Below are 144,179 nucleotides of genomic sequence, written 5' to 3'. Positions count from 1 at the left end.
GAGTTGATCTCTATGTTATACTTTTCTGTGCGACTGTATTTTTTTATATCAGAACAAAATATTAACTTTTCGTTTGTAAGTGTAATTCAAGTTTTTCGTAGGTGCTATATACAATATGTATACCTATATATAATATTGTGATACAAATTCAATAGCATTCCGTTATCGTTCTGGTAAATTCGAAAAATTTATTGGGTAATAACTGTGACATACCAATTTGATATGTTTACATATTTGTTTTAATCACATAAATATCATTTACTAATAATTATTAATGAACAGGTTTTTTTCCATGAACCACACTATTTTATTTTCAAGAGGCTAACATTACAGTACCTTTTATTTGGCAGTTCATAATATTAAAATAAATACTACAAATGAAAAATCATGCTGCGTATAATATACAACATGCTATATTTTAATGTTCTGTAAATGTTCTGATGCAAGAACAAAGCACTGAATTAAATGATTTAAAGTCTGAATATGCTATTGAATTTGTGTATAAACTTTTTTATTATTATAATTTGACAGTTTTTATTTAAGGTATATTTTATACTTTGTTTCATGAGGAAAAAAAAACATGACTTAATTCTTTTTACACATGACAAAAGCAATGCTACATTTTGCCTTTGGCATATCTCCAAGTATTATATTTGATTTATTCGATCAAATGTGTCTGGACGATTGTTAAACTAAAGCTAAGTCGAGGAAGCATTTGAAATCTCAAAAGCATTTCTACATTGCACCCTTAAATAGACGTAAGTGTGAAACGAACCTGATGACTCAACTCACACTGAGTCAGACAAAACAAAATGACGCGCTGCTTCGACTCTGCCTCAGTGTGAGTTGAGCCTATCTAAAATTGTAAAATAGATAATAAAACTTCAATAAACCGACACCCTGCTATCGTTAGTGATTTTATTGTACCAATATGTTGACCATAAATACTTTTATAGGAAAATAAAAAGAATTTACGTTGTAAAATTATTTGATTTAATAAATTATATTGCTAGTATAAAATATTTATAAATATAGTATTGATTTTATTACATCGAACGGCTATAATCTTTATGTGTATAATAAAATTATAAGATTTATTAATGACTGCTTTTCGTCTTTGACACAGTTAAATCGTTTGCGAATATGAGTAGTATTATTAAACCAAGTTAATATAGTGTATTAAGTATTAACTTAGTTTAATTAAACGGGTTTTAACTGTATCCAGATGAAAAGAAGAGTTACTGAGTTAGTTTCAAAACTAATATTTATGGTCGAAATATTTAAAGTATTATATTTTGTCAGACTCAAAAGTTGTAATGGTCTCTGATTGGATTGCCGCCTATTTTGTTTGTAGTTTTAAGGATTTTATTAATTATTGCAAGATTTTCATATATGTGCAGTTTGGCTATTTTATGTAGATTTAATTAGTTGCTATAAGGGCCAAGCTACATTGCTACGAAATGTTGAGGCATAGCGCGACAAGTCGCAGTAGTGTGGCCTCGCCATAACTCAGTTATTATTTGCTATAGCTATTGCAAATATTGGTTCAATAAATTAAACTCAGTTAAACCTAATACCGATGTGTCTTATTGATACATCAAAAATATTTGGAAATCAAGATTTATTCAAAGATCACGACGAAGAAAATTTTATGATGAAGAATTCATGTTTTTTTAGATGTATGAGAAAAGAGTGCCAACCGGCAAGCTTTAACTGCCAATATAAAGATCTTGCAATAAATAAACTACATATAAAATGTAATGGAATTTTAAATATAATATCTAAAATTGTATTGTAAAACGTTATATCTACTATCAATAGATGATAGTTTAAAGGTTAGCGCAGAACGGAGCGCTGCGGAGAGGATTTTATTAACGCACTTAAAAATAAACTTTAAAATTATTAAACTGAAGGTATAAATGCTTGAACTTTACAAAAAAAACGCTCGTGCGTCCTCGAGGATACGCGGGAATCCCTTATCGAACCTTAGTTTAATAATTTTAAAGTTTATTTTCAACTGCCGCATTCAGTGGAACATTAATTACTTAAATATATATTTATTACTCTATGCTTAAATGTAATTAATTCAAAATTTTGACATAAGCTTCGATCACTAATATACAAGATACACAGTCCGCGGCAAAAAAACGACCTCACTAAAAGAGCACCAAACGCAACATTCTGGTGGACTTTCGATTTAGTAGTGCTCGAACGCTCCGCTGGGAAACATGTCCCAGTGCTCGTTCAACAATTGTAAAAATCATACGTTTAAAACGCAAAAAAAGGATGGAACTTCATATTTCCGGTAATTATAATTAGTATTAATTTTATCCTAATATATTTCATACAATTGTATTATAAATGTTCGGGTTATACACTGTGTTTCTGTTCCATTTGGTGGAGTCGCTATTAATTATTACTTATTTTTATGAGGAATATAATATTTTTTCGATTCCTCGAGATCTAATTAAATGTGGAGATTGGATATCAGTTATAGCACGGCAAAGAAAGAAAAATTTTTCAAGCCGACTTTAGCGAGCGTTGTATGTTCTAAGCATTTATATTCAATGTATACACGTATATTTTAGTTAATTATAAAATTAAACATATTAGAACAACATAATATTACAAGTAAAAATAATTACTCCACACTTTATACATTAAACTTCGGAAAAATTAAAAGATGGACTATTAAAATTATTACAATCAACAAAAAAATGTTGTACAGTTCGACTCTACTCATACTTCACTTCGCCCTGTTCCAGCGGCGAAGCAAACGGCGAAGTGCGGCCGTAAAATTGAAGTGCTTTTTTGGCATTGTAATAATTTAAACTTTAAGACGCGGATGGTTGAACTTAGTTTGAAGCGTGCGTCGTTTGTAAAATTTTATTGCTTTGTAAACACACATGTACATTGTTTTATAAAAAGATCTTTAATTACTATGATTAAGGTTGATTTTAGATAAATGTATACTTTTTTAAACTCAATTACTCGGCGAAAGATTTTCGAGAGGTTTTGTATGGGATTGTGTATCTTGTATATTAGTGATCGAAGGGCTTCATGAATTAAATGTCTCTGAGTACGGCGGCAGGTGCGTTAATAAAATCCTCTCCGCTGCGCTTCGTTCTGTCTGCGCTGACCGTAAATGGTTTTTTTTACTACAGCATTGTTGGATAAATAAAGGGGCTGTTCCTAAGCAAAATTATGTGGCCTATTATTTCAGTATTAATTTGTCTTTAAGGATCATATGTTATTCAAAATTATCATTGTTTAAAATTCCATTACGTCTAGGATAGTGTTTTAAACTTTGAACTAGATAAGCGAATTAAAGTTTTTATTGTAGTTAGTTGGTATCAGTGATAGTGTAAGGTTGTAGTTGTTCAGAATAATTTGTAAACGTAATCAAATGTTTAATCAATTAAACTATATAACATAATATATTAGTCGTTTCATTCCCAAGTTATATTTAACAATGGTGATTGGTGGTAAATTATACGCGCCAGAAGAAAATAACGATCAGATTGAAATCTTGATTTTGCTGTATGCTATCGCATTTGAAAATTTTTGATACTTATGTTTTTCATATTATTATTTATTTAAACAGTGTCCAATATAATATGAATTTTTCAGGAATTTTAGAAGTAAGCTTCACATTCCACATTTCAAATGAAAACGCCATCTAGTGATATAAAGCTATTTTATAATAAACTAGCTGTTGCCCGCGACTTCGTCCACGTTACCATAGTAGATCACACCCCAAGTATTAATTATTGTACAAAAATATTGAATTTCCTACGATTTTATTATAAATAGATGTTCCGCGCGGCTTCGCTTGCGTAATTTAGGAATTTCACGCAACCGTACATTTTGCAGCAAAAAATAGCCTATGTCCCTTCACGTGGTCTATTCTTCATGTTTGCCAAATAACATAAAAATTGCTCCAGTAGTTCATAATATAATAAGCAATTTCATATAATTTCCCCCGTTTTTTCCACATTTTCATCTATTACTTCGCTCCTATAAGTCTTAGCGTGATAAAATATAGCCTATAGCCTACCCCGATGAATGGGCTATCTAACATTGAAAGAATTTTTCATATCGGATAAGCAGTTCCTGAGATTAGCGCATTCAAATAGGCCCTTTCATATAATTTCCCCCGTTTTTTTCCACATTTTCCTCTATTTCTTCGCTCCTATTAGTCTTAGCGTGATAAAATATAGCTCATAACCTTTCTCGATCAATGAGGTATCTAACACTGAAAGAATTTTTCAAATCGGACCAGTAGTTCCTCAAATTAGCGCGTTCAAATAAGCCCTTTCAAATAATTTTCTCTCGTTTTTTTCACATTTTCCTCTTTTTCTTCGCTCCTATTATACTTATCGTGATAAAATATAGTCTATAGCCTTCCTCGATAAATGGGCTATCCAACAGTAAAAGAATTTTTCAAATCGGACCAGTAGTTCCTGAGATTAGCGCGTTCAAACAAACAAACAAACTCTTCCCAATTATAATATTAGTATAGATAAACCTATCCTCATCCCTCACGTTAGGAAAATTTTATAATCCCTAGAATCGAATCATAAACAATAATATTGTTTGGTCTGTTCAACTCTGAATTACATGATATTTCCAAACAGTAAATAAAATTATCAATGAATCATAAATAAATGCGCATTAAGCGCAAATAACTGAAGATTATTCGGATGATAACGGTGACTGGGGTATTAAACTGGTACAATAAATATTACTAGAATGATCTAGTAATAATGTTTAAAACGTCCGTGGCTGATTTAAACTAAAGTACGGTCACATGAAATCGCAGATCCACACACAGCAAATCCACTCTTCGAATTTTGTCTTTTTCCTGCACACGAATAAGTATACCTATTGCTATCACGATTACGGATTTCTACGTGCTCCGCGTCCATATTTTTATATAAATAGATATCTTCAATTTTTAGAGTTGTCATTTTTGCTTTTAAATTTTACAAATGCGGGGTTTCCCCGAGAGCAGAAAAATACGACTTACCTATTACATACCTACCTACATGGGCGTAACGAGGGGGTGGGGGGGGGGGCGCAGGGGGGGGCAGCTGTTCCCCCCTGGATCATGTTGACGTCCCTACTAAGTATATTATCTAGTACTTTTATCTATAAAAATTAAAAATTAAGAAAACGAATTTTTGCCATTTGTTTGCAATACAATATTTTTACAACTAAAAATTATTAATTTTTTATTCTTTATAAACACCTAGCTCTGCACCTAGCAATCTGATTTGCCCCCCCCTGGCCCAGAATCTGGGTAATTTGCCCCCCCCGGCACCAGAACCTGGGTAATTTGCCCCCCCCCCCCCCTGGCCCAGAACCTGGGTACGCCCATGCCTACCTACCTACCTAAAGAATGATTCCCCAACTAATAAAAATATCTAGCTTACTCTCTGGACAGCTTTGTCCTTCATATAAAGATAAAAGGTTGTGTAACATATCCAGGTAAATAGATAATTGCATTTTTAAAGTATTTTGTGAATATTTCAAGTGCCTAGGTGTCCGGTGTAGCCATCCATACTAATATTATAAATGCGAAAGTGTGTCTGTCTGTCTGTCTGTTACTTCTTCACGCTCAAACCGCTGAACCGATTTTGCTGAAATTTGGTATGGAGATACTTTGAGTCCTGGGAAAGGACATAGGATACTTTTTATCCAGGAAAAATGTACGGTTCCCACGTGATAAACGATTTTTGTCGCAACGAAGTTGCGGGCATCATCTAGTTATTGATAAAGAGCAAAAAAGGCGAAAAAAATTGTATGGGAGCCCCTCTTAAATATTTAATTTATTTTGTTTTGAGTATCTATTTGTTGTTATAGCGGCAACAGAAATACTTATAGTATACGGCAATTTCAAATAATCTGTGAAACTTTAACTCTCTAGCTATTATCGGTCTTGAGATACAGCCTGGAGACAGACAGACGGACAGACATCGAACTCTTAGTAATAGGGTCCCGTTTTTACCCTTTGGATACGGAACCCTGAAAAACAATATATATACCTATATGATCCTGTTTCACCACTTCCTGATAAAGTGCCGGATAGGCTATCCATAACTTTTTTGACATATTCTCAGATCTATATAGATTTGAAATATACCATTTTGCCTTCAGTTCCCCTATCCGGATTCTAACGACTTGCTAACCGAGACCTGGCAATTCCTTTCATAATTAGATCATAATTAGGAATATATCGGTTTGATTATCGGGATTTAAAATGCTGGCTTTAGATAAGATTTAATAAACGGATATTATATAAAATATATCTACTATAGTTTTATCAATATGTCGGAGGAAAACCAGAATAAGAGCTGATTAAAGATTTTTTGCTACCCTACCTCTACCTAATGAGTAACTTAACACCATCTAACACTTACTCCTGTGGGTTTAAACCTGTTATTAGCTTAACCTTCTACCTTAAATTGACGTAGTCCGTAGATCGGTAACCAATACTGACTGAATATCTGTCTGTTTGCAATAAAATCATACTTTTTAGCCTAAAAACCCAATTCCTACCTACCTATAGGTAAACCTTTATTACACTATAGCTATTAAGTCCCTATAATATTTTTATTGGAGTAAAATAATAAGCTAAGAATTGCGTTTTTAAAAATAAATAGGTGTGCAGAAGGATTTTAAGCATGCAGACTTTGACAGAATGAAGATGGACTTTGCTAGCCTGGCGCCGCACAGTGGAAAATTTGGGTCCTTATCGGATCAAAAATCTGTAACTTCAAGGTTTTTCATCGTATTGTATTGAGATTTGGCACATGTATACAGTGATATACAAAGATTTTAAAAATAATCAATTTTTGTATTTTTTTTTCATTGTATACATATTTATTTTAGGTTAAAAAAAAAGAAAAGATAAAAAAGTAATACGAGTAGTTTATTTTTTATAAATAAGTACTAATATGAGTAAAATTATACTTATCACACAAGCATAATAAAATACATAAAATTATAAAATCGTATAGTACCTATCTATGCCTCACACCAAACTAATTTATCTTAGATTAGACAAATCTTATAATATTATTGGTTTTATTCTAGGTTTTAGTTACTTATAATGTTATATCTAATTGTTATTATCCTCGCTATTCCTAACTAAAATTACTTCCGGTGTAAATGTAGGATCACCTTCAGGTACCACCTTCAAAAGACTTAGTGCCTCTTCATCAAGATCCTTCACATTTCTCACATAAGGTTTTCTTAAACTTGAAACGTATGGATCTGAAGTATATAGAAGCGTTTTAAATACGTCTTCATTTGTAGCTATACGGGAACATTTTCTGGCATGGTGCAGGCGCATATTTCTGTAGTCTTTATTGCGCGACTCTAGTGCATCTTCCGACAGTTGCCCAATAGGAAGAACAGAAAAATGTTTGATCACGCTTTCTCCGTGTATAAGTAATTTGTGCACGGAGGTTGGCATGTAGTACCAATCATAGTTACTAACATAAATTCGCGCAGTTTCTAAGGCATAAACTCCAAATTTTTCGGGATCGATCATCATTCCAGAAGATAGAGCTTGTAAAATAATATACAAGCGTTTAATCAATGTTTTATCAACACCTGTTATGTTCGCCGAGTAAGTGTAATTGTAAAAGAACCTTCGTGCTGTATTTCCATCACTTGAGTTTCCACTTAATTGACGAGGTTTGTCGATAATTAATCCTAGCTCTTCCCTGAAACGTTTTTGAACAAATTCCTTCTTTTCTTTCTTCAATTTCTTTTTTTCTTCTGTTGTAGCAGACCAAGTCTTAAAGTCAAGATTGTAGCAAATGTGTAATACCATTTCCATGCAGCGAATCCAGGCATGCAATGTGGATAATCCATATTGGTAAGCACTTTCATTTTCAGGTCTAGCAGTCACTTTTAATAGGTCATTCATAAGTCGAGGAGTAGCCCCACATATCGTGCACGTAGAACCCGATGGAGTTTCTGTTAGGACCTGAGCCACCTTACCATCAATCATTGTTAGAAAAAGTTCGTGCTTCACATTTACTGCAACACCATCTTTGTTTATTAATGACGGGCGTAAAGATTCAATTTGTCTGGTAATTTCGTCTACAACTGCCTTAGTTTTTTCAGGAGTTTCTTTACAAAATTCAATAGAAATGGGTCTACAATAACAAACAGATGAAGGTACTGGATTTTGCCAAATAATGGCTTGTGAGAGGTCATTAATTAATCTAATGGGAACTAATGAAGTGACGAACAGATTGGCATCTGAAATAGTTTCCGATTCTTCTGGCAGTTTCTGCTTGTATTGACTTTGGCCAGATGAACCATCACATCCCCATTTACAGTAAAGGATTAAATTTCTGTGTTGTTCTAGGAAAACTGGATTAATTTTTAAAATTCTGGCAACTGTGTGGTCCAGTAAGTCTTGTATATTAATCACTTTAGCATAAGTATTTGTGATTTCGATTGTAGAAGATGGTGGATAGCAAGTTTGTTTTATTTCTTGTATTTTGTAATATGGGGGAAACATTGTACACTTTCTTTCGTTGGTTAAATTTCTTAGGTACATATATTGTGCTTTAGTTAGATCCAAATCAATAAAAGCACTCAATGCTTCTGTATCAGATAAAATCTTCATTTGGTTTGACTCTTTCCACATAGTCGAGAAAACTTTTTCTTTTCGCTCTCAGAGCTTCTTAGCTCTTCAACAAGATGAGCCTCTGCATACTCACCTAAGGCCCGCAGTCCTTGCAAAAATGCGTTACAAATGTGCTCAAACCCATATTCTTCTAGTAAAAGAGTGTTTTTCCTTTTCTTTGTTGATTCTGAGGAGTCTCCATAAGCAATGCACGGTCTTCCTCGTTTACCAGAAGTTGATGGCAGTGAATGTGCTTCAGACTCCGGAAACTGTACTGAATATCCTGACTCCAGCCAGCTTGTATTATTTCGAATAAATTCGTCCTTTTTCCGTGATGCTTGAGCCCAGCGCTTATTGAAAGAAGGCAGAATATTTCTTTGAATGTCACCAATTACAAAACACAAGATGTTTTCAGAAACATTTAATGTTTGCTGTAGAACTATGGACAACGATTCCAAGGTTCTGCCACGCTTGATATAGGGAATGATGAAATCGCCCTTAGTACAGTTGAAAGTTGACATTTTAATGGAAATAACCAATTTAAATAAGTGTCACTCAATATGAAATACACGCTGAAGTGTGCAATTTGAAGATATTTGCTTCCTCTTATATACTGGTTTTTTAGATATGAAATACGTACTAATATGAATGTTATGCATATTTACTCATGCACGACGAGTGCAAAATAGATGATAAGCTATTGCTATCAAAATATTGTGGTTAATATAGTTTTTGTAAACTATGTCAGCAGTAACCGCAAAAGATACCGAATTATCTACTCCGACCGCTATCACATTTTTTCCCATAACTTCCAGGACCGCAAACTTCCGCAGCTGATTTTTTTAATTTTTCATTTATAAATAGTTAGGCTATCAAATAACACATAAAGTTGCGCGTCGGGAGCCGTCGGTAAATGTGAAAACCTTCGACGAAAAAAAAAGAAAAGTGAAAAATAGGGTATGTCAATTTTTAAGTACTTACTCAAAAATAAAAAGCATATTAAAAAAAGTTAATAGCTCATTATTAAGAACATAAAATATCATTTTTAAAAATGTATAAAACCGCATGCATGAGCTAAATACTTTTTTCACAATATTCATTTGAATTACGTGTATGCAAACATTTGAATGAGCCATCCGCTACTTCAGCTTACTTCAACCTATGAAAAAAAAATATTTATGCAGTTTTAGAACAAAAAAATGTCTGATTAGGATTATTTGGTTATTAGAGTATCGAATGCAATAAATATTTCATTCAAATTGTGATATTTTTAAAATCCATTTATGATATGCTCTAGTTCTACCATTTTCCATAGTGCGCCGTGGCGAGTCACAGTATTCAACATACTGGTCAATCCCAGTATAATATCACAGATTATGGACTAAAGCGTACCTACACGTATCTTTAATCTATAGTCAGCTATGTAATGGAATAACGTTGTAAAGATAAAACATTAGAATTAATATTTTATCAAATAATTAATAAACACGCGTCGAGTAGTAGGTATTGTCGAGTCGCGGTAGCCTATTTTATACTTAACTTATTTCTTTGTTTAGAAACCTATCTGAATGCATTTATATAAAACTTATGAGATGTTATCAATGTTATCTATATTGTGCCTGTGTATCATTGCACGTTCTTGCAACCTACATTGAGTTCAAAAACCGGCTTGATTTGAAGACAATAATAAAATAAAGATTATAATAATTAGGATCAAAACACGTGTCTGTAACATGACTAAAGTAGGCACCTATTCCATTTCCCGCGACTCTTTTATCAAAATCGGCTCTGTGTTTTAAGCGTGAAAGGTAACATAATATAACTAGACTAACTTAAATCAGAGCAATAAAGACAATACCACCTATAAATTATTAGATAGACACAAATTATAGTGTCGGCCCCACTGCATGCGGTCTAGCGGACAAAGTTCAGAGTTCTGAATAAAATTCAATTATAATAATATTATTATGTAAAGCAGGTAGACGATTAAATATTTGTTCATTACCTACTTTTTACCTGCTTAACCTAACTATACCTAATCATTAAAGGTAAATATTTATATGTATATTTTTCTAATAGCTAGGTAGAGTAGGGCGCAGCCGCGCCGCGCCGTGACAAAAGATTTTAGGTACCTAGGTACCTACGTCTAACTGCGCCGGAAGCTGAAAAAGATTAAGAACCCCTGCAGCTTGGAACCTTACCTACACACACGAAATACTCGGAACTTTGACCGTTAGACCACAATGCAGTGATGACGATGTCGTGTCCAGGAGTCAGGACAGGGCCGGATTTTTATTTTTTTATTAGTATAGGCCACTTTAATTTTGCCGCCATGTATGAACTCTGCCGTCATCCTAGGACGCTGCCGCCCATAGGCCATGAGTCATTAAGTGTACACTGCTGCCTAGGTATACATAAACCCAGAGCTGGCTCCTGGTCTCTGGATCACACCTTTACTTGCACAAAATACATTTTTTTTATACTTTTGTGAAAATTGATCTATGAAAATCTATAATTAATAGGTGAATAGAATACGTGCTTGGTAAACATAGTTAATCAGTTTATTATTATTACAACAGATTAACGTATTAAATGGACTACTACTTGATAAATAACCAGTAAATAATGATACTAAACTATTTTAATCTAGGTACATACATTACGTGGAAATTTGATAATGATAGAGACTTGCTTACAATGCCTATTTGAGTTATTTTATGAATACGCGTCGTCGCAAGAAGAGCGAAAAGTTTAAATATTCATCTACTCTTCAATAGATGGAGCTGTATTTTGAAATCTTTTTCAACACTTCTTCCCCAGTTGTAAAATACTTTGAACAGCATACTTATTGTATGAATATGTACTGGACTGGACTCATCAATCCCGAAGCGGTACCCGGCTGCCGCATAACAATTGAAAATCTATTGTGTCTGCGATTCCCACGATCGAGGTATTAAGATATCTTAGGGCCGGGAGTCTAGACACTAAACACGATACGACGTCGTGTCGCGTAATCTTTGAATTTTGAATAACAACTGTGGCACTGACACAGGAACGCATCGTGAGTTTCTACGACGCGACGTCGTGCCATGTATCGTGGCACGTTACGATGTCGCGACGTAGTTTTTTACGATGCTCGTCGTAGATTCCCACGACGCGACGTCGCATCGTGATACGACACGACGTCGTATGGTGTTTATGTGTCCCGGGCTCCCGGCCCGTCCCCTTATGGCTTATCCATACTAATATTATAAATGCGAAAGTGTGTCTGTCTGTCACCTCTTCACGCTCAAACCGCTGAACGGATTTTGCTGAAATTTGGCATGGAAATACTTTGAGACCCGGGAAAGGATTTTGTAGGATACTTTTTATCCCGAAAAAATGTACGGTTCCTGCGCGACACACTAATTTTGGAGTAACGGAATTGCGGGCGTCATCTAGTATAATATAATATCTTTGAGGGTCAGCGCAGACAGAGAGGAATGATCCTCGCACGGTCTCGTGCATTTTCTTTGAAGCACTTGAAAATAAACTTTAAAATTATTACACTAAAGTAGGGATTCCCGCCTATCGTCGAGGACGCGCGAGCATTTCTTGTAAGGTTCGAGACTCGAGCATTAGTTAAGTAATTAATTTAAAATTTTAAAGTTTATTTTCAAGTGCATGCCCGAGACCGCGCGAGGATTATTCCTCTTTGTCTGCGCTGACCCTAAGGAGTGGTAGTTTTATCGTCGCGTCGCGTCTTGTTTCCTCTTCGCGTATTTAAGTAAAATACTTGATTATTTCCTATACAACGAAGTAGTTGGAATGTAAAATTCTCAATGTTGGGTAGTGGACTGTGGACGGCCAAATAATTAATTATAATTATTTGGCCGTCCACAAATGCCAACACGTAAATGCCAAATAATAAATTAGTAAATAATCCATGGTAATCTACTCGACACAACTGTACACGCTCGAGATCAAAATTATTATACTAGCAGCGCTAAATCAGAGTGGCGCACGCGACGGGTGCCCGCTCGCGGAATCGTGGCCCGCGGCGGTCTTCTGACGCGTGCGCCCGCACCCGCATCCGCCCGTGTTTGCGAGGCCGATCGTACCCTAATCATAGTACAGGCCCAAGGGCGTACCAAGGATTTCAGCTAGGGGGGGGGCAGCATACCTGTTTCGAGAAGAGGGTCGGTCTGGTGTATTGAAACAAAAAACTATCCACAGCCGAACGTATAACCTCCTCCTTTTCCGAAGTCGGTTAAAAATTATGAAAATTGACTTTTATTAATCTGACTGAAAAAATACTTTGTTTCCAACGAAGCATTTTGCGCAGAGTAGGTAGGTAACACGTTTTTAATTCCCACTTGCCAGGAAAATTGACGTTTATTTTATCTTCTAGGGGGGGGGGGGCTTTCTCCCCCTTCCCCAATCTTGAAAAGCTTCCTGGCTTTGAGCAACTACTGTAGAAGCAAAGAATGGGAGAAACTTCTTTACAGGTTTTAACTTAATATAATACATTTTACCAACTTTATTATTATATGTACCATTTTCTATTTTTAAATGTGCAAAATATTATATTTAAATCAACTATGATTATTATTAACATGACAATTCTTATTAATGCAATTATTATGTTCGACATAAAAGCTTTTCGGAACAAGTTTCACAAGTACAATTGTCAATATAAAGCCAATGTACACTTATCTGAAGATAATTTAATTAATCTTTATGATGAAAATTCTTCCTGGAGTTTATCTTTGCGAAAATTTACAGCGACAACGCTAATTTGAGCCTTATTTCAGTGGCATAGGAATCAGATATGACTGAAAAACTTTTTTTTATTGCCCGATGATTAAGTATTTAAATTAAAAATCTATAAAAGCAATGTTAGTTATTGACAAGCAGAGTAGTGTTGCAATTGTTCAGTGATTCAGTTTTGTGTTAATTTGTGAAGTGATAAAAATGACCATGATTGGTAGGTACACTAAAATACAATCATTTAAAACAGTCTCAATTTTATAAAGCAATTCAGAATCAATTTAAATATGAACTTTTTTTACAAAAGTTGTAACAATAAGAGTGAATTAATTATAAACTGTCCTATCATAATCTTCTCTTTTTGATGCTGAAAAAATATTTAATTTCAAAATATATCAGTAGGTTTCCTCTACAATTAATAAATAGTATAAAAAAGTTTTGATTTTTAACATTAAAATGAAAATTTCAAAAAGTTAATATTAAATTTAATTTACCAATCAACTAATTATTTTTACATCAATGCATTCACCACCCTCCATGTCTAAATCTTTTGCTGTCATTTGACCTGGAATAAGAAGATTATGGTATTAAAATTTGTTTTAAATTTGATGTAACTTTAGAAATCACTAGTATCTTTGAGCTGTATGATAACATATTATGCATTATAAAATCTTTGATCATTTTGACTAATAAAGTAAGTAATCAACCTCTGATGATGTGTATGTCCACAGGAGGGCTTACCCCCTTGTAAATCGTCTCTAGAAAAAACTATATAAATATTACGTTAAGACTAATTTTGATACAAGATCCATACCTGTGATGCAATCCCCATCAAATTCAAATTTCAGTCTCTTTATGGGCACCTCCATGTGCTCAGCACATTTCATCATGCTCACTGACAGTGGCTCACCCTCCGAAACATACATCTCAAATGCTTTCTTAGAATTGGGATACTGAAATTTGACCTTAATGCCATCTGGTGGCTTAGAGTCTGTGTTAGGTAAGGTCAGAAGTGGCACGGTATTGCTAACAATACCCCCATCAATAAACTTAGCTATGCTGTAGTTAATTGAATCCGGGGTATCATCCGGCTTAAGTATTTTATCATTGTATGTAAAAAGCAATTTATCTACACCCGATTTTATTTTTTCAGAAAAATATTCAAATATCTGAGATATCTTCTGGTACTTGCGTATTGTGAATTTAACTATGTCTACACTTTGCCAGATCACTTTCACAGATAATTCTTCGTTTTCATCAAAAATATCATCTTCCACAGCTTGCACCTCCGCTGCACTGTTTGTTGTGGTGTTTTTGCTAAACAACTGAACGTTATTAGATAAATCATCATATTCCTCACAATTTCCAATAGCAAAAGTTTGTAAGAATGCATCTAAAATACTAATTCTGCCACTTCTGTTGCGGGCGCCTCGACGGCGGGCATTTCGACCTCGGGGGCTCAGGGTCCATGGGTTCACTGGCGGCGCCGACATAGAATGTGCATTGATAGTTGTCAAACATGCATTAGAAGTAGTAGCACACGAATTCATAGTTGTAGCAGCACAGGAATTAGAAGTTGTAGCACATGAATTCGAAGCTGCAGTGTCCAAGGACTCTCGGTTCCTTTTCCTGCCTCGCCCTCTACCTCTACCTCTGCCTCTGCCTCTACCTCGAGTCGGTGTTTCGACAGTATTGACAGAACATGATGTGTCTTCTTTTATTTTAGATAGCCTTGTCGCTCTAGTTGTTCGTGTAGAATTTAATGCTATTATTTTATCAATTTCTTCGTCGTCTGCTAAAGTGTTGTCTAGTTCTGTAGTTTGGGGTGTGTTTTGGCTAGTTTTCTTGTCCTCATCTTGTGTATCCGTAGAAGTATCTAGTAATTTAGCACTTTCCAGTTTATCCTCTTGAAAGTTGTTTTTTAAACTATGTAATGTTTTTACAGCATTGCCATAGCAATCGTCTTCAGAATCCGAGGATGACATTCTGAACGAAACATAAACCATAAAAATTCAAACAAATGAGCATAAACCATAAAAATTGAAACAAATGAGATTATAAATAAATAACAGAATGCATTACATAGGTAAACTTAGTTTTATCAAAATAAATATAGAAATTCAAACTCGAACTTCGAGTTAGGTCGAAAAATATTTTATATGACAGTTGACACTTGACATAATTTTTTGAATTTCAAAGACATTTTTTTTATTAGTCCCAGTCGGGTCGGGCCAGGCAAAGGGAGCGTTGCCCATACTGCCATGAATTCAAAGACAATCTTTGATCTTTTTTTTCTTATTATGGCACTTCGGCTATATAGCCATGGCCAGTGTCGAGTGTATTATGGCGGGAAAACAATATTCTATATTGCCATTGTACCTACTCACTGTATACAGTCTGTCAAAAAAGTCATGAAATTAAAAAGTGGCAACATCGTAGTGTCATCCCTTTCAAATCAATCGAAAAAAGGGATGACACTACGATATTGCCACTTTTTAATTTCATGACTTTTTTGACAGACTGTACGGTTTTGCTCGATCGAGCCAATAACGACAAGCAGAATCCGCGGCTCAGGCTTTCATCCACACATTCAGCATTGCTCGATAGTTTTACTCTAAGGCGCTTTGCAGACGACGGGGCGGGGCGGGGTGGGCCGGTCAATTTCGCCGCGTACGCCCGTCGATGTCTGCGGCTGCCCGCGCCGCGCCGCATACACAAAGCACACGTGACACGCTGTCTGCGTTACTGCATGTAAACTGGTTTGAGTGATCCACGGCAGGCAACCGCAGACATGCGCCGCCAGTGCCCGCCGGGCACCAGCGGCGCGGTCTTTTTGCTCACCGTGTGCGTTGGTAATATAGGATTCCTTTTGTGCTATTGTTCGCGGCGAAATTGACCAGCCCGCCCCGCCCCGTCGTCTGCAAAGCGCCTAAATCGATATACTTAATTCCATCAAGCCGGCTCAATGCGAGCCTTCGAGCTGTGAGTTTTGCGGTCCACACAGTAATTATTATTTGATTTCATAGAGAAAAATAATACAATCATCGTCGCTTTTAAAAGCTTTTATTTAACTTTAGCTCAGTCAACAAAGTAGTAGTAGAATTCGTGAGCAATTTCCTAAGCAATTTCTGCAGGAACTTATTCAGGGTGGTTAAGGACAAAACATACTAAAAGTCCTGACGTCTAGGCGGTGAGCCGGGGGTAGGGGAGGGCGACAAAGGTCTCAATTTTTGGTTCTTCGTCAATAACTAAAAAACTATGTGTTGTAGTAAAAAATATTCTATGACGACATTAGAGCTTATTAAATCCTACTAATATTATAAAGGCGAAAGTTTGTTTGGATGTATAGATGTATGGATGTGTGGATGTGTGGACTGTGGATGTATGGATGTTTGTTACTCTTTCACGCAAAAACTACTGAACGGATTTTAGTGAAACTTTACAATAATATAGCTTATACATCAGAATAACACATAGGCTACAATTTTAACCGACTTTCAAAATGGGGGAGGTGTTATGTTTGTTTTCTTATATTCAACGATTACTCCGCCGTTTGTTAACCGATTTTCAAAAATTTTCTTTGGGTATCATCCCAATTTTAGACGTCAGGACTTTTAGTTTGTTTTGTCCCTAATCCCCCTGAATAAGTTCCAGCAGAAATCGCTTAGGTTCCCGCTCACGCACTCTATACCCTCTTTTGAGTCATTCGTTATCCGGACTACTTGCTCTGTATGTAGGTATGTAAGTAGGTATTATGTATGTAAGGTAAGGGACATAATATTACATTGTCATTTATATTGGATCGTAGATCATTGAGTCATTTAAGTATATTGGATAATGTAATATAGACATATTCCTTGATTTACATTGGATCATATTATAATTTATATAATACTATAAATGAGCCTATAAATGATGAATATAAAATATAAATGATAATAATCTAATATGCCCCTTACGGTGGAATTTTGGAACTCAATTTTAAAGTAGATAATATATTTAACCGATTGAGCTGAAATTTTGCATACGCGTAAGTAAGTAAGTATTGTGGAGCATGTTTTTTGACGGAGTTACTTTTCCTTAGTTTTTAACTTTTTATTAGGTATTCGTAGCTTTACACTTAGGAATTATTTAAACTTAAAGTCAGTAAAATAAGTATATTATTTCATCACTTTTTAAAGTTGTTTGGCGGGTTTTTTTTTTAATTTCTTAATTTAATTTTATTACCTACTTAGTTCATTTAATAATAAGTAATGTTGTTATTTTTACTTGGAAGTCGGTTTTAATATTTTTTTGTTAAAAATAATAATTCCGCTCACTGAGCGTTTTCGGTCTTTGAGCGTACTGCGTAACATCTACATTAAACCAGCGCATTTTTGGCCCATAATGCCAGATTGTTATTATATTTATTACCTTGGTACATACTACATAATATTAACTAGATGTCCTATAAATTTATTCCATTAGATGCAAAAGTTTGATAAATAATTAATTGATCATACATGTTATTATCAAAGCGATATCAATCGATAAATGCATACAAAAGTATGGAATTTCGGTGAAATCAAAGAGGATCAAACAAAATAAACACGCGTAATACCTAAATGCAGACTGATAACTGATTAAATTGTTACATTGTTGTTTTTACTTGCGTTGACCAATTTTTGTGTAATTTGGATAGCTCATACTTAGAACATCACTCCATAGTATAAAACAATTTTTTTTCTGTCCTTAGGACGCCTTAGGTCCCTTTGTTCCCTTTAATCTTTAAAACTATGCAAGGGATTTTGATGCGGTTTTCTTTAATAGCTGATAGAGTGATTGAAGAGGAAGGTTTATTCATAATAATGTTCATGAAATAATGGAGAAATACTGTTTTTTTTAATGTGATGTCCTAAATAAGGTAAAAGCACAAATGGCAAGCAAGCAAGGTAAGTACTTACAGAAATAGTTGAGATTTAGACGAATTCTGAAAAAGGCACTATTATAGAGTAAGAGTTATTTAATACTTTTTAGTTCATATTACGTATTATTGTTTTTACCTTGGAAGTCGGTTTAATTTTTTTGTTAAAAATAATAATTAGGTAAGTACAGTAGTTCTAATTTGTTAGTTTGTTAATAGAATTATATTTTCAGAGAATAGTGGTGATATTTGCAGTAGAATAAACTACAAAATAACTTTAGCATGTATTGCAAAACTAAAAGATGAGATCCATGTCATCTATTAGGTTTTTTACATTTTCAAGAACTAATAGTAGACATCCTTTATATTGTTAGGGAAAATGGAATAAAATCATAAATAAACATTAATAATTAGTGTATACAACATGACCATTAATCCAATGAAATCAATAGTAATTACAAAAAATCAAATAAATGTATTCAAAACTTACGTGCAAAATTTCGCGTTCCATAACCTATTTGCTAAGAAATTGCAGAGCGCGTGTTGACGTGGTCACATTATTTACGAAAACTGATCCCATTTTAAAATGTTGTTCCCGAAGGCGTCCCAAATATATTTTTTCACATCAACAGATAGCTTGAGAAGCTTATAAAATTTATAGTGTTGAGAAAAAAATTAGATAATTCTTATTTTTATGGCATTTTTGTCGTGTCATCTATTAGTTCCGAGTCTACTATTAGTGCTTTTACCATTACATTTTTTCCGCTTACATTGCAAACGCAGGCTGAACCCTACGAGATTTATCAAAATAATGTACTAAAGTATAGTACACAATGAAAAGGTCTATAGAAAACTTCACGATGTTATATTATTATGTTTATCTCTTATGGATATCCCTTAATATTTTTTTTTGTCATTTACTTTTTATTATGTGGGGATATTGCGTGGCGGTCAAAGGAAGATCTTCCGACCGAACGAGGTGTTATGCTCGGTCAGGCCGGAGCCCATGTGATGCATCTCAGCTGTCGTTTATATAACGACGCGCTCAGAAAACTTCGATAGCGCGATGCAGGAATGTTAGGCGAATTGTGGGTACCGCCACAATTACTACTGGCTACTATAATGGCTAAATTATTTCGAAGCGATTTTGCCCAATACGGCATAATCCTGATTCAATTAAGTAGGTACTTTTTACATAAATACATTGTTGATTTAATATAGATCTACATGGCTCTACAGCATATGAATCGAAGTACTACAGATATTTTAAAGATTGCGGGACGTAGCTTTTGCGGCGGTATCGATATCTTACAAGTAATTCTACTTATCTACTTATCCTTCTAATATTAAGTATAAAGGCGAAAATTTGTTTGGATGTATGGATGTTTGTTACTCTTTCACGCAAAAACTACTAGAGGTGCTGAGAGAACTCCTGATTCTTTATAGATACAAGTTTGGGAGTTTCGGCGTTGTTTTAAGAACGGAAAGCATATGCTACTATGCAAATTACATTCATCATCATCATCATCATCACTACTATATTATACCATGCATCGTATCATGATTATGAGCCTATTATGACCCTGTTATTGGTACTTTTCATAGTCTTTTAGATCGAGACTCGAGTTTGTCAAGCGATAATTGAAAAAAACCTATACTTACTTAATTTTATTATAAACCTGAAGAGTATGTTTGCTTGAACGCGTTAATCTCAGGAACTACAGGTCCGATTTAAAACCTATTCCAGTGTTAGATAGCTCATTTATCGAGGCTATTAAGGCTATATCTCGCGCTAAGACTAATACGACCGAAGAAACTCAGGAAAATGTGGGAACAACGTGGGAAATATTAGAAAGGGTTTATCTCACGAACTACTGGAGCAATTTTTATAGCAATATTTGGCACAGATATAGGGTAAACCACGTGAAGGGAGTATACATAAGTAGCTATTTTTTATGGCAAAATGTACGGTTTCTGTAAAATTCCTAATTTACGCGGGCGAAGCCGCGTGGGACATCTAGTACAATCAAAACTACTGAATCGATTTAAATTTTAATTTAATTATTTTTTCAGTGAGTGACATTAATACCCGTGCGAAGCCGGGGCGGGTCGCTATAGTCCATACTAATATTATAAATGCGAAAGTATCTCTGTCTGTCTGTCTGTCTGTCTGTCTGTCTGTCTGTCTGTCTGTCTGTCTGTCTGTCTGTCTGTCTGTCTGTCTGTCTTGCTTTCACGCCAAAACTACTGAACCGATTGCAATGAAATTTTGTATACAGTTATTCTAGAGTCTGAGAAAGGACATAGGCTACATTTTGATGTGGGAAAATATCTTATTTCCATGAAAATATCGATGAAAATGAATTCGCATGAGCGCGTGGCCAGCGCTCATCCCGGGGGTCCTGGGTTCGAGTCCCGCAGGCGGAACAAAAAGTTTTCAATGTTCCTGGGTCTTGGATGTGTATTAAAATAAAATTTCAAAAATCTTAAACATATTTTATGTATAATATTATAAAAAATCCAGAAATATATCGATGCAATGAACATTTTAGTTCTAATACGATTCAACAGATGGCGTTTTATTTTTTACTTTATTGTAACATAGAACTAATCATACTTATTAGTTAGTATGTTTTTGTTTATAATTTTTAATACGTTAGAATATTATCTATACTAATATTATAAATGCGAAAGTATCTCTGTCTGTCTGTCTGTCTGTCTCGCTTTCACGCCAAAACTACTGAACTGATAGTAATGAAATTTTGTACACAGATAGTCTAAAGCCTGAGAAAGGACATAGGCTACTTTTTAACTGGAAAAAGGGGTTGTAAGGGGGTGAAAATGCGTAAATTTGGTCAAATTAACTTAGTTCCAAAAACTTAAAACAGATGGCGCCAAGAGTCCCCTAGATCGCGCTATTGCTTGCTCATGCGTATTTCTATAAGAGGTGGTACCATATTGAGCTAGATTTTTTGATTCTTTCGATTGTTATACACGTTATTAACTAATAACTCACCAACCAACTTAGACATCAAATTCAAAAACAACAGCGCCAAAACTACTGAACCGATTGTAATGAAATTTTGTACACAGATAGTCTAAAGCTTGAGAAAGGACATAGGCTACTTTTTAACTGGAAAAAGGGGTTGTAAGGGGGTGAAAATGCGTAAATTTGGTTAAATTAACTTAGTTCCAAAAAACTCAAAACAGATGGCGCCAAGAGTCCCCTAGATCGCGCTATTGCTTGCTCATGCGTATTTCTATAAGAGGTGGTACCATGTTAAGGTAGGTTTTACGATTCTTTCGATTGTTATACACGTTAATCTTAACTAATAACTCACCTACCAACTTAGATATCAAATTCAAAAACAAGAGCGCCAAAACTACTGAACCGATTGTAATGAAATTTTGTACACAGATAGTCTAAAGCCTGAGAAAGGACATAGTCTACTGCTTACTGGAAAAAGGGGTTGTAAGGGGGTGTTTATGCGTAAATTTGTTCAAATTAAGTTAGTTCCAAAAACTGGAACAGATGGCGCCAAGAGTCGCCTAGATTGCGCTATCGCTTGCTCATATGTATTTCTATAAGAGGTGGTACCATGTTGAATTAATATTTCGATTGTTATACATGTTATTAATTAACTCACGTACCAACATAGATATGAGAAACAACAGTCTACCAATAATAAATACTAAATAGTTTATGGGTATTGACTATTGGGCAAAGCTAAAGTTGTGTAATGCATTATGCAGCTAAGTTGTGTAGCGCTAAATAAGCTTTAGGTATAAAAAAGTTTAATTAAAAAAAAAAAAACATGTGCACACTACACGGCTGTTTTGGGTATTTTGATTTAAGGGGTACCAGGGTTTTAAAAAGCTTTTGACACCAATTTTATTGACACCGCGCGCTATAAACTGAAGTCCACGCGGACGAAGTCGCGGGCAACAGCTAGTATTTTATAAAATGAACACACAAGAATTGTTAAAAAAAACAGCGGCGTAGCAACACGCTGGGTCGCCAAGATATCGACGTCATATTATCAGTAATCACTCGTGACTCATGAGTCATGAGCCATGATGACTATTCTGGTGCCCAAATCCAAAAGGAACCTTTTGGGTTTGGGCACCATATTATTTTGAAATTAAAATTAATCCGTCTGATATAGCGTGCAACTAAGGGATGTTTTATAATTACTTACATATTTAAAACATGATAATATAAGTACCCTACCATCATTTAAAAAAAATCTCTGAGACGACCTACTTAGCTATTTATTTAAAATCTAAAAGCAGCTTTCGTCATTTTCCAATTCATTTTTTTCTTTTACAGAAAAAACAATAATATTCCTGCTGGTGGTAGGGGTGACGTATGCAGCATCGAGTGACAAGCCGCTGTACGGTGTTGACCCTAACATACTTTCATGTGACCCTAATGGAAAGGTAAACACTAAACACCGATATCATTTCAGTAATCATTAATCAAAAGCAAAGCGAGCATTCTAAAATTTCTCGAGGAGCACTCGAGAAAATGCCGTTTATACATAGGTCATAGTAATCTAAGAACTGCGGTATTGACAAGTTGACAATTACATATAAGGACCTGTTTCACCACTTACTGGATTGGCTAATGGCTATCAATGGATAGGTAATAACTCACCTGACAGACACTCTATACACTATCTGTCAGATAAGTTGTGGATAGCCTATCCAGCACTTATCAGTAAGTGGTGGCCTTTATTTTTTTTAACCGACTTCCAAAAAACGAGGAGGTTATATATTCGGCTGTGGATATATATTTTTTTGTATGTTCGACCACTGCTCCGCCGTTTGTGAACCAATTTTCAAAATTTTTGTTTTGTTATATTAGGTTTCACTCCAATTTGGTCTCATTTTCACAAAAGTGGTGATCTGATGATGGGATCCATGAGTAATCGAGAGTACTCCTCAAAATTTATATGGAAACATATGGTGATTTTGGTTTTATGAGAAGCATCCTAAGCATATGCTACCAAAACGCAAGATTTTGCACCAAGGTATACTATGGTTCCGAAGATACTAAGAAAACTCCGGATTCCTTATAGATACAAGTTTGGGGGTTTAGGCGTTGTTTTAAGAATTGAAAGCATATGCTATTATGCAAATTACATTCATCATATCATCATCACTTCCATGTCAGGGTCACCAATGTCACAACTCACATGGTTGTATAATATGGATTCAATATACACACAACACCATAAAATATCATCAGTCATCACGTTATGCAGGGCGCAGCCCCCCCCCCCCCCCCCCCCAAAAACAAAAACAAACAGAATCCAGAAAGTCCAAAAGTAGGTTAGGTTAGGTTGGAACTTAGACCACAACACCCAGATATAGGAGCTCCGTCGACTTCCTTTTGTAGTAGTTTGTCAAATAAATTAGGGTAGATTTGTAAACATTTACCAAGATTAAGATAATATTAAAGGGTTGAAGTATTTTCGCCGTACTAACGAGGGTCACATTTCAGCTTTTTTTTACTGTAAATGTAGCTTTGTAGTGTGAAGCGAATTAGACTCTCATTATTATTATTAGACTTATAAAAATGTAGCGGCTCTTTGAAGGTATGGGAAAATGTACAAACTCGATATTTGGCTCATCTGATTGTTAAGTCTGCCGACCAACAGTAAACACGTGCTAGCCGCTAGGCCAGAGCCTAGCGGCTAGCACGTGTTTACTGTTCACTTCGATTTTTTTAAATGTATTCTTTAAAATTATCTACCTGATATATTTTGTGAGCACGACTAAAGTTCATATTATAAGGCATGTACTTATTCATTTTGTAAATATTATGTTGTGCATTTCGGTTCGTCACTACAGTTTACTTTTGACGATTTCAGGTATTCCTGCTGCTTCCACACTTCACGAACTGCTCGCGGTACTACCAGTGCGCACACGGCAACGAGGTGGAGATGTCCTGTGCAGTCGGCACCCAGTTCGACTTCGAGCTACAGGTAACGGCCAGATTTCATTAGCAGATGGTGAAACTTGCTTGCCATAATAAATATATTATATCATTTTTATGAAGTAGGCATATTGTAAATACTGAAAGAATTTTTCAAATCGGATCAGTAGTTCCTGAGATTAGCGCGTTCAAACAAACAAACAAACAAACTAACAAACTCTTCCCAATTATAATATTAGTATAGATATCTATACTAATATTATAATTGGGAAGAGTTTGTTTGTTTGTTTGTTTGTTTGTTTGAACGCGCTAATCTCAGGAACTACTGATCCGATTTGAAAAATTCTTTCAGTAATGGTTAGCCCATTTATCGAGGAAGGCTTTAGGCTATATTTTATTACGATAAGACTTATAGGAGCGAAGAAATAGAGGAAAGTGTAGAAAAACGGAGGAAAATTATTTGAAAGGACTTATTTGAACGCGCTAATCTCAGGAACTACTGGTCCGATTTAAAAAAATATTTCAGTGTTAGATAGCTTATTTATCGAGAAAAGCTATAAACTATATTTTATCGCGTTAAGACTAATAGAAGCGAAGAAATAGAGGAAAGTGTGAAAAAAACGGGAGAAATTATTTGAAATGGCTTATTTGAACGCGCTAATCTCAGGAACTACTGGTCCGATTTGAAAAATTCTTTCAGTGTTAGATAGCCCATTTATCGACAAAGGCTATATTTTATCACGCTAAGATTAATAAATAGAGGTAAATGTGGAAAAATGGGGGAAATTATTTGAAAGGGCTTATTTGAACGAGCTAATCTCAGGAACTACTGGTCCGATTAAAAAAATTCTTTTAGTGTTAGATAGCCCATTTATTGAGGAAGGCTATGGGCTATATTTTATCATGCTAAGTCTAATAGGAGCGAAGACATAGAGTAAAATGTGGAAAAAAATGGGGGAAATTATTTGAAAGGGCTTATCTCACGAACTATTGGGAATTTTTTCTGTTATTTGGCACAGATAAGAAGTAGACCACGTGAAGGATCATAGGCTATTTTTGTGGACTAATTTGTCTGTGAAATATCTAATGAACGCGGGCGAAGCTGCGCGGAACGTTATATTTCGCGTCGTCACGACATCACGTGTAAACGGCTGGACCTATTTTGCTGAAATTTGGTATAAAGATACTTTGAGTCCCGAAAAAGAACATACTATACATTTTGTCCCGAAAAATGTACGGTTACTGCACAATATACTTTTATGATTTGCGCGTAAACTATTCAATCTATTTTGATAGAATTTGGTATGGAGATACTTTGAGTCTCGGGAAAGGGCAAGAAATACTAATTTTGTCCCGGAAAATGTACGGTTCCCTCTTCCCGCACAATAAACTTTTATGATTCTCGCCTAAACTATTTAATCTATTTTGATGTAATTTGGCATGGAGATGGATTTCCATCTCCATTATTATACATTAGGATCTCCATCTCCATTATTATACATATTATGATACATTAGTATCTACTAATTTGAATCTGGGACAAGGAATGTTTTTTGTCCCGGAAAAATGTGCGGTTCCCACACAATATACTTTTCTGATTTGCGCGTAAACGACTCAATCGATGCACGGGAACAACTTTACTATTAAACTAAAGTCCACGCGGACGAAGTCGCGGGCAACAGCTAGTTAAGTATATTTTTTTCCCGTGGTGCTTCCCCCTCTTGTTCGGACATTAATTGTCATTACAATTTGGCTGTCTCCCGCTTTGCTTGGGGAGGGAAATTGGATATCTCCTACTCCTCCTACCTTTCTTAATCTGATTAATTTCGTTGCGGGTCCCAAGACAGATTTAGCTTGTCCCTCGGGCATCCCTGAGATCATATCAAAGGGTTTTCGTGGTTGGTTGCCTTTTGGTTGGTTGATCCTGGCGACACAGGAGTTGCAGTGGTGGGAATGTGTGGTGGGCCTTTTGCCCGTTTAAAGACGATGAAACTACGTAATTCGGTCTAATTGCGTCAAATCCAGCTGACGGATCTCCAGTAGCATAGAGCTTATCACATAATGCGACCGAATTACGTAGGTTAGTAAATTAATTTCTCCAATAATGGTCGGCTTCTCCAAACAAAGCCTGCTGACTCTTCATTACATTTTCCAGGGCTGCAATTGGCCCCGATCTACGATCTGCTGGTTGAGGGTGCAGCCTGAAACCGAGATCGACGGTTCCGGGGAGGGAGAGTTCGACTACCTGAGCGACAGGGCTGATAACCCCTTAGACGGTAAAGAAAACATTGATGAATTTTTATTGGTATTATAATATTAACTCAAATGCTAGAGGGTTTTCTAAAAGTTACTGGTTTAGATTCTTAATTTGTGTTTTTGTTTTTTATATGGATTATTCTGTATATTATATCTAATTGTTATATACTTAGTTCAATTTTATAGAATAGTGTATTTTACTTATATTCCAGGCTCCATAAACAGCCTGACGGCGGACGCAGTACTGGACAGCGTCCGGCCGATGTCCATCGAGACACCTCTCAAGAGCGTCCAGTTCGGCTCGCATATCAACTGCCAGAGGACTGACACTGCAGCACGCCGCGTCGCTTACATGTGAGTTCCGATGGTTATAATTATTGTGGCATAGACTACTTTACCAATTACCATGCTAACTCCTACCAAGTACTCCAAGTAGGTATTAGTTCTTTTTTACAATAACCTAGCTCGGGTCGGAACATAAAGTTAATATACACACCTAGCGGAATAGAGCAACAATATCGAGCTATCAAACATATTACGTAACCGAAATTGGTTTTCATCCGTGTTTGAAAAATGTGTGTACGTAATTACGTACTTATACACTTACACAAGCATGATTGAACATGAATTCAGTGAGATTAAATTGTCAACGTACGGCACGTGCCGACTGGACGTCAAAAAAGAGTGCTGCTGTCATGTATCACACGTCTCATTTTATCACGCAGTGTTACTTATAGTGACATCTCGCTTGCTCAGGCCTTTGTTTCTCTATCCCGCTAGGTATTTTAACTTTATGGGTCGGAACTACTGAATCCAATCCGTAGTTCAATGACTCGTTAAAGATTTCAATTTCGAATAATATTTTTCAGGAACGACTGCCAGCGCTACTGGAGATGCGTGAACGGCGTGCCTCAGGTTGCCTACTGCACGGACGGACTCTTCTTCAACGAGAGGACTCAGCAGTGCGACTTCGAAGCCAACGTCCAATGCCATGTAGAAGCAGAGGTGGACGAACTCAAAGAAGAATTCATCGTTTATAAGTAAACTGGAAGTTATTATGGGAACTTTTTATATATAGATATCAATAAAGTGCTTTTGTATATTTACATTTTTGCAAACTTACGCTTTTCCTTAATGTCTTTCTCTATCCTGGACTGTCTGAAAAAATAATAACTAAGGTAATCTATCAATTTATTTTGATTTTACATAAATTATACTCAAAGACCGAAAACGCTCAGTGAGCGAAAAAATGGCTCACAACGCGTTGTGGTCATAGTGAAACGGCCACGATGCGAAGTTCGCGAAATAATCAAGAGCACTCTGGTTTCAATGAAACCAGGCCAGCTGAGCAGGAGTAATTTTATAGTGCCCAAGTGTGTGCGCAATACACAAGTGTCGTGGCTGACGTGCTATTCGACCACAACGCGTTGTGGTAATCGAGAAAAGCCATGACGCGTTCTGAACATTTAATAAAAAACAGTCACGACGCGAATTCGTGTTGTGGCCCTAATGGAAACGGCCACGACGCGTTCTGAAACCAGGCCAGTTACGCAGGAGTAATTTTATAGCGCCCATGAGTTGCGCACTTGTGACTTGGGCACTATAAAATAATCTTCAACGATTGCTCCGCCGTTTGTGAACCGATTTTCAAAATTTTTCTTTTGGTGTATAGGTTATCATTCCAATTTGGTACCATATTCATAAAAAAGGTGACCTGATAAAGAGATCCATAAGTAATCGTGGGAACTCCTCAAAATTTATATGGAAATATGTCGTGACTTCGGTTTCGTGAGCAGTATTCTAAGCATATGCTACCAACAAGTAAGATTTTGCACCAAGGTATACCATGGTTCGGAAGGTGCTGAGAGAACTCCTGATTCTTTATAGATACAAGTTTGGGAGTTTCGACGTTGTTTTAAGAGCGGAAAGCATATTCTACTATGCAAATTACCTTCATCTTAATAAACCCTTATAGAACCAAGTGTCGTCCCGTTTTGACCCTATTATTGGTACTTTTCATAGTCTTTTATGATATATCACTTAAACCGCGGGTGACACCGTGGGGCACAGCTAGTAGAGAATAAAGCTGTCAAGTGCCTAAGCGTAATCGTGAGTTGGGGTCATAGAAACCACAAAACTTATCAAATTCTTTTAAAAGGCTCTCTTATATCAACTCCCCGTATTAAACTTAATGAAACAAATGTCAAACGTAAACAGTCACTCTGTTATCTTGGACTGATTTTATAAAATAAATTCACATTCCTAGAACAAATATTATACAAACGGGTGAAAAAGCAAAAATAAATTTCTATATTTTTACTAAAATATCGACGTCTACATGGGGCCTCTCGTTCAAAACGTTAAAAATAAATTATATACAGCCACGTACTTAGGCAGAATATGCTACGGCTCACCGGTCAGGGTAGATAGGGCTACGATAGGCGCGGCCCGGCGTAAACTTTTACAAAGCCAACGTATCGCATTAATATTCCTATGTAAGGCATATATAACGGTCAGTACTGAATCACTTCCTGTCCTGTCGGGTGTTTTGCCTGTAGACTTAGAAATACAGCACCGAGCTGCTTTATATTATAAAAATAAAAAAAAAAATACGACCCCAGATTTCTTAAGCATGAGAGACAGAAATAAAGTGAATAGATTATTTGAACCACTATACGTTACACTACAAAATCTTTTATCCGAGTGGCAGGATCGGTGGGATAACTCGATCAAAGGTCGTCACCTGTACAATTTCTTTCCTTCGGTTCGTGAACGACTCGTCATGCATTGGATAGAAATAGATCATTGCGTTGCACAATTCCTGACTAGTCACGGCAATTTTAAAGCTAAACTTCATGGATTCAAGTTAGTTCCTTCTCCTCTTTGCGAGTGCTCGACCGAAGACAGCCCACAAGAACAAACTGCTCATTATATACTCTGGGAGTGCGATCTCTGGTATGAGGAAAGAATCGATTTGTTAAACACCCTCCAATGTGTTTCTGGAGTCGTATAATTACGATGACCTCGTAGACAGCGCAAAAAATTTCCGTGCTTTCAAACGTTTTTGTCATAAATACTATTGAAAACTCAGATTGGAAACAATCGAACACAAGTTTGCCACCATATGTCTATAAAATATAAATGTCATTTTTATGAAGTAGGCATATTGTATTAAGTATAATTTATTTTTTTCCCGTGGTGCTTCTCCCTTTGTTCGGACATCAATATCATTACAATTTGGCTGTCTCACGCTTTGCTTGGGGAGGGAAATTGGATATCTCCTACTCCTCCTAAATTTCTTCTGATTAATTTCGTTGCGGGTCCCAAGACAGATTTAGCTTGTCCCTCGGGCATCCCTGAGATCATATCAAAGAGTTTTCGTGGTCGGTTACCACTGTTGATCCTGGCGACACAGGAGTTGCAGTGGTGGGAATGTGTGGTGGGCCTTTTGCCCGTTTAAAAAAAATACTACAGCCTTCATTACTTTGAAGCATTGATTTGAAGTCAGTACCAGTCCCAATATTGACTGAACTCACGAATAAATTAGCTGGTACCGACTTCAAAATAATGAAGACTGTAATTACTATGTACAGACAGAAATAGTTGAGATTTAGGAGAATTCTGAAAAAGGTAATATTAAAGAGTAAGGGTTATTTAATACTTTTTAGTTCATATTATTATTGTTTTTACCTAGGAAGTCGGTTTTAATTTTTTGTTAAAAATAATAATTTCACTCTTTTTAGTTATCTACAAAATAAGGCTTTATGCGTAAATAACCACGAATGTTAACTATTCACATTATGTTACTGTAAGCGAAATTGCGGTAAATGCTTGTAGTTATCTAAGCGATGCTGCAATTTCCAAACTTTTTAACCGACGTCCAAAAAACGAGGAGGTTATATATTCGGTTGTGGATTTAATTTTTTATTTTTTTTTATTTTTGTATGTTCGGCCACTACTCCGCCGTTTGTGAACCGATTTTCAAAATTTTTGTTTTGTTATATTAAGTTTTACTCCAATTTGGTCCCATTTTCACAAAAGTGGTGATCTGATGATGGGATCCATGAGTAATCGGGGGAACTCCTCAAAATTTGGTGATTTTGATTTTATGAGAAGCATCCTAAGCATATGCTATCAAAACGCAAGATTTTGCACCAAGGTATACTATGGTTCCGAAGATACTAAGAGAACTCCGGATTCCTTATAGATACAAGTTTGGGCGTTTAGGCGTTGTTTTAAGAACTGAAAGCATATGCTACTATGCAAATTACATTCATCATCATCATCATCACTACCATGTCAGGGTCACCAATGCCACAACTCACATGGTTGTATATGGACACAATATACACACTGTTGTGTGTATATTGTATCCATATACAACGTGATGACTGATGATATTTTATGGTGTTCCATAAAATATCATCAGTCATCACGTTATGTCCTTATTTATTTGGTATATTTCAAAGCGATTTTAATATAAAGAATATAATTAATGTTGTTTCATAATGTTGTTTCAAAATACATAATATTTCAAGTACCACAAAATTGAACATAAGTAACAAATTCAACCTTTACTCCAGAGCGTAAGGCACTGAAGGAAACGGGGCACTATGGAAAAATACTTAGAAAAAATTTTCGTCAAAATTTTAACCTCTTATAACCACCCTTTTTGAATACACCAATCGATAGGGGGCGCCAAGGGAAGTAAGAAAGCTCAAATAAACTTTTCTCAAAAATCAACCCCCGGCCAGATACAGGCCGATATACGAACCTCGTTAGTATGGCGAAAATACTTAGAAAAATTTGGCTAAGGTTTAGGAACCTACGTCAATTAAATGTTGGTGACATGGGTTAAGGAGGATTGTTTTGGGTGAGACTCCTACTTACCGTTTCCACCGCCAGTAAACTCTCCGTTTAGAAGAAATTCGCATTTGAGATTTTCGTAATCTTCAGATAAGATCATCTGTTTTCTGATGTTTACGAAGTATTTCTAAGGCAGCCCCTCGCCTAAACAAAAACAAATACAATCTAGAAAGTCCAAAAGTAGGTAAGGTTAGGTTGGAACTTAGACCACAACAACCAAATATAGGAGCCCCGCGTAGCGGGGCTCCGTCGACTTTCTTTTGTAGTAGTTTGTCAAATAAATTGGGGTAGGTTTGTAAACATTTACCAAGATTAAGATAATATTAAGGGGTTGAAGTATTTTCTTACGCGATTGTTAGTAGGTAACTAAAAAGAGTGAAATTATTATTTTTAACAAAAAATTATAACCTACTTCCAAGGTAAAAACAATAATAACATCCTTATAATATGAACTAAAATACTGTAAATAAATATAAAGAACTTGTACAGAGCTATGGAAATCTCATATAACACTTTAATAATCATGGGCGACTTTAACGCAAAAATAGGTAAACCTAGAGTCGACGAATATTTAATAATGAAGCCAAATGGTTACGGAGAAAGAAATCCAAGAGGCCAAAGACTGGTAAACTTTGCTCTCGAGAACAAAATGGCAATTATCAATACATATTTTATAAAAAAACCAAAACAGAGGTGGACATGGCGCTCACCAGACGGAAAATATAAAAACGAAATCGATTATATTCTGACAAACAAACCTAGCATCGTTCAAAACTCTGAAGTACTAAACCTAAATTATTCATCGGATCACAGGCCTGTTAGAGCAACAATAATTCTATCTCAACAAAAAAAGAGCCGCTCTAGTTTTAATAACACTCAGAACTCTACATTAAATACCTTGCAGGGGATAACAGAATACAAAGAGTGTATTAAAACCTACTTAAAAAACTCACTAGATCGACAAGAAAATATCCCTATTCAAACGTGTTATGACCTCATACAAAATGCTATCACTCAAAGCCTCCAGTCCGCTCGGCCACCGGAAGAAAATAAACATAAAAGACACAAAATACTATCAGATAATACTCTAGCGCTCATGGAAAGAAGGCACATACTTCAAAATACTAAACATAAGACAAGATCAATGAAAAATGAGCTTACAGCACTATACAAACTAGTTAGCAAACGAAATACGACTACACAAAGTACAGATTGGAAAATATCAAGAAACACCTCTCCCAGACAGGAAGCTCTAGGAAAGCCTTTAAAGAGCTGAAAACTAGTAAAAATTGGATAGACGGACTGAAAAGCGGGGGTAGAGTGCTAAACAGTCGCAGAGATGTTATTAAAATTGCAACAGACTTCTACAAAGAACTCTACAGCGCCCAAGAACGCGTTATCTACGATGCGGACGACATTGACTGGTCTAGCGCGTATTCTAAAGAAATCACACCATTTCATATAACAGAGACTGTTCAAGCGATAGAAAAATTAAAATCGGACAAATGCCCAGGCTCGGATAATATAACCAACATAGCAATAAAAACGGCCAAATCGGTACTTGCTCTACCCCTCACTAACCTTTTCAACAGAATTTTGGAGAGTTCTCAAATCCCATCACAATGGTCGGTATCAAATATAATTCTTATCTATAAAAAAGGAGACCCATACGACATAGCAAACTATCGACCTATAAGCCTACTCCCTTGCTTATACAAGCTGTTCTCTTCTCTACTCAACCAAAGAATAAGCGCTACCCTTGAAAGTGAACAACCGGTGGAACAGGCAGGTTTTAGAAAGAGTTTTTCTACTATCGACCACATACACACCCTGGAGCAAATAATTGAAAAATACCAAGAGAGACAGAGAACTCTATATGTAGCTTTTATTGACTACAAAAAAGCTTTTGACACAGTTTCACATAGAAGTATCTGGAAAGCGCTGTTAGAGCAAGGAGTAGAGGTAGGCTACATAAATGTTATAAAAAGTTTATATGACAACAACATTGGCAGAGTAAAACTGGACAGAGTCGGCCAGAACTTCCCCATAAAGCGCGGCGTAAGACAAGGCGATCCGATCTCTCCCAAATTGTTCATATCCATCCTAGAATCGATCATAAGAAAATTGGATTGGAAAACTACAGGACTCTATATAGACGGAAAATACCTAAGCCACCTTCGCTTTGCCGACGACTTGGCTCTTCTATCTGAGTCAGTATCTGAACTACAAGGCATGATAGAATCTCTTAATGTAGTGGGTAGAGAGGTGGGCTTAGAGATGAATTTATCCAAAACAATGATCATGACTAATAGCTTGGAGAAAATAATAAAAATAGACAACGAAGCACTCAAGTACACAAATAAATATGTTTACTTAGGAAAACAGATCAGTTTCGGAAAAGACAGCAACTATTCAGAAGTAGAGCGACGTATTCAACTGACCTGGAATAAATACTGGAGTCTCAAAGAGATTTTCAAAAGTAACTTACCAGTTAGCATAAAAACAAAAACCATGACGAGCTGCCTGCTACCGTGTCTAACTTACGGTTGCCAGACATGGAAATACACAGCTAAAGTAAAGAGAAAAATTATTACATGCCAACGAGGCATGGAAAGAAGCATGTTAAAGATAAGAAGAATTGAAAAAATTAGACATACAAAAATAAGAGAGGAAACAAAAGCAACGGATGCTTTGTGCTACGCTCATAAATTAAAATGGAAGTGGGCCGGCCATGTAGCCAGATTGTCGGATGAACGTTGGACCATAAGAGTGACACGATGGAATGGCCCGCTCGGTAAGCGTAACAGAGGCAGACCGCTTAAAAGATGGGCAGACGATATTAAATCTATAGCCGGGCCACGATGGACAAACATAGCCCAAGATAGAGAAAAGTGGGCATCTCTGGAGGAGGCCTTCACCCGCGGAGGGGTTCTGGATGATTAATAATTAGTTTAATTCCTACATATCTATTTTTTTTAATCTTAGTGTAATAATCGTCTATGAAATAAAGGCTTTTTTATTTTATTTTATTTTATTTTTTTATAATATGAAAAAAAGTATTAAATAATTTTTCCTATCTAATAGTGCTTTTTTCCGAATTTGGCTAAACTTCAACTATTTCTGTACTCAATCTTCATAATTTTGAATTCGGTTCCAGTTCCAAAAGTTTCAAATATTCTGTCAGAGAACTAAAGATTCAGCTATCTGGTACCGACTTAAAAATTATGAAGATTGAGAACAGAAATAGGTAGTTGAAGTTTAGCCGAATTCGGAAAAAGGCACTATTAGATAGGAAAAATTATTTAATACTTTTTAGTTCATATTATAAGGATGTTATTATTGTTTTTACCTTGGAAGTCGATTTTAATTTTTTGTTATATCTTTAAAGGTTCAGGAGTACTGTTCAGTGTCTCTGGGTTCAGGGACATCATCGTATGAAATTTCACTTATTTGTAACATATTATGTTTAAGTTACTAGAAACAACTTCGTAACGACTATGTGTTTTTTAATCTTGTTGACTGCTCATAGACGCCATCATCAGATCACCACTTTCGTAGTTGTTATACAAAATTTAGATTCAACATGCTATACAACAACAAGAATTTAAAAAAATCGGCCCACAAACAGCGAAACAATCATCAAAAACATCAGCTTCGATGCATAATATCACGAAATGTACCACTAATTGGGTCATAATGTGATGAGTGATGAGATGACCCATGGTATAATTATAATTGTGATGATGATCATTAATTAAATTGATATATTAGCGTATGCTTTCAGTGGTTTAAGCAACGCCAAAATCCCCGAACCAGTAGGCCTACTATGAAAACGTTTTGAGAATCAAACAATCGGACGAGAATGCCGCGTCCTGCTCTAACAACGTTATTTCACGTTTGTAAGAGTAGGACGCAACATTCTCGTACGATTGTTTGAGTCTCAAAACAGTTTCATGGTACAAGGCCTGTATCTATAAGGATTCAAAAGTTATCTTCGGATCCAGGGTATAACCTGGTGTAAAGTCTAACTTCTTGGTGGCATGTGTTTCGAATACTTGAGAAAAAAATTGAAATCAATATATTATGTTTCCATACAAATTTCAAGGAGTCCCCTCGATTCCTCAAGGATCCCATCATCAGATTCCATTTTTGTAAACATGGTACCAAATTCAAGTTAAACCCTATACAACACAAAAGGAATTTTGAAAACCGGACCACAAACGGGTGAGTAGTCGTTGAACATACAAAAAGATATACATACAGCCGAACGTAATTACCTCAGTCCTTTTTGGAAGTCGGTCAAAAATAGTAGGCTGGTTTCCTAAAAATAATTTATTCCTTAGTGTTTAGGTATGTAATTTAATAATATTGTAAGTGAACTAATTTATAGTTAAGTTAATGATAAACTATAGGTATTTTTAAAAGAATTTAAGATTTTATTGGTTGCTACCAAATTTTGTAGCCTCAAAATAATATGGTAAATACAATATATAACTTACATAATAATAATAATTAATCATATTGTCTCATCAAATCATACAAAAAAACATTATTGTGTTATTTTAACGCTTAATTATAAAACTTAATTCTTTAATATTTAATTTCTTTTAAATAATATGTCGGGGTCCGGTACATCTTTTCTCTCAAACGGATAATAGGGATGCTCCTGCCACCAGCTCGGCCAAACTGTCCGGCGGTCCTTGTTGAAGTTAGCTGAAATGTATTCAAAACATTATTTATATTAGGTATGTAGAAGTAATATTTGTAAGAAAAAAATAATAAAAAAAATTGTATCAGTGGCGTAGCTAAATGTAATGACTAACGATACCCTGGGCTCCATAAAAGTTTTCAAACTTACCCAATAACTCCATATCCTCAGTGGCCAATTCAAAGTCAAATATATTTATATTTTCTGCGATTTTCCCCTTCCTTACAGATTTCGGTATTGGTATAGCACCACGTTGAGTCTGAAAAAATTTATAGACTTGTAAGAAAGTAGTAACAAATAACACAGTTTAACAAAAGTACTTATATAGCCATTTTAAAATTATTATTGAAATGTAGGTACAATAAAAAAGCTATACTTAGGTATCCTACAAAAAGGTCAAAAATATTTATATAATACAAATAAAACGATTAGGTACCTACTACCTAATTTTTAAAATAATTAAATAACCTATCAGCTTTATGCTGACGATTTTCTACTTACGAGATATCTTAAAGCTATTTGAGGAACTGTCTTCTTGTATTTCGCCGCTAATGCTACTAGACTCGAATCATCAACCTTAGTTACTCCAACGTTATTTTTCTCAAACATATTGCCGAACGGACTATACGCCATTACAGCTATATTGTGTTTCTTCGTAAATTCTAGAATTTTGTTTTGAGCTAGATCCAAATTTACCTAAAAATTATAAAGTAAAATAATGTAAGTAAATTCTGTGTACTAGTGCTTCATTTATTTTAGTCTTACTCAATTTACGCTCAAGCTTGAGCTTCACATTTCGCAATATTATGTAGGTACTGACCTCTACTTGTAAAACTGCAGGTTTAATATCACAGTTCTCAAGCAGTCTCTCCATCTGACTAATGTTGAAGTTGGATATCCCAATAGACTTAGCCAAGCCTCTCTTCTTTACTTCCTCCATTCCACGCCATGTATCCAAGTAGTCTACGATATCAAATTCACTATGATCAGGCTGGAAATATAAAAATAGTATATTATGTTACATTTGTTTATTTTTATTTTTCAAGCCTTAATATTTCGGATAGTCGTTTGCTGTATCACATTACTGTTATAAATCTAGAAACAGCAAAACCACGTTGCTAATGGCCCTCGGCAATAATATTATATGACAAAATAATGTAATAAATACCAAATAACTTCGCAAAATTGAATGAACTTGCTATAACAAAACCTTGACTGTGTCATTTTGATTCTGTAAGTTAGATTTTACACTAAGTACATTAGGTATGCAATATTGAAAACAGACCTTGAAAGCTACTGGATTGTGTATGAGATATAAATCAACATACGATGTATTAAGGCGCTTTAGAGATTTAGTCGCAGCCTCCAAGACATTCCTTTGTTCGTTCATAGCTAGCTGGAAATACGGAAAGTGAAATAAATGTATTAGTTGTCAAGGGTAAACCTAATTACAAAAATATATCATGACGATAATAATAATATTTAGAAGATGGGAAATCCAAATAGTTGTACCTAATTTGCTTAGAAAAATATTATTGCTACATTATAAAGTTATCAGAGGCGTATTAAGGTCAAAAGGTGCCCAGGGTCACAATGTCGAGATCTAATTAATATTTGATTAGAAACTAGACAATACGGCAGTACTACGACAGTATTCAACTTTGTTCAATTGTAAAATATTTGAGATTTGAGTGTAAAAAAAAATAAATATCAAAACAATACACAGGTGACATATATTATTACCTTCGTTACAAGATAAATATACTTTCTGGGAACTGCTGATTTTTGGATAGCAAGTCCCACTTGCTCCTCATTGTGGTAAGCTGAGGCGGTGTCAAATAATCTGAAAAAAATATGTCTTAGGTAGAGAAAAAGGTTAAAAAAATGCAAATAAAAAGGAGAGGATTCAACCTCTTTCCTTCGGATTTGAAAAAAAAAGCACCTACCTATAACCAGACTCAATTGCCCATGACACTGGTTGTTCTACTTCACCATCCTTTATTTCCTTTTGTCCATTCTGAAAGTAGAGTTCTTTTAAGGTTTTATGTTTACCACTCTTACAAAAATAGAAGTAGTCAAAGCACTAACCAATAATCATATCACGATATTGAAACTTATAAGTAGTTAAAAGTATATTGAATAAACATTAGTAATTATAATATATGAATACATACTTCATCAAAGCCAAGAAAAGTTCCTAAGCCCAAAGCAGGTATAGCATTACCATCATTCAATGGTATTCGTGGTGCTGCACCACCATCATTTGAATCACAAAACTGCAATCAGTTAAAATTATAAACACACAGAATAGAAATGAAATAAAAACTATAATTTGTTTAAAAAGTTTTTCTTAAATATTAAACACTTACCGCAACACTAAACAAATAAACAAAGAAAATGTATAACAACATGACTGCCTCCTACGAAAGCTATATTCTAACTGATATAGCTAACAAGTTACAAAACCAGTTGATTGAAGCTGTTTATCAACTAAGGTAAACAGCTTCAATCAACTGGTTTTGTATTCTATAACGTGTATTTCATTCGAATAAAGTTTATAATACAAAAAATGAATCTCAAGGCTTCTGAAGCAATTCGTGATGTTTTTAATCATGCGAAAGCTGAGTAAAATAAAATAGGTATTAAAAATTTAAATCTTATAACTTAATAAATGAGGGAAGAGTAATTCATTACTTTAAATACCTTAAGAAGAGAATGAAAGGTACAAAACACTATTCTGTAAAATCCCATTTATTTTTTAGCATGTAACAATTCAAACTTAAGAAACCTTAGTCGATATCTTCATTAGCTCCATTTTTCCATTTCAGCAGAGACTGTGGAATTTCAGATACTCCCACATCGAATTTATCGAAGGGGTAGTTTTGGAACTTCTGCCAAAACACAGGGCGGACCGTGCGGTAGCCCACGTCGAATTTTTCTAATCTGGCAACATCGTCCTTGTCCAATTGAAAATCAAATATAGACGCGTTTTCCTCGATTCTACTTTTCGTCAACGTTTTTGGAATCGCTGCAATTCCTCTTTGATACTGTAATTTTAAAATTATTACTTTATTTGCTTACAATACACATTGCCATTAAAATTCGTCATGTACCATCGAAGAAATTGATTCATAGGCAGATGATGGACCTACGTCTTTAGGTCGGGTTATGGCAATGTAATGTCAGCTGTGATCTTTCGGCTGGCTTTGACATAACGCGACTAAACTGCGGTCCGCCATCTGCATAATATTTGAATCAACTTCTCTGATAGTACTTACAAGCCAATTATAAAATTGTCTTACCAAGTATCTTAAAGCAACTTGTGTGACGGTCTTTCCATGTTTCTTGGCAATTTCTACCATGGTGGGGTTGTTCATTTTAGGTTCAGGAGCAGTAGCGCTGAACCGACTCGGTATCATGCTGCCGAATGGAGTGAAGGCTATGACCTGAATATTGTTCTTCTGGCAATAGTCTACCAGATCATTTTGTCCAAGATTCAAATTTATCTGAAAATATATTTAGAACAAGCATTAACAAATAAATATTAAAATCGTGCCTGTAGCTTATAAGTTAAAATGTTAAGTAGATAACGGTTTAAACGAAACAATAATATTATCATTGTCGAAAGAGCGTACTACTGCTAAAAATAAATTTCAGGCAAATAAAAATTTTATATAAAAAAAAATTATTTCCAGTACGCTCTTGACATGAGTCTTCATGTCAAGAGGACCTTACCTCCACTTGGTTTACAGCAGGTACGACAGTGCAGTTGGCCAGCAGTCGCTGCAACTGCTTCACGTTGAAGTTGGAGACACCTATCGCCTTTACCAAACCTCGTTTGAGGACGTCCTCGAATGCCCGCCATGTATCTATGTAGTCGATTTTCTCGTCAACGCCATCTTGCTGAAAAACAACTTAATATTTTAGCAAAATAAATAAGTAGATAAGATTGGCTATCCAAGCTTATCTACTTATTGTAGGTATCAAATGGAAGTTGTAACGTCATTTGTGATAAATATTTTTGTAATTTGATTTATCTTCGAGATAATGGCATTATGAAATTGTAATTGTGATTATAAAATACTTACTGAAATAGACATAGGCCAATGGACAAGCACCAAGTCGACATAGCTTAGGTTCAACCTGCGAAGGGACGCTTCGATTGAGTTTGCCACATCAGAAGGACGATGGTTGTGGTTATACACCTGAAAGTATTAAAATGCTTTAAATTTTCTTAGAGCAACAAGTACCATCGAGGAAGTTGATTCCTATGCAATTGACAGACCAACGTTATTTGGTCCAATATGTCATTCAAATGTTAATTGTGATCTGTCAGCTGGGTTTGACGTAACGCAACCAAACTACTTGGTACTTAGGTCCCCGATTTCACTGACCTCTATAATACACTGGACAGGCTATGCCGTACAAAATGACAGCTATTTCTTATGCCGATTTGAAGCGCCGCGGTGAGCGTACTGTGAACTAATTACATAGAAAATTACAACCGCCATTTGCAAAATAGTAGTTCCAAGTACACTCACTACCGCTTTCACATAGCAATCAGCGCCAATATGGCGACTGTCAAATAGGAACATTTCATTGATAGCGATCGCCTGTCCAGTGTATTATAGAGGTCAGTGCCCGATTTGCATAGGAATCAACTTCTCTGATAGTACAAAAATTAAAAAAATAGATGTGCGGAAGCGAACATATTTTGCCACCCTACGCTCGAGCCCCTTTGTGAATACATTATACGACCCTGAATAATTAATAAAGTACTTATTATGATGTAATTATTTTTTTGATAATATATTGATAATAACACGCATTACGCACTTCAGTCGCATTTTCGCGAATTTCAAGTTCATAATATACAGGGTGTAACAAAACTAAGTCATAATACTTAAGGGTGTGTATGGGTCCTCAGTACCTATAGAGTTGACTTTGAAAGTAGCAGTGCTGAATGAACAAAATTTTTTTTCACTTTTGTATGGGGAAACTCGACGTGACGTTGGAGAGCTTGCCCATACAAATTGCAAAAAAAGCTCTTTCAGCGCTACTACTTTCACAGTGAACTCTATACAAGGGACACATACACACCCTAAAGTATTATCACTTAGTTTTGTTACACGTTGTTTATTATGAAATTATGAACCAACCTTGGTGGTGACAAAAAGGTCTTCTCTCTTTACGACGCCATCTTGAATTTTCTTGTTGATGACGTATCCAACTTCCGGTTCCACCCGGTAAAGATGTGCGGTGTCTATGCTCCGGTAGCCGACGTCGATGGCGTGGGACATGGCGTCTATGAGCTTCGGTATGTCTTCGGTGTAGAATCGCCCCTGTAAATACTATAAGAGCAATTGTGAGTAAAGGGAATGTTGGTTCTTCCATTGGAGAAATCGATACACTAATTTCTTATTTTATAAGTTACTACAAAATAAAATAACAATCTAGTAGAAGGTAAGTTATTTGTGGACTACTATTTATGTAGTAGGTACTTCATTTCTGTGAGTAGGTACCATCAGAGAAATTGGTTCACGGGCAGATGACGGGCCTGCGTTAATTTGGTCGTTAGTTTGGCTTAGGAGGTATAAGTCAATATCTCAGATGGTACTCGATTCATTATAGTAAATTTCCATGCAACAATCAGAGTAAGGTCTCACATTGCTTTTGTCTTCAACCAAACCCAGCCAAGTGCCGTAGCCCAGAGCCGGGAGATCGAGCCCATTGTTGAGCTTGAACGTAGGAATATTAACCTGAAATCAACGTAAATGAATAATTAAATGAAAATTAAATGGTTCAATCTTATAATAATATCGACCGTTTCAAACCATACGTACTATTTTATTACAGAATTTAGAAGTGTTGTAGAGAGTCGTACCAGCGTTAAACAATTTCTGCCATGAAGATAATGATCTAGATTTTTAGAAGAATTGAGAGTGGTCTACACACGGCCCTAAATCTCTCGAAATCGCGTCGTGTGTAGGCAAATCGGAAACATAATTTTACCCTCAGGGTGACAACGACAACTTCTTAAAACGACAACTTCCGAAAACAACAACTTCTGAAAACAACAACTTACGAAAACGACAACTTTCTAGAATGTCAACTTCCGAAAACGACAACTTTCTAAAATGTCAACATCCTAAATCGTCAACTACCTAAATTGACAACCGTCAAAATTGAGATCTTCCTGCGTAGCTAGCACGGGGTTTCCCAGTCGATTCTTCGGAAGAAAGGAATGGCAGTTTCTTTTCCATGTCTACATATCTTATTCCCGAGCATGGCACCACCCATCGACTTGAGTTTCAGTGGACAAAGACAAGAAACTCTTTCCATAGCAACCATCAAAGCAACGGCAATTTTTTTTTGACATTTAGTATCTTGGTTCTTTTTTTTTTAATTATGGCACCTCGGCTATAAAACCATGGCCAGTGTCGAGTAAATGGCGGCAAATTAAAAAAATCGACGTGCAGCAACCCTGTCTATAGTCGGAATTATAGTTTTGATCTACGAAATACGAAAAATAAAAACTAAGTAACTTTATTATTCGTAGTTTCACTTCCACTCGACACTAGCCATGGTTTTATAGCCAAGTGCCATCAGGCGCGGTCCGAAGGGGGGGGGGGGTCACAGGGGACATGACCACCCCCAAAATCTAAGGTAAAATTGAAAAATCTCAAAATCTTGCTAAATAATAAAAGGAAATATCTAGCTATCCCCTAGCCACCACTTCGTCCGACCTTAGACAGCTGCTGTGAACCCAGAAACGTCCGAGGGCGCAGATAAAAAACCCCCCAAAATTTCAGGCTGCGACCACGCCTGAGTGCCATAATAAAAATAAAAAAAGAATCAAGAAACTAAATGTCATAAGCGGTTCGTCATGCTTGACTTATAGATTTTCAAAAGCGGAAGATATCGAGATACGAAAGAAACTTTTTCTCCAGTGTTTTTCCAGTAAAACTGTCAAAATTTAGTTTCTTTCGTTTGTCTACGTGCTTGTGCTAGCTATGCTGGAACGACAACGCGTTCGATTCTTTTTTAAAGGACTTTTGCCGCCGACTGTACCTATTTTCATTCGTTTTTAAAATGGTAAAAACGGGACGCTATTACTAAGACTGTGCTGTCTGTCTGTCCGTCTGTCTGTCACCAGGCTGTAGCTCAAAAACCGCATTGCAAGACATTGAAATATTTCACAAATTATTTATTTCTGTGGCATCTATAACAACAAATACAAAAAAAATATTATGAGGCGCTCCCATACAACAAGCGCGATTTTTTGCCCTCTTTTGCTCGATATCAATAATGGTAATACGACTTGAATGGTAATAACTTTAAATATTCACAAAAAACTCAGTTGAGTTGTATTTTAACTTTAATAATAAAATTAAAATAAAAAAATATATAAGGGGGTTTTCATTTTATAATTACCTAGTCAATGGCACGGAACCTTTCGTGCGCGGATCCGACTCGCACTTGGCTGGTTTTTTGTCATTAGTATGTATATATGTATATAAAATAAACTAACAAACAATTCATTCTCGAGTAAACTGCACTTTACTTTTCTCGAAATGCTACTTCCTCATTGCCCCATTGAAACTCTATAATAATAATATAATAGCTCCCACAACGGTTTCGGTGACGGTGGCCGGTTTCATTGAAACCAGGCCAGCTACGCAGGAGTAATTTTATAGTGCCCAAGTGTGTGTGCAGTACAGTGTTCTTCTGCAGTTCTCTATTCCTTTACTCTCATAACCCAGTGGGACGGAAGACCGACACGACCGGCGAGAGATCAGGCGCAGGACCGATTTTTACATGCCCATCCGACTTACTTGTCAGACAATCAGGTGATCAGCCTGCATTGTCCTAACCAAACTTGGGATTTACATGTTTCCAACGCGGGAATCGAACCCACGACCTCCGAGTCAAGCCGCGCTCTATATACCACTAGACCACGGAGGCGGAAACTCTATAATAAAGGTGTTATTGCATGCGCTCTTAAACTTCTAATTGGTCTTACTGGCATATTTAAAGTATGTCTAAGAAGAAAGCAGTATCTCTCAGCTTGATAATCCTAAAATGCAAATAGTGTTGATTTCTTTCATGAATTAATAATGAATTTCTTAAAATCACAAAAAGGGAAAGACTTATACTTACTATCAACGCCCTCTGCCCCTAACATGCAGGTACTAATAAAAAAGTGTCGAGACTTTTTAATCGGGACTTAACGCGACTTATTTAAGTAGTAATGCTACTACGAGTACATACTTTTCCCGTGAGTCCCCTCGTGACCACGGCCGTTGCAACACGGCCGAAACGTCGAGAAAAAGTATGTACTCGTAGTAGCATTACTACTTAAATAAGTCGCGTTAAGTCCCGATTAAAAAGTTTCATTATAATGCAACGCGAAAGTTTAAAAAAGTGTCGAGGTCAAATCAAGGTCATATATCGTTCTGTCTAGCCTTCAGATTTACGCCGAACGCGCGATATGGAACTTCGTTCCAATATTTTTGGGGAGTCTAATTAGCGGTGGTTTGCAACATTCCGTCGCACGACTGTGGCGCCTCATCTAGGGGACTTTTCACTTGAGACGCAATCTAGTATAAATTAGACATTTATCATTTTCGGAATTTGTCATTTCAGGAATTTATTTTTTCGGAATCTGTCAATTTAGGAATTTGACATTTTAGGAATTTGCCATTTTAGGAATTTACCATTTTCGGAAGTTGACGAGTTTAGAATACACGTTCTCGGAAATTGGCATTTTCGGAAGTTGTCGTTTTGGGAAGTTGTCGTTGTCACCCTGAGGGTAATTTTAGAGATGTGCCGACTATTCGCCGACTAATCGGTAAAGCCGACTATCAGGCCAGACGTCATGCGAATCCATACAAATTTAGAAATGCATCTACGCGTCGCGTTGCGGTTTGAATTGACCATCGACTTTAAAGTTTTACCCGCGTGACAGCAGTAAAAGAAGCGTAAAGGGCGCACGGCGCAAAACGACCGTCTAAATTGCAAAAAAATGCTATCTTTTTGCCATTTAGATGGTCGACTTGTGCGGCCAAAGTCGTGCGGCTTTAGTCTCCCGTGTAAAACCCCCAATAACAGAAACGTCATCCGAAACCATGATCGTGACTAGTCGGCCGATTAATTGGCTTCTTTGCAACCGACTAATCGGCTAGTCGGCCAAAGTCATGATCGGTACAGCAAAAATATTAAATGAGTATTATTATTGCCCCTAACAACAGATTACTAAATACTTAAATAGTTACCTACTACGAGTCGTAACCCTAACTCTGAAATAGGTTCGGGTGAGCTCACGATTTAGGGCTCCCACACAAAACAGCGAATTTGTGCGAATTCGCATCGCAATGTCATTCCTTTATTTCATTGCGTAGAAAATGTCGAAGGAGAAGAAGAGATGAATGAGGATTGTACGAAACCATTTGAGCTTTGGAGTTGACATAATATGTATAATTGTACAGGGTGTAACAAAAATAAGTGATAATACTTTAGGATGTGTAAGTGTTCCTTGTAGAGAGTTCACTGTGAAAGTAGCAGCCCTGAAAGACCAAAAAATTTTTTCACTTTTGTAATGGGGAAACTCGTGCCGCTCGGGCCTTTGCCCATACAAAAGTGAAAAAAATTTTACGTCTTTCAGCGCTGCTACTTTCACAGTGAACTCTCTAAAAGATACACGTACACACACTAAAGTATTATCACTTATTCTTGTTACACACTGTATAGGATAAAAAACATATAGAGTATTTTACCGAGATATTATATGAGGTCTATTTTTAGGATTCCGTACCCAAAGGGTAATAACGGGACCCTATTTATACTCATATAACCGCTATAGCTAAACTTGTGAAATTTTCCCAGATTATGTATTAACAGTAATAACTAATAAGTAATAAGTAATAACTAATACCCCGCTTTAGGTACGCGACCCCGTTTTGCGCGGTTTCATTTGCGCGTTATATAAGTTTACGTCTTACCTCGCATTACTCGAAAAAGTGCGTATTTAAACATAAATGTAGTCATCAGTATAGACAATGATAATAACAATGGTAAGTATATACTTAAGTAGTTCTGTGTCTTGACCGTGTGTCAATTGAAAACAGTGTTGGGTGTTGGTCGTATTTTCCAAGAACGTAAAAAAACGCAACCCAAAAGACAATAAGTACATAATATATTTTTCCTAAAAATAATTATAAATGGCTGTATGTAGTGTACAAAGTACCTTTAGAATTAAAATGATCCGTATTTTTTTACTATTTGACTAGTTTAATCATAAACCCCGATTTACGCGAATTTCAGTTAACGCGATTTTTTCCGGAACGTAACCCTCGCGTAAAGCGGGGTATAATGTACTAAAAACAAAAAACAAGGGGGTTCTCATACAACAAACTTGATTTTTTTTGCTATTTTTTGCTCGATATCAATAATGGCAACAGCTAGGCACTTGAAATGTTCACAAAATACTCAGTTGTATTTATGCTATACTTAATAATGAATAAAAGGTTATAGTAAAAATTAAAATAAACTAAATAAATAATTAAGGGGGGCAAAAATCCCGTACAAAAAACACAATTTTTTGCCTATATTATTTGCTCTATAATGGTACGGAACCCTTCGTGCACGAATCCAACTTGCACTTGGCTGATTATATTTGTTGTTTTGAAAGTGTCGGCGGCATCTTATCGAAGAGCGCTGTGCACACGATCGGTGACGTAGGTAGTTAGCAGGCAGGGGCGTGTCACCCACGTATGAAGAGTCACGTAGAGTCGTAACTAGAAGCGATTTTTACTCTCCCGATATTGCCTCTGATTTTAGGACACCCACACATATAAATTGCGAATTTGCATCGTATCGCTATAAATATCGGCGGCAAAAACATTGCAACCACATAATAAAATACAAAAAAAAAAGAAAAAAGATACATACAGCCGAACGTATAACCTCCTCCTTTTTGGAAGTCGGTAAAAATACAAAATTTCGTAGATGCGAATTCGCATTTATGTGTGCGAGCCCTTAGGGCCGGGAGTAAGCCAATTAGTGTCTTAATACACTAGGCCGAAGTTACGCGGCGTAAATCCCGCATGATTACGCCCGCAATGTATTTCAAATTACCGATGACACACTATTCCGTCGCGTTCCGTCCGTATTTTGTATGCGTTTGACATTGCGGACGTAATCATGCGGAATTTACGCCGCGTAACTTCGGCCTAGTGTGTTTAGACACTTACCTACTGGTCCAAGCTATTCGCGCAAGTCACAACTTACAATGTCTACGATCCCGGAAGACGATTGACTTAAATGAAATTGAGATTTATTTAATCATTGTAAGTATATTTATCTGATATTTGCCTAACCGAAAACACTTATTTTGACTCGATAGTTATATTTTTCGAAATTATGAATCTTTCGGGTTTTTCAACAAATAATAAATATTATTATTATTATTTATTTATTTAAACACTTCATGCAAATATTTACATAGGCGGGCTTAATGCCTAGTGGCATTCTCTACCAGCCAACCTTAGGGTGATGATGAGAATGTAGAATCGGCGCATAATAAAACAATATTAGTTGCCATAATAATGTGGATAATATGTAACAAAATAGTTTTAAATTATATTCATGTTTTGTTATCTTTTATTTTTATATATTTTATCATAATAAACCTACATAAACCGTACTTACCTATTACATATTATTATTTATTACACACTATAATATTATGATAATACCGTACATATTTAAACTAAGTAAATAATTAAAATCTGCGCTGTGATATCACAGCTAAAATGGAGATGGGCCGGACAACTTATACGAGGCAAAGACAAGTGGAGCAAAACAGTAAGTCACTGGTACCCAAGAGGCAATAAAAGAAAAAGAGGCAGAAAACTAAAATGCTGGTCAGATGTTTTTCGGCAAGCAGCGGGAAAGACCTGGCATAGAGCAGCATTAGACGTAAATGAATGGAAAAGACTGGAGGAGGCCTTTGCCACAAGGCATTTAGACTAAATTTTAAACAATTACCTATAACTTTGTCACTTGTAATGTAACCAACTTGTATAATATGTCTAAATAAAGAGGCTATCAAAAAAAAAAAAATTAAAATATATCTACATAAAATATATACATACCTACATAATTAAAATACTAAATTACCAAAAGAAAATATGGAAAAATTTGTTAGATATGAATTCCTGTGGAAACTTAATCTAATCACTCATTATATTATCATTCAACAAATTTTTTAAATTATAATTGACGAACTCGGAGTTTAAAGATATTTTTGTAATAGGGAACATCCTGATTTCTTGAAGGAGGGTTCCAAAGGAGGATGGACTGTACATGGAAGGAGGAGTGGACAATGCTGGAATTATGAGGAGGACAGTGGAGGCGCAAGTTTTTGGATGATCGAAGTTCCGTACTATGGGTATTACTGAAGAATTCAAGGTGGGAAGATAAATATGGAGGAGCGCTAGGAGAGTAAAGGAGAGAGTACAGCATACACAGTGCACGCAGTGATCGACGTTGACGACATGATCAAACTTACGAAGATTGAAAATGAACCTGATGCTTACATTACCTTATTAAAATATCTCAATAATTAATATTACGATTGAACCTGATGAAAGTAATGAGTGCTGTATTATTCAACTGTTATCTCTGTTATCCATAGCTGTTATCACACAAGTCACTTACCTTGACCGGTTTTTGCGACATCTCGGGGCAAACTAGCAAAATAATCTCAGTCGGGGCATTTTAATAGGTCACATTTGACAGTTCATCAAAATTGCATAACGTAATCTTGTAGCGACGTGCATAATAAATAAATATTTTCGTTTTTTTATACCTGCACAATTGATTAACTTTTTTCAATTACGATAACATAATATTTATTGTAAATAAGACCGATACGAATTATTTAACGATTTGCTTTCACTGATAAACAATTCTAAACGTAATAAACAAATTCTGATTTTAATAATTGTACGTCGTTACAATGTTACGTCAGCTGACCTTTTTTCTTTTTAAACTCTAGGGATGTTATTTAAAGGGAATAATTAGTGGAATCAGATGCATTGATTACTTGCAACGAAATATCCCCATTCTCAAATTAATAAGGCCCACGTTGTGAAAAGTAACACATATTTATGTGAAATGAATAATGATAATATTAAATTTAACAGTTTTTATAATTCAAGTGAATAAATGCAATTTTACTTGTAAATTATGTTCTTATTTTGCTCCTTGAATTAACCAAAGAAAAAGTAATAATGGGACAGAATATCTGTCACAGTTTGTTTTTGGTTTTACAAATAACATAAAATTTAAATATTTTATTTCAAGTCCGTATCCATTTATTCATTTTGGTCGTTTTTTTTAATGAAATAAAGGGGCAAGCGAACAAACAGGTCACCTGATGGAAAGCAACTTCCGTCGCCCATGGACACTCGCAGTATCAGAAAAGCTGCCGTCGTAACTTCCCACACACCAGAACCCGCGAAGAGGCTCCGGGTGGGATACCATGGTCAGGGGCTATTATATATAAAATACAAATTATTTTTAATACTGTTTTGGGAAAAACCCCCGCGACAGAACGCGGGGAAAACCATCAATGAGCGACCAAATACCACGCCTGACCAGGCCACAATCGAGCATCAGACGCAGCAGGTCGACCAAGTGGTGCGTGCGGGCCCCGGCCGGGACCAAGGGAACGTGTATGGGTCCACACCCGCACACACCACTACTACCACGCCTGCGGACCAATCACCAAAGCGACCTGGGAAATAAAATAAGGGGGAATACTTCCATCCCCGGCCTTTTTTATTATTAGCGGACGGGGGGAAGTGGCTTGTTCTGTATGTGATTGCAGTGTAAATCATAGAAATAATCCTGTAAAATATACCTACATTTCACAGGTAATTAATCTTCATGACTGTCCTAATTGCTATGATGTGTTTATTTTTGCTAATATTCTGTCTTTAGTTCTCTATTTCAAATAAAATATTGTTAATCCTCCCTTTTACTTCCATATTTTGCGTAACTACTATTGTTCATAAATTACACAATTTTTGAAGAAAAGTTTTTCATCAAAATTTTGTACATGTAGCTAGTGCTTGAATCAAATTTACCGATATGCCTATGGGTACTTAATTAACAATAACATAAAACTAATCTAAAAATAAAATGGGGTGTAAAAGTATTAATATAATATGTAGGTATTTAATTTAAGAATAAATAATATACTATGTGTGTTGTTTACTTTCAACATTATAATTTACATTTCTATTAATGTAAGGGCTGATTTGTCAGATAGCTTTTACCTGAGTAATAAATAAGTAACTTTATAATGTTTATATTATTTAACCTTATAAGAACCTCATGCCATAACATATCCGATGATTGAAAAATGACCCCAAACCAAAATGTGTATCTACTTTTCGAACGTCACCTTTGTTCTGTCAAATAAAATATATGATAACTAATTTGAAATACAAAATCTGTCAACGTTGCACATTGTTTATTTCTCATAGAAACTCAGGTAAAATAACTCGAACGGACTATACCTACTATCGATCTAGTAATTAGATACATCACTAACACACGCACACATTGACTGATCGAAAATCGTCATGCATTTTCGGGTTGTCAGGTGGTCTATACGACAGTATATGAATAAATCTATGGTCACAACTGATTTGTTGGTAGCAAGTTTTCTTTATGATAGCTGCACGACAGTTGTGAGTTGTGACCTACGTTGTGACCAACAGAAATTCTGACAAAGACAAAAAATGTTTCCGTCTTTTTCATTCCTTACAGTTTTCGTATGTTGTGATTTCGTTCACAGACGGTAATAGTAATAGCAAATCCAGAGCATACTTAATCAATCATCCTAGATCTACGGACCGCAAGTTGCAGTCGGGACCGAGCTCTAGAGCGGTCGCGTTTAAGTCGTACACGAGTCACGACTCACGACCGCATCACGCAGTCGACCATACTATCAGAGTACACTTATGTCTATTGTGATACTGTATACCTAGTTTGTTGTTCGACTGCACGGCGAAACTCGATCGCACAGCGACTGCCCCGACTCGACCGCTCAAAAACTGCTCGAGCGGTTCGTGTATTGCAGACTGCAGTCTATATGAATTAAGTATGGAAACTGCAGTACGCCGTGCGGCAACCGCATCGTGTAGTCAGCTGTCAGTGTCGACTGCAAGGTGCGGTTCGTCTAAGCCCTATGGTATCCTTGATTCTTCACCAGACCTGCAATATAGAGCAAAGTCTACCCAAAAGCACTCTGACATTGGCAATTCACTGAGGCCGCCATAACTTAAAGAAGAAGAGGAAGACTGTAAGCCCATGATGACAGCTGAGGTTTTTGCTCTTGACATTGTCATCTCCATAGATAAAGTATACCTCAATGGTCATCTCATGGTAACTCTCACCTACAACAACTAGATGGCGCTGTGGGACTGCCATCTCTTGACTTTTATTTAAAACATGTATATAACCGGTTGCGGTTGTAGTACTATAAAACAGAGGGCGTTTACCTAACAAAAGAATATTTTTTAATTTTTAAAATAATTTCTTTAATTTAAATTGTTGCTCAGACCATAAAAGTTGCATCTATCTACTGACTACCGGTATAATTATTAGTCCCGGCCCCCGCCCCCGGGACAATGTTATGTTCACTTTCAGAGAAGTTTTACTCAGACTTCACTACTCGTCACTAGATGGTAGTGTAAAGATCAAATTATATTTTTAGAGTACCGTAAATTGTAATATTAATTATAAATTTATAATTGGACATAGATGTGAGCAGATAACAACACCGACTGAATGCTCGGGTAGAGTATAATTGCAATCGTGTCTCCTGAGAAGTGAGAAGTTTTGCTCAGACTTCACTACTCGTCACTAGATGGCAGTGTAAGGATCAAATTATTTTTAGAGTACTGTAAATTGTAATATTAATAATATAATTAAATTAATAATATAATTTATTAATTAATAATATAATTTATTAATTAATAATATAATTGTAAATAGATTAAAGCTGATAACGTCGCCGACTGAATGCTCTGGCAGAGTATTGCTATGGTGTCGTATGATTAAACTATAGAGCGCTCTTTATTAGCACAGCAGGGCTTAATGTCGTTTTTATTAATTTCTTTGTGCGCTGTGTTGCCAATTAACAACGATGGCTGCAATTTGTGGTAATTTATCGCTAATAACATGAAGAAGAAATTATGCTCGTTACTATGGGGTCGTTAGTGTTGCCTGTAAAAACATACTTAGCGCGGCCATGTCGAATGCCTGATGAGAAATGCAAAGTTGATTTCATAGTCAGTCGGCTCGTTTCAGTTTCTTCGTTTCTCGTTTTTTGTTATTTAGCTCACCTATCTCGTTATCGGCTCCGGCGTCCTGCAGATCCTAATGTTAATGTTATAGGAGACTGGAACCCCTATTCAATTATTGTAATGTATTATTAATGCAGCTTTGTTCCTAAAGGTACCATTCCGAATTCCAATCAACGCGACTAGCGATCGCAAACGACAAGAATGCAAATAAAATGTCATTTTCTACGGATTGATATAGATTTCATTTTTTACGGATGGAACGGTACCTTACCTTAATCCAGTTTGATGCCTAAAAAGCAGCTAGCATTTTTAGTATTCTCATGAAATCCTCACACATGATACGAGTCAAAACTACAATTAAATTAGTACCCACTTATAACGTTTTACAAAATGCTACTTTTTGTTTCATAGAATAGGGATTGGATCAAACAAGAAACAAAGTTGTATGAATCTGGGACAGCTGTACGTATGATTTGCTGCCTTTTTTATTTACTATCAACATGAAGCTACTAAGGGAGCATACCCATACTACGTGACCTACTTATTAAGATTTTTGACCCCCCCCCCCCCCCCCCCCCTGGCGACCACCCGTAGCATAATATGCCAAGACCCCCCCCCCCCCCCTTCAATTGTTCACGTGGTATTGACAAGAATAATTTTTGGCTTTAAATAACCATAATAAATGCCAGTGTCAAGTATTAAATGTCGAGAAAAATTTTTTCGTATGACGTTTCTCTCGGCGAAATTGACTACGTGACAAAAGTCTAGACCCTCCCTCCTCCTCCTCCCTCTTGTTACCGAGCGTAGTATTTTGAAGATTGTGTATATCTGTTGCCGCTATAACAACAAATACTAAAAACAAAATAATATTAATATTTAAGGGGGGCTCCCATACAACATACGTAATTTTTTTGGCCTTTTTTGCTCGATATCAATAATGGAAATAAGTAGGCACATGAAATTTTCACAAAGGCCTAAAATATATGTGTACTTTAGTAATTTATAATAATATTTAAATAAATTAAACTTTAAGGGGGGCTCCTATACAAAAAACATAATTTTTGGTCAATTTTTGCTCTATAACGGTAAGGAACCCTACGTGCGCGAGTCCGACTCGCACTTGACCGATTATTTTTATTTTTATGTAGATGTGTTCATCATCGGTCATTAAAGGTTTGGTTACTATAAAAAATAAAAATAAACTGCCTTAAAGATTATTACCACGCAGAAAAACGACGCGAGTCCTCAGAAAGCTCGGCTTTTAGCTAGTAAAATATCAACATTTACATAAAATTGTTTTTTGACTCGTTATTTTGATTACAATTTGATTATATTCGTTCATGCTACTACTTAGGTAGGCCTTTGATGGAAAAGTATCTACCCCACAATTAAGTGCTACGAAAAAATGTGAGCTTCTTCAGTCGCCTCACCGTCTTAAGTTAAAATAACTGTTGTCATCGGCGTTATTAAGAAAAAGTTTAATTAAAAAAGCTTCGGGACTGAAACGGTTAAGACAAATTCTTTTACTTACGGCTCGTCTTACTGTTCATGCTTCGTTTACAATATTGAAAGTGCCAGTAGCCATAGCGTAACACGTCTTATCAGGTTAAAAGAAAATAAGGCGTAGGTAGTTAGGTACTTTTTCACTGTAATAATTATAGTAAGTACTTATGTATTTAGTGTAAGTATGTAAGCTTTTTTTCAGAGATTCACTATGGTCCAAAATATTATCGTGGCTTCGACCATTAAAACCGACAGTATATTAAGTTTATGATTAAAACAAACATAATATAATATTATTATTGTTAATTTTGTACCGTATTTTGTATTATGTAGCTACCTACCTACCTTATTTAATTAATTATTATGTTTTAGTTCATAGCTCAAATTATTGAGCTTACATTAAACTTAAATTACCTACTTGTCCTACATTAAAGTTTGAAAATCTTAGGTAGGTATGAGAAATCTAGAACAAACTTTTGAACAATATTGATTTTATGTCATTTCATTAACAGTTTATGTCATCGATAGAAAACCTAAAACAGCCTCTTGAAAATTTCAGAAGCCTATGGGCGACAGACAAACCTTCCACAAACTACTAGCATCAGCCCACGCTGGCACCAGTAGGCTTGCTCGTACCTAGCACACAAGTGGACTCGCCCGTTCAAATCGAACATGTCAAAGTTGTAATTAAAAAAGTCACCCCTCACGAGTCACGAGGCGCGGAATGAAACAATTCGCCGGGAGAGTTCAGAGTGGAGGTGTAAATATATTGATCATGAGGAATGCGAGATTTGCCTCCGCCATTTAATCACCCCTTAAACTTCGCGCACATTTGACGGACGGACGGACGAATGGGTCGTACCCATATTAATATATATTATAAATGCGAAAGTTTGTATGTCTGTTTGTCGGTTACTTTTTGACGCCCAAATCGCTGAACCGATTTTGCTAAAATTTGGTATGGGGATACTTTAGGTCCCTGGAAAGGACACATGATACTTTTATTCCGAAAAAAGGTACGGTTCCTGCGTGATTTTGGCGCAACGGAGTATCGGGCGTCATCTAGTTTTCTATAAATCTTTGTGACCTAATAAAAACCACAACTCAAAGTCTATTCTATTCTCGAACCCTAGATTTGAAAGTCCATATAACATAGACATTGCATATGATCTAAGTATATGATAGACTAGAGTCTATATAATATTTTCGTATCATAGCCATGAACCCAGAAAAAGATATATTTTTCTCACTTTAATTTAAGACAAAATGATAAAAAGAAACAAAAAAATATTTCAGTAAGTTTGGGTTGCACCAACTAACTATAACTTTAACAACAATGCAAAATGTCAAATCTTTGGTTAAAGTTAAAAATGGACGTCATCAAGACGCCATATTTTACCATAACCATAGAGCTCGACAAGGTTTTAAATGCACGTGGCGAAAAAAGGAACTAACGCTGTCATCATACAAAAACGCCATTTTTGACAGTTCTCCTGTACCAGCACACCGCCCACGTTCCTTTGTTGGACCAGCTGTCATCTGTCAATTTCTCCGGTCAAAGTTAAGGTTAAAGTTAAAGTTAAATTTAGCCTTAACTATAACCATAACTTTAACTTTAACCACGCCTCTGGTGCAACCCAACCTATATATTAAAAAAACAAACCCAGTGCCAACCGAAACCCAGCATTCTCTAAATATAACGTTTTTGGGAGAATATAAATAATTGTTAAATATTATCCCTGAGTAAATTTACTCAGGGATAATATTCAATTATTTTTTAATTATTTATTAAAAATAAAGATTTTATATACCATTTTGTCGGCATCATTAAGATGTGCATTCATGCTGAATTACAGCTTTGTAGGCCTTATAGTCTCTGAGCAAAACCGCGGACAAACAGACGGCCGGACGGACAGCCGGACAGACTGGCAGACAGACGGACGAACAGAACGAGGGTTCCTTGTTGACTACGGAACCCTAAAAAGTACTATAATGAGGTCCTACTTAGCTAGTATTTCCCTATGAAAATGTAGATTGCCAAATATATTTTAATGGTCATATTATTATCTCAATCGCTATCGATTACATAACATTTTGAAATCTTTAATATTTTTAGTTATTTCTTGAATATTTTTTTAACAAAAATATCTTAGCCAGCACTACCCCATACTACCAATTTAAAATGTACACTAATGTAACATTTGGATCAAATGTGTGATTTTTTAATTAAAAATTGCATTTCTTACTGCTCGGTAAATATAATACCTACTCGTATGGTGTAAACATTTAAATTAGTAAATAGCATTGGGTATTTTGCTTTATTTTTGTGTGTTGATATTAAATCTAATTTCTTATTATGTAACGTTTTATAATCCGTTATGCAATTATTATAATAATATAAATGCAATTATTATATGAAATCTGAGTCGTTTTTAATAACTGAAAGTACCGCCCGCCCAAACGTTGATTTAAAGTTTATGTAGGGCGGAAAATCTCTACATTGAGAGAAGTGCTTATGTTTGATACACAGAAGAAATCTATATTTACAATTGTCACAGACTTTTTAATGTTAACAAAAATGAAATATAGTTTTTTAAACTATATTAAATAGTTAACTTATTAACAATTTAAAATAGTTTTCAAATTACCATTTGTAAGGTAAACGTCACATGTAAAAACCCGGTTTATTAAAAATCAACGTCTACATTTCACCTCATTACATAATTATGATACAATACTGACAACTTCACTATTTAAATCCAAACAAACATACAATATAATAAAGTAAAAAACGACGAAATAGGCGAAGGAAAAAAGGCCCCGCCCCCTCGGTGGGGCCCCGCCTCGCGGTGGTGGGGGCCCCCGGTCTTATTCGCCAGTCTCTACTGGCTTTCGCAGATCACGAACGCTTCAGTTACAATAACAGTTTAATTAATCCCCTTTGACAATCACTGGATTTTTTCAAATCGCCACCTCGGCTGTGTTGTGTGTGTGAGTGTTTATGGCTAATTAGTGTTTAAGGTAAGGGTGATTACTAAGTACAAATAGAAAAAAATAAGTTATGTTGTATCAACCTATGTTCGTCGTATGGGTAACCGTACATTTTGGCGTAAAACTATCCTATGTAAGGACTCAGACGTATCTTCAAAGTTTCTACATACAAATTTTATAAGGTTGTTCCCCCAGCTTGAGATGTCAAGGTATAATAGACGCACAGAAAACTCTTAATTCATGTTTTAGTTTATAGTACGGATTACGGATTACTTACGTGTGTGAATACTATATTTAGCTTTTGAGCAAAGTGCAATTTGCAAAGAGCAATTTGTTTGTCCAATAATACCTCTTTACCTAAGATCATAAACTTTTTGAAACTGAAGATAAATAAATAATTGATGAAACGCAAATAAAAGCAAATAAAAAGTAATGTAATTTTCTTTCAATAGCGGAAAACCAGGACAGGTAGAAACTCTTTTTGCATAATATATATTCTCTAATAGTTTATCTTAACCCATCCAGCCCCATAAGCTCACCGGTGAGCAACAATAGATTTCTAAGAATCGACGATCGAAGGATTAAAGGCCAAAGTGGGCGGTCTCATCTCAATGGGCTGAATCGGAAAGTAGGCGTTTTAATTAAAAAAAAAAGAATAAAATCCCAAGACAAACGCTTTACTTTTTCGTCCTAAAATATATATATTTTATAGATGTAAATGATAACGCTAATTTTATTTTATCCTTTTGGCTCTCTTATCTTCTGAAGATTTTTGGCTGAATTCTATATAATCACAATCACAATTTTTACTAGCGAACGCAAAAATATTAACCGATCAATAACGTAGTAGAATAGATACACCTTCAAATATCGGGCAGTCAAGTTTTTGGAGACAAATCTCGCTGAAAGGCTTGTCACCTTAGATGTTACGGGGCGGAGGTCACATTTCCGCCCCCGGCCACGGAAGTGACTGATTGTATTCTAATTCCTAACAGACAACAAGCCGATTCACAAAAAAGCCTTTCCACAGGATGTTCCAATTTACCTACTTCTTTAAAAGTAATATTTTGAACAAAGTGTTTGTTGAAAACTTGATAATAATAATAATTGTAGTAAATATCCAATAAATTATTCTATTCTATTCCTTTTTAGTAAATTCCTTTTCGTTGTCCTCTTAAATGTCTGCAAAATTTTATCAAAATAATTGGCATCCGATGCAAACGTCCTTTTTTATTAGGGTTCTGTACCCAAAGGGTAAAAACGGGACCCTATTACTAGACTTCGATGTCTGTCCGTCTGTCTGTCTGTCTGTCTCCAGGCTGTAGGCAGGTATGGGGGGGGGCTCCCATACCTGATTTTTTTGGCCTTTTTTGCTCGACACCAATAATGCCAACAGGTAGGCACTTGAAATTTGCACAAAGACCTTGATTATATTATGTGTACTTTGTTAGTTAATAAAAATATAATAAAAAAATTAAGGAGACTCAAATACAAAACCGCAATTTTTGCTCTATAACGGTACGGAACCCTTTGTGAGCGAGTCTGCCTCGCACTTGGCCGATTTTGTTATTATATTATAGCATACTGGCAAGTATATTTTGGTTACTATGGGATTATAACATATTGTAGTATTTAAGGAAATTTTTGTCTGTTTTATCATAACATAACATAACTAAGTAGTTGTAAAAATCTAAATTGATATTCACATAAGCAAAGCCACAGAAGATACACAATATACTTAGTTTTATCTGTATTCTACAATAATAAATTAACAACAATATTTTATGAAGTGCCAACAATTGGTTAGTTTACTTTATTGTTTTTCAATCTTTTTATGATACGATTTAAAATATTTCGCGTGCAACTACCCTTTGCTTTTTAAAAGGATAATCAAGAATCTTATCAAGTAAGTACATACCTATGTTTTATTATATTATTATATTGTATATTATACACATACCTATGAGTTAATCTTATCTTTTTTTTTCTTACTGACATAAAATAGTATTCCTGTATTCTGGTGACCCTACAGAAGCTTCGTGACCCCCAGGAGGTCGCAACCCACAGATTGAGAAACACTGTTTTACCATAATTGCACCCTGATTCTACTAGTATAATATGCAACATTAGGTAATGCAGTTTCGTTTCTTGTTTGCTCCGGTTAGATTTCCTATTAAAAAAAACAAAGGAATATTCTTATACTCGTTTAATTAAACTAAAGTTAGAGTATACGTAGGTTTGACATTCCATGAAAAACCATTTTGTAGTGTGACAGGACAGTGTGTGTGACTTTTTGTGCTCAAGGTACAGCTAGAAATGAAAATTTTTGGAGGTACACCACAAATTAAACTGCGTGTACGGGGGTGCTCTGTTCCCAAGGCTTATTTCTTTCATCGATCGTCCTGAGATGTTGCCTTTTTTGGTTCTTTGAAACTAGGAATACCTAGGTATGTGGGTAAAAAGTATTTTTTGTGGCACATTTCGCGTTAACATTTCTTTTTCGCTGGGTTACTTCCTGAACCGGTTGTAGATCAAAAAGTTGGATAATTCTAAAAAACATTTCTTTAAAATTGATTCACAAATCACGGGAATGAAACTATTATTAATCTTTATTTAATTTTTACTAGAATCGGGGTACTAGTAGGCGTTGTTGACAATTCATTCACAATTATTCGTTACAAGTTTTAATGAAATGTAAACATTTGCGGCGATAAAACTACTGTTGGCGGATCGTATCGCGGTTTATTTTAATATTAACGCCGACACAGTAACTGCGACTGTAAAATAAAATATGCTAAAAGATTTACAGAGTTGTCCCTGCCGATAAACTAACTTGTGCCTTTATGTCTTTAGCTTCACGTCTACATAAAGTGATAAAAAGTATTGAAGCAAATACTGACCTACCTAAACATTTTATTGCTATTATTCGAATTTGTGATAAAATAGCGGAAATATTCACATTTGCATACAAAATGCCATATTGTATTAGTATTAAAGTTTAGGTATTTAAACATTATATTTTAATGATTTTTTTAAAGGACCATCACTACGAAGGCACATACATATATTCCATATTACACATAATATTTTTTTTTTTCTGACTCCAAGGATTTCACTAAGACAGATTACTTTCTTTTTTCTCGAAAAAAAAAATATTTTAAATATTATCATAAAACTCATTATGTATTGTGTGTTAAAACTTAAAACATAATTAAAATCTTACGTTCTACGCCCCCTAGAGTGCCACTTCCCAACCCAACCCCGTGCCGTGGTTGGGTTGGGAAGCCCTGGAATTAATTAATGGGCCTAACGCACATTATTATATTTAAGCCAACATTAAACATAAAATTTAAAATGTTTCATAATAATTAATCATTATTTAGATGTTATGTGTGTCTGAGTGTAATCTATACATCTATACATACATACATATACGTACATATAAATAAAATTGGAGTGTCTGTTTGTAATATTGAAACAACCGTTTTTACTACATGCATATGAATCTATACAAGGTGTAACAAAAACAAGTGATAATACTTTAGGGTGTGTATGTGTTCCTTGTAGAGAGTTCACTGTGAAAGTAGCAGCGCTGAAAGACTATATTTTTTTTCACTTTTGTATGAGGAAACTCGTGACGTTCGGGCGCTTGCCCATACAAAAGTGAAAAAAATTTTTGGTCTTTCAGCGTTGCTACTTTCACAGTGAACTCTCTATAAGGAACACATACACACCCTAAAGTATTATCACTTGTTTTTGTTACATCCTGTATACGCTACATACACCAAAACAATTTTTTTTACAATTTTTGTCTGTATGTCTGTCTGTTTGTTCCGGCTAATCTCTGAAAAGGCTGGAGCTATTTTGCCGGGACTTTTTTTGGTAGATAGCTGATGTAGTAAGGTGTAACTTAGGCTACTTTTTAACCGATTCCAAGAAGGAGGAGGTTATATTTTACTTTTTTCATATTTGTTAGCGGACTATCCATCTTTGTTGTTATACTATGTTGACGCGGACGAAATTGCGGGCAACAGCTAGTTTTTAATAAACTAATAGATGGCGTCCGTCAGCCAAAACTCGTTTATCGCGCGGAAATCGTACATTTTTCCGGGATAAAAAGTATCCTATGTCCTTTCCCGGGACCTAAAGTATCTCCATACCAAAATCCAGTGATTTAGGCGTGAAGAGGTATAGGTCTACCAGAATCTGATGGCAAAAAGTGAGAAAATAAATTGACTCTAGCAATACCTGGAATTGGAATAAAACATTTTGATCCTTTTTTTCTCTTATAGCGGCTGATTCAGTGTGTTAAACTGCAAATATAAAAATTCAATAAGTAATGAGCAAGGATATTTTTTGAAAATCTGCTGTCAAAAATTGCCATCAGATTCTGGTAGACCTATAAAAGACAGACAGACACACACACTTTAGCATTTATAAATATAATTATAGATATAGATGAAAAACTTCTATACTACTAATAGTGTGATATTTATATTTTTAAAAAGAAATAAGAATCTTATAAGAATGAAATATGGAAAAACTTCAGTAGCGCCACTAGATGGCAGCTATAGTTATGTGACAATCGATTATGATAAAATATCATAAAACTAAGTAGGTATATCAGTCACTTAATAACATTTGTTTGCATTAAATTGGCCAAGTACTGGACTGATTTTAACGTCAATTTACTAATATACATAGGTAGAGCTTACAAAATGTACGGTTAATGAACTAATGAGTTACAATTAGGTACTAAGCCTTATAACCGATTTACGTTATTCCAATCCAGTGATCCAATCCAGCGCTGGATTACTACTGTTCGAAACGGCCACTGGAATTAAATTTTGCAAAAAAAAAGCGCTGGATTGGATTGGAATGATTTAAGCCGGCCATTGTTGTAATATAAAGTGTAATGTTTTCAGTTTTGTTTTGGTTATTGCCCAAATTAAAAATAAATTGAAATTCGTGTATGTAAAAATTCGGAAGTATAACTAGTGGAGTTCCGAATTTTTACAAAGAGAGTTTAGAGGTTGGAGTTTAGAGTTTAAGGGTGGGTTGGACCAACTTACTTTAACTATAACTATAGCTGTAACTTTAACTATAACTTTAGCTACAATGCAAATTGTCAAATCTTTGGTTAAAGTTAAAAATGGACGCCATCAAGACGCCATATTTAACCATAACCATAGACCTCGACAAGGCTTTAAATGCACGTTGCGAAAAAAGGAACTAACGCTGTCATCATACAAAAACGCCATTTTTGACAGTTCTCCTTTACCAGCAGCGCCCCAGCGACTTGTCGGACCAGCAACGTCTTCTGTCAAATTCTGTGGTCAAAGTTAAGGTTAAAGTTAAATTAGCCTTAACTATAACCATAACTTTGACCATAACTTTAACTTTAACCACGCCTCTGTTGTAACCCAACCTTAGAGGGTGTTTCAGCATACATTATCGCTGCGTGGTAGAAAGAGCGGGTCAGTGCTCTCCCTCAGCTCCGTCTTAAGAATTTTCGATCAGATGACGTGTCCTGATTCCTGATTCCATTCTATTAACATTTTTTTTCATTGCAAAAAGTGCACAACGCTGATAAGGACAAAAAATTGTACCTTTTTTAACGTTGGGAAATGCTTGATGCGTTCCCGACAACCTGGAGGGCCGCCGGGATATATGTGACTCCACGTGTGTTGCGGTTATAAGGAGGAGCACCCAGGGGTTACCCACTAAAACCCAACGTGTCTCCTATTCGCGTGTTGCTGAGCGACTGGACCCTAGGGCAAAAACTGCAACGGCAAAAATAGTACCTATTTAAAGTACATTTATACAGTTGTCTTATTAATATGTTTTATATCTGCACAACAAATCCGTGTCAAATCCTGCAACACTATAAAGGTAAAGAGACATAAAGTTTAAATATGGAATACAAGTCATAACTCGGATACGTCCTAAAAAGTATGTTAAGCGCGCCTCATAACCGAGCCTTGGGCAAATCCACTTTTTTATTTTTCCCGTGCTAAGTAAATAGTTGCGTTAACTGGAACGTGGATATTTGTCACATCGTAACTTTGTATTTACTATGTTACCTATCCGTAATCGATCCTAATAATATTATTAATACTTCGATCGCAGATTCCAGGAAATGCTTTTGTATTCTATAATAAATGTCGCGATCACCGGTGCTCTTATGGGGCTTGAAGAATTAATGCGAAAGCCTGTCCGTCTCTTAACTCTTAATGCTAAACCACTGAACTGATTTTGGTGAAATTTTGTATCGATTTATATTGAGTCCCGGGAAAGGACATAGAATACTTTTTATCCTGAAAAAATGTACGGTTCCTGCGCGATAAACGAGTTTTGGCGTAAGTCGTAACGGTTATTATAATGCCGGCTCTTGATATAGGCGAACGCGTTGGCCAACGCGTCTGCAGACGCGTTGGCCCAATGTGTAGAACGGGCGTTCGCGCGTTGGCCGTAGGTATTTAGACGTTGGCCGACGCATCTGCGAGCTTGCCGCGCGGGTCGGAAATGTCGGCAAAAGATCAAAGGACATTTGTCGCAAGCTTCGCGCTCCATCCACACATAGGCCGCGCGATCAGTTTGCCCGGAGTTATAATTATGATAATTATTATAATATGTAATAATTTTTGTATGTAATAATTTAATAAATAATAAGTAGGTAATAAAATAATTACTTATATTATTTTAATATTATAAAATATTATGTAAAAGTGAGTTTATTTCTTTGTTTGTTACGTTTTCTCGCCTTTTATTTATTTATTTCCAGAATACTCTTTAAAAACTTTTTCTTGTCCACATTTACAAAGTAATTATAAGCTGTGAATAAATAAACAGCTGCAGCTGTTAGCGACTAAACATCCATTTTGAATCCGTCCGCACATTGGCGCGATCCAAAGCATACTGAACGACCTTCCTATGTGTGGATTACTCACAAACGCCGTTGCAAGCGCACTGCCAACGCGTCTGCAGACGCGTTGGCCAACGCGTTCGCCTATATCAAGAGCCGGCATAAGAATGTGTTCGATAGGAGTGGCCCTTTTGCTGCATTCTATGGTTTTGAAAGCGAAACTAAAAATCAATAGTTTGGAATTTGACACAACGCATTGCTTCCAAGCATAGCGCTTCTGGCGCCCCATTATCTTTACTATATTCAAATCCCATTTATCGCAGATGTAACAAATAATATTATTATATTTAATTAATAAATGAACGTAAATATAATATTACATATAAAGAGAAAAGATTTTATTGTGCAAATAAATAGAATGAAAATAGTATTCAAGCGAATCTTTTATCATTTTCGCGAGAGTTTTTCTAAAGGAGCTCGTCATCGGTAATTTATAGTTTCGAATAGAATATTTAATACTGAAGGTAAACAGCTGGTTATTGACTTTTTTGATTGTCATAGGAAGAGAAGGTAGTTTTCCTGACTCTACAGAGCATTACTTTCCGAACTCAACGTCTAAGCCAAACTCTGTGGCTTGGCCGCGTAGTAAATAGCGTGTAGGTACAATTTAGATGGATGGAGGCCGACTAAAAAAGTTAGCTAAGCTAATTAGCTAGCTATTAAGTACTTATTTAACCGGTTAACTCCATGAGCTAAATAGTCAAGTCTGGCTTTTTTAATTCTCATTATCCATAGACAAGTTTGAGAAATAAATTCGCTCTCTACTGTTTATTTATTTAGTTAAAGCTATCTGTTGAATTAGCTTGCTTGTAGGTTATCTTGATAACAATAATAATAATTATTAGTCTTGCTTTTTATGCTGGTTTAACCGGCTAAATTGTACAAGCTCTACTGAAAAGCACTTGTAATTATTATATATACTTATAATTTATATATCTTGTGACATTGTTCGCGTTCGTAAAAAATGATTTTAGTAGCGTAAAATGTGGCTATAAATAATACAAACCAATCCATTTTATTTAAACCTACAATTTTAAGTAGCTGAAAGTCAGGAATTACCGTAAAAACATATTGTAATATCATTAGATAATACGGCCAGTAACACATAATTACAGAGACAGAAATTAAAACGAAATCATAACCAAGATGGCGTCACGACGGGCTGTGAAATATAATTAATATAAAAATAATTAGCACCTCGTAAAGAATTTTAATTAAGAAAACCTATTATTCTCACTTTGATACGAGTATAATTAGTTGTTGGAATATATTATATATATTACGATGCTATGTTTTTGTTATTCATATTTTAGGGAACATGATTTTATTTCACTGTTAACAAGAACTTACCTACTTCGTTCGCCTCGGCTCTTATATTTTGTTTATTCTACGATATTGATTAATATACATCTCATTAATTATGAATGTGGTGACTATTCATCGGTGTACATTAATTTTTATTATTATTTTAAATACCTATATTTAGTTTTATCAAGTGCAATTTTACTCATCATATAAATTATATTGAAGTTAAGTAAATTTTCAGTACAGAAGTAGTTTTAATAAACTTAATCTACAGGTTTTCAGTAGTTCAGGTAGTGGACAGCCAAACATTGTTATTTGAAGTATCAACGTATTTTTTACTAAATCACTGGCATTATATTATGTTGTTTTACCATATAAATATTTTGATAGGATATTGTCCATTGTCCACAACTTCTGTCGCACGGAAAATATGCCTCGCGCGTCCCGTACATTTTATTGTAAGGAAAATGAATCGGTCTTTTCCCTGGAGCCAGAGTCAGCATTTTTTAATGATATCTATAGTTATAATTAGGGCATCGAGACCGGGTTTTCCCGAAACCCGAAAACCCGGGTAAACCAGGGTTTTGGGGATCATGAAAAAACCCGGGTTTCAAATAATGGAACCCGGGTTTTTCGAGCTTTTCTTTTTTTCGTTTTTTTTGATAATTATTAAACCAGACCTGATTTAATGGTATTTATAACAAACTAATATATAAATTATTTATTATTTTATAACATATTGTATAGGTTTAATTATTTATATTGGTCATAATTAAATAATTAAATAAAATATAATATTTTTAAGGAAAAGTTTCGTTTTAGGATCATTAAAGACTAATTGTCATAAAAATATTTATTAATAATAATTAATAATACATATTTTAAAAAACTTACCAAAACTATTCAATGTAAAAAAGCCAAGTCTCTTGAAACAATCTATCCTTCGCAAAAAGTTTTCAAATTTCATAGAAGCATAGTCTTGTTAAACTTATTTTATAGTTTTCAATCAAAATTCAGTGATTGACTACAGTTTTGTTTATTATGTGATCAAAGGCTTACAAAATATAGTGTAGATAGTTTCAAAGGGTTCTAACTTCTAAGTCTGCTGAAAGTATCATAGACTTTTGATGATGGGCAAGTCAGCCACTTGGTGATAAAACGTTGAAATTTGTATGGACCGTTGGCGATAAAATACACCCATCAACAAAGAATATCTAAAAACCTGTCAGGAAAAGACAGCGTATGGAACAATGATAGCTTATTTTTTAATATTTAATAAAACATAATATTAATAAAACACTTTTCGGAATTTTATCGTTTATAAAGCAATCACAGGTATCTACAGTCACAAAAAATCAATAATAAGTCAACAAATCTTTATTTCGTTTCATAAACTGAAAATTTTATTCAAATGATGTATTTTTATTGCTGATTGTTAAATTAATAGTAATAATTTATACTGATCGATGTTTGGCTGCATACAGTATTTTTACAAAAAATATTTACTGTGTCCTGCTACGGTATGACAACCAGTCTTCTTTGCAATTTAAAGTCATTATTTTCAGTCGTCTAACTTACTAAAAACACTTGAAGGTTTTTGTTTGTCGTTATGCTTTTTGTCATTATTTGTTATATTCACAACATAACAAAAAGCGACAATATTAAGACAACGCAATCAGTAAAAAGGTTCCAGAAGAGCAACCAGCCGCTAGAAACTGACAAAACCATACCAAGGAGTTTCCATCAAGTATATTTTGAATCCGTATTTTTGTATTGCGGTCTGACGAATGCAGCAGATTGCTTTTTGGTGGTTGAGAGACTGATATTGGTAACACATAATAGGACGAATGATGGCTTTCTTTAGCCGGCCGTGAATGTCATACTCACTACGGAATTATTAAAACATGTGATTTTAGTGAATGGAGATAAAATATAACAAGCGGAGTTTTTATCAGCACCAGCGCCAGAGACAATTTCTTGTGTATGACAGCATGCCACCATGGTTAATCTTCCAAATTCATTAAAAGCAACATTCCGCATTTGCCATAATATTATGGTCTAGTCTGATTAATTATATGGTAATCTGACATGAATTTTGTCCATTGTGACTAGAACTAATGACTACAAAAAGCTTTGAGGTGTAGTGTGATGTAAGATTTTTCAGTAAGATTTTCCAGTTTGTTGGATAACCTTAAATTGCAAAGAATATTCGGCTTCATACCGTAGCAAGGCAGACAAAAGGCAATTTCAAGTAAAAACTAGACACAAAAATTTAATTACAGGTATACTATCAATTAGGACCAAATAATTATTAATAACGTGACAATCAGCAATAAAAATGTAAAAGATTAAATAAAGATTTGTTGGCATACGTTTTATATTTAAGGTCATTCTTCCATTTACTTTTGATACTTCCATTTACATTAATTTTTGATAGATTTTTATATATTTCATAAAATACAAAAACATTTAATAATATAATTATGTAATTTGGAGGTGAAGCTTGTTGTAACACTTAATCTTGGCCTGAAAATCTTAATCCCTAGCTTTGATAAGATCCAATATATATAATAAGAGAGGTAAATAGTCGCTTTTTTTAAAGTATGTGACCGCACACTATGGTATTTAAATAGTATTTTACTGGAAAGGTGTTGGCAATTGCTGAAAATCATATTTAAAGTATTTTCGCTTCGTTAATCTTTGAATTTTAAGATACCCCGAAAAAACACGAAAAACCCGGGTACCCGGGTTTCTAAAATTGGGTCCGGGTTTCGATGCCCTAGTTATAATATGAGCATTGAGCAATAAAGTTATATAATTAGATTTGATGGAAAAAGTCGTGAAGTCTTTTTTTTATGAAATAAAGGGGGCAAACGAACAAACGGGTCACCTGATAGAAAGCAACTTCCGTCGCCCATGGACACTCGCAGCATCAGAAGAGCTGCAGGTGCGTTGCCGGCCTTCTAAGGGGTAATAGGGGAGGGTAGGGAAGGGAATAGGGGAAGGTACGGAAGGGAATAGGGGAGGGTACGGAAGGAAATAGGGGAGGGTAGGGAAAGGAAAAGGGTAGGGGATTGGGCCTCCGGTAAACTCACTTACTCGGCGAAACACAGCGGAAGCGCTGTTTCACGCCGGTTTTCTGTGAGGATGTGGTATTTCTCCGGTCGAGCCGGCCCATTCGTGCCGAAGCATGGCTCTCCCACGTCAAAAAGTCTCTAAATAATATTCAAAATGTCTATTGGATTAATAAAATTGCGTTTTATGACCTTATATAAAAATGGTTTGTGACTTTAATAATAGCAAGTAATTTAATTGGAACATTTCATTGGCTGGGATGCGGGTAGAAGGGGAAAATGATTAATGGGCCAATGCACTCTATCACTATTATAGAGCCTATCCCACGATTCGGGAATTAAATGTCTGGTCTAGGAAATAAAGGGTTTTGAAACAAAGGAAAGATTGGTATTGATGTATGTTTCTTTTCAACGAAGAGGCTCAAAAATCTACAAATATTTACTACTACTAGTAGTACTAGTTACCTAATACCTATTAGTCTAAGCGATAAGTTGAGAATGGCGAAATATAGAGATAAGGGTCATAAAAATACGTGCGATAGCTCATTAGATTCGGGAAAACGTCAAGAAAAATGTATCGGAAGCGTGTATTAGCACACAAAAAATTGCAAAAGTTAGAAGCAAATTAGGTTGCAAAAAAAAGGTATTATGTTTTTGTTAAAAACTCCGAGACTATTAACATTTAAGAAATTAAAAAAAAAAGATTCTTAAAGAAGAGGAAATTTCCATAAAAATATCCCAACTTCCGGAATTCTATCTCTATTATTTATAATTTTAATTTAACGCTGAAAGTTTTTAGTTACTCGTAATACCTGTCCTTCATTGATATGAAATCAATTACGTGATAATAAATGAAACAACTTTTTTTTGACAATATTACGTGGATTTCTAGTTTTTTGTTCAAGTTAAAAAATGATTATAAACAAAGTATGAAATTTTTTTAAACTTTTATGGCGTGATCTTGTTAAGTATGTTTACATAAAGGGCTCCACGAAGTGAAAAATTTTACGAAAATTATTTAAACGTTTTCTTTAAAGTACAATGAGGACGGAAGTTCGAAAAAATTTCGTTAGTTAACATTTGTCTAATTTGTTGAAAAATTAACTTTAAGTTAAATTCCCAACGGAAGCAAATTCTTTGAAGTGTTCGGAATACACCATAAGTTTTTGAAAATTTTAAATTAATATTTAATACCTTTAAAAAAATAATCAGTGTGACGTGCTTGGTTTTGAAGCCACGCGCGCTACCTAAAAATGCCGCGCGGAGGATTACTTTCAGCGTTAAATTAAAATTATAAATAATAGAGATAGATTTCCTGGAGTTTTTTAAGGAAATTTCCTCTATTTTAAGAATCTTTTTTTTTTAAATTTCTTAAATGTTAATAGTTTCGGAGTTTTTAACAAAAAACATAATACCTTTTTTTTTTGCAACCTAATTTGCTTCTAACTTTTGCAATTTTTTGCGTGCTAATACACGCTTCCGATACATTTTTCTAGACGTCTTCCCAAATCTAATGAGCTATCGCACGTATTTTTATGACCCTTATCTCTATATTTCGCCATTCTCAACTTATCGCTTAGACTTACTATTATTTTATTAACATATTGCATAGGCAAAAACCACAGGATGATAGAATATAAAGATTGAAAGAATCATTACGAACCGAAGATTTGATGTATCTCTCAATCATTTTTTGCAAAAAAATACCAGTAATTGTTTGTTTGTTATTTCAATAACAAGTCAGGCGTAGTAAGTTACAATCAACAGAGCAAACATAATTGTTAATTTTGCTTTAGTGTTTTATTTAACGTTTGTTAAATTATGACTATTTATTTGATTACTCCTGCAATTTCGTTGCCCAAAATTTGTTCATCGCGCGGGAACCGTATATTTTTTCCGGAATATAAAGCATCCTTAGCAAGTGGTCTTTAGGTTTAAGACATTTATTTTCTCATAAGCCTTTCCCGGTACTCAAAGTATTTCCATACTAAATTTCAGCAAAATCGGTTCAGCGGTTTGGACGTAGAAAAGTAACAGACAGACAGACTGACACGCTTTCGCATATAATAATATTATTATGGATTACACATAATACAGCACTGTCACATAATACGGTCTATTTAACAGTAAGCATGCAATAAATATTTTGTTCACACTTCATTCTAGATTTATACACAAATCAATGCATTAGATATTCCTTTTACGCTTTATACTGTGATTAAATAAACCAATACCAAAATAACAATAATCTCTATTTGTAATTAATTAAATAATTAATGACTTTTTCAAGAATAATCGAGGACATGAGTGGATGAAGTGCGTAACTAACAATTTCAGGATGATTTTGTCTAAACCGGTCGTGTAAAACTTAAATTGTAAATGAAAAGTGTATAATATTTATTACCATCGTTTTTTTTAATATATGATGTCTTTAAGGCCTAGAAAATCAATTGGAATAAAAAAAATGTGGATTCTATGTATAGCCAGATATTTTATAGCTAGACGATGAATTAGATAAGTTACAAGTTTTGTTCAAATTATAAGAGAAATAATCAGCCAAGTGCGAGTCGGACTCGCGCACGAAGGGTTCCGTACCGAAAAAGAGCAAAAATAGGCAAAAATTGTGTTTTTTGTATGGGAGCCCCCCTCAATTTTTCTTTTGTTTTAATACTATTATCGATTATTAAATTACACATACAATCAAGGGTTGTTTTGAAAATTTCAAGAGTCTAATTGTTACCATTATTGAAATCGAGCAAAAAAGGCTAAAAAATCTCGTTTGTTGTATGCGTCCTCTTAATTGTTAATTTTATTTTGTTTTTAGTATTTGTTGTTATAGCGGCAACAGAAATACACAATCTGTGAAAATTTCAGAAGTTTAGCTATAGCGGTTTTTGAGATACAGCCTGGACACAGACAGACGAACAGACATCGAAGTCTCAATAATAGGGTCCCGTTTTTACCCTTTGGGTACGGAACCCTAAAAATAAGTAATATCTCTTACTGCCGCAATCAGTTATCAGAGACGAATATTACATATAATTACTAGCTGTCCCGGCAAACGTTGTTTTGCTTTATAAAGTATTTTGCCCATATTATTTTATTGAAGTGACTAAATAAGTATGTCACCATGGCAACGACCATCGCGTCTATCCCGACGCACAAACAATGGTCGCCGTCAGTCTCGAGTTGTAATAATTTGCTATTTTTATTAAACAAACGCATGTGCGTTTGTTTAATAAACATCATTGATATGTATCAATATAAAAAGTACCCAGTAGCCGACTCTCAGACCTACTGAATATGCATATAAGCCCGGCCGCACATTGTCCGAAATTTCTGATCAGAAACAGTTGAACGTCCGCGCTGTCTCTTACATTTTGTACTGAGCCGAGTAAGCTCGAACTCGCCGGAAGGTATTTCGGATAGTGTGCGGAATTCAACTGTTTCTGATCAGAATTCGGACAATGTACGGCCGGGCTAAAGGTAAAAATCAGTATAAAGCCGTTTTGGAGGAGTACGGTGACTAACATTGTGACACGAGAATTTTATATTCTTATTCCCAAATTTTATATATAAGAAGATTACCTGTAGGCTGTAATCAATGATATTCTACTTATACAGATCTGTTACGTTCATACTATTTTCCGGCTTAAATCTCTTCCGAACAACATTGACAAATTTGACAGATAAGTGAAACAAAAGATACGAAATGGCATTTACATAAAAGAAACAGACTTAATAAAAGACGACCCAAATGGGTCGTATTTGAAGCTTCACAACGCGCGCGGTAGTAACATATCTGCTTTGAGTTTTTTATTATTATATCATTGCCTGTAGTTAAATGAAGATTTTGACAGAAGTCAGAAACCCCATATATTATCTGTCAAACTCTTCATTAATCGAAGTTTCAACATTATTAAATGTCTCTGATTGCGGCATATAGGTTGTTACCAGTTACCGGATTCATCCACTCAAGTCTTCAATTTAGATTTAACATATAAACCGTGTAAAGTGGCGCGGGTAGTGGAGCGCGGCCCGGCATGTATGGGCATAATAAGTTTGTTTTAACATAGTATGTTAGTCACGGTTGATCGCGCACTATAAATTGATCGTATCTGACGGTTCAAAGCGTTGACATGATTTTTTGTTATCAGTTACCCGCGTTCCATTTGATGTTAAAAACGATTAAAACGCTAAAAATAGGAGACATTTTGAGCGTTTTGATCGTTTTTAACTTCAAATGGAACGCGGGGTTATTATCGTTATTATCACCTTAGCTTTGTTTAGGGTAGTTTGCACCAACTTACTTTAAATATAACTACAATACAAAATGTCAAACCTTTGGTTAAAGTCAATAATCGGCCAAGTGCGAGTCGGACTCGTGCACAAAGGGTTCCGTACCGTTATAGAGCAAAAATGGCCAAAAATTGTTTTTTGTATGGGATATTTATTTATATTATTTAAATACTATTATTAATTATTAAAGTACACATAATATATCTTAGGCCTTTGTGAAAATTTCAAGTGCCTACCTGTTGCCATTATTGATATCGAGCAAAAAAGGCCAAAAAATCACGTTTGTTGTATGGGATCCCCCTTAAATATTAATATTATTTTGTTTTTAGTATTTGTTGTTATAGCGGCAACAGATATACACAATCTGTGAAAATTTCAGATGTCTAGCTATAGCGGTCCTTGAGTTACAGCCGTGGCGACAGACAGACGGACAGACAACGAAGCCTTAGTAATAGGACTAATAGGGTCCCGTTTTTACCCTTTGGGTACGGAACCCTAAAAATGGACGCCATATTTAACCATAACCATAGAGCTCGATAAGGCTTAAATGCACGTGGCGAAAAAAGGAACTAACGCTATCATCATATAAAAACGCCATTTTTGACATTTTTACTTTACCAGCAGCGCCCCCACCCACGTTCATTTAAAGCCTTGTCGGACCAACAATGTCTTCTGTCAAATTCTGTGGTCAAAGTTAAGGTTAAAGTTAAATTAGCCTTAACTATAACCATAACTTTGACCATAACTTTAACTTTAACCACGCCTCTGGTGCAACCCACCCTTAGAGTTTAGACTTAAGAGTCAGCTTACACTGACTGCCGCACTCAGGTACTAATATTAAGGGCCTGTTTCACCACTTCCTGATAAGGCTATCCACCAATTAACTTGACACATCAAGTATGGAGAATCTGTCAAAAAAGTTGTGAATAGCCTATTAGGCACTTTATCATACATTTGTGAATAGCCTATTAGACACTTATCTAGCGCCAGCCTTCACTGTGCGAAACTCGCAACTCGCAAGGAATCGCAAGTGCGTTGTAGAGAATGCAGATGTAAGTATAGCTTATGAGCTAAAGATTAAAATTTTGTTTCATAGATGCAGAACGTGTCATTTGGAAGTTGGAAATTTTTGCTTAGTGGCATTTTAAGGGTCTTTTGAATGGCTTGAATTTAACGTGGGTTTGAATGGCTTGAATTTAACGTGGGTTTGAATGGCTTGAATTTAACGTTAAATTTAACTTACATGAAGATTTTTCAGTTGCACATCGTAGGCCGAGTAGTCCTAATCTTTGAAGTAGCCTTAAAACAACCCCAGTGAATCTGTTGATATTATTTTTTTCTCAACAAGTGATACACCAGGTTTGTACTGTAGACGTAGAGAACGCGTTGTGGCCATATCCAGTTTTCCACTATACCATCGTATTACCTTGAAATACGGTTTAAAAGTGGTAAACCAGATCTTTCTTAGACTATAATAAGTCTCGGTTATTATGCTAGTTCTAATACAACCAATTAGTTGTAAGAATGCCATAAAAATCTAGCGGTGGTATGCAGCACAAGTGCTTATTCATTATTTATAGTGTAAAAAACGTATTAGATAATTGATTAAGTTTATAAAAGCAGTATTATTTGTCATTGAGACATTTTCCCAGAACCATATCGGTAACCAAACTTGTGTTGGCCTCTTTTCCAATCGATCGTCATCAGACTAAACATTTTGGGTGTTAAAACTATCCTTTACTGCGTGAAGAGGTAATCGACAGACTGACACATTTATGTATGGATGAGGTAAAACTTAAAGTTCAGGTTATTTTTATTGCACAATAAACCAGTAAGGTAATTGCATCCAATTGAGCTCAGCAAAAACATCAATAATTGTTGAATTCCGGTCGTCACCTGAATTGTCTCTCGGTTCATTCACTCGACTATTTTAAAATTAAGTCAACGCATTAAATGAAAACATAAATAAACCCATAAGGCAACAGTAGTTCATGCGCCGAGTGATTTTTTTATCAAACTTTTCACACGACCACTGCACAATCGATAACGTTGGCAGAGTAGACAGAATTATAAAGTATGCCGACTTAGAACTGATGTTGAAATTTTTACATTTGACGTATTATGACGAAAATCGTCGCTGGGGTTGTTAACTTGTTACCTGCGAATTTAAAACTATGACATATTCGCTGGACGTGTTCCTCTTTGGTCGTATTGTTGTTTGTGTTTTGGCACATGCGATTAAAATTGTCAGAATCCAATTTTGAAATCTTTTTTATAAATTATATCAGCCAGCGCGAGGCACATTCCGTTCATAATCCTAGTGAAACCCGACGAATTTGACAGATATTGAAACCTGTCCGTTTCTTTGCAGTGAACTACTGGTAGTTATGTCTATTGTGACGTTGGTCCTTATATGTGTTGCTAGGGCTGCCGGGTCTTGTAGTATCCGGACAAACCGGCGAAAAATAAACGGGGATAACATTTTAAAGAGCTTAATTCGATTCTCAACAACACTACTGAAGCAATTTTTATGTTATTTGGCACAGATAGTGTATAGATCACGTGAGACATAGGCTGTTTATTTGCGGGAAATGTACGATTTTCGTGAAATTCCTAATTTACGCGTGCGAAGCCGCACGGAACGTCTAGTATCTTTATATAGAAGTCAACAAGAGCCGGACTTATATACTAAAAGGCCGGACTCGCTATAAAAACCCTGTCTGTGTCCGCCTTTATCCGGACTGGCAACACTGCGTATAACAGTAGAGACTATAGTTGATGACCCTAGAATACGTGACATGAAAATTGTATGTATACGCACAGTATACAGTATATTTTTTCTTATACAGGCAAAGGTGTTAATAAACTTATACGGCGAGGGGGAAATTAATATTCAGAACACGCAATTAGTTTTACTAAGAAGGAATACATGGGAATATTGGCATAATGTGTCTTTTTATGCGACGTATGCTTTTTGCAGACACAATATATGACTCAATAGAATCCTAAATGGGCATTAAATAGGCAGTAAGTTATTGGGTTTTTCACCACGTACGGCCATGATGGGTAACTATGATTGCTGACATGATTGTGAAGTTTGTGCATGCACAGTAACGTTGGGTTGCACCAGAGGCGTGGTTAAAGTTATGGTCAAAGTTATGGTTATAGTTAAGGCTAATTTAACTTTAACCTTAACTGTGACCACAGAATTTGACAGAAGACGTTGCTGGTTCGATAAGGCTTTATAAGAATATAAGCACGTGGGCGGGGGCGCTACTGGTAAACGAAAACTGTCAAAAATGGTGTTTTTGTATGATGACAGCGTTATTTCCTTTTTTCGCCACGTGCATTTAAAGCCTTGTCGAGCTCTATGGTTATGGTTAAATATTATGGCGTCTTGATGGCGTCCATTTTTAACTTTAACAAAAGATTTGGCATTTTGCATTGTAGTTAAAGTTATAGTTAAAGTTACATTTATAGTTAAAGTAAGTTGGTGCAACCCACCTTAATTGTCGTGGATCATGTCACGGCGAATATTTTTCTCTACATGTTCGTAATAAAACTTTTTTCTGTCAAACTCTTAATCAGTCTTCATTAAAGTTAAGTAATAATTAAATGATTTCGGGCGTTAGTAATAGTTATTAAATATAGTATAGTAGACAGTTTAACGCTTCCAATTAGCATTAACATTTCTATTATATTAATCAAAGTTCACGCACAATGGAAATACACATTAAACAATGCGAATTGTTAATTTTATATGGCGATAGAATAATATAAAAATTCTTTTATGGATGAAGCATGGACGATATTAAAAAAATATTGAACTATGCAGCATGATTGCACATTCGCGTCATAATGTACAAAGATGGTAACATATTAGATAAATCTATTTACTATAAAATCTAATCAATTGGGACTGATAACGATCTGACATTACGATCCTTATAAGATTGTTAGACGTTAACACGTCGGCCATACTTTGTGCAATAAATAAAAAATATATTCTGTCACATTGACATTTTGTTCGCGCCTCGTTCGCGCCTTTGTCGATGGTGACAAGTTAGGATTCCGTAAGCCGAGAACGGGTCCAGAAACAAAATATTGCGCATATTTCAACACTTCCTAAGGGTGGGTTGCACCAACTTACTTTAACAATAACTGTAACTTTAACTACAATGCAAAATGTCAAATCTTTGGTGAAATTAAAAATGGACGCCATATTTAACCATAACCATAGACCATTCTCCGGTTTGGCATTATTTGCCTAATTACCGTAACCTTTTTTTTTTCTTCGTTGATTTGACTTAGACACATTGAAATATTAAAGAAATGAAAGATACGGACACAATAATAAATGTGAGATGTAACAGTTAATTAAAGTTTTTCAGATAATGAGACTTAATTTTTTTGGGTACGGTAATTAGACAAATGTAGTGTTTTACGTAACGATACAACGACACAACGACAAAAACTAGTTTATGGCAACGTACGTAGGCCAAATTATGTAACATAAACATAATATACATAATTAAAATCTAATTTAAACATAATTTAAAATTAAAGATTACGGTAATTAGACAAGTTTGTAACCAAAGCTACGGTAATTAGATTTTCTTGTTCTTTATCGGCGGCACACTAACATTAACGACGTGGGACCGCTGATGGGCCGTGGCGCACACTAAGGAGAAGCGACCCATGCACTCGTTATGTGCCAAATCCTGGTATTTTTGGGTGGGCATCCAAAAACAGCATGTGTTACGGTAATTAGAACTTTTGATCGGACAAGAGATTATTTCATGATAACTATTTATAGGCTGGGCCTATTGAGTCGATATTTTGCAATGCGATAACCAATGTTTATAAGCGTTTAAAACCATGAATAGATTAAATTAAATATGTACGTTATAAAAATTACAAGCAAGTTTCGAGTTGGCGTGGGGACAAGTTACGGTAATTAGAAAAACATGGTTTTTGAACACGACTTGAATTAATTTAGACTGAATTACTTAAATTAGAAGCCTGTGTTTAAGTTTGTAGCTAGATACTGATGCTATTTGACTTTTAAAAATATTACATACTTGAATAAGATAATATTACAGAGTATACAAGCCAGGGACACTTAAATTTTGCTTTGAATGAACGTGGCGAAAATGGAACAAACGCTGTCATCATACAAAAACGCCATTTTTGACAGTTCTCCTTTACCAGCAGCGCCCCCGCTTACGTTCATTTCAAGCCAGCCAGCTGTCATCTGTCAAATTCTGTTTTCAAAGTTAAGGTTAAAGTTAAAGTTAGCCTTAACTATAACCATAACTTCGACTATAACTTTAACTTCAACCACGCCTCTGGTGCAACCCACCCTAAGGAATAATATACCTGAACAAGTGTCTGCAAGTAAATAACTAGACAATAATTTAAAATGTTATCAATATATGCATTACGTAGCATAATTACGTAGCATAATTAAATACAATACTATACTGTACTCGGCGAAACATGGCGGTAGCGGTCATTGACTCCCTGTCAAAAACTTGCCATATTCTTTACAAAGCTGCCATTGACAACATCTGACACTTCACTGTTAATCGCGGTTTATATAGAAAATAACAAGTTTTTGACAGGGAGTCAATGACCGCTACCGCCATGTTTCGCCGAGTACAGTATAGTGATTTGAGAGATGACCTATATAATTTAAAATATCGTTATCCAAATCTCTCTATAATATTATTACACAGTAAAAGGTTTTCCTTAGGAATAATCAGTTTTCGCCAAACATCTTAAATTGATTTCAAGATGGAGACTTAGAGCCTGTTTCACCACTTTCTGATAAAGTGCCGAACAGGCTATTCACAGTTTTTTTGACAGATTCTCCATACTTCATCTGTCAAGTTAAGTGGTGGATAGCCTATTCGGCACTTAGTCGGTTTATGTCAAGTTGAGAGTTTTTTAATGTTTGTCAGCTATGCTTCATATATATAACCCTGCTAAATAACGTAGGTCCGCCATTTGTCTATGAATCAATGTCTTATAGATATTCAGTTCCAAAGATTTCGTACAAGAACAGCTTGACGTGTATTTGCTTGAAGACGTGACTACAGACATATTTTAATACACGAGTAATGTAGCATAATATATGAATTTATCGTATAACTATATTATTTTCAGGGTTCCGTACCCAAAGGGTAAAAACGGGCCCTATTACTGAGACTTTGAATTTTCTTGAGACTTTGAAACTTCCGTCTGTATGCCTGTCTCTAGGCTAAGCTGTATCTCAAGAACTTCTGAAATTTTCATTTTTGCTCGATTTCAATAATGGCTACAGGTAGGCGCTTTCATATTTTCACAAAATATAACTTAATTGTATTTGTACTTTAATTATAAAAAAGAAAATTTTTTGCTCTATGATGTTACGGAACCCTTCGTGAGCGTGTCTGACTCGCACTTGGCCGATTTTTTCTCAAGTATTGAATATTGATTGGAAATTCCTAATTTGCTGAAGTTCAGTAATTGTATCTGCTCATGACTGCACTCCACATTTAATTGTTAGTAAGTAAGTAACACGTAAGACGAGTAATTAGATATTTCAGAAAATAATTTTGGTCTGGTATCATATCACATTGTTACAATGTTTAAAAAACAGGCCAAGTGCCAGTTGGACTCGCCCATGAAGAGTTCCGCAGCAGTAATATGATTTATTGCTATGAAATTAAAAGGTTTTTGATTTATTTTTATATTTCAATTGATTTAATGAAAGTTAAATTAAGGTTTACAATTTATGACGTATAAAAAAACTACTTGCTAGATCTCGTTCAAACTAATTTTCGTTGGTAGTTTTTATAGTAATGTAATTGAATTTTAGAATTACTTTAGATGTTAGGGGGGGGGGGGGACAAACATTTTACCATTTTGGAAGAGTCTCTCTCGCAAACTATTCAGGTCAGAAAAAAATGATATAAGAAACCTCAATATGATTTTTGAAGACCTATCCATAGATACCCCACCGCATAGGTTAGGCGAAACAGACTGACAGACAGACAGATAGACAGATAGACAGACAGACATGACGAATCTTTAAGGGTTCCGTTTTTTGACATTTGGCTACGGAACCCTATGTTTAAAGCTTTTTTAACACTTATGGATGAAGTTGGACCAACAGCCATGAGCCAGCTTGGCTCATTGGCTGGACATTTTCCGGACATTTGTATAAATTGTCCGGTGCTATAATTAACGTCCGGCTTTTCCGGACGCCCGTCAATGCTAGTCGCGGAGGCATTTTCTGCTTTTTCAATGTTTTGGCTACTCTGCAACAGCCGAAGAGTGGCGCAAGAAAAGCAACAGTATTGTTATATTATATACAGTGAGTTAGTAAATACCGTTATCCTTGAAACCATCAAATGAGCCCGTCAAAATGAACAACTTTTCTATGAGAAAATAATTATGTAATTAATAATATTATTAAAATTTAAGGGGGGCTCCCTTAGAAAAACACATTTTTTTACTATTTTTCCTCTATAATGGACAATGGTACGGAACCCTTCGTGTGCGAGTCCAGCTCGCACTTGACCGATTATTATTATAATTATTGTAAATGCAAAAGTGTTTTCTGTCTGCGTGTTTTTCTGACTGACTGAATGTTGTCTCTTCCTGATTAAACTGCTGAACCGATTTGGATGATGGATCATACCAATATTAGTGTGAAAGTGTGTCTGTCTGTGTTTCTGGTTGTCTGTCTGAACTCTGGACTGATTTACATTGGGAGACGGAAAAGAGGGTTTATACCCTAGTAAACGAATGATTCTGCTTGGAAAAGTCGAAAGCAGAAATTTTGACTTTGGTACCTTGTCTAGTTAGGAGATAAACATACAAAAAGTCCTGATCCCTCCGAGGTGAGCCCGATGGAGGGGGCCCCGGGCAATGAAGGTCCCGTTTTTTAATAATTTTTTATTTTATTTAAATTTTAATTTTCTTTATTTAAGTATAAATATAACGAAGTATTTTGTGAACATTTCAGCCTACCTTATGCCATGATAGATATCGAGCAAAAAATTGCAAAAAAAAATCAAGTTTGTTGTATGAGAGCCCCCTTAAAATATAATTTCTTTTGTTTTTCGTATTTATTGTTATAGCAGCAATAGAAATACATAATCTCTGAAAATTTCAACTCTCTAGCTATTATCGTTCTTGAGTTATAGCCGGAGACAGACAGACGGACAGACAGACGGACATACAGAAGGACAGACAGACGGACAGACAGACGGACAAACAGACGGACAGACAGGTGGACAGACAGACGGTCAGGAAGACGGACAGACATCAAAGTCTCAGTAATAGGGTCCCGTTTTTACCCTTTGGGTACGAAACCCTAAAAAACACACTTTTGAAAATCGGCCAATTTTAGAAGCTTATAGCGAGGCAATGATTGGAGATAGATACAAAGTGTAAAGAACGAAGTTATAGAGAATTTAATTAGCTTTTATTATGTAGTAGAAGAGAATTTCGTACGAAGCACCGTTTTTGATGAGTAAGCAAAAAACCAAAAAACGGGACCTTATTTGCCCCCCCCTCCCTCGGGCTCACCTCGGAGGGGTCAGGACTTTTAGTATGTTTATCTCGTAACTACTCTAAACAAAGTACCAAAGTTAAAATTTCTGCTTTCGACTTTTCCAAGCAGACCCCCATTTTGGGCATTCGTTTACTAGGCTATTTTACAGAATTTAGACTGTCAGAAATTCTGCTGCATTCAGTTTCATAGAAAAGTCCCGTTTGATTCACACGAGCGTAATTTTGTGAGTCATGATTTGTATGAAAAGATATTTACGCGACCAAAATTCTGCGACTTACAACTCACAAATTACGCTCGTTTGGCTTCACCCTAAATAGTTTTTGCTGCAAGGAAATGTAGGTTCGCGCGATTAACGAATTTGGGCGCAACAGAGTTGCGGGGCGTCTTCTGGTTAATTATAATGAAGTCAATGAACTGATACGACTTGTTGATTAGTTTCACGCCAGCCAGGCGGTCTGTTTATTGTTTTATTATATTTATCTTATTATTATATAATAGCGCAATTATAGTTAAAAGCCTCCATGATAAATCAGACACCTTAAAATTGCGAAATCGTGATATCCACACAAAAATATACATTTTCGACCTTATCTTCCCAGCTATAAAGTTAAATTATTAATCTCGAAAAGCTGGAGGATCGGATCGTCGTTTGCGGTTGGGGTGAACGTTAATAGGATGAATATAGAGTTTAAATTAGCATGTTTTTAGTGTACGTGTGAGTTTGTAAGCGCTAAGCGAAATGCTTCGTCCAAGAAGCGCGTGCTCGACGTGTGTGGTCCGCGCGCTACCGACGCGCAGTCTGCTCTACTTGCTACTTTGTTACTAGATTTTTAAATGTTTTATAAAGGACTGAAAAGGAATTTCCTTTTACACAATTTTGTATCAGCAGCTTTAGTATATAAAAAAATCCTACTTATACTTTGCAAATCTTGTAACACAAATCATGCAAGCTTACAACCCCTGCTCTTCCCTAGATGAAACAATGCATGTAAAACAACAACAGTTTATTCTTTACTCCTGTCTACATGTTTTACTTTAAAATATAGTAGAGCATACGCTTTGTCAGGTCGCGTAACCAGTTTGATCCCTAACCGCAACCACGGTTCGGATCACCTAGTGGTTATCTTGTTAGGTTGTATAAACAATATCTCATGGACGCTGACAACCAGCTTGCTCGGTTTTGACAAAATTGAAAGTGATACGCAAAACATGCCTTTTCGTTTCTTGCCTCATCAAAAATCAGCGAACTTGCCAAAAACCGGGATGAAATTTCATCCTAAAATTCCCGGAAATTATTGAGCATTTTTAAAAATCCCAAGCGTAGTAGTAATATTTTATTAGTTGTGTCCAATATTTATATGTACTCCGATACTACTATTTTGTGCAGGATCGATGTAGTCTCAACCTATGCTTGATCTGGTTCATTTTCTAACAACAGAATATCTACAATAAGAGTTCTGTTAAAGCTTAGAGGAGTAAGAGGTTTGTTTTGCTATACGACTGAATTAACAATTCATTTCCATTGTTGCAGATGGCGTAACTAACATCAACGATGGCAGCGGTCTCCTCCGCGCACATCCACGACCAGATGAAGATCCAGGACAGCGACGACGACCACGAGCCCTACTCCCCCAACCGCGACGCCTGCTCCGACTACCAGGAGGATGACAAGCAGGAGGACAAGCTAATACACTCGTCCCCCTTCTCCATACACAACGTGCTAAAGAAAGAGAGGGACAGCAATAGCCCCGATAATGTTTTCTCAACTGACAAACTATTGCAGAACACGCCCAACTTCGAGGACGCTTCCAGACACTCGGAGAGCGTCAGCCCCAGGCTGGACGACGAGACGACCGAAAGAGCGGACGTCAGCGTCGACGACAACTCCTGCTGCAGCGACGACACGGTACTGTCGGTCGGTAACGAGGCCCCGCTGTCGTTCCAGAGCGACAAAAGCAATGAATCGAATCAGAGCCTCACGTCGTTTAAGCACATTCAGACGCACCTGAATGCGATATCCCAGCTCAGTCAAAATTTAAATATGAATCAGCCGATCCTCCTCCGGCCGAATCCGATTACCCCGAGTCCTCTTATGTTTTTGAATCAGCCGATCATTTTTCAAAATCCCCTCATGAATCAGGTCGACTTGAAATCTGGATTACCTCGAATGGCACTGCCGCAGAATAACATCAACCAAATCGGTATGAATTACGCGCTGCGGAAAGAGGGGTGGAGAGGAGAGAGAGACGAGAATAGGAGAAATCAAAACTACCCACCGAGATCACCGGAGAACGAGTCGGAGAGAGACTTCATAAATCAAAGTTGCCTAAAGTTTAGTATAGACAATATTTTAAAAGCCGACTTCGGCAGGCGGATTACGGATCCTCTTATGAAACGTAAGAGTCTAAAGTCCAGGCAGTTCGAAGCGAAGTCGGCTCCTGTAAAGGAAGTGCCAGTTCCGAGTAAGGATTTAGAGGCTAGGGTACCTGAGATAAAGCCGAGCGACAAGGGAGCTATCGACCTATCGAAATCGGACGATAGTGGAAGCAATCAGTCATCGACAGCAGGTATGTCTATTTTTATTATCTGTTCTATTCAATGATGCTAAAAAGCAAACAGTAATAATATTTCGTCTATTTTTTTTACTGGACAGTGATTATTTAAATAAAAAGATGAAATTTTGTTGCAAACTAGTTACACAGTTTTAATTAATAGCGAGTGATATTTTTGTGAACAACGACAAGATGGGCAGCTGCTCTATTATTTATCTAATTGGCAAATACCTGCTCGCAATTAAGTATGTCATTCAATACAATCAACAAATCTTTGGAAAGCTGCCAGGTGGTGATTATTTTGTCAGCAACCAGTAGATTAGTCCAGTTAACTAGACAATATAGGTAGCAACTCGTAATTAAGTACAACTTAAACAATTTTTTACATTAGTAGATGTTATCAGAATCGTAAGTAGGGTCATAACCTCGACTGAGGTCATACTTAGTACTTATATCGTAGATTAAAAATGTCAAAAACAGCCACATTTTTATTTAAAAAAAAAACGAATAACACCTTTAATGGGTCTGTCGTGTACAATTTTTAGGATTCCGTAGTCAACAAGGAATAGATCATTTTTCGATTTAGGGATCCGTTAAACGGATTCCGTTTGTGAAATATTAAGTTTTAAAGTGGAAAAAATCGTTAGAGTCCATTGTTCCTTCACCAGCTAAAGGGTTGCTTCTGGAAATGTGAAAAAATTAACGGGAGTAGGAAATATGCTGAATTTGAAAGGAAAACTATCACGGCTAGGAAGACTTCATAAGTTATTGACTAATAGTCGATCAACTAAAAAAGTGTATTCGCCGAAGTATAAAGAAACTTTTCGTTCAAATTCCTTTGAAAGTAACTGAGATGATTTTGTTAGTAGTGTATATTCATTGAGCATACAAAATTTAAAAAAAAACTAGCGGTACCTACTACGGAACCCTATATTGCACGTGGCCCAACACGCACTTTGCCGGTTTTTTTATTGATGTATTGAGTGCTTTCATTAATTAAGGTATGGTGTAGACCTACTGGCATATACAACAAATACTACTTGCATCATGATTCTTCAAATATTTGTCATGATTTCTTTTTATAATACTCGTCTTATGAAAGAAAAGTTTGGAAAACAAATTATGAAAGAAATTATTTATTAATGCTCGGACTAGCGAGTAGATTCCTAAAAAGAATAGTATTTTGACAAATTGACAGAGCGAAAGATACTTAAAGTTATATTTTATTTCAACAGGTCTAGATAGAAAATGCCTGTTTTCAATAACTGCCCCTAAGGGTTACCTAACGACCATTAAGGATACCTGCAATATGTTGTCTGAGTTCTTCAGAGTCAGTCGTCAGATCTAAGAACTTAGTTGATACTTTATATTTTGTGAAAATATCTTAAGACCTACCTATCTTCATGAGCTTAAAGGACCGCTAGACTCATAACTAAGGATACTATTGGTGAAAAAAAAAGATACATACAGCCGAACGTATAACCTCCTCCTTTTTGAAAGTCGGTCAAAATGGTAATTAAATCTTGTAATGTATAGCATAAAATACCCCTAAAATACACTTAGCGTAAATGGAAGGTGTTGGTGAAAATGGGCATTTCCTAGACCTATTTCCTTTTTAACCCCCGAAAAAAAAGATAGGTGCTATAAGTTTAACGCATCTGTCTGTCTGTGTGTCTATCTGTGGCATCGTAGCATCCAAACGGGTGGACCGATTTTGATCTAGTTTTTTTGTTTGACAACTGATATTTTCAAGCGCGCTCTTAGCGTTGGTTGCTCACCGATGACGACACCGGTTGACGACATTATCGGGGGTAGTTTTTAAATTTCTTAATTTAACGTTTTTGCCATTCTAAATTCTAATATATTGTTCAGGAGCGACGGGCGGCGACGGGCCGATGGTGTGGCCGGCGTGGGTGTACTGCACCAGGTACAGCGACCGACCCAGTTCTGGTGAGTTACCCCATCCAAACTAGAATAGAGGTCCTAATTGTCTTGGAGATGATAATTACCCTTTGGAATAAGAGTTCTATCATAAAGTTATATAAATATGTATATGCCTGTGCATATAATTGTGTCGTGTCATATAAATGATCCTGTGATCATTAATATGACACGACGGTAGAATAGACAAAGTGACCAAACTCATATTCATTCATTTTTATACTGCGGCTTTGCTAAGTCCCAACAAAGGACCAATAACACAATGGCTGAGCATTTCACGAATCACAAGCGCGGAGCGCCCAATAATACATTCCGTGTAAAGCTATTGACAGCTATACACGGTAGCGACAAATATTTCGGATAATCTATTCGTCACTTATCAATAACTAGATGACGCCCGCAACTCCATTGCGCCAAAATTCGATTATCGCGCAAGAGCCGTACATTTTTCCGGGATAAAAAGTATCCTATGTCCTTTCCCGGGCCTCCAAGCAGCTCCATACCAAATTCCAGCAAAATCAGTGCAGTGGTTTGGGCGTGAAGATGTAACAGACAGACGGACAAACAGAAACGCTTTCGCATTTATTTAATATTAAGTATGGAAGTATGGATTGTCAAATAGGGTCTTTAACTTTAAATAGTGCTTAAATAAAAGGTCTGAGTTCTGACTGCTAGACCGCGCCACATTAAATAGGTTTTCTTCGAACACAAAACCCTACTCGTCACAGTGTTGGCCACTTATCAAGGAGCAGCATGCTTGTTTGCTCACTCATGAAAATTTCGCTTACACTGAGCTTTATTACAAGGGCACAAGCTACTGAATCCCCCGGTCGATTTTGCGAATGTGCGGTGGGCTGAAAGGAGTAATAATTCGAACCGCGAAGGGATGTCATTCGAGATAAGGGAGGCGTTACCCTGTTTATTTTACACAAGGGTAATATTGTTATGATTTTACGAGGGGCTGAGGGGATAACGAGATTTAATAGATTATGTCCCGGGAAATTGTTTAGCAATGAGGGTGGCGAGTTAACGGAGAGAATTAGGCGATAATCGTGTTTGTCATAGGTTGGTTAACTCTAATAAACTATTCAATTTATTATAAAATAAAAAAAAATAAAAAAAATAGCCTTTATTCTATTACCAGTAATTGTTACAAAGATTACATGCATACATTAGTTATTATTGATACTATTCGGATTAAAATATATTACATTACAATTTATTGGTTACATTAAAAACATTTCATTTTAAATAAAAATAAAATAATAATAATAATTTTATAAGTAATTAAAATAACTATATATCATTTGTTTCTATATATAGCATTTTCAAAATAATTTAATTTATTGTAAAGATATTATTTTCATAAGATAACATAATTTTTAATTTTATTATTATTAAAATACAATTCGGTTTAAATTACATTAAATTGATTTCATTAAAAAATATTTCATTATAAATTAATTTAAGCATCATTTATTAAATATTTAATTTAACTATAGCAATTGTTTTACATATACATATTTATTATTATTAATACTATTCGGTTTAACTTATAATAACTTGATTTCTAAGTATTTTAACATATTTTATAAAAACATTTCATTATAAATTAATTAAAGCATCATTTACTAAATATTTAATTTAACTATAGCAATTGTTTTACATATACATATTTATTATTATGAGTACTATTCGGTTTAACTTATAATAACTTGATTCCATTAAAAACATTTCATTACAAATTAATTAAAGCATCATTTACTAAATATTTAATATAACTAAGTATATCATTTGTTTTAAATTACATTTCAGATGTCTGCCGTTACTTTTAACAAATTAATTTCAGTATTTATTGCAGTAGTTATATTCATATCACTGTTCCATTTAATCTCATATTACATTAAATTTATTAATTATAAATTATAATCAATAAATCAATGCAACACTCAACCAAACAACACAATGACATAATATGGTTATTTTGCATGCAAAGTATACAATATTACTTAATCTAACATTCCATTTTCTATTTGTTTTAATCTACTTATAATCTATTTAGGTAATAGTCGCCTCTTTGGCGTAGGCCTCCCCCAATATCTTCCACTTCTGTCTATCTCTAGCTACTCTCATCCAGTCCTCTCCAACTTTTTGTGTAAATATATCTCGCCATCGTGTTTTCTGTCGTCCTCTATTTCTCTTATTCTCTCTAGGGAGCCACTCCATTATTCAATTTATTACTAAACATTAAAAAACTAAATAGAACTAAATGGAAGACCCTGGGGGAGGCCTTAGACCAGCAGTGGGACAGCATAGGCTAATTTAAAAAATATATCTTCAAAATTAAGAAGTTATAATTTAATCCAACTAAGGCCCTGTTTCACGATCTATTTAGATTTGTGACAGATATAATTTATCCGAATGTTTTTCGCTGCTTGCTCTATATCAGTGTTTTTAAACCTGTGGGTCGCAGCCCCGGTTTTGTAGGGTCGCCAGAGGTTGAGAGAACTACATATTTCAGTAAAAAAACAATAAAATTAAAAATGTAGATATATTAAGTAGATGAATTTTATACGTGATTAAAAAAGCATAATATTTTTTCATGCCATGGTCACATCATTACATTAAGTACTTTATATTTTAAGAAATTGTGCTAATGATCTTAATCTGCTAAAGCTTTTAATCCAACATCCAAACAAAAACTTTTTCCACCTCAATAACATCTCCCTCTGTTGCAAGTGATTTTGTAAATCTACAGAAATGATCTTGTGTGTTTGGTGTGAACGGGAAAATCCGTGAAAACTTCCCCGAGTGAGGGTGATTTCCCCCTACACTTGTTTTACAAGTCACCGATAATATCCATTAGGCTAGGGATGTAGCTTATCTCACAGAAATAGTGATGTGACATTGAACTAAAAGTTGCCGATAATTTTTATCGATAATTTATCTTTTTTTGTTTTATGTTTTTTGTTTTCTTGTGTTGCTGTCTGTCTTTTCACGCTTAAGCGGCTTAACTGATTTATATTAAATTTGTCGGTACAACTTGCCAAGACACTTTGAGCAATGGCAAAGAACAAAATATAGTTTTTGTAACGGAAAAATGTACGGGTTTCGCGCAGTAAACAAACGGTGCAATGAAGATGCGGACGTCATCTAGTAGTATTTTATAAATAGTCTACAATATTTTTAGTTCAATCCGTCAATTTAACGTGGGAAAGCCATGCTTCGGTACGAATGGGCCGGCTCGACCGGAGAAATACCACGTTCTCACAGAAAACCGGCGTGAAACAGCGCTTGCGCTGTGTTTCGTCAAGTGAGTGAGTTTACCGGAGGCCCTTCCCTACCCTCCCCTACTCCATTCCCTTCCCATTCTTACCCTCCCCTATTACCCTATTCCCTCTTAAAAGGCCGGCAACGTACCTGCAGCTCTTCTGATTCTGTGAGTGTCCATGGGCGACGGAAGTTGCTTTCCATCAGGTGACCCGTTTGCTCGTTTGCCCCCTTATTTTTATAAAAAAATTAAGAACAAAACTAAACGTCAACAAACTTATAAAAGAATAATGAACTCACGATGTCAGTGATTAATATGATTAATTACATTGTGCGAGCCCTTATGTGCAGAGCCCAGAGGTAAACAACCTAGGCAGTATGAATGGTTTGTTCTAGGTACCGTATACCAAATTTGGAATAATTACACTCAACCTGGAAGCTAACCCTTTTTATGCGGGGTACTTAGTATAGTAACGTTTTAAAGTTTCTACAGAATAATCATTGTTAGTTGTAGCTGGCAAGAGACATCCATTTGATTATATAGAGTTACTAAGTTATCACGATTACAAAGATATTTTATTATTATTTTACTATTTTATTATTAAGCACTACTGTGGACAAATAAATTCTTTGTTAATTTTTTTTACAAGCGTCTTCTTAATTTAAAATATTATTTTATTTCATTTAAAGAACAATGAATTATTTATACTTATTAGATTGACAACAATTTCGGCACATTTTGGGTTAAATTTTATGTACATTTTCGAATGTTTAATGAATTGCTTGTGAACCTTTACAAAATGTCAAAATTATGATTGAAATCATTATGTTTCTTGTCTACATTTTATTAATACCGTCAATTTATTACATATTGTCGCAGTTGGAGTTTGTATATAAAATGTATTATATATTTCATTTTTATAGTCGTTTTCACACAAATTACGATAAATTTTGTCAAATATGTGTTATAAATGCACCAGAAAACACCTGATATATAAAAAATATGCTAAATAATTTGATACAATTGGTTTTGAATGTAAAACTATGTAATAAACGTTAATAAAATTAACATATTTTAATAGAATAAGATTTAAAGTATTTACCTTCCTTTTTTAATAATAAAGCTAGGTAGATAAGTACGCCTTTTTATCGATACATTTTCAGTAAGCGGCGCGGCGTAGCGCATCCCTAAAAAGCAATTTTTAAGAAACCCCCGCTCAACACCTTGTAAATATTAATGAAGTAACATCGGCTCCATGTCTAGGATTTAATTTGATTACATTTCTGTTTATTTTCAATTCTATTTCCGATATTGAATGACTCGAAATCGTAAGTGATTTTGAAATTTATTTAAAAAAGTACTTTATCTAATATCAATCAGGATTATTTAAAATAATTCATGGTTGGTCTTTCTCAGTCATTTATATTCAGTCTTTCTGTAGAATTTATGTAACATCAAAATACTAAAAGAAAAAGAGAGTTTACTTATTTTTTTCTCTGCTTTTTAGGGTTCCATACCCAAAGGGTAAAAACGGGACCCTATTACTGAGACTTCGATGTCTGTCCGTCTGTCTGTCTCCAGGCTCTAACATGAGAAATGTAATAGCTAGAGAGTTGAAAAGCTCTATAATGGTACGGAACCCTTCATGCGCGAGTCCCACTCGCACTTGGCCGATTATTTCTACTTCTTCCTTTTGAAAATGACTCAAGAATATCAGATAATATATTATGTTGTGTAGGTAATAAAACTTTTTATCGACACCCAAACGTTCCTCTCAAGTACATCCCTAATTTTCAAATCATTTCGCTACATTAACTTTAAATGTAAAAAGCAAAGAACCGATAGACGATTGCGTTTTTATTTCTTCAACAGAATAGAAGTTTTAAACGCATTTAAACCATTCAATTGTTTAATTTTCTCGAGAAAAACCTTTCTTACTTTTAAGTTAAATATATAATGTAAAATTAGAAATTAGAGTTGGATCCGTGGGGCTAAAATGGTCACATCTAGCAATTCATCTCAATCTATTCAGCAAATGAATTGTCAAAACTGTCAAACTGACAAATGTCAAATTAGTACGAATTACTAGATATGAATTACAAGCAGATTACTTGCATTTTGCGATTTAAAAAAAATGAATCATAATAATATGATTCTCCAAAGCGACCCCCGCCATTTTAGCCCCGCAGTAGATAGCAAGTTGATGTTGATGAATATGACTTCTAGTCTGCAAATTAGGAATTGCTAATTAATAGGAACAAGTATTAGGCTGAAATCGTCATGGCAAAAGTTGGTAAATTTTTATCTTAAAGTTAAACCATTAAATAGATAAGCTGACATCGGCGATAGTTAATATTAAAGATACAGGTGGCACAAATAGATAAGGTATTCAAATTAAATATGAAATGGTCGTGTAAACATGTTGAGTGATATAAATTATTAAGAAACCCATTTCCTCATCTATCTAGGTGGTCTATTTACATTTTACTGCAATTAATTCATACAAGTGATCCTACTGGGAGTCGTTGGTTGTGCATCCATACTAATATTATAAATGCGAAAGTGTGTCTGCATGTCTATTACCTCTTCAAGCCCAAACGACTGAACCTATTTTGATGAAATTTGGTATGGAGACACTTTAAGTCCGGGAAAGGACATAAGATACTTTTTATCTCGAAATGTACGGTTCCCGGGCAATAAACGAGTCATCTGTAGTGACTATTACCTACTTTATAACTGAAGTTCAGCGCTCTAGATTTTGCCCGTACGTCCTAGCGCCAAACCCTCATAGAACTCTACATTTTTCAGAATAAAAACCATCATAATATTATGTCCTTGTCCAGGACTTAAATTATTTCCAATAGGTCCAAATCGGTTTGTCGATTTTAGCGTAAAGATAAGAAAAATGGCACATAGACAGATTTTCGCACAAAATAATTGTATATTTTTCGCGTATCTAAATAAATTTCTAGGCAACGAAGTTATGGTCTATGTTACGAACACCATATATTATGTTTGTGTAGTTTCATTCCACTGTAGCGCCTAAACTACTGAATCAATTTTAAAACGCAGTATGCACATGTCTTTAAAAGATTTTTCCACTATCGTCACGTATTGACACACCCAACAGTAAACATTATAATTTATGACTAATTCTAAACACGAACCAGACTGATTACATTATACAGTAAGTAGTTACTTATAAAGTGTATGGATGTATGGACATGAGCAATTAATCATTAAAGATAATAAACTTGTTTAAATATTACACATTTTCCGACCAACTGATATAATACATTATTATTGCTAATAGAATATTGTGTAGTCATCGATTTTAAATGCTATATTAGGTTATTAAAGTAAGTAATGTAAATAATATGTATCTCACTTTTGTTATAATATTAGCCAAGTAGTTTATAATTTTTTTTAATCTGGGTAAGAACACAATATGAATTATCAGTATCTTCTCGTTGATTCAGATTTTTTTTATTGCAAGTTTTCAAAAAAAATATTGCACACAGAAAACGTAAAAAATGTGGCACAATGAAAAACAACACAAAGGTAGGTAGGCTAATTTACAACAGGAAATTGTTACAAAAAAGAGAGAGATGAGCTAAAACATCTTACCGGGAGAGAAATTAAATACCTTAAAACAAAAGCATGGGACACAAACTCAAAAACAGACGTTGTATAATCTCAAGCAAAATTGCCCTACTTTCAAATTTCACAACAAAAAACCCAATAATTATAATTCTCAAACATTCTACACAGTGAAATGTTCATGAGATCGAAAAATTATTCAAAACTACGCTTAATTATATTAAATTACATATTTATTAAGCCGAAAAGCAAATATAATTAGCGACGTAAATGCCACGTAATTAGTGATTAACGTGAAAAACTAATTAGTCAGTTTAAGGTGTAACTAGACGTTAATGTTAACGCATTGTGCTCTTTGTTAGCCAAGTGTGAATAGCGCTAAATACGGCCGAGCGACACTATAAACTACGCTATGTAAGCTATACGTTTGCTTAGTGAAAATGATGCAGGTTTCGGATTATTTAAGATTTTCGTTTTAAGTATGTCTGACGAAGAAGTGTACTCAGAGATATTTAATTATTATAATTTAATTGAATAAAGAGTTTGACAGATAATGTATGCAACTTGAAAGGTTAGCCTGGGTGGTTAGATTTGTCATAAAATCAAAAAAATGCTCTGAGATTTGATACAGTTTCTGCATTTTATTGACCCATTTTTTCCTTCCCAAAATGTTCATAAACATAATAATTAACTTTGGTCGGATTTGCTTTTTAAAAAAAAAATATTTTGTTTAGCTCTTCAAAATAATGAACTAAAATTCCTGTCATGTAAGCTAGTTTATTATGCTAGCTAGCTTATTAGCTAGCTTATCATGTGCAACAAGCTTTGCACGCAGTAACAAAGACATAACAGCGGGAACAATCTTATTCCCATAGTATTTTATATTTATTGATCAATTCATATCTTCCAAGAACAAAATTATATTATAGAGTGAGTACATCTTTGTGTAACCAAAAAGGAAACGTTTTACAAGAAAAATACATCATAAAAATTTGTATTTTCGTATCATCGCCCGTCTCTACCTTAGACTATGATTGCAAAGCTCTCTATAGGTTCTTTCTATGTTGGGCTATGAATGCCTCCATGGTTTTTCATTGCTATGAAATTTTATAGAATTTATAATCGATGTCGATCATGGACAATTATAAAAGACCGTGCTTTTCTACACGTTCGTAAACGCTTGTGATTGGTCCAACATGGCGAAAGTGTAGTGACTGAATTATTACTTTTTGTCTTACATTAATTAGATTTCATTAATATTATAATGCTCTTACTCATTAATGTTACTGTTAATTGTATGGAATTGGATGTAAGGTATATAGTGACAACTGACGTGCTACTTCCGATTTCTTATGTTTGATCCCATACATTTTCTTAAGTATTGTTGATCATATTATTAATAAATTATAATATTTATTTTTTATAATAACAGCAGGAAAATATATCAAAGTCCAAACGGCAAAACGAAGCACAAATCTTTATTCAAAATGTCGTGTGGTGCCGCTGATAATAATTCGTTTCCCGTCTATTCTCCAAAATACTATATCTCCTCTCTATGTATATACTCGTATCTACAATGACCTTCCACAGAGAATATTCTATAGAAGTAGAGTTTTCCCCTGTGCCGTGATCGCTCAGTCCCTGGGAATTCCGATTGCCTCAAGTTTATTAATTAAAAGTCAGTCAGTCACCGCCCGTGCCTCTGCGGGAGCGTTACCAGACTCTTTGGCCCTCACAAGTTTGGAGATTTAATACTTAATTGTATAGGACGATAGAGCAAAGAGTGCAGATAGCGTTATGTCTTACTTTGGATCTTGATCATAACTTATCATCAGGGCTAGCATAACAACAGTAGACTTGGGAAAGAATCGACATACTGACAGATTTTATCGAAAAAATGGCGGATTTCCTGTCACTTTGTCTATTCTTCCGTAGGAAGAAACCGTTTCTATGGTGACCATGCACGCCTGCATAAGGATCTGGGATCCTAGCCTAGGTTGTTTTAACAATCAGATTTTTTGTAATATGGATAAAAGATGAGATCCAACACTATTGAATGATGTAATACAACATGAGTTTAAATTAAATGAGCCAATTCAATTTTATCACAATCAACTTTTTCGTTGTCTCGTATTTATTACTTGAGTTTGTATATTATTTTAAGATTTAAAGTGGTAAAAATAATAGTACCTATTTAATGCCCCCTTGAAGAAATATATATATTATAGTTTTTATTAACATTTTATTTCCGGTACTGTCCATGTCCTGACTATTTTAAATTGGCGCCTGCAAGAATTCTAGAAGTCTCTTTGGAAGCTCAGCATTATTGTCTAGTGAATATATAAATATTAAGATGGTAATATCAGACGCTTCGGCCCCTACAACCGGTCCTAATTCGTTTCAGTTCAAACTATTTTAATTAAAAGACTTATGCGAATAATTCGGTTGTGGCCTAAGGTATGGGTTGCAGCGATTTGGGTGTTGACGGTTTACTTGAATCTGGTCGGATACCTCAAGCCCAAAAATAATTTGGACGCTTAATTTTGAGCTTTAACTTTAATAATCATCTATTTTTTTCAGAGCTGACAATACCAAAAAAGAAAATGCGCTTTACCTACGTGTTACAATGTTTTTACTCGAATGTCGTCTGATTCCTCAAGAGTCAAGCCCGAAAATAACTCGGATAATTTTACCTAAGTCCTACTTTTTTTGATTAGGTACCGCTAAAAACAACAAATCCGCTGTAAGCTTATGTCTCATCCTGTGGGAGAAGTTAATCACATTTTCCGCCTGTTCCTTAGACTACCAATTTCCTCAGCAGGTTAACAGGGTCACTTCCACGCTGGCATTTGTCTGCTGGATAACGTTGTTTATACTATTGCGGATAATTACTATTTATAATCATAGCACTATTTAAAGTACACATAATAATATTAATACTAGCTAAAAGCCGAGCTTTGTAAGGGCTCGCGTGGTTGTTCTGCGTGGTAATAATCTTTAAGTCATTTTTTTTTAATATTTTAATAGTAACCAAACCTTGACTGACCGATGATAACTCATCTACATAAAAATAAAAATTACTAAGTTAAAGGATAAATCCATAAGCGAGATAGTTTTTCCGTAAAGTCTACCACAAAAGTGGTTAGGTTGTGGAATATATTAGGACGAGCTTTTGCCCGCGGCTTCGCTAGCGTTAAGAAGTATTATTATATACAAACTTTCATTCCCTATTTGAACCCCTTGGGGTTGGAATTTATCAAAATCCTTTCTTAGCGGATGCCTACGTTCCAACATCTACCTGCATGCCAAATTTCAGCCCGATCCGTCCAGTGGTTTGGGCTGTGCGTTGATAGATCACTATGTCAATCAGTCAGTCACCTTTGAGTTTTATATATATAGATATACCTACTAGATTATGTTATATTTATACTCCTATGATACAAATTCACCATTATAATGCAATATTAAAGTTAGCTGCCTTAATTTTGTAGTTTAATTTACACAAATATTTTTTCTGAACTATCCAATAATACTAAAGTACTTACTGAATAAAAAAAATACAAAATATGTCGAAACTATAAATAATGTCTAAAATACATACAAATTTTAAAGTATTTTACGCAGGCTTATCTTCAACCTTCATCTAATATTCCGTTTTAAACTGGATCTAACTGCGATCGACTTCTGTAGCTCGACGGCGGTATGATGATGTATGTAAATCAGTACAGTAGGTGAGAGCTTATAGTAATAAATCTCTATATCTATAGATAGTGATATCTGTCCGCGTGTACCGGAGCAAATTCTACTACGCGTCGAGGGTGGTCTATAAGGCTTCGTTCACACGTAGCGATGGAAAAGTTTAGATTAATTTAGAGGTAACTTAACATTGAGTTTTAAATAATCATCATCAATCGTTTGGCATTAATAACAGTCATTTGTAAATTATTGCACTTACTGCTTATGTATCTCCACGTTAGCCCAAGATTAATAATACAAGCGACTACGAACGTTAGACGTATTCTTCTATATGATTGCTTATGATCGATGACGATTTTTTTACAGATATGTAGTCAAAAGGGTAACAAAGGTTATAATAATAGACTAATAGTTCTTACATATCCTACCATAACAATGGTGTGTGAATGCCATTAATGTATACAGAACAAATTAAAATAAATTTAACATTATTCATAAATTAATAATTAGATATTTTTATAAAAATTATTTCTACATATTAACCAATCCAGTATTTCATTTTAGTCAAGAGTATAGATTGTAAAGTCTATAGAGTTTAGACAGCGTCAATTTTGGTGAAATTTGGTATGGAGATACTTTGAGCCCCGGGAAAGGACATAGGATAGGATTAGGGTTCATACACATTGCCAGTAATTATTTCAATCTTATTTATAATGGGTAATTTTAGATTAGCTACAAAGATTTATTTTAAATTCGTTGATCGATCGATTTCACATTCAAAAATCAATACAATATGAACAATTGTACACAAATATTTTGATTGTAAATCGCGCGGTCTGTAGGGAGCCTTAGCTGTAATTAATTTTATGTTTTAATTGGACGAGATCGTTTTCCCAACGTTACATTGGTCTCAGTTATTCAAAGTTAGTCGCTTATTTGAAGTTTATTTTTAGACATTTAAGCTTTGCCAGTCAGTAAAGCTTATTGTAATGAGATTTCAAACTAATAGTTAAGATAATAAAAATAATAGAATTAGACTCTAAAATCTAAATATAAATAAACGAGCTTTTGCCCGCGGCTTCGCTCGCGTTAAGAAGTATATACAAACTTTCATCCCCTATTTGAACCCCTTGGGGTTGGAATTTATCAAAATCCTTTCTTAGCGGGTGCCTACGTCATACCATCTACCTGCATGCCAAATTTCAGCCCGATCCGTCCAGTGGTTTGGGCTGTGCGTTGATAGATCACTATGTCAGTCAGTCAGTCAGTCACCTTTGAGTTTTATATATATAGATGTACACTATATTTTATATGTTGATAATAATATATTATATGACACACATTATACACGCGGCAAACCGATTTTCATTGAAATAATGATAAACTTTATATGAGCAAACCACTAAAACGCTTTAAGTGCTATTCTAACTTACGTATCGGGAATTATCTAGTATTTTACAACTAGGTTTACACTTTATAGCATATAGAATTATAGTAAAAGTAGTATATTGGCAGTAAAGTATAATGGGTCTGTGTTTACTGCCGGAGGTCGCCGGGTCGCACTAACTCCGACTGAGCGGAGAACTCAATAATTAACAGCAAAGCGTTTCTTCCATTACCCCAGCCGTCTTAACTTTGGACAGGACTGACTGTTACACCGAAGTGTAAGGAAGTCTCAGTTTAAGTATTTAGTTTTGTGGGTCTACCAGTTTAAAGATGAATTTAAAACCGAATATTTTCTATATGTTTTTAAACAATTTAGCTAAATATCTCGATCGACGTTTAAGTTATATCGATAATCATCTAAATTCTAAGATATTATGCTTCACGTGATGAGAATTGTATCGCCTCTAGAACCATTCTGCTTGCAATTTCAGTGGAGTTGACAAGTACAGATCGAGCCCAACAAAAATATGATTATGGATACTCTTATAGAGACTATCATGATAATTGATAACATTATGATAGTAGCTATAACTCTACTTGAAAATGCTCATAATATTATTATTAATTAAAAAAGGAAAACTGAAACAAGCAACTTAGTGATTTCAAATTAACTTTAACGAATATACTGTTACGGGACGGTGTAAGTGGGGATTAGAAACTTGACTAATCGTTACAGTAATTATCGCGAGATATTGAGACTACACGTTGGCGGGTCCCGCACCAAGATGGCCGACTGTCACTTCTGACGTTTACGAGTTTTGTCTTCGTTCGGAAATAGCTAAGTTATTAGTTAAGATGTAGTCTGCGGACTGTTTTAGATATTAGCACTAAATGACACATTTGTATCAGTACAGTAAATCCTTTATAAAATAAATAAATAAAATAACTTTTTATTCAAAATGGGTATCATGATACACTTTTTGAAAGTCGAACGAAGAATAGAATATAAATATAGTTGCATAAGCGTTTGTGTTGTTTTTCATTCATTACACAAATGAGCATCCTTCTTTCTTCATGAGGAACAAAACAAGAGCTTACTATAGGTTCTATATAAAGAGAAAAGAAATGTTCTTTTTTGTTTGCATCGGATAGGCTCTAAAAACTGCTGGGCTGTTTTTGATGAAATAAGACAGAAATAGAGTTGACTTGGTAGGACACATAATTCTTTTTATTACGGGAAAATGTACAATTACTTCGGGAGACTGTTTAACTCGGGCGAAGTCGCGTGCAATATTTAGTCTAAAATATACTTCAATATGACAATTGATAAAATATCGAAAACAATATCTTAGAAACTAAAACAATAATAAGGGTAGTTTTACACGCTTTACAATTGAATTTAATCCTATGAACAGGGGTTACATCCCCTAAATATAGGGGTGTCTAATGACGTGGAATATTCGCTATCACCACCACTCCAGGCGGACATGTGTTCGCTTGAATAAATTTATACTACTGCTGGTATGCGTTAAGATAACTTTATTGTTTTTTTTTTTTAATAAAAATGGTATGCAATAAGATAAGTTTTATATTTTTTTTAATATGATAATTATCTTATCAAAATGTACTTTTTACGGTTATTACCCTGCGGTAATGCTTAACACCTGAAAGTGACGGTAGGCGCCGCCGCGCCGCTTTAATGACCGTAGGTGTGCACTGCACTTAAAAATATAATATAACAAAAATTACTCCTTTTTTGGGAGTCGGTTTATTGTTGAAGTCACCTATTTTATTAACAATAAAAGTATTCATAGTCAATTCTTGGTAGAGCTTATCAAAGCTTTTAGACTAAGAAGCTTAGTAAGCTTGTCTAGGGCGCAGCGCAGACGACAGACTATCCGTGACGCACTTTTTAGTCTGTGGAAATAGAACGTCTATGCAATTATAATATGCAGTAACGCACACGACGCGCAAAAAGTCCGTCGCCTTACGTGCGTCACGGATACGTCTGTCGTCTGCGCTGCGCCATATTGTCAGAGAACTGAAGATTCAGCTATCTGGTACCGACTTCAAAATGATGAAGATTGAGTACAGAAATAGTTGAGGTTTAGCCGAATTCGGAGAAAGGCACTTCCTATTAGATAGTATTCAATACTTTTTAGTTCATATTATAAGGATGTTACGAGTATTATTGTTTTTATTTTGGAAGTCGGTTTTAATTTTTTGTTAATTGTTCATCATCATGATGGCTCGCTCAATATTAAAGAATACTTAGAATTTATTTGTTTTAATGCTTCTAAATTCGAATCAATCGATGTCACTTCTAATTCTACAACTATCATTATACCAGAAGACTTGCCTTACCTGTTTGTAGTGTTATAAGTAAACTCGGGCACATTATGTCGCAAAACACCAATGATGCCATAAATGTAGATACTAACATTGTTCATAAATCTGTACCTGTCCTTTGAGGTGAAATTACCGCTTTCTATAAGCAAGTGCAAGGACTTACGCGGTTTTACATAAACTGTCCGCTACCAGAAAGCCTAAACATGCTGGGTAGTTTATCTAGATTGTAGTGTACAATAGTTGGATAATATTTTGTACTTGTAGTGCGTGCATAGTGTGCGAGAGAGACGGAGGCTGTGACGTCACGTCCGTCCTTGTCTCGATACTCTTGGTTTTGTTTTAAGCTGCCAGTGTATCAGACGCGAGGGGCCACCCAGTCTGCGCCTAGGGCTGACACCGAAACTTCTAGATATCTCAGTGGACAGTATGCATGTAAAATTACAGATATTATATTAGTGAAAAAAGGACTAAAATAAGATAATTTGAGCAAAGCTGCGGCTATGAGTGAACACCAAAAACATAAAAAAAGGTAGAAATTTAAATGAACAAGTTCTATTTCCTTTATCACAAGCAAAATGAAAACTTTGTGCAAAAATATGATAAAAGTAATGATGATAAAACTAAAAACAGAAAAAATATAACAATAAATAATAGGTAACTTCAGATTTAGAGTGGCCACTACTACACTACACCACACTGTGATTCTAATTTATTGACTTACGTTTAATAAAATTAGGAGTTGTAATAACTGAAATTGTTAAAACAATTGAAAAGTTTCAGTAGTCCGACTTAATTTAAACTGCATTCATGTTACTACTTCGAACTTGAAGCGTTATCGCTATATCACAGTGCCAGCCCTAGCACCAAAATAAGAATAGTTTGAATGGCGGACGCAGAATGAATTTGTCAAAACAAACGTTGCCCTGTCCCCGAGCGGGTACGTACTCGGACGGGGATTACAGGCCGCGCGGGGTCAGATGCTTCACATTTATTATAATTATCTCCAGATAAACACATCGCAATATGTCCGCGTAATTACAAAGACAGATTAAGACCCTGCAACGAATCATACAAATGTACATTTGAAAGCTTTATCTACCTTCAGAAAATTAATTTGTCCTTAGCATTTATTCAGCAGAATACAAGAGCAGTGAAGAATACATTTTATAGCATCTTTTACGTCCTCTCTCCTGCGCGCTGCGTTAGTACTCTATGAGCAATCCCCCCCTGCCCGTACCTCGCTACGCCCATGTGAGCAATGACAGTGAACGGAAATGAATGGAACCTGAATTATTTTTTCGCTATTAGAAATAGATTCGCGTGGTCGGCTCGTTCTTTGTCTATCAAAAAACTCTAAGAGTCAATTGTACTAATATCATGTATTCTGTGGCAGAGTCTAAGATAATATTATTTTTTTGGCAAAAATACGGTTTGTTACTACCTGTTACATTTATAAGACAAGACGTAAGACTCTCTCTTGCATACGTCTATTTTCACTTGTTCTTACAATCGAAGAAGTGGGTAACTAACATGTATGCAAAAAACGAACATTTTCAAATAAGTTTATTTTCAAATAATAGTTACCCACTTCTTTCACTTTCTTCTTAAATTATTATTTACACATTGTAGTTACTACTTTTACGGTTTCCGCTTGTCAATATAATATTAACTATTATGGCCACCCTCGCGACCGCTGGTGGAAAACCACAGGACACCCGCAACTGTTGACACTGGCCTAGACTTTCTCCAACTGCTTTTACAGCTTAGTGCATGTAAACAATATTAATATTTTGTATAATCCATACTAATATTATAAATGTGAAAGTGTGTCTTTCTGTCTGTCTGTTACTTTTTCACGCCCAAATCGCTGAACTGATTTTGCTGAAAGGTATGGAGATACCTTGAGTCCCGGAAAAGGACATAGAATACTTTTATCCCGGAAACAGGTACGGTTCCCGCGCGATAAACGAGTTTTGGCGCAACTGAGTTGCGTGCGTCATCTAGTCCATATTATAAATGCTGGACTATGGAGATACTTTAAGGTGACGCCTTGATAATTTGGTTGCAGCGATATCGATTTTTTCTCTACAATGACTAAAGCTAATAAATTAAAGTTCATTGTCAGTATTCATCATGTCTTTATATTTGAATTACCCATAGCATAACACCATTGGTCAACATTTATAACACAGAATAATTAATCAAAAATACCTCTATAAAAACAGGGATTCTAAATTTGCCAACAGAGGAGAGTGATTTAAGCTTCCAAAATTTGTACATAGATTAGTTCAAGCATAAGTACACTATAATTTGCCCATAGCTTATATATGAAATATATTTATGGTTTTTAAATTATGCGACGAAAACCATTTTGTCGCATTTCTTGTTGTTCCATTTCTTGTTTTCTATGAGAGGCCGAAAACAAGCGATCTAAAACATATCCAAAAACGATTTTTTACTTTAACGCAGCGTCACCAAAAAACGTACAGTTTCCGTGCTATAGAACGCGAAATTTGGTGCAAAGAAGTTGCTGACAACATTTAGTTCTGCATACAAAAATACCAGCGCGCTGCATAAACGTTAACCCTGTCAGTGCCCGCACACATTAAATTAATTTATCGAAATGAAACTACCTGCTTTTTCTGTATTTTTTATTATTTTTATAGTGTCTTTGTTTGATATACGTTTAACAGATAGTCAAATAGAATATTTAATTTATTTTACAACCCGTTTTAAACACTTTTCACTACCTAATGGTATCGCCTCTATAAATATTATCTTTTTTATTTACGGTAACGCGAACGCTATAAAAGCGATGGCACTCAACGATGAATTATTAAATACACATATTAAAATAACTTTAACGGGAACGAAGCAGCGTACTATATCAATGAAAACAAATGAAAATAAACCTTCGAATTAGCTCAGTGTGTGGTCACGGGGAGTTTTATTAATTGTGAATATTTTAGTCCCCGTTTAATGGTCGGCCGTTTATTTTTATCTAAGCGTTCGGGCCCGTTCATCATGGCTCCCGTCGGGGTGACAGCGAATTTGGCGCCAACTGCACTCCTGTCAAATACAACACTTCACAGCTCGGCTTTTGTGCGTTTAATACGTGATTAGTGGAACTAACAACGCCGCGAACGTATTTATAGGCCCGCTTATTTCTGGAGACTTAAACGGCTCCTTAATTTTTACGTCAACGAGGATAGAAGCTAATATCGCGTGGCAGGAGGTGATGCGGCAAATACTGGTGACAAATTGTGTATAACCGTAATCGATTGGCCATCGGTGTTGTCGACGAATTAAAAGTCGGCGCGAATAACTCGTTTCGTTTCGAGCGGAACGTTTTTTAAATTGTTTGTGGGTGGCTAGTTAAAAATAATCGTCTATGATTACCGCCGACTTCTGGGGAATAAATAAGTGTTTATGGTAAGGAGCCATTACCATTTTTGCGTCGAAGCTCGTGCGAAGCTTTAATAAGCCCAATTACGGTGGATTATGGATGATTGAGCTTAGCCTGTAAAGGGCCATTTAGTTTACATTCATCATGGCGCTAACGGACATTGCCGAGGGCTTCTATGCAATTGCTGTACTTGTATGCTGTACTGTCTAATAAGCAATAGTTATATTATGATAATGAATGTTTCTATATTTCTAATGCTAATATCAATGTTATAAGTTATTCATCTATTCCTCATTGGACTTTTAATTTAAAGCCATCCCCTGAACAAACGACCTTGACCATACATTTGCCGCGTTACCGAGATCGCACCGAAATCCTATTTTTTTACTTATAGTTTAAATATATATATTAGTTCAAAATTGACCTAAAAAAATTCAAACGGCAAATATGTAGGTAATGAAATTGTCAATCTATTGGCGAGTGTTTCAAATAAACGTAATTTGTAAATACTAAGGAGATACTGTATTTATGCTTGAATTTATTGGTTTATACCAACTTTGGAAGCTGATATCAGTATAATAAACAAAAATAGGAAATTAATAACAAAGAAAGGAATGTTTGTATCTGGAGAATATTGCTGTATTTTAATTTAATTTTGTAGCTTTCAAATTATGAGTTAATAAAACTCTAAAAACGGTAAATTACGGCATCTCCGTACGGGGAGCGTCTTAAAAACGTTGACAAATGAAAATACAATAAGTAAGTGTTTATTGTTCACTACATGAGGCTTGCAGGCCGCAACGCTGTTGCGCTGAAAATCGATTACCTAATTATCGCGTAGGAACTATACCGTACATATTCGTAATAAAAACTATCCTGTCCTATGCATCTAGGACAAAAGTCTAAGGTTGGGTTGCACCAGAGGCGTGGTTAAAGTTAAAGTTAAGGTTAAAGTTATGGTTATAGTTAAGGCTAAATTTAGCTTTAACTTTAACCTTAACTTTGACCGGAGAAATTGACAGATGACAGCTGGTTCAACAAGGTTATAAATGAACGTGGGCGGGGGCGCTGCTGGTAAAGGAGAACTGTCAAAAATGGCGTTTTTGTATGATGACAGCGTTAGTTCCTATTTTCGCCACGTGCATTTAAAACCTTGGCGAGCTCTATGGTTATTGTTTAATAAGGCGTCTTGATAGTTGATGGATTCCATTTTTAACTTTTACCAAAGATTTGACATTTTGCATTGTAGTTAAAGTTATAGTTAAAGTTACAGTTATAGTTAAAGTTAGTTGGTGCAACCCAATCTAAATATATTATAAGTTTATAACGTTTACGTCACAATAGACATAACCAGTAGTTCGACTGCTAAGAAACGGACAGGTTTCAATATCTGTCAAATTCGTCGGGTTTCACTAGGATTATAAATGGAATGTGCCTCGCGCTGGCTGATATAATTTATTTTTAAATATTTAAAATAAAGATTTCAAAATTGGATTCTGACAATTTTAATCGCATGTGCCAAAACACAAACAACAATACGACCAAAGAGGAACACGTCCAGCGAATATGTCATAGTTTTAAATTCGTAGGTAACAAGTTAACAATCCTAGCGACGATTTTCGTCATAATACGTCAAATTTAAAAATTTCAACATCAGTTCTAAGTCAGCATACTCTGTCATTCTGTCTACTCTGTTTACGTTGATTAAAATTATTTACAGATTAAATGTCAGTGAGTAGCACTGTCATTAAGTTCATAATATTATGGTAAATTACTGATTAAGTAATTTATGGAACGACGCTCAACACCAAAATATTTAAATTGATTTCTATTACATTTAAACGGTTACGTTTAAAAGAACATTAATAATGTTTGGAACATTTAGTGCCTACTCAAACTTCTGATAAGTGATACCATCCATCATAGGCTAAATCGTGACTAAATACTATTTTGACAGCTGTCAAATTAGTCCTAAAACGGTCGGTGGCTTTTAAGTTTAAACCTTTTCGTACGGTCTGTCCCGCTAAAAGATTAAAACTAGTATAGCCTAAATTCTAAAGCTTTAATTATTGTAGAAAAGTCTCACAGCGAAGAATCCTTCTTAATGATAGAAAGATTACATTTGTTATTTAATAACTGTGACCTACTCGTAAATATGAATAGAAATGGACTCAACTCTCCAGCATCAGACTTTAGAGGTCGATAGTATGGTTTAAAGTGTAAAAAGTTAAGTTGTTCTACACAATTTGCAATTTTTTTCGTTGTTCTGGTAATTTTACTATGTCTACTGCAACTGGAAACGCACAGTAAGGTGATATAAATTCGTTTTGAAATTTACAACTTTAAAACAACATTATTCTCTAATTATTGTGTTTATAAAGCTATTAGCATATCAGCCCTTTTTGCATGCAAATATATTTTTAATAATTGAGAGATCCCAAACATGATTACATGTTGTAAGGACTGTTAATTTTTAACCAACACGAATTAGACTTTTTGTTCAGCGTAGAGCTATCATTAATGAATCAAAATTTTGAAGTGATTCATACGGATTTTTGTTATGTTTTTATTGCAAAATTCCTAAAAACATACGTATACACACATTTACCAGAATAAATTTGTCGCTACAGGATTTTGACAATTTATTATTTAAAGATACTGCAATCTACGGCTTCCGTGTGGTTTTGGTATCTCTTCTCTTCATTAGCAGAACGCGGTCCATCCATCCATTTAATGACATTTCAACTGTCATCGTCATTGCAATCGCTGTGACTGTGACTAGCATGTCGTCAATGTACACCTGATGTTTTTTTGGGGTTTTAATTTAACCAACTTTCAGAAATGGAGTTATTTTATTAAACTAGTCTTAGATATAAGGATCAAAGGTGAGATATTTCTTCACACTTTCAACGTAATTTTCTCTGAAATTGGGGTAGTCTCGATGTGAGTGTGTGGGCGATCGTGTGACATGTAATGTATCCCGGCTTCGCTCGCAATTAATATTAAAAACAAAGCATTTCATATCGGATGTCGTAACTGATAGGGGTATAACCATACATCACGGCCGTGCGGTTATATTTGACTGTACACCGGCAGGGGAATGTGATTGTAGAGTAAGTAAGTATAAAATAATATTATTTACTGTCTGTCAGTTTTATTTGAAACTTATGACTATTGTTATGTTGTTAGGTTGTTGTTGCTATTAATAGCAATTTTGAATTAACCGATATATAATGAGTTATCTTTTGTTACATAAAAACTGAGGTATCCCATACTTCAACCGTTTTTAATTTGGTTCCTTTTCGCACACTTAAATATGAAAATAGCTACGAAACGCTAGAAACGAAAGAAAGCCGTTGACAATAATTGTCACTTCATCTATATAATAATAATATGTACAACATGACTAGTGAGACATGTTCAATACTTAAGAGGATACAACAGGGGCTAGAGAAATGAAAAAAAAGTACGTGTAATATCTATAGCTGTCTCCCTTACCTCAAGCCTATACCGCAGAACGCGATAGAGACAACTGCAGAAAATCCAGAAAATCAACGATTCGTTGTCCCCTGATTCCTTCTCCAAAACTTAACCGATTTAAGTACTTTTTTCATTAAAGATTAAAAAAAGGCTTGAGCTGTGTTCCTATGTTTTGCTTTTTTTGTATAATCTAGCCAAATCTGTTTTCTGGACGTTTGAACACAGTGGAAAATCTGGCCATTTTTTTGGGTTTTTGAACGTTCATATCTTATTTAATAATTAAATTATGAAAAAAAAAGAAAACATAGGGACATTGTATTAGTGGCCGTAGATATTCAGGAAAAAAATTATAACTCTACTAGCATTATCCAGGGAGGAAACAGGGGACAACGTTTGTATGGAAAAAAGGGCGGTGTGGAATCCTCTTAAGAGTCCGGGTGCCATCGGAATTCTCATACAAATGTAACACCAAGATCATTTCCCAAACGAGAATATTTACCATATTTGAGTTATTATTCAGCTTAAGATAGTAATTACCTAGGTTCCTGTACAAAGATTCACTGCAAAATATTTACATGCCAAAAAATATGAACGATTACATTTTAGTATGTAAATATTTCGATGGCACCCGGACTCTTAAGGAGAGTACTCTGTACTCGATTCTCATTATAATTACAAATGTAATAAAATTAGGTACTTACTTAATTTTAAAATTGTAGCATTTTCTTCTTAACGGTCCTAGGCCAACATTTTATTAAAAATAATTTTTGTTCTGCTTGAAGGTACTGTTGGAATACACCTAGGTCACACCACATGCCTATCTTAAGCTTTATTTGCGGTATTGAAATTATCTCTCTTACCATATGGAAGTATCCAAGTTCCCCTGTAGCTGTGCACCAGTCTCCGGTTGCCCCAGTCTGCGGAGGTTCTTAAAATTAAGTCATCATTCAAAGACATCCAACTGTTCCTTTTTTTTAAATACCAACGTGGATGGTGTTATGTAATTGTGGCTATTATACAAAAATTTGTACACTGTTATTTGAAATCTTATTGGATTTGTTGATCCACAGATGTTTTGTTGCTATTCTCCATTATGTTAATGCAAAAAATATGACTGTCAGTAAAAATAAACTTCAGTACTTATGTGATCAATACATAAGTAGTGAAGTGAACTTACATCAATTTAGGTAGATATACATAGAGATCCTTCAATGCCTTTGTATAGGCAAGATTAATTGTTAAACATTGTAAGCTTTGATTTCTAGCTAGAGATTCTTTGCAGTATTAAAAAAGTATAAATCATACTGAGAGAAAAATAAAATTAACACTGCTATGAATAAAATCTCAATAAGCTATCGAATTAGTCGATCTAGCATACCATCATCCAAACGCTCTTATAATCCTTATTTTGACAGTAAACTCTTCAATGGAGGTTAAAAAAAAGTCGGAGCGAGACGAAGTTATACGCCAGACAGAGACAGAAGATCAGCTTCTCGCTGGGTGGTATCGTGAGTCATATTATGGGAGCTGGATGACGGATTAAAGAGGTTTTTTTGACCTCTCGAGACGTGTTAACGCGGTCCTATGGTAGAAGTCAAAACAACAATTGATAAATGTTACTTGTGCAATTTATGGTTACGTTTTTTGGCTCTTTTTTCCGCAGAATGGGTAGTTGTTGGTCGTGTCGGTAGATTTTTTCACTGGATTAAAGTTAGGGAAGTAATAAAATGTGTTATAAGCACGTAATGCGCTAATTGTTTTTTTTTTTTGCGATTTTTTATGCAATATGAGAGTTATGTGCTTCGTAGTTAAAAATGGTCTTTAAATTTTTTTTAATTATATTTTTTTAGCTGTAGAACATTGTTTTACATTCATAGTATACTGAAAAAACATATTATAGAATATATTATGTCTTTTCGGCACGCATTATTCGGCTACGTTACAAATCTTGTAGTGTACTTGAGGGTTAAAGTATAAATAATGGCTTAATTGGCCACGCATAGAACTAGTTGGTGTTGCCGTGGGTTTGCGTGGTGTGAAATTTTGACGGTTAACATCAACAGCTTGAGACTTATCTTCTGACGTATCTTAGATTATAATCACAGTTATGGGCTATGGCACAGTATAAATCATATAATACAGTACTTGGTACAGCGTACTAAAACATTCAAATTGCCATTATAAGAGTGATTTCTGATAACTTGAAATAAAACGACAGTAGACTATCCTATTATTAGAACATTAAAATCGGTTAAACTGATTGTACTGTGGTTATAGCGCTAGCGGAAGAAAAGTCAGTTATCTTTTAATAAATAAAAATAAAAATTTTGAAAATCGGTTCACAAACGGCGGAGTAATCGTTGAACATACAAAAAAAAAACCACAGCCGAACATATAACCTCTTCGTTTTTTGGAAGTCGGTTAAAAATAAGTGGGGTTTTCCTTCCTGACGCTATAACTCCAGAACGCACGAACCGATATCCACGGTTTTGCATTCGTTGGACAGGTCTCGAGCTCCGTGAGGTCTGTAGAAAAAAAATCAGAAAAAACTCAAGAAAAAAGCAGGAAAACAGGGAAAATCATTTTATGGCAAAAGGTTTCTGAGGTTTTTTGACAGGAGTTTGTCCATTTATTAGCGCTTTTTCGTGTATTAATCGCCGCATTTTTTTTGCTTTTATTTACTTTTCTACAATTTAATAATACGTACATAATATTATATACTATTATGTACGTTAAATTGCAAAAAATACCGATTTACGCATATTATATTAATTAACGAATTAAAAAAACATGGTTGTTTGTTGTGTAGGTAAAGCGCGATGTGTAGGTAAATAGAGTCGCCTGTCGCGACTCTATTTTTTCCATAGAGCCTTATATCCTCGTCCAGAAGGTTTACTTTACCATAATATCTCGTGGATAAGTGTTTACTATCAATTACAGTTTCCAGTTTTGTCGAGTAATTGACTCGTCAGTCAGAAAATAGACAAATCCTGACTGCAGGGGCCGGGCTTTGATGTTGACATCCGCTGTATAAACACAGCGTGGCCGACAAATTGTACATTCCAAATTTAAATTTGCCATATGAGCTTTACCATTTCTGCTTTAAGTAACCAATTTAATACAGCTATGATCCAGTTCGGATCATATTATTATTAACTCGTTCGCTGCAAAGCAAGGCGTTATATGCCTGGTTGATTGCTTTCGTTGTCTGCTTGCTCTGTTGTCTGCTTCTAAATGTTCTAGGTCTATGCGACCAAATACCTAGAACATTTAAAGAATACAGCTGTTATTACTAGAAGGCGGCTCTTGAATGAAATATGTAATTCATTTTGTTGATAATAATTGATATGATATTATTCTTCTATATTCCCTTTGAAAATAGTAACTCCGCAGTTTACTAATAAAATCATGTTGTTTTTGCATCAAGAATAATTCATGATTTAAGAAGGATTTGATGCTTAATTAAGAACATTTGTCTTAAGTGGCCCAAGACCAGCACCAAATTGACTCAGTTCGTTTCGTAATATAATTAATGATCGACCATTAGATATCTTTATGAATATAATCTCGGAACTCGCATTAATATCAACTTTTTTCCGTTAAATCCATCATGGAATGGGATCAAAAAGATATATCTAGCAAATAAAAAAACATAAAAATAAACACTAATACTAAACACGAACCAGACAGACAAAAAAACAAACGTAAGACATCTCAATTACTTCACACAAATCTCAAAGCACATATTGTTTCGGTAATCTATGCCTTATCTTAATGACGTAAAGTCTAAATTCAAACAAACGTATTTGCAATAAAAGACCGCGTATGAACTACAAACTTACTAACATACCGTCAAAATATTTGTAAACCCTCCTACTTATAAAATAAGGTGTATTATCGCAGTGCATATTGAACTTTTTGTTTGAAAAATGAACCTTAATCTCGAATAATTAAAGCTTAATTGATTTTATTTAGCGGGTCCTTGTAATGTGGTATATCGCCCTGGTAGATTTAAAAAAAAATGTTATTGAAAATTAAACTGTATTACTGAAGTTTATAGTACAATTTTCGTCGCAATCAAAATAAGCACGATAGTGAGTCTTCGATGTATTGATATGCAAATTTAGAACATAATAATGAGGGATAGGGTATGTTTTTAAATGTACGGACATCAGTTTAAGATGTGGATTTTAACTTGAAATGTTTTGGTGACATGATTGTACGACGGTCGACGTGTGAACAACAAACGCATGGAGTCGTAATCTCATAATATTTTTAATTTTATATTTGAATCCATTGTTTCCACGTAATTCTGTATCCTAATTTGTGGTGTCTGTTTGTTAAATAAGAATCCATAAATGGATGTATTTATAATTATTTTCGGAGTCTGTGAATCTGAATCTGTAATATACCTCTATAATCCTACAGGACACGTCTTACTAATAAAATATTAAGTAATCTTAGAATATGTTTATTAATTATTCAGCATCTAACTACAATTATTGCACAATCACTAAACATTCATACAAATCCATTAACACCATCAATTTCCTCAAAAAATAAGTTTGGCACTCGAGGACTGCCGCGGTAAAGCTATTGCAGTTAGCAGTGCATACGTCTAGTCGTACGCACACAAACACCGTGCCGAAGTCTGCCGAACTGAAACGTCTTTAGACGAGTGTAAGGTTTATTTTCGTTACGTAATTTCTTGATTCGGACGCCGCGCTCAAAGCCGACGATAAAGGTATAGCAATAGCTGGAAAAATGCACCAAAAGAAAATTAGCAGCAAGGAGGCTCCATATGTTTCCTCCTCACTGGGTGGGCCGACCACCCAGCTCTCTTTGCGGAGCGAGGCGCCGGTACTGTACACGCGAGTTACTGCACATCCTCCGACCTTGTACTCCCGGTAGAGGGCTTAGGGGGACCTAGGGAGGAAAGGGGGGTCAAGATCTACCTAACCCTCCTGCGCTGTCCTTCTTTTAGATGAAGGATCAGAAAGATTAATTTAGAGTTTTAAAAATATTTACTTCAACAGCTAGTCTCTAGTACCTTTCCTTCTCCTTGTATTCTCCATGAACATGATAGTGAATTATAAAAAAATTAAGCTTCCGGAACAAAGCATTTTTAATTATTCATGGTTAAGCGTAAGCATCTAATAATTATATATAAATTGATAGAGATCCATCTTTAATTTGTCTAGTCAGCTACTAGACAAATTAAAGAAGGAGACGAGACGACAAAAGCTTTGTCCACACTGTGCCTTTTTTGTTCATCAAGGACATGCGTTATAGCGCAGTCAACATCGCACGTGAGGCATGCCCGCGACGCTATGACACTTTTCTTTCCAACGCGGGTGGATTTTGACGCATTAAATTATTGAATATGCCAAACGAAAGTTGAATAAAAAGGTGATGACGAAAATTGAAGATGAAATTGCATAGTGTGGACATAGCTAAAGTGTTACGCACGACTCTACCTCAAAGTCAATTAAAGGTTTCTACTGTAACAAAGAAACGGGCAGTAGCCTGACTATAAAATGTAGAGTAGTTATAATCATAAATTAATTTTATTCCTCCTTCACCGTGATATTAATGTGATTTTTATCAAAAGATAGATAAGAAACATTAGATTTCTTCCTTTTAGTAACAAAACAGTGCCGACTTAAAGCTTTTTTTTTTTGGCAAAAATAAGACAGCACTACCACTAGCCAGTATGTAAATGTACCTTGTAGGTATAATATTTTAACAAAACTTTGACATTAATCGCTTAATTATCTGCGCTGACGCCATTATGAATTTGATACATGATTTCATTAAACTGGAATTCTCCGGATGCCTGAATGTTAATGTTTCATTACCTAAGTTTGTGAATTATTTATATATAGCCTAGGAAAATATATAATTGGTTATGTAGGTATGAAATAGGTGTGTTATGTGATAATGTGTCTACAATTATAGTAAACACGTTATGCCTAATAATTTATAATATATGCCATTAGGCAAGGTAGCCCCTAAACCTACAATAATAATGAACATTGAACAATATTTTATTGTACAATTTATTTTGACATAGATATATAGTATAGGTGCGTCAATGTTCAATATTAACCCTAGACGGTCAATAAAATATATTGCACAATACATGATTTTACGCAATGAAATTGATCGTCTAGGGGCCCGCTTAGGTTCCGTTAAAAATGTGTGTTTGGAGCACTTTTACAAATTAAAACACCAACATTTTAAAAACTTTTTTTAACAAATAAAACATTACACACACTACAACACGCACACATGAGAATTTTTGACAGATTTTTGAGTGACAAGCCACGAATTATACTCTTTTATTTATGGTTGAAGTCTGTTGACAACAAGTTGACAAATTGAAAATTGATTGTAGTTTTTTTTATTGAATCTAAGATACTATTAGACAATGCTTACACGGCCAGTCTGAGATCAGCTAAGTCCCAGAGACAAGAGTTGAAAAAAAATGATAAAGTCAATATTTTTTACAAAATATAGGTAGTAGTCCTAATATCGTTGAAACTAAGGTCGAATTTCGACCATTGGGCGATCTCTAGTAATATATATAACACAATAATTGTTACTTTCTCATTGTCAATACTAACAAACACCTTTGTAATTTCCGTAATAACATTTGTTTAATTTTTTTTATGTACTTATGGACCGCGAAGGTCATTTTATTTCTTAAAACGGACCCCGAGCGAAACTAATTGGTACTTATAGAAGATGACGTTCTTTTTCTTGATCTTAAGATCAGACGCTATTCTTATATCGAAAGTACTTATAAATACGTTCACGTTTTAACAGGTTTCATTTAAGGAGAGTTTGCAAAATCATGAAACTAATTAGCTTAAATTTTTTTAAATTATTCATGTATCCCACCCAGGCTACTAGCAACATTATTGTAACATTTGCAACAATTTCAAAAGATAACATTACTTAATAACGTTATTTAACAAGTCTATATATATAAAAGAAAGTCGTGTTAGTTACACCACTTATAACTCAAGAACGGCAGAACAGATTTGGCTGAAAATTGGTAGGGAGGTAGCTTAGAGCCAGGAGACGGACATAGGATACTTTTTATCCCGTTCGACAGCGTTCCTGTGTGACTTGACATGAAACGTCAGTCACTATAAAACGTGGTATAACAAAAAAGAATCAGACTTGGAATAACAAAACGAAAATGACAGCTATGTAATTGACGTAAAATGACAGCTATGTAATGACGTATGGATGACAATTTGATATTTGTAAGAAATCAATATTAAAACTATTTCTATTAAATAAATAATTAACAAGTGGATTGAAGTGAAGTGAAGTTTAATTAATAATGCCGCGACCAAGACGATCGAATCTTTCCCGACAAAGCCGTAATGCAAGAAGAATACAAAATACTGCAAATGAAAGGACTGAAGAAGAACAAGAAATTGCACGTGAACAGCGCCGCAATAGTATGGCTCGACTTCGTGCTTCTCAATCACGAGAGCAAAGTGAAGCAGCCCGTGAAACAGCTCGGTTGGCAATGCAGAATCGTCGAGGCTGATTATAATTCTGCAGAGTTTGTTTGTTTGTTTGAAAGCGCTAATCTCAGGTTGAACGCGTTAATCTCAGGAACTACTGGTCCGATTTGAAAAATTATTTTACTCTTGGATAGTCCATTGACTGAGGAAGGCTATAGGCTACATTTTATCACGCTAAGACTAATAGGAGCGAAGAAATAGAGGAAAATGTGGAAAAAACGGGGGAAATTATATGAAAGGGCTTATTTGAACGCGCTAATCTCAGGAACTATAAGTCCGATTTGAAAAATTATGTCAGTGTTAGATAGCCCATCTATCGAGAAAGGCTATAGGCTATATTTTATCAAGCTAAGACTAATAGGAGCAAAGAGATAGAGGAAAATGTGGAAAAAACGGAGGAAAATTATTTGAAATTGCTTATTATCTTAAGAACTACTGGAGCAATTTTTATGTTATTTGGCAAACATGAGGAATAGACTACGTGAAGGAACAAAGGCTATTGTTTGCGGAAAAATGTACGGTTGCGTGAAATTCCTTAATTACGCAAGCAAAGCCGCGCGGAACATCTATACTTATATAATAAAATCGTAGGAAAGTCAATTCTGTACATTGAATATTTTTGTACAATAAATAATACTTGGGATGCGATCTACTATGCTAACGCGGACGAAGTCGCGGGCAACAGCTAGTTATTTATAAATGTGTCGCGCGAAGGTTTCCTTTATATGGCGATGACTGGTGAAGTGACTAAGTGGTTAACTGATTCCTTACATTTTTTATTCATAATCTTATAAAACAACATTAATGATGGAAATAAATTAACAGTATGAAAAGGAGGTTGGTACAAATTATCCAATAATATAGGAAGCGAAAAAAGTGTTAGTAAACGTTTTTTAAGTTTTTTTAGGAGCGTTTCCTAAATCCTGGACTTACCGGACAAAATATGTATGCCCAAGGTCGTCCACTCCTCTCGTTTTAGAGCAACCGAAGGCCCGACTTGTAACAGCTCAAGCTCACAAACGCATGTAAAACCCGCCTTTGTCAAAGTAACAGAGCCTCAGGCATAGATTACTAAATAGTTAAGCCTAGCGATTCTAACAACAGAAAGCCTCTCTGCTTCATTTCTCAGTGGAATTCTATGTATTAGAGTTATTTCATTATAAGTTAATCAGCTTAAGGAACCGAATAACCCGTGTGTACTGAGCACGAGCGCATTCCTGTGCAAAAAATAACACAATAATTAGACGTAATGGTAGCGCGGGCACCGACAAACGCATAGCTGCATACTGCCTACATTGCTGGTGGAGTCGGAAGCAGGGCCTGCCGCTATACTGCGATTCACAGTTTCCTTTGATTTTATGGTTGAAAGTAGGACCGCGGGAGGCGCGGAGTGACGGCCTAGTCTAAAGGTGGGTAGTGTACTAGCAAATGCGGAGCATGTTACGCTGATTTTAGAACACAGCATAACATGTTCGATGTGTAACACGCTCGATGCTAATGTCACAGTACACCTCGTAAGTCGTAACGTTGGTCACCCGCCTTTAGAGATCGTCCAATAATCATGGAAATTATTTTCGTGGAATAATTAACGTTCCTCCTTTTTTGTAATACGTAGGGACTAGGGACTAGTGACTGCCTGACTGGCGAGGTTTTAGCTTGTTCTACCTCTAGGAGCCTTATCGAGTTATCACACTGGCGCGGGCAGTTTACGGGCGGGGCGATTGCGCTAAACCAGGCAGGGGCTTTCGTTCGATTTGTTTTTTAACCATTTTTAATGACTAATGACCTTATATTTATTATTACAGGAAGCGGAACAGAATTTGAACGATGATATCCTTAAATATTATGTTTGTAAACTGTAAAGCGGATAGGAATAAAACCCGCAACCCGTGACGCGAGCCGGTGGTCCCGCGAGCGGCACCCGGCACCCGGCGTGCGCTTCCGACACCGCCTTTGATCACTAATTAACTATTAAACATAAATACTATAATTAATGCCCATAACTGGCTTGTAATTTTTAATTAATAAACCCCCGCCTGCAATCGAAAGTGAACTCAATCACAATAGGCACAGAGTTCACACTGCATTACACCGTCGTATTCAATATTACTCGATATAAAATCGATTGTCCCGCGATCGAAATTAAGCCCTCACCTCAAACAATAGAGCACGTTTTCACTAATTTTAATAAGATCGATATTGGACGGCGATTACTCGTTTTTTATATTTTAAACTCTATCTAGACGCGTTAGGAGCGGTTATCGGTCGATCGGGGTGCCGCAACATAAACAGTTGCCGAGGCAAAATGTCTTCATTAGATGACGTCGTTGGTGGCGAGGCCGGTCGGGCTTTGATAGGCCGCGGCCCGCGAGCTCGGTTAATCTTCGACACTGGTCATCATTTAAATAATGTCCAACTAATACCATCATTATCTGTTACAGATTTGATTAAAAACATAATGTACTATCAGATAAATTGATTGAGGTACTTGGCGCACCTCCGTTGTTTGCATAAAGTTAATATAGGTACCTAGCGGAATAGAGAAACAAGGCCTGAGCAAGAGAGATGTCACTACCAGTAACACTGCGTGTTAAAAAGAGACGTGTGATACATGACAACAGCACTCTTTTTTTGACGTCAAATCGGCACGTGCCGCACGTTGACAATTTAATCTCATAGAAATCATGTTCAATCATGCTTGTGTAAGTGTATGTACGTACACATATTTTTACACACAGATGATACCAATTTCGGTTTCGATTGACAGCTCGAGATTGTTGCTCTATTCCGCTAGGTATATTAACTTTACGGTTGTTTGGATGGGTAATGTCAAGTCGATGTTAGTAACGTCATCTGTCTGATACGTTTGTCTTATTCATAACCGTAAACCGACCTACTTGCATAGGTCCGAAATCTGCCTATGAATCTATTTCTCTGGTAGTACAAAACGGTACACTTCTTTGCAAATCGATTTTTCATAAAGTTAATGCCAATTTCACCACCGTTAAAGTTAATATTTAATGCTTTCTCCGATCTCATTTGTTGACATTGTCAAAAGTCGGATCTGCTGTAAACAAACTTGTGATTTTCTTGCATTTTCCAACCTGCAATTTAACTAGGTTTGCTCTACCATTAACACTAGAGAATAAGTCTATGATGCCCTACTTCAATTTCTCAATTAAGTAATAATTGGACGCTGTTAAGCATTCGTGTACTAACCCACACAAAAATTATGTATTGAGTTACGAATGCAGTTATGTTTTGTAGATGATTTAGAACAAGACTGCATTCAAAATTTAACAACAAAAAAAATTGTGGGTTAGGACACTAATGCTTAACAGCGACCAATTATTATTTGAAGACCCCACATCTCGCTTATGATAAAAACTATCAATATATTATATGCTAATGCTATACAAGGTGTAACGAAACTAAGTGATAATACTTTACGTACGTGATAATACTATGTACGTGTTCCTAGTAGAGAGTGGTGAAAGATTAAAGTAGCAGCGATGAATGATTTTGTATGGGGAAACTCGTAACACTGGGGGACCGGGGTGCTTGCCCAATGTCCATACAAAAGTTTAAAAAAAATTGATCTGTCAGGGCTGCTACTTTCACAGTGAACTCTGTACAAGGATGAAGGAACACATACACACCCTAAAGTATTATCACTTAGTTTTGTTACACCCTGTATAATGCAAATATGTCTAATTTTGTTATCATTATAGTTTTTGTACGTCTTATCTATATTTAATATCCATCCTTTTGATTTCATATTACTTGGATGTTGTTAAGAACATTCCTTAGATTTCACCTGAATGTGCTAATCCTTGCGCCTTATCAAAAAGATGGACAACATTTACAAGCAGTGAATTTATTTCACATTTAATTCGCATTATTTAACTTTCCTTTATAATCTTATTACATTCTGACTTTATCTTAAATGGCATTATAATAGGTATAATTTCGCAGCTTTAATTGTTTAATTATCATTACTGTCTGTTTAACTTAAACCAATTAATGCGAAAAGATAATTTCCTTAGCGGTTATTAAAAGCCAGATTTAAAATCACTGAAGCAATTATGAATATAATTACACACTTTTTCTTAATGTAGTGGCACAGAATACATAATATTAGGACAAGGTAGTGGGACATAAGCTAATAAATGTAAATGAAGATAGTTTTTTTTTTATTAAATTAACATAATATTACAATACTACTTACTAGATAGATATGAAAAATAGAGGATGATGATGAGGAGAGGAATTTTTTGTATAAAATTCTCGTGTCACAATGTTAGTCCGCGTACTCCTCCGAAACGGCTTTACTGATTTTAACCAAATTTTATATGCAAATTCAGTGGGCCTGAGAATCGGCTACTGGGTACTTTTTATATTGATAAGTGCATTTGTTGAATAAATAATAGTAAATTATTACAACTCGAGACTGACGGCGACCATTGTTTGTGCGACGGGATAGCGATGGCCGTTGCCATGGTGACACTTATTTAGTCACTTCAATAAAATAATACGGGTGAAATACTTTATATGGCATAGAAACGTTTACCGGGACAGCTAGTAAAATATAAAGGCACAAAGTTTGAGCCACGGACGGATAACCTTTGGAGGAAAACTTAAAGTTTACTGTATTTTTAGTCTATTCACATTAAGAAAACTCAACAACGCAGTAACAGCTACTATTGAGTAGTGCAGAGTGCGTTAAAAACATTTTTATTACTTTTTCTCTCTTGCGATTTATTTACTTAATTTTGCCATAATCTTCTTTACCTCAAAGGAAAAAAGTTCACGAATAAATAATACAAAATAATTACTTTCGAGCTTCATAACAACAACCTTACAAAGTTATGTCGTGAATCGTAAAATAACAAAGTTAAATTTTATTACAATATAAAGACTCTATCTGTGTGGAGTACATCTCAATATGAGCTGAGGAATGCCACCGATACTGGATCTAGATGGGCAGAGGGCTGACGTCACCGGACCACCGGCGAACTCACTAATTAAGCTGTTAAGCGGCTTTCTAACTTGGCCGGATTATAATTGCTCTTAATGATCGCGAAACGCGGCCTGACGTCACCGCGGTTGACATGGAGAGTATTGAGTGGTGACTGATGACTGATGAGCTTTTGATAAGTGTAAAATGTAAATGTAACGATATCGACAATTATTCCTTAACGTGGGAGCTACCAAATTAAAAAAAACATATTCTGACAGCTCCCATACGTGATAATCACGTTGCTTAGACAGACACGATTGAAATGTGTGTACAGGGTGTGACCTCTAGATTATCTCCAACTACTTGAGTTATAGATGCCTAACCAATGGATGGAATGGACCACGTAAGGAGAGTGACTACGACGCTATCACTGTGTCCGTGTGATGTGATAATATTATATTGTACATAATATATCCTCTCACTCCTTTAGCAACATCTTATTTTGTCTTTCCACTCTACACCGGTGAAAAATGATTGTGAATTAAAATTCGCTCGCACTCTTTTTACTTTGAAACTAATGCGCTAATTCATTAAATTAACTTATTCCAAGAAGAAGATTTGAAATTTTATGGGAATACGTACCTATATGTTCTAACTTTTGTTCGAAAACATTAGAACCTATATAATATGCAGTTAAATTTAAAAATCAAGTCATAAGAATATAAAAGAAGGCTTGATAAGACGCAAAGTTTTCATTTACTGAATCAAATCTTCTAAAAATTCTTAAACGGTTCAATGTATTTTATATTGGATTTTTATTGCCATTATGAAATAAAAATCTTAATGTCTGTATTATTTCGTCCGACGTTTTATAGACATGGCAGTATTGAATAAAGTATTACCGTCGTTAAAAATGATTTACGTTTAACAGTGACACATTATTTATAGGAATTAGGACATCAGGTTACAATGATAAGGAAATGTTATAAAATACAATATTTTATCAGCAAAATTATGTTTAAGTAACTCAGAAACTAGTGTTATGGATAAGTAGTTTGTTATGTAACAACAAAAGCCTCCAGAAATAAAAAAAAAACAATAATTGCTACGAAAAACCCAAATCTACTTACGGCCCCTATTTATATTGTGTCTACAGTCTAGTTAAAAATTACTTTTTTGCAATTATTATAGAGTTTTGTGACTTGTTTCGTGATTGTGTCGACTGTTTTTTTTCTCATGCTGAATTTTTTTAGCCATAAATAAATATATTTTTTCTTTTGTTTCAGGAAGAAGTAAGTAAAACATCGTTCCGGCATAGTAAGCAAATCTTTTCCTACAATTTAACTCTACTTCTTTAAGTTTCCACATAAGGGCAATAACACACGGTATTTAAACGCGCAGGGTCCTTGGCCAGCGCGTTTTTGAAACACGTGCTGTCTGCAAGGCTGTAGTTTACTTATTGTGATTTTTTTGTTTATTTTTTTTACTAAAGCGTTAACAGCGCGTTAAAAAATACCGCGTGCTTTATAATCTATTTTTTTTATGGATTATGTAGGTATTAAATTTTAGTTCCTTAGTTTAGTACACTGTGCATCCGTCTCATAGTTGTATGCTATGCATGAAAATGTGTTTTAATAAGCATGATGTCTGAGTTGTACATTAATCATTGCATAGTCTTGTTTGTGTTGTTTGTTATACTAAAGTACTTTTATAAAAATAAAAAACGTAAAAAAATATTTTCAAATCTTCAATCAATTTTTAATATTCTATTAAAAGTCAAAGAATTGGGATTTTTCACAGAATTTTGTACAAATGACGTAATGACTCTATTTGCGTACTCTATCTACCACTTTTATTACCGTAGTTCTTAGATTAAAAGAGAAAAAAACCTTTCATTAATGACCCATGTCAAACCTGAAGGGCATCATGAGGACTTCGTGGCTATCAATCATGCTTCAATTACTACGATATGGTCAACAATGCAATTATTCTATCAAATTGAGAAAAAGTGACTATCTCATGCCACTTTATAGAAACTAAATAGAATCTTGTTAAAAAAATTAAAAAGGTTGCGAACATGGTTGAAACTTAATTTTTTTTTTTTTCATTTACACTTTCCTACTGACTGTTTTATATGTTACGCGTAGTTTTTTGTGCTGTTTTGTGGTTTTTTTATTGTAATTTTCAGGTTTTTGTCCCCGGGAGCCCGTGCGGCGGTCGGTGCAATATCTTGACCAATTTTGAATATGGAATGCATATGATTAGTGCATATGTGAATTGGTTAAGATATTGCATCGTCCACCCCACGACATCGTCGACTGAAGACTGCAAGATGTTTCCTTGTTTGATTGTTTGTTGTGTGTACGCTGCCTTATTTCAAAATATAACGTGCTTATATTTTTTAAGTGTTTTTATTTTATTTTTCAAACACGAATTTTCGATAAAGGTTTAGTTTATTAACAGAGTAAATTTAAATTCTTATTATGTTTTACTATGTAACTTTTTTTAATGTGGAAGAAACTAATTTTTTATATTTTAATTCCATATACCTAGCTATGAATGTTTTATTACTAATCCGAAAAAAAGGACACTGCATTGAAACTGTAAAACGGTTAAAGGACAAGATCATTATCCCAAGATTAAGCCCAAACAGTTTACATTCCTGCATGCACCAAAAAACAAACTTAAAATTATGCATTGACAAGGTTTTGAAATGGGACAGCTTCCGTTTGGTAATATTTTGTGTTCGCTGCATGCTTTTGTTTGCGTTCTGTATATTTTATGTGAGTAACTTAGAATAATAAGTTTTCAATTTATTTTTGTTTTATGCTAGAAATTTAAATGTCGCTTATCAATTTAGTCGAGTTGGAATATTTTGTACATTAGATCAAAATAATTGAATGTACTTATCAACATCCAAATGAATAAAATAAGTATAATATAATAGTTCTAAACTAGTAATTAAGTCATTTTTTTTAAATTAATATGACTATTTCCATATTTCCCGTAAACATCTAAAGCTATCATAATTAATCAACAATATTTAACACCATCCATCTTCGAAATTGTTCAATCCGAATTAAATTGTATACGCGACCTTTGAATTTTATATTTGGTTATAAATTTTAACGAACGTGGGCTGAGATGTCTTCATGAGGCTTCATTTGAATATGTCCGATACACAAAGCGTTTATGTTACACACAATGAGAGGATAAAATTATAATGTACGTGTAATCAATATGCATACTTAGCATATGGTGTGTGTCGCAAAAATTAAAGGTTATTTAGATTAATGGTTTTATATGCAAGTTTGAAATTTTGAAGGCTATTTACTACATAGTGAAACGCTATATAAAATCCACATTCCACATTATTTGTTAGCACTTAGATTTTAACGTGGTAGAGCTGGTCGTCGGGGATTGTACAGATCCCTGACCGCGCATAGTTTACAGTATAAAGTAGTTGAAGTATACATAATATTGTGTTTACTTACTAAGGGCCTGTTTCACCACTTTCTGATAAAGTGCCGAATAGGCTATTCACAGCTTTTTTGACAGATTCTCCATACTTCATCTGTCAAGTTAAGTGATGGATAGCCTGATCAGGAAGTGGTGAAACAGCCCCTTTATTATTGATAATAATGCGCTAATTGCAAAACAATATGTGAAAACTTTTAATTGGCCTTGCCCTTACAGCCAGATTAATATATAGTGTTTCTGTCGAGTCTGCAGCGCTCATACAGTCGGCATGGCTGCGTCATGCAGTCTGTATGTGCGCCGCAGACTCTATCACACAAAAAGTGTGCCGTCTGCGATCTCCCTAATATTTTCATAGTACATAAGTTTTCCTTATTTAAAAGTGTAATTTATATATTTTTTAATTTATGAAAACTTACAGCCAGATTAATATATTACTATATATTACTATATATTAATCTGGCTGTAAGTTTTCATAAATTAAAAAATATATAAATTACACTTTTGAATTAGGAAAACTTATGTACTATGAAAATATTAGGGAGATCGCAGACGGCACACTTTTTGTGTGATAGAGTCTGCGGCGCACATACAGACTGCATGACGCGGCCATGCCGACTGTATGAGCGCTGCAGACTCGATCACACAAACAGTGTGCCGTCTGCGATCTCCCTTATGCAAAATATTTTCCATTCGAGACTAAAGCTTCGATGACTGATAAGAGGATCAGACTACTTTACATTATATTTTTTACATCTGTAAACTGTACCTGCACGTATTATATACGCATTATCTGGGGACACGGAAATGCCCTAGCCAAGTCTAGAGCTTAGCTATATTTATCAATTATCACCAAATCACGTGCTCCGCAGGTCCTCGCACGCGGCGGCCCAAGAAGCCCCCCGGAGACACGGGGCCCACTGACGAGAAGAGACCCAGGACAGCCTTCTCCGGACCACAGCTTGCTAGGTTAAAGGTAAGAAGAGTACTATACAATTTCTTTAATGAATGAGGAAGATTCGTTTTACAAGACCCAAAGAACTACTGTACTTTACTTTTAACAAATTAAAGCACTTTCATTTGTTAAAATATTGCTTAATACAGATAAGCTGAGTAATAAATAATAATGAAACTTATACTGAGTCACATTAAAAAATAATTTCGCACCAACTCGAATTAAAGGAACGGACAATGGATCAGGGAAGTCAATAACTGACTTTTAACAGTTTCTTTCCTTCCCAGCATGAGTTCGCGGAGAACCGCTACCTGACGGAGCGGCGGCGGCAGGCGCTGGCGGCCGAGCTGGGCCTGGCCGAGGCCCAGATCAAGATCTGGTTCCAGAACAAACGCGCCAAGATCAAGAAGGCCTCGGGACAGAGGAACCCCCTGGCCTTGCAGCTCATGGCCCAGGGCCTCTACAACCACAGTACAATACCCCTGACTAAGGAGGAGGAGGAACTAGAGATGAAGGCCAGAGAGAGAGAGCAACAGATACGACAGTAAATGTAGATCTAGAAACAAAATAGATGGGAAATAATTTAGCTACAAAACTTGTGCAATGTCCTGAGCCTTCATGTGGTAGAGTGTATAAATGTCATAGCAGAAATAATCTTATTCTTGTCAATAAAACTCTCACAGGAACCAATTACGATACGATACAAACTCGAAACCTAATTCGACTCGATCTCATTTCCACGTAAAGTCGATACGAAAACCTGAATACTATTAAAGTCTATATTTTTCTAATGTCTAGTTTTGGAGGATTTTTGACAGGAATTTAAGTATTCCATAGCGCTTTGGAATGTCAAATCGTCAATCAATTATCGACTCAGTTGAAACGTTAAATTTCTGTCAAAAAACTTAGAAACTGGCGATCAATGATAACTTACTACAATTTAATATTTGTTAACAGTTTATCAAAAAATAAGGATATATTGTTCTCAGTTCGAAAAGCAAGAAACCAGCCCCCGTAGACAAGTGGCAAAACGCTTACGCTAACGCTAACGCTAGCGCTACAAAATGTATGGATTTGACATTAGTATTCTCTAGCGAAGCGATGACTTATGTCAAATCGCATACATTTTGTAGCGCTACCGTTAGCGTTAGCGTTAGCGCTTTGCCACTTGTCTACAGGCCCAGGTGTTTTAAAAAAATCTAATTATTGTAAACTTTGTAATTATGTAGATGTCATTAGATTATTATTATCAAGACGTTTTATAAACAAAAGATGGCCATTTAAACTCTATCTATGTACTACGAATATTCCTAAAAACCCGGTTCTTAAAAATATTATTTTATTTACTGCATTTTTTGTGAAAAAGTTTACAGAAAAAAATGTTTACAGTTTACAGAATTGGTCCCATTATCTGAGGGTCCCATACTATTGCTTTATAACTTTCTAACTGTTCATAATCTTGCCATTGATTTTAAATATTTTTAAATATTTGATGTTGTTTTTACGTTTTGTAGATTTTCTCTCTGTATAAATTAATAATGTAAATAATAATAATTAGGGCTACTAATTATAATTAATAATATATTTAAGTTATTTATTGTGCAATGTAGCAGTATTAGTCGAAATATTGGTAAAAGTAATATGGATTAAAAAAAACTTTTTGCGAACACTTGTTTTTTATTTGCACCTCCATGCATAATAATAATATTTTGTTTAACGTTGATCCGTAATCTGCTTTTAAATGCATCTTCATTTATTAAACAGCAGATTAGTTGCAACTGGCACACATCATAACAGAATATTGATAGAAACATTGGCAAACGTCGAACAAAACTTTTTGTTTACTGTCTGTGCTGACTGCTGGTCACTTAGCCAAGACTTTTTCGTTATAGAATCGCCGATCAAAATGTATGGAATTGACATAAGCGTTCGTTAATATGAAGTTGACGTTCAACTCGTCTTATGTCAATTCCAAACATTTTAAGCGGCGATTCTATAAAGAAGCGATAAAGAAAAGCTCTTGGCTCACCCTCTGGTGCCACTTCTAGCGTGAAAACGTGCAGTTATATTAATACTCCCATTTCAATTTTGTATTACTATTAGGTACATCCATCGCGACTCGTCACAACCTATTTTAGGGTAAACTGACCGTTGTATATATTTTTAACCGATTTCCAAAAAGGAGGAGGTTATTTATTCGGCTGTGGATATTTTTCTTTAAAACACTCGATACTCTAACTTCTTCCGGTCTTATATCAACTGGAATCTCTCAATAAACAAATCGCGAGTTCTTTTATCTGTGAAACGGATCCCCCAAGTCTTGAATTTAATCTAACACCCCTTGACACATTTTCAAATGGAGTGACGGGGGACTTTTATTGAAATTTTTGCGGCGGCATCGCGAATCGGGAATGCGTTCGATTCCGGAGTTAGGGGGTGAAAAAAAAAAGTAACATAAAGTTGTATAATTAAAGTTTTAACACCCCTGTAATGGGGTTCGAGCAATTTCGTAGACGGGTTACTTAGTGTTACCGTTAAATTGTAAATTTTGTTATCGATTCTAAACAGACGTGATGATTTTATTTAAAAATAGTTTTTAAATAATTTAGAGTTTAAGGATTAAATGTAAGTATAAAATTGACGAGAAATTAAATTTAATCTGTGAATATATACGTCTGCTAAAATAATAAACTAGTTAGTTTTCGTGAGTAACGAAGCCTGGAAAGAGGACTAAGATTTATTTATTTATTCTAACCTTTAGTATTGATTTTCTCTTTGTTGTTCATTAAAAAACTTAAATATAATATGGGTTACTTCAAAAAGTTTAAAACATGAAAAATAAAAAATCACTAAAGCACTGTTGGCTTCCAATCAAAGACAAATAATATTACAATCTTAATTTGATTTAAATTTTTTAACAACGAAAAAAGTGCATAACGCCATTAAACTTTTCACTTCACTGAAATGAGAATATTATAGAAAAGTTTCACAACCCGCATACAGGTTACACTTAGCATATGCCAGGTGACCTGGAACCCCACACTACTTCCTAGAAAGCTATATCTACCTCCATCTGTCAACTGAGCGGTTATACCAAAGCCGTCCTGTTTTTACAATCTAAAGTCCGGTCACAGAGCACAATGTATGTTGTTTCCAGTAGTATACACTATACAGCTTGATTTAATGTCACTGAGTAAACGCAGTATTCATACTAATATTATAAATGGGAAAGTGTGTCTGTCCGTCTGTTACCTCTTCACGCCTAAGCCGCTGAACTGATTTTGCTGGGAATGAAGAAAATTTTTTAACCCGGAAAAATGTACGGTTTCCACATTATAAACGAATTTTGGCGCAACAGAGTTGCGGGCGTCATCTCAGCTTGGCTGGGGCACTGCCATGCCCCCAGATGAGAGTAATAACTGATTAAATAAATGACGATACGTCGACAATGTATTCAAAGAAATTGTTTAGTACCTAAGCAGATAGCGGATTTACTTAATTCCGACGGTTTATATCCGTGCCAGTGCCAGTTCCAAAAGTTTCAAATATTCTGGCAGACTAAAGATTCAGCTATATCTAGTACCGACTTCAAAATGATGAAGATTGAGTACAGAAACAGTTGATTTTAGCCGAATTGGGAAAAAGGCACTATTAGATAGGAAAAATTTATTAATACTTTTAAGTTCATATAATATGGATGTTATATTGTTTTTACCTTAGAAGTCGGTTTTAATTTTTTGTTAAAAATAATAATTTCACTCTTTTTAGTTACTTACCCAGTAATCTTAAAAGTAATTTTCGTAGCAATTCGTAGAGCGTCTACGTATTGTCTACGCGAAACCTGCACATTATCATCACTTAAAAAAACATGTTTATAGACAATTTTTTTTTTAATTACAAACTGATAATGTAATTAAGATTATTGAATATCATTTTACGTTAGTATTAACCCCTTTACCAGGCAATAACAAGAAAATTAATAAACTTTGTCATGTGACATTCCTAATATATGGCAGACAAAAGACAAGCAAAACTTACTCTATTTTAGTTCTAGAAATATTATAATTTTAAAAGATATTAGCTGTGCAAATATTTATTTTAATAAGGTTACTGTAGAATTATATTAATAGATAGAACACAAAAGCTTATTTCATTAGTGATTTCAAGTTTTGTCATTATCTCATTAAAATCGATTCAGATATATTTCTTATTTCTTAATACATGTACCGTGTCGCGTAACTTTGGGGCCATAATATTGACAAAAAAAAAAACAGTTAATTTAAACGGTCGTGGGGCAAATTCCTCACATACCTAAGTTTAGGGTGGGTTCACAATATGTTGCTCACACTCTGATGTTTAGTAAAGCAAATTAAAATAAAACATTTATTAAACGTTGTTCTGATTATTATTAAAGACATAAAAATATAGATGTAGTACCTAGAATGAGTTGATGCAAAGTTTTAAATCTAAGGTATCTAATAAAAGATATTTTAAAATTAAAATTTTATAATATCATTTATATACATTAATGATTGAACAACACTTATGTTCATATCAGACAATTAATAAAAATAATATAATATACACATTGACTATAGAATTTTTAATACGGACAAAGGGTTTTATGGATTTTCATGTCATTTTCTGACTGTCCAAATACATACAGCAGTCGGTCTAGTCCAGAGGAAAGAACTAGACCTATTGATTAGTCAGCCATACGCTAGTCGAATGTAGTCACTCTCGCAACGCAGTCGGTCTAGTCCAGACGAATTAGTCATGTGAGCCGAGCTTTACATAGAAGGGTCTAAAAATTCTTAACTCTCGGTCTGCCCAAAAGGGGACGGTTTCTTGTGGCACGTGCCAAGTGCCATGACATCCCCAGGGTCGCGCGCACACGGTACAGCTGGAGGAAAACAATGTGACATAATTGGTACAATATTACGACAGTAATAAGATAGTAATTATGCAAGAAATTACTCAAGAAGTTTAATTATAGATCTTTAAACTCTAACTCGTAAAGTTTTATTGTATTGTAAGTACGAGAATAGGAATATTAAAATAGGTAATCCCACCAAAAACATTTTCATGTCAAAATGTTGCCAAGATGAGAACATAATATTATAGTTCGTCGTGTCAAAAAGTAGTGAGATCTCATGTAGAGCCAAGTTTCTAACCTTACATACTCAACCCTAAATCTAAAAACCTTAATTTTACCCTAAAGCGCGGCAAAATATTTGATAATAATATTATAATGTGTCAGCCGCACGAGGAGAATCTGTAAACTCTACATTAGTCAAAATCAGTGGCCTCACTACTTTTTGACACGACGAACAAATAATATTATGTTCTCATCTTGGCAACATTTTGATATGAAAATGTTTTTGGTGGGATTTCATTTCTTTCTGTAAGCTGATTTACGTTGTTTTTTCTTTAAGTTCATTTTTAGGGTTCCGTACCCATAGGGTAGAAACGGGACCCTATTACTGAGATTTCGATGTCTGTCCGTCTGTCTGTCTCCAGGCTGTAACTTAAGAACGTGATAGCTAGAGAGTTGAGTATTCAAACCAAAGTTACGAGGGTTCAAAAATACGACGAAACGTTTCGAGAAAAGGTAGGTAGTGCCCTTGCGCGCTTCGCTTGGCTCATCTTGGCGGGGGCACTCCCGTGCCCCCAGATTAGTACCGTCTTTGCAAGATGCAATATTAATTTACGATAGTAGAAGAGGTAATATTACTTTAAGTGGAAGTGTACCAGCCGCCGCCGGAATAATATGTTTTCTCGCTTTATTAAAAAAATATTTGTAAATATGAATACCACATAATATCGTGTGTATTTAAATATTAAAATTACTATTATTGTAGAGTATTTAATTATCATTTCTTCTCGCTTCGCTCGCCCTAGTAATCCTAGTATAATAGCCCACAATGTTGACATTTTGTAATACTCTTTACGGAAAAACTATCACGCCTATTGGTAACTAATTGTATTTAGATGTGTTATCACCAGTCAGTCACGGTGTGACGAATTGACGATGCGAGCCCTCACAAAGCTCGGTTTTTAGCTAGTTAATAATAATTTTACTGTTTTTTATCTAACTTTAGCACTAAATGAATACTAGTTCTGTTAAGCTCACGAGTAACACTATCATAGCGAGATGTACACCAACTGTAAAAATACTAAAAAACACAGGTGTGACGATACGTAAGTAATCGCTCAGGTGAATGACCTTTTGACGGTTAAATAAAAATGGCCGACCACCCACGTCGCGGGCTGACTCCGCCGATATCCAGATTACGCTGACCCCACAAATCTCCTTCCACACGAGACAATACGGCTCTACTTACGCTAGCAATTATAAACCAGGCGAGAGAGAGCCGCGATGTGGAGCATCTATTATGGGGACGGAGCTCATTTAAGAGCGGATCATTAGTTTCGTGTACAAATATAGGCTGCGAACCTAGGCCACACACAGCCTAAGGTGTAAATACTAAATAGGTTTTGACCACAGACGTAACTTAGGCTTTAAAGATTTACAGCCAGGCTTTATTTCAGTATTTATGGGGGGAACATTAGACTATGTTCTGTCTGGTATTATAATGGAAAACTGTTTTACCACATCTTCTTCACGTTCTAAGATATTTTACTGACCATAATATAAATCTGTTACGGTAAGTTGTATATATTTCAAAGATCTTCTGCAGCTTTTGTATAGTTAATACGTAACTGAAAATCGTGTAGTTAGGTAGACAATGAATCTACATAGATTAATATATGCTATCAAGCATATTCATTAAAAATAAAATTGTAGACAGGTAGAATTTGAAGACGTTTGTGGATTATGCTAAATCGATAAACGTATTCAAATTCTACCTACTCAAGATGTAATAAGTAACCACTTATCAGTTTTCTTATTTTTAGGTATATTTGGTGCTTTATTTCGTCAATAATAAGTAGGTACTGAATTTCTTGGTAAATAAAAAATATTAGTGTGGCCTAAATATGCAATTTTGTCACTATTTGCAATATGCATTTTAATTTTCATAACCGAAAAAAGTATAATTAACCATTTATACTGAAAATATAACATCTATTAAAAGTTTGGCGCCACACAAAAATAAACTGTGATGTTTTGAAATAATTATTATAACATAAACATACTTTTCTAATTAGATCGATCGCGATCAATACAAGGAGGAATTTTGAAAATAGAACGCGTGAGGCGCCGCTAATAGGGCTGCCAGTAAAATTATAATGAGCTGGACGCTGGTATGTGAGTTGTGACTAACGTAACTGTTAATTATTAAAATGCTCAAGTTTTCGTTCGTTAATCGTTATCAAAACATTTTTTGTTAATTTTGTCATGAAATTTTCCGGCCCGATCACGATATAGTAAACTGTATACCTATACCTATCATTATTTTGAAGCATTCTGGGCAAAAAAATAATACGCAGTCAAAATGTGACTGGTCTACCAGAATCTCATGGCAAATTTGGATGGGAGATTTAAAAAAAAATATCCTTAATAATTGGATATTTTTTTACATTTTCATATTATATTATGCATAGGTATCACACACAGAATTAGCCGCTATAAGGAAAAAAGGTATCAATCGTTTTGCTCCAATTTCCCCAGTAGGTATTGGTAGCGTCAATTTCTTTTTTCCATTTTTTGCCATCAGATTCTGGTTGACCTATATAATATATAATAATATATAATATTATTTTAAAAAGACAGAACCGACTTGAAAATTATACGTAATTGAGAATTAAAATTCTGTATCTTAATTTCATATAGGTAACATCGGTTCAGTAGTTTACTGAACCTATTTTGACGAAAGTTGCAGTATTCCCTAATTTGAACAATACCTATAACAACAAAAAAAGAATCACTTAAATAGGACTCGTAGTTCCGGAGATAATATGCGAACACAAACATAAAAACATACAATGTAAACCTTAAAACCGAATATCTAAATATATTAATTTAATTCAACAGCTTATACAAAATGAACAAAAGGAAAAATACAACTGTCTAATAGGCGATAATGATTAATGTCAGTAGATAACAACTGGTCGGTCTCATTCATGTAATATTTTAAGTAGGAGTTAAGTAGCTACTCATTAACACAATTTGAATTTCAAATATAAAAATTAAACGAACTTGGGAGGTATTTTTTCTTGCAATTCTTCCTATGCATAGCTAAAGCAAATATCTGTTAGCCATAAGAGCTACGAGTAGGTTGGCTGGTATTAGGTTCGACATTGTCTTGCTTGTTGCAAAAGACAGAACTCACAGCGTAGCGGGCCGCATTTCCCACTTGATTACGCGCACACTATTTTGGGGTGCCCGCAGCACCCAGTTATAATGTGCGCGTACCTATTAAGGTACCTATTAAGGCTGCAACTAGCAGCCTTATCATATTCTGAAGTTTTGTGCCAGCCCTGCGCGGCAGCCAATCAGCGCATATCGCTATTTGACAGGTCTGCGCGCGCGCGCCAAATAAAAACAAACACCCGCGATATGGGTGGCCGCGGCTTAATATATCAATTTACAATTTAGATTCAAATCTGAAACACCGTGTAAATACAATGAGCTTTAAGCTTTATTAATATTATTAAAGCTTCGGATCGTTACGTCGCGTGATGTGAAGTGACAGCTTTTTAGGACAATAAATCAATTAATGACTCTCGCGTTTCGTCCGCTTCGCCTGGCTTCGCTGCTCAAACACGCTTCGTCACTCATAAAAACTGACCCAAGTTTTTTTTTTTTATAGAACTTGTGGTAACAGGTAAGAGGTCCAATTTTCCTGTAGGTGAGAAAAGCAAACAATGAAAAATATATAATGTTTTACACTATAATGAATATATTTTATTTTTTATTATAATTTCATAACAGCTATGATGCTAAAAATAACACCAATTCTCTCGAACTAATAAAATTGTCGATAAAACGTCTCTATCACAATCCACATACCTCGTAATGTCACAGCGAAGGTGTTTTTACACTAAAAAAAATTGTTTTCATAGTTCCATATATTATTTATATAGATATGCGATCTGTCCTGTCCATCTGTGCGAATATAATAGCTTCGCACAATTGCAGCAAATGTCACTTTTTTGTGGACTTCCACAAAGTAATGAAAAAGCAGTAACTTTTAATTAAAACTACACATATTTGACGCACTTATAATAACCATAAAAATACTATAGGCGTGTTGATGTGAATAGAAAGTGTAATTTTGTGTGTTTAACTAGTTTTATTATTCGTAGGTTTAACACTTTGTAATGGTCGCAACAAAATAGCATTTAGAAAAAAAACGGACCAAGTCCGAGTTGGACTCATGCAATAAATGTTCCGTACCATTAGCTACTTTGTAAACTTTTCAATTGCTGAGGCTGCCTTCATATTACGTCGCAAACACTGCGGCAGCAGCGCTGCAGCCGCGCGACGTTCTTTTGTATAGTCATAGAAGTCGCGCGGCTGCAGCGCTGCTGCCGCGTGACGTTCTTTTGTATAGTCATAGAAGTCGCGCGACTGCAGCGCTGCTGCCGCACTGCTTGGGACGTAATGTGAAGGCGCTCTAACCTGCAGCCGTTATTGATGTCGAGCAAAACAGGAAAATATTTTTAAGTGAAAACTTTCTAGTGACCTTGTGCGCCTTTTTCGGGATGCGTAAAAAAAGTTAAAATTGCGTCGAAGCACGTGATCTGATCGATCAAAATTTGTCAAGACGGGAGGAGAGTAATTGACCGCCGGCGTTGTAGGAGAGGATGCAATATCCCGCTCTCTTTCTAGCGCGCGACCAAAATGTATGTTTTGTAGACTGTACTGCTGTTTCGTTTTTACTCTTGCCAGCACGTGAGGGGTGCCGCCAGAAGTTTTTTTTTTGGCGAGAAAAATATTTTCCTTATTTTTTCTAGCAGATAACTAGGTAAGTATTTGTTGTAGCGGCAAAAAAAGTATGTATAGTAATTAGTAGGGTTTCATTTTGTCCTACGGCTACGGATCCCTAAAAATGTGATAAACGAATGGTTTTCTTTGAAACTAACGGAAATATCTAGCATAGTTGTAATTATTGTAATACTCGTATTACGTATATTGTATACAACAACAATAAGTGTGAGAAACTTTTTATTTTATTAATGGCTTCTTTAACTAAGTACTTGGTTAATGTCAAGAACAAGGGAAAACTAGTAAGCATATCTTCTATATCTATCTATACTATCTATACTATAATACTATATATATACTATATAATATTATAAATGCGAAAGTATCTCTGTCTGTCTGTCTCGCTTTCACGCCAAAATTACCGAACCGATTGTAATGAAATTTTGTATACAGATAGTCTAAAGCCTGAGAAAGGACATAGGCTACTTTTTTACTGGAAAAAAGCGTTGTAAGGGGGTGAAAATGCGTAAATTTGTTCAAATTAAGTTAGTTCCAAAAATTCAAAATAGATGGCGCCGTGCGTCTCCTACATCGCGCTAACGCTTGCCCAGAAGTCCTTCTACAAGACGTGGTATTATCATTTAATTGGTTTTTCTTGATTGTTATTTCTTTTTGCGTTACTTATTTTTTACGATTAAATCAGTACATTATCTATGTAGTGACGTAACCTTAAACCTATCAATGATAAATAGTTTATGGGTGAAGTTGTGTAATCGGACGTGAATAAAATCGAAAATGACATAAACTTGACACTTAGATATTTAATTGAATGGCTGACATGTAATAACCTTAAAATTAATGTTAATAAAACTAGGTATATACAATTTAGAACTTATAACAAAAAACCCGTTGACTTAAAATTAACACACAATAATGAAAAAATAGAGGAAGTTGAGGAAAACTTGTTTTTAGGCATACAAATTGACAAACACTGTAATTGGCATGCACACATAGATAAAGTTTGTTCAAAACTGAACAAATTTGTTTTTGTCTTGCGCAGGTTAGCATGGACAGTTAGTATCCAAACCTCAATTACAGCCTATCACGGCTACGTGTCCTCAGTCCTGCGATATGGTCTAGTTGTCTGGGGAAACTCAACGCATATAGACAAAGCATTTATTGTGCAAAAGAAATGTATTCGTGCTATAGCTAAGATTCCACCGTATGAGTCATGTAAGCCTTTCTTTAAAAAATTCAACATATTGACTCTACCTAGCATGTACATTTTAGAAATATTTAAATTCGTTATACACAATAAGGACATTTTTACACAATTAATTGACACAAACCCAACTAAATATTTTAGAAATTCAAATAGATTAATTATAAATAAAAAACCAAAAACAACTCTTTTTCTAAATAATGCATATACAATGTGTGTAAAGATTTATAACAAAATACCAGATCACATAAAACACTTGTCTAAAAAACAGTCTATTAGAGAACTAAAAAGAATGCTAATAAATGAATCTTATTATGATGTAAAGGAATTCTTAAACAGTTGACATTAACTTATTTTATTTTATGACAATAGTTTTTAAATTAATTGACATTTTTACTTTATTTAATTTCTTGACATAAATATAAAGATTTCTCATTACTCTCATGACATGTTTAATTATTACTAAGTATGTAAAAATTGATTTGAATAGGTATTGTTAGCGTAAAATATATTTTGTATGATTATAATTACTTATATTATAACTTTATGATAATATGTTTAATTATTACTATTATTAATGATGATTGATAACTTATGTATAAAATTGATTTGAATATTTTTTTTTATTTTAATATTTTTGTACATGATTATAATTTAAATATATATTTGCATGCTATTTTATACATAGCTAAAAGTGTTAGATCTTAAGAAAATAATCATTACCACCTACTGTATTCACCACTTTTATAGCAAATAAACGAATTGAATTGAATTGAATTGAAAATTGGGGGGCTAAATAAGCTTAAAAATTTGGCATAAAATATAAAGATTAATTTGAAAAATTGAAATATTATATGCACACTAATAGGCTTGTTGAGGAAGTGATTATGAAGAAGAGGAGGAAGAGGAATTTTCACGCGTAAATTTAGAGGATGCGGATGAGGAAGAGGATATTTTTTGAGGAAGAGGATGCGGATGAGGAAGCGGAAGAGGAAGCGGATGAGAAAGAGGATGATAGGAAATTATAAATACTAGCGGACCCAACCTAAAAGTCTTTGTTCTGTCTATCCATAACTAGGTACATACATTACACAAAAAATAATTAAAAGGGCATTTTCCAGTGGACCAAACTATGAATCTAAACCATTCTCAAAACACACACAATAAAGAATAATCAAAATCGGTCCAGCAATTAAGGAGGAGTTCAGTAACATACACACCACACGCACACAAAAAAGATGGATACGCGACGCGCATGCATAGTGAAATTCCTCATAAATTCCTCTTAAATTTTGAGGAAGCGATAGCGGAAGAGGATTTTTTTATTTTTATTTATGAGGATGCGGTAACGGTCGAGGAACCCAAAATATTGCGGAACTTCCTCATTATGAGGAAGCGGAAGAGGAATCCTCAGCAACTCTACTGACACTGCACAGCTGTTTTGATTTAAGGGGTACCAGGGTTTTTTTTAAAGCTTTTGACACCAATTTTGTTGACATCGCGCGCTATAAACTGAAGTCCACGCGGACGAAGTCGCGGGCAACAGCTAGTACATATTATAAAACAAAGTCGCTTTTTTCCCTCATGTCCCTTTGCGGGTGCAACGGACGCAACGGATTTTGATGTCGTTTTCTATAATAGATAAAGTGATTCAAGAGCAAGGTTATAGACCGTATGATAACATTCATTAAATAGTGGAGAAATACTGTTATTGTTAGGGTTTCTAATGTGATGTCGTAAATAATTACATTTTTTTCCGCTTACATTGCAAACGCAGGCTGAACCCTACGAGATTTATCAAAATAATGTTCCAAGTAATTTACACATTGAAAAGGCCTACAGAAAACTCCGCGATGGTATATATTATTATCTATCTCTTATGGATATCCCACAATATTATTTTTTGTCATTTTCTTTTTACGACAAATAATGGGTAATTTTCGAAGCAGTTTTAATAAATACAGCATTAATCCTTGTCCAATTAAATAACTTAAATACATTGTTGATTTAATGTAGATCTTTAATATGAGCCTATACAGCATATGATTTAAATGAATATTTTCGAAGATATTACAGATTTAGAAATTGCGGGAAGTAGCTTTTGCGGCGGTACCGGGTAGTACACGGGTAGTAATAATGAATACAAGTCAAAACTGCTGAATCGATTTTAATATTTTTTTCAGTGCCTATATATGTGTTTTATACCCGATGCGAAGCCGGGGCGGGTCGCTAGTTATGTATAAAATAAATAGTGTATAGTATTAATTATTTATTCACGTCAAACCGTACACCGGTAGTCGCTCGTAGACGTAGACGTAGACTTTTAATAATGGCAGTAAGGGAATAGAGCGTCTTTGTGTAGTGCGTGGTAGTTCGCACCCATTTTCGGCGACACAACTTACAACTCCTGTATCTACCTTCTATGTCGGTGGCAAAAAGTGTCGTTACAAACTTTCGTATGAATTTTTTCCGTCTAGCCCCCTTTCACAACGCGCGATAAGGAACTTCGTTCCAATTATTACATAAAGTGAAATATAAACATTAAATGCCAATGAGTGCGGCCGTTAATAAGAAGTATCTCTTGCGTAAAATTGTTGAAGTTGATTTTTTTAGAACCATTTTTCCACATCAAAGTAACCATGAAGCCTTAAATTGCTAGGTCTCAGGTTTCCCGCTAAATCGTCGCTGACGATGACGCTGATGACGCGAGTGTCACTGAGCCAGTGGGCTGTCACGGGACTGTCACGGCACTCGCGGCCGTCATGGAACTGTCAAAACACGCCTATCAGTCTAATTGATCTTGTCGTGGCCGGCAGAGGTCAGCTGTTGTTATTCAAATATAGATCACGACGGCTTTGTATGAGAATGGTCCAAACATGACTACGTTTTCCCAGGCAAAAGTTGTTTTGCCATATTTTAGTTCTAGTTTCAATATCAAAGGTAGATAAAAACCTATTCTCAGACCTAATAAATGTACATACAAAATTTCATTAAAATCATTAATTATTTTTTTTATCGGGACTTAACGCGACTTATTTAAGTAGTAATGCTACTACGAGTACATACTTTTTCTCGACGTTTCGGCCGTGTTCCCCGAAAGAAAAAGAGTCCCCTCGTGACCACGGCCGTTGCAACACGGCCGAAACGTCGAGAAAATGTTTATATGAGACTTTTACCAATTTTATGAATTAGGACATGAAAGTTTACACGGGACTGTAGAGAATAACTAAAAAATAAAGTACTTTACAACTTTAGAAGAACAAACATACAAAAGAACTGAAAAAAGAGACTTTTTTACCAAAAATATTTCATATAAAATGTTGTCAAGACGACCACATAAGGTTTGCCCTGTGAAAAAGATAATATCAGATCTCTAGTAGAAGCTTCTGAATCTACACGACCTAACTCTATTGACCCTAACTTCAACCAATTCTACATATTATCAGTAATTATGTATGGCTTGGCTGTTTCGCTACTTACTCAGATCAGAAACTAAATATTCGCATCACCTCTACGACGGTACCAAAACGGCGAAGCCATACATATTTGATATGTAGAATTTGTTAAAGTTAGGGTATTATAGTAAGGTTTGTAGAGTTAGGCTGTATAGATTCAGAAGCTTGGCTCTACATGAGATCTGATATCTTTTTCATAGAGCAAACCTTATGTGGTCGTCTTGGCGACATTTTACATGAAATGTTTTTGGTTGGATTGTAGACTTTCTGAAAATATTTACGTTTCAAATTTATTCAGATATAAAACAATTTTTATTTTATTTTTATCTGATTTCGAGTAAACAAATAAAAGGAATATTATGTTTGCATTGTTTGTTTTATTTATCTTAATAAAGTGTCCTCATTTAAATTAACACCTTAACACAATGATATCATCAATGTGAGCAATTATAACACCTAATTATCTAATTATTGTTATCTTTATCATCTTATCAACACTATACAATAGAGGTGTTGTCGCAAAAACTAAGCATTTATGATTATGTTTCATTGTTTGTTTCTTTATATTCTACTCTTGTTTTAGATGTTAATGTTCGAGCGATATTTTAATTAAGTAATTTATTGTTTTTGATAGAACGATAAAGATATAATTTAGAACTACTATAATTATAACAGTCGCTAATGCGTCTAAACGTCGTTATAGATACAATCCGACATAACTGCTATAAAAATTATAATTAATTATAACAGTTTTATTATTATTCGAAATACATAATATATAAAAGATTTTAGAATATTTATTTCTTGAATATTTTGATATCCATTGTCATTTTTATTAGTAGTCTATAGATGCTCTATCTAAATTCTAGAGTTTTGCTAGGTGCTACCTATAGTCTATTCGGGTTGTTGTATTAGTTAATTGACAAAGTTGATTTATTACCTAAAGTAAATCCTTTTGGCATACGCACTGATGATGCACTAACTTTACCATAGTGATATTAATCCTCATTGGCAAGCCACTACCAGCCGGCCTAAGATGCGCAAACGAGAAAATTTTGTCTCCATGTTTTCTCGATGTTTGATGGTTTGTCTCTTCATCTCTATTGATCCCATGACAAACATTTTTTCTCGTGTAGATCTATCGTCAAAATCTATCGAAATAATGTCAAAAAATTATTTTGACATTATGTCAATATCGACAATATAGTTTACACACGAGAGTGAGATATTTCGTTGTACGCGCATGCTAGACGCACTGGGCACACCTGCATTCTCTATCAATAGGCACCATACCAGTAGCACCAACGTTCAGAAAGTGTTTAAAATATTCTGAATAAAAATGTTTGAGTTAGAGTTTCAAGACTAAAATTAGCCAAATCAGATCAGCCGTTTTCAAATAGCGAGAGACTAGCAAAATTGAAAATTCATTTTCATTTATATAGATGACATTATGATGATTCATGAGTAAAAGCTACAGACAATATTATGAGTAGTGACTTCGTGAGGCGCACCTCAAACGAAGGGAAGAATTCGAAACGTTTTTCTCTTCATATCCACGACTTCTACGAGTACCGAACGTTATAAAATTTTACCAACGCTTATCAAAGCTTCACGTTGGGTTATTGCTATCTCTCAAACTTTTTGAATTTATAAAAGAGAAGATATTTTAACAAAAAACTTACAACATTATAAACAAATATGTAAAATCAAAATTATACAGAGTGTAACAAAAATAAGTGATAATACTTTAGGGTGTGTACGTGTTCCTTGCAAAGAGTTCACTGTGAAAGTAGCAGCGCTGAAAGACCAAATTTTTTTTTTTACTTTTGTATGGGGAAACTCATGACGCTCGGGCCAGGGCCCATACAAAAGTGAAAAAAAAATTGTCTTTCAGCGCTGCCACTTTCGCAGTAAACTCTCTACAAGGAACACGTACACACCCTAAAGTATTATCACTTATTTTTGTTACACACTGTATAGGTAAGTACTCCTCTCTTCAATCTACAGAATTTTTAGTTTGTTTCTTTGTGATATCATCCTCACCGAGCAAGAACAGCGGGGCTAAAATGGTCACATTTAGCAATTCCTCTCAATCAATTCAGCAAATGAATTTCCAAAACTGCCAAACTGACAAATGTCAAATTAGTACGAATTAATAAATATGAATTGCAAGCAGACTTGTATTTTGCGATTTTAAAAGAATTAATCATAACTTGATTCATAATATGATTCTTCAAAGCAACCATTTTAGTCCCGCTGTTCATAATAAAAATATGCTAAGTACCTACCACAAATTAAATTTGGAATTATTTTTAACTGAATAATTATAGAGGTATTTAGATATTCAACATAATATTATTATGTAGCTGAAATCGGATAGACAACGATTCGAGATAGTAGCTATGTGATGTACGATGATATTAAACTCTCATTATCATTAAAATAATTATGATGATCGTCAAAAATCATTGTAACGATTACGTGAGTAATTGTATGAATTGATGCAGCATATCAATTTACACGGGACGGTACATTTTTCAAGTCGACTGCCGGGTTGAGCCTCCATTTTTCTCGCGTGGTGTAAATTTTATTTCAAAGCACTTATTAATTCAACAGCGTATTGTGCGTTGCACAATAAATATAAGTCCGGAGTCCCGAGGCCGGACTCGTGGAGTGAGAGTGGGCCGACCGTGGGACACCGCGCTGATGTGCCCATAAACTATAAAAACACATCAATAAAAAACACGTTTTATTTGTATTTACTGTCTTTTCCAATAAATGACATTATTATAAATCTCGAAATATCTAAATTAGTTGTTCTGTGCGTTCCGATGGAATTTACATAATCTTTGACGAGGAAATGCGAGGGGGACGGGTATATGCGTGAGTAGCGAGTGGGAGCGGGACGGAGGATCCCGATACTTTCGGACCACCCAAGTCGCGGCGCGGTATTCGTGCTATGCTCTCAGATTGTGCATTGTCAGTCTTGATCCTTGTTTTTTATTTTTTACGTTTAATTAAGATCCATCAATCGCTATGCGAATATTCGATCGGGTTAAGGCTTTACAGCATCATAATTATACGCTTTAATGGATCTATGGACCTGGATTTTCTAGTTACACTATGTAGAGCTAAGTTATTAAACTTTTATGAGGTCTGCTGACTGTTCTTTCAATTATTTTAATATTTCATATCATATTCTACCAAGAAATTAAACTTTTGTCTGATTTCTTTCGGTAAGAAAACGGAGCTTTAGCAGTAAATCATCCCAATAAATCTAAAAAAGCTATTACTTTCTTCTATTACACAATCAGAAAAAAAATAAACATTTCAATGCTCTTGATACTTACATCAGGTAATTTAAAATTATTAAATTATCTTTAATTAAAATAATGTGCAAGTATCAAGACTCTGTGGTCGTCAAGTACCAAAGTGTTTAGTCGCGTTACATCGGCCGGTAATAGTGGAGCTTTGCGCCAATATATTTTTTGATCTGAGCCAGCGATCGCTTACTAGCACCAACTACTCGCTGGAAACACACGCCGAGTATTCCGGTAGCGATTTTTGTTTATTTTTTAGTCGTGTTTGTTTTTGTTTGCTGCGCATGATTTACGATTTTGCGTGTTTTTTACTACGTTTACTCATTATTGTTTAATGATTGCCTTTTAGATGATTATGAATAAAATTTTAGGCTAGATTTTTAAAGACTTATCAATAAATCTGAACCTACTAAAATCATATATTATTATGTATTAGTTGATACTTGATGTCGGTTTTAAACATTTTTATTATACTAACTAATCAAACATAACATTGAACCTGCCATGTCTTTTTGTAACTATAATAAATAATAAGAATTCCTCACTGATATAGATAGATATTTACAATACTTATAACAATTAATGTATAACTCTTCAAGGTTCGATGTCTTTCTCTGCCATGTAACTCGTTCACTGTGCCAGACAAATACAACCAGACCTTGTAAAATGGAAAGTTATAAACTGTACTATAAATATTTTTATCAGTGTTTCCAGTCTTTTTTGTCATAATCGCAGCGATTTCTTGTACAACTCGAGTCCGTGTGTTTCCATTGTAGACTTAACGCCTTTAGTAGTTTTTAAATCACACTTGAAGATACTCGTTTGATAATTTGATTGATGTCCGGTTTTTTTCGTTTGTTGTTATACGGTAATTGACTATAATGTGTGATGGGTTTTTTCCCAGCTAATTTGTTTGCCTTTTTGAGAGGACGCTTTTAGTGATGGTTGATTTTAACGGATACGACTGAAGTAATCAATACACAATGTTCAATCGAAATTACAAATTAAATAGAAAATTACTCACTTTATTAGAATTTAGATCACAAGGGAAACTTTTTATCGTGTCTGGAGAATATTTAAGCTTGTGCCATATTTGGCACAAAATTAAAAAATATAAACACACAATAGGGAAAGTGTAGGCACATGATGGCAGCACTTGTCTAGTGACTTTTAAGTTTATGCTGACATCTGTTTGCGCGACCTATCGTTACGCACGTTAACTATACCTTGAAGTTGAAATTTTAAATCTTCCTATTGACGGAAGAGCATCAAACTACATCGGAGTTGTCACAAGAGTGTTGCTGGCGCCTGGCCTTTCAAAAGTAAATACACTCCCTTTTCAAAGGTCAATATGCTTCGCATAATTATACCGTAGGCGATTGTCTTTTCAAGAATGTGGCAGAACTACGGATAAGTCAACTGTGGACTGCTATATACTGAAATTAGGGTTGAGCATACTGGCTAGCTGAAACTAAATGGAAATAGAAGTCAAAATTATTGGCAGCCCTGGTTGAACTGAGCATACACCATCACTGTTCCTTGTATAACCCTATGCCCTACTGATCGTTCCATGGCCCAGATCAATCACAGGATCGTGTTGGGGTGTGTGCGCAGTCCATTTAACCCACTTCACACCTCGTCCGCTAATGTTCCTAAATACCCTCACAATGCACTATTTGGACTGCTAACTTACATTACTAATACTGTGCTTTGCCTGATTAGTTGAATGAAAGGTAAAGTGTATTTCCACCACAAGATATGCGATATACTTCTCGACTGATAGCTTGGTGGTTAAACACGAAATATGGTAAAAATATTAAATATACATATATCTGAAGTAAATCTGGTACGCATAAGAGTCTTTCAGACACTTAGTAAGAACCATGAACGACCATGGTTGGAGGCATTCATAATCCATCTGAATCTGAAATAACTATTGTACCTTTTTAGATTGTGAAAATCATCAGAGTTTTTATTAGAATAAGTATAATATGTGATCGAAGGAATAAGTAAAGAATTATTTTAAAAAGCAATAAATTAATTAATTGACTTTGATGTAGTTATTGTGTAAAGAATTACCCTAAATAGTACTTACAAAATTCACTAAATATAAAACATGATATTTCACTAAATGTAAACTGCAAATACCACAGATTTAAAATATAATTCGGATGATGGAATTTGGTCCCACGGCCTTACGTGTTGAAACAACAACCACTTCATGAATTTTTAACGCTACATAAAAATACTTTGCACCAACCTGATTTATCGAGCCACCGAAATGTCGAATGTTTTCTTATTCTGTGTCTTCTAATACAAAAAATAAGTGATTCCAAAAAGAAGCATTATCATAATATTAAGTGTTATCATCTGTTTTTTGTATACAGTAAAAAAATTATATCCCTAAAAGAAGAGATTTTAAAATTATATAATAATTTTAAAATCTCCTTTTTCTTTTAGGGATTATAATTACTCCGACGTGTAAACTGATTATCATGATTATTTTTTCTCTTTTGAAACTCTGTAAAGAGTTTACTCCCAAGTTGGTCCCATTG

The 144,179-nt window shown here is 35.0% G+C and overlaps 3 protein-coding genes and 1 pseudogene across 3 annotated transcripts; 2 read left to right on the top strand and 2 right to left on the bottom strand.

Moving 5' to 3' along the window:
* The first annotated feature begins 13,570 nt into the window (after positions 1–13,570).
* LOC121737461 (probable chitinase 10) lies at positions 13,571–27,594 on the top strand. The gene is made up of 6 exons (XM_042129140.1): positions 13,571–13,616; positions 22,633–22,742; positions 24,179–24,292; positions 26,399–26,519; positions 26,712–26,853; positions 27,369–27,594. Exons 1-6 carry the CDS (start codon positions 13,604–13,606, stop codon positions 27,541–27,543), a joined length of 675 nt encoding a protein of 224 aa, XP_041985074.1. The 5' UTR covers positions 13,571–13,603; the 3' UTR covers positions 27,544–27,594.
* On the bottom strand, positions 13,863–15,424 carry LOC121737451 (uncharacterized protein CG4449). The gene is made up of 2 exons (XM_042129132.1): positions 14,214–15,424; positions 13,863–13,964 (listed from the first exon to the last, which is right to left on the bottom strand). Exons 1-2 carry the CDS (start codon positions 15,403–15,405, stop codon positions 13,897–13,899), a joined length of 1,260 nt encoding a protein of 419 aa, XP_041985066.1. The 5' UTR covers positions 15,406–15,424; the 3' UTR covers positions 13,863–13,896.
* Positions 27,595–35,938: 8,344 nt separating the features above from the next.
* LOC121737470 lies at positions 35,939–59,063 on the bottom strand (annotated as a pseudogene).
* LOC121737439 (homeobox protein invected-like) lies at positions 56,852–124,489 on the top strand. The gene is made up of 6 exons (XM_042129121.1): positions 56,852–56,979; positions 82,650–83,685; positions 85,543–85,620; positions 120,590–120,595; positions 123,653–123,756; positions 124,023–124,489. Exons 2-6 carry the CDS (start codon positions 82,671–82,673, stop codon positions 124,281–124,283), a joined length of 1,464 nt encoding a protein of 487 aa, XP_041985055.1. The 5' UTR covers positions 56,852–56,979; positions 82,650–82,670; the 3' UTR covers positions 124,284–124,489.
* Positions 124,490–144,179: the final 19,690 nt, after the last annotated feature.

Source organism: Aricia agestis, chromosome 2 (genome assembly GCF_905147365.1).
Source record: "Aricia agestis chromosome 2, ilAriAges1.1, whole genome shotgun sequence".
Classification (NCBI taxonomy): domain Eukaryota; kingdom Metazoa; phylum Arthropoda; class Insecta; order Lepidoptera; family Lycaenidae; genus Aricia; species Aricia agestis.
This window is presented reverse-complemented; position numbering and strand designations above follow the sequence as displayed.

Excerpts from the sequence above, each read along its gene's own strand:
- LOC121737461 (XM_042129140.1), top strand. Across the intron at positions 22,743-24,178 it reads CATGTGACCCTAATGGAAAG|GTATTCCTGCTGCTTCCACA; the intron begins GTAAACACTAAA and ends TGACGATTTCAG. Across the intron at positions 26,854-27,368 it reads GCACGCCGCGTCGCTTACAT|GAACGACTGCCAGCGCTACT; the intron begins GTGAGTTCCGAT and ends AATATTTTTCAG.
- LOC121737451 (XM_042129132.1), bottom strand. The coding sequence starts at position 15,405 with ATGGTTTATGTTTCGTTCAGAATGTCATCCTCGGATTCTGAAGACGAT. Across the intron at positions 13,965-14,213 it reads TGATGGGGATTGCATCACAG|GTCAAATGACAGCAAAAGAT; the intron begins GTATGGATCTTG and ends TTCTTATTCCAG.
- LOC121737439 (XM_042129121.1), top strand. The coding sequence starts at position 82,671 with ATGGCAGCGGTCTCCTCCGCGCACATCCACGACCAGATGAAGATCCAG. Across the intron at positions 83,686-85,542 it reads CAATCAGTCATCGACAGCAG|GAGCGACGGGCGGCGACGGG; the intron begins GTATGTCTATTT and ends TATATTGTTCAG. Across the intron at positions 123,757-124,022 it reads CACAGCTTGCTAGGTTAAAG|CATGAGTTCGCGGAGAACCG; the intron begins GTAAGAAGAGTA and ends TTTCCTTCCCAG.